Consider the following 120,601-nt stretch of genomic DNA (forward strand, 5'->3'; position numbering starts at 1 on the left):
CAGTGGGCATCCTGCAGAGTCTCCCAATCCCGCTTTAAACGAGACATACACACAACAAAAAAATCATGCAACAACAAACAACAAAACCCCCAAGTCATAATTCTGGGTTAATCGATCACTCCCAGGCTGGAATTCAGCCACCCAGGCTGCTGGCTTATACCTATAATTGTGCTTCTGGGAGATTGCAGTTACATTAATCTTCCTGGAGATTACATCTCCCAGTAACATCCCTAAATGGCTCTAAAAGAAAATTTCAAGCCGGTCTTCCCTCTGCCTTTTCATTTTTAAAGGGTAGCCCTGTTGGGTAATTTCACTACCAGAGGCAGCTAAAAATGACAGTTTTGTACCCAAAGCGCTCGCAAACACCGAAAGCATCTGTTCCACCCTAACACAGTGACTGGGAAGGCTTCGGAATTGGGTCAGGATTTTTTTGTCGTCCTCCCCGCTACCTTCCCCTGACAGCTTCTGCCATCAGAAATGATTCATATGCTGATCGCACAGAAATGTACCATAAGGAGATGTAAACAAATACAGCGAAGCAAGGCGGGGAGCCAGAGAGATGGCACCTAATAAGTAAATATATAGAGAGAGATGTTTAAAATAAATAAATAAATCGCTTCCCTGACACTCACCCTCACCAGGCAGAGCCACAACTTCCCCCGGCTCCAAGGGTTTTTCCCCCTCCGGCGAGCCCTGGAGCGCCCTCCGCAGCGGCCCCGGGGGTCGCGGCCGTGCCCGGGGGGGGCACCGAGCCCCCGGCCCCCGCTCGGAGCCGGCTCCGCAGCGCCCCGGCGGTGCCGCAGCGCTCGGGGAAGTTTGGCCCCGTTGGGCAGGAGGAAGCAGTGCATTTGCAGCCCCGGAGCAGCAGAAGGGGATGCAGGGGGCGGCGGGGGGGGGCGCCTGGCTCCTTACCTGGCCGAAGACCGAGCTGAGCATGGGGTGCAGCTGGTGGAAGAGGGGGTCGGCTTCCAGCGGCCGCTCGCCGCCGCCGGACTTGGCGGAGCACTTGCTGCCGGCTCTGGACGGAGGCGAAGCGTTTTCGGAGAGCTTTAGGGACTCTCTGCTGGCCCTCTGCCTGTGCCCGAAGAAAAAGTCCTCCTCCTCCTCCACCTCCTCCTCCTCCTCCTGCCCATCCCTGGCCGCGAGCTGCTGCTGCTGCTGCTCCGGGGGGTGCCCGTGGCTGCCGTGCGGCGGGAGGTGGCGGTGCCGGTGCCTGGCTCCCCTGCCTCCTCCTTCCACGGGCTCCTGCTGCCCGTCCCCCCCGGCGGCCGGCAGCCTCCCCGCTCCCCTGGCCCCGTCCTCGCGGGCAGGGGGCTGGCACAGCGGCCTGCGGGCGCTGGGCTCCCCGGGGAGCGCCTCGGGGCTCGGCTCCCTCCCCGCCTGCCCTCTGCCGGCCCGGGCGCGGCCCCCGCGGGGTTGGGGTTGGGATTGGGGTTGGGGGGATCCTCCCGGAGCCCTCCTGCTCCCCGCCGCCCTGAGCAGCGAAGTGCGGGACTCGCTTTTCGCCATGGAGGAGCCGCTCATCGCGGGGCCGCTACCGCCGCATCCCCGGCCGGGCGGAGCGCTGCCGCTGCGGGCACGGAGGGCTGCGGCGCGCCGCTCCCGGCATGTCCTGCGGAGCCCCCGCTTAAATCCCGCACCCGGCCCATGTGACAGCGCCACAAAGGCCGCGGAAGGGGCTGGCGGGCACCGCTGTCCCCCCCCCCGGTCCCTGTCCCTGTCCCCGTCCCTCCCCAGGTGAGCCGGGCGGCGCTCCCGCAGCGCTGCGGGGAGGGGACGCGGGGTAGGGGAGGGGGCTCAGCTGCCGCCCCTCTCCCCCCCCCCCCAACGAGCATCGCCCCCGGTGGGTGGCACCCGGGGGTGGGACCCCCCCAAAAAAAGAAAAAGGGTTGCCCGTGGAAGGGGTGGCCCCGCAGAAGGAGCTCCCCCCTCCCCAGGTCGCAGCCCCCCGGGGAGCGCTGCCCCGCGCCCAGCCCCGGTGACCCCGGGAGGGCTGGGACCCCCCCAGGGCTCTGCTTTGGGGCTGGGACATCCCCCCCCGGGGGTCTGCCTTGGGACCAGCTCTAGGTCTGAACCCTGGGGCCTCATCCGTACCGCCCCGGGGGTGCAGAGCCCCCCGGCACACAGCCCGGGCTGCCCCAAGTTCAGGAGCTCAGTGCTCAGCCCCTGCCCACCCCAGGGATGAAGCTCGGGAAGTTCTCATCCAGCCTCGGAAACGGGCACAGAGGTTTCCTTAGGGCACGGCAGAAAAGGATAGGAAACCGAAGGAGTTTGTACAAAAAAAAGCAGCTTATTTAACGTCTTTGTGTTCCGACGCAGGTAATTAAGCGGCAACAGGCGGTTCAATAATGACGCTCTGTTTAAAAACAGAACAGGATGGCGGTGGCAGCTCCGACGTGTTCCCACCGAGGAGAGGACCCCGCTCCTTCTCGCTCAGCTGCAGGCAGCGACTGTGCCTCGCCGCCAGCCCTGGGCACCTCGGCAGTGCGTGCACCCAGCAGGACAGAGGTGTGATTTCCGCACCAGGAGCTCGCTCACGCTCGCTGGCACGTGCCCAGCAGTTACTACGCGATGGCACAGGCTCCAGTGCAACGACCAAAGGGCATCTCCCCTGCTACCCGGGGTGTAAATCTCTGCACCAGGGCCCCACATCCATCCTCAGGATGGCAGAGAGGAAAGGCTGGGGGTCCCTCTGCCCCATCCCCACTCTGGATGCTTGGCAGCAGCTCTTGTGGTGCCTAAAAGGGTTGAGTTGCAATGTCCTGTTCATACATGCAGCATCAATTCAGCTCCTAATTGCAAGCAAGATGCACTTACCGATTTATTTTTCAGAACAGGCTGCTCCTCTTTGATATCACCAGCCCAGAACCACGGCTTGGGGGCAGCCCGGCTGGATGAGCACCAGCTTTCACTGCTGCAGTGCTGGATCCAGGGCTGCCAAAGGGGTCCTTTGGCCGGGAAGCTCAGAGGGAGCAGGAGGCTGAAACAAAACTTTCTGACCCCCTCCCTGTGCTGGGGAGGCTCAACCTGTCGGGATGCAACATTGCTTCCAGAGAAGCTGCCATTTCTGGAGCCGCAGCCGGTGCTGTAAGGCACAGCTGTAAGGATGCTCATCCGGTAAGATTCCTGCCTAGCCCTGACTAACACTGCCCTCAGCCTCACTGGGGACTTCTGAGCTGTTCCTGAGGACTGTAGGGATATTGCTGTCCACAGGTGGGTTGTAGTTCCTTGCCTCAATCAACTGAGCCCTGCAGAATTTGGAGCAGATGCCTCATTAGTGAGCAGGGACTCACTAGCGCAGGTGTGATTCATCACTTTGGAGAGCACTTCAGGGATCAGGGCAAGAAACAGCTCGCCTAACAGAGGCAATAACAATGCAGGCAAGGGCTGTGTTACAGAACAGAGCAACTAAGAGACAGCAGCTGAAGCAACTGGGAAATAGGATGGCAAGAGCACAGACTGGAAGTCTACTCGTTCAGGACACCCACGTTTGGGTTTTGGCTGGGAAAACCCCGGCTATTCAGAGAATCCCCGAGTGTACCCTCCTCCTGAATCCATTTCTGAGGTTTTTCATGAATCTCCTTTTCTGACAAGTTAATCTTGGGATCACAGTGCCTGCGTACCAACCACTGCAAGCTAAAAAGCCAACGCTCCTGGAGCCAGATGCCAGGGAACAGCAGCGCCCGGCTGCGGAGAGCAGCACGTAATTCCAGCCCGGCTGAGCAGGAGATGCGCAGGGACATCTCTCCAGAGGGAGCGTGGCTTCTCTTCCAGCTGGCAGCACAGAACAGGACAGGCCAGAATCCTCAAGACACCAAGATTATATTATGTAATGTGCGTGCTCGCTGCTTCCAGAGACGGAGCTAAGTTAAAACCATCAGGGCAGTTGGGGCAGAGGGAGCCACGCTTCGTGCCCCAACCACGGCCACTGTCAGTGAGCGAGTCCCCGGGGACTCTGGTTCCAGCCTGGGATTACAAATACAGCACAGCCTGCAAGTGTGACGTCCTGTCTTTCCTTAAAAATAATAAAAAAATGCATGGGAGCAAATGCATGAGCATTTTTGGGAGAAAGGATTTGTCCAGTTCTTTTTCAGCCCCTAATTATATAGCGAATTTTTTTGGAAAAAAAAAAGTAAGAATACAAGGGTTTCATTGCCTGCCCTGGACTCAGAAGGGTCTATTTCATTTCCAGTTAAAGCCAGCAACCCAGAAAAGGAGTTTGAGAGTGAAGTGAGTGAGAACTGCTCCAAGAAAAAAAACTCCAGCAAACTGCTGATGGGAAGGCACAAAGGGCCTGATGTTCTGGAGTAGTTCTCCTGGTAGCAGTTTTCCAGTCTCTATTATTTCTCTCACCTGCACTTGCAAGAACATCACCGTCGAGGGTAAAGATGATATCATACAGTCTGCCAAAGCGCAGTAATATACAAGCTGGACTGGGCTGAGAATCAGGATGCTAACCAGGAAGCTGTCCCCTAAGAGATGCTGAGCTGCCCAGCCCTCGTTTATGGCCTGCTTTTTCCTTCCCTACCTTTCATCGCTTTTAAAGGGCTTCAGAACCGTGGCGTGTTTCAATAAAAGATGCCAAGTATTGGTCTTCTGGCATATTGTGTTTGGACAGGCATGTGTCTGCCTCCAGAGGAAGCAAAAGCACCGACAGCTGGAGATTCTGTTTGCTTGAAGACTTGGGATTGCTCTTTAGGTTTTACTCCACGGGAGAGGAATAATCCCGACAGCATTACAAAGGCATTATTGTTCTGGCTGTAATCCCTGTGTTCAAATCCACCCCGGTTACTTGCTTCCTGATTGCAGACGGGGAACTTCTCTGTGTAACTGTCAGGATGAGGCTGGCGGATGCAGTGGAGGTCACTTTGCTACAGTCAGGTAGCTTCAACAGGGGAAAGGCTGCAGTGAGATCCCGTGATAAGCCCGTGGGCATGGGAAAGGAGGATGGGACAAAAAAATCCAGAAGAAGAAAAGAAGAGCTATTGGAAGGGAGTTGGAGGAAAGCAAGATGATGGAGATGTGGGGGGGGAATAAAACGTGTAGGGACAAAGGTGAAGCTCAGTACACATTGTAATACAAAACCAAAGGGCTCAGCAGAGGCAGGACCAGGCTGTGCCTTCCTGAGCTTCACACTGAGGCGATGCCCCAACCCTTTCCTTGCTTCCTACATGAAATAACAGGAAAGGAGATGCAACAGAAACTGCTGCTCAACGGGACAAGCTCGCTGTCCTGTTGCCCCCGAGCTAGTGTGCGTGGCCAGGCTCCACTGAGACCCAGCCTTTGCTATTCCAGGCTTGTGAAAAAAAAATATTATTTTTTCCTGGAATTACGTCTCACCTTACTTGCCTCCCTCATGCCATTTCTGGGTCTCAGGGTCTTCCAGCTCATGCAGCTAGGAATGCAGTTAATTAAGCTGGTAAAGCTGGCTCAGTTTCACAGTTTTATGTGCCCACAGCTGGCAAATGTCACCTCTTTCATGTCAGACATCTCTGTGCCGGACTCAGACCAACGCTTCACAGACACATGGATGTGGAAGGCACTGCTCTGCGAGTGGAGGAAGACCACAGGGCACGCAGGAAGCCCACTAAGGCGGAGATTTGGGTACAAGATGAACATACTCGGAAAACCACTGAAACAAGACCCGTGTGGTTTTAACAGTGGCGGTGGTGCCTCTCGCTGACGGTGCCAAGGCATAAAATGACCGTGTGCTGAAAAGTAAACAGCAAAGGAACGCTCAGTTCGTCGGCCTGTCTTTGGCTGAAATTGAGACCAGCAATTAACATCAGAAGGAAAAAATTAAATCACTTCATGATTTTTCACTTTCAGATGACCTGAGCTCTCCCTGGGAAGAGCAAACCTTTTCACGAGCTGATGCAGCTGTTTTGCAGCCACAGTAAGCTAGGTACATGAGGCAGAGATCTCTTCTTGAAGCAGGATCTGGACCACAGGACTGTGGCTGCTTCTCAGAGGGACACGTGGACTCTTCAGCTGCATTACATGGATCCCTGGTTATCAGGGAAAGAGCCTGTATTTTTTTCTGACTAGGATCATTTAATCTTTGCCATTAAAAAAAATTAAAAAAAAATAAAAATAAAAGATTCTTTATCAACAGCCTAGAGAATTAATTTGAGGGAACAGGAGGGAAAGAGAGTAGCACTGAAAGCCAGGTACTAGGGGTCTGTGTTGCAAGGAGAAATTAGTTTGGGGACAAGGCTGAATAAATTGCTAAACGTTGATAAATGTGTATTGCAATAAATTGCTATTGCTCATCGCCTGGAAGCCTGATCTTTGACCAGGCTCCTCCTGGCAGGGAAAACCTCTTGCTGCTCCTGTGGGAGAGGGCTACTTTCAAATGCAAAGGTTATTAAAGTATATCAAGACTATGATAGATCAGGCCTCATATTTTATTCTGCCAGTTCTGTGGTACCCGAGGAACCGGAATAAAAGTAGCTGCTGCTTTTCATCTTTTGACCGACTAAAATACAAGCTACCAGCAGGAGACAGCTCACGTTATGCAACAGAAACTCAGTTATACAACAAAGAGGCACGAGCAGGAAAGAAATACAGGAGTCCCGAGCCACCAGTACTGCCAGGGGGAAGCGGGTCAGGAGGGATGGATGCCCTGTGTCAGTAGCAGAGCTGCCCAAAGCCATGAGAGCGTGCCTGCCGACCGTGCCACCGAGCATGAGGGCACGACGTGCTGCTGCTGCTGGCACTGGCACAAGAAACTTAACGTGCCCGCGGATTCATAGTCTCGGGGATCTAATTTTTTTTGCAAGAATTTAATAAAAGTCCTGACATCCTGAATAAATTACGACGGAGGTAGCCATGTTCTGCCTAAATTAGCCTGCAGTTTCCGATTAAATCATTTGTCAGTTCTCCGAGTGAGTTAGTTGCAAAATGCCTTTCTTGTCTCGCTTCAGAGGGCTGCTACATTTTGCTGGTTGCTCTAATATCTCATTAGTACAACCATCAAGTGAATATATATACAGAATGGATATACTGAATGATTTAGGTTTTTAATATTTTCCAACAAATCCTGTTAAACATCTAGAGAAGCATCTCCGCTTCATACTTATCAAGGATGACACTTCCTAAAGGATCACATTAACTCCTATGGAGCGAGTAATTTTCTGTAGGACGTTACAAGTGGTTTAACTTTTAGACAGCAACACAAGGAACAGATCGTCTTTCTTCTCCAAATTGTACAGAAGGGCCCAACCCAAGTCAGCACGGTGGCAACAACCAGCTGTCCAGGTTTTGGAGAAGCAGCTTGTACGCTGGTGTATGGAGGCTAACACCCATTTCCAAAGGTCTTCTGAAGTCCTTGGATTTAAGAATTTCTTATGAGATACACACCAGAAAGTGTTGCGGGCTTCTAAAAACCCTTGAAAGCAGCATAAGCAGAAGGTGGAATAAACTGAGATCTGTTTCTGGATGTACCTTCTAATTGCAGACAGCAGACACGTGCTCGTACATTCTTTATATTTCATGTGGGATTTAAGGAGAGGTTTGTATTTGCTCAAATTCACATCTCTCCTTTATCTGCTTATTAATAACATCTACCTCTATTAAAGCAGTTGGTTCCTACATTGGTTTACAGAAAGGCTCTCTGTTTAGTCTCTGCGCTTCGCTCAGTCTGAGCTGAAGCACTCTCCTGAAGAAAATCCCCTTAAGACATGTAAACACGAAGGTTCCTCTAAACATGCCAGTTAGTTTTACAGCTCACTTCCCTCTTTGCTAAAATACAAAAACATCGGGAAAAGCTTGCAATTGCCTGAAAAAAAATGAAGCCATTGTAGCAGGGAAAGGGATGATCATCTCCAATGAATGAAAATCTCAAGAACCATACTTCAGAAAGGCTTATTATTGATTAGCAAAAGCGCCTCTCTTATTTCAGTGACTGCCTGGGATATGCACAGGGAGGAAACAAGTAGTTCCCAAATCCAGGTGTTCTCATCTATTTACCTGGCTCGCAAAACCTAACTCATAGTAGGATCCTACCAACACTGGCACTTTATGAAATACCTTAATTGTCTCCACATGCTATAGCTCCGTTCACTTTCCAGGTGATTTCGAGCTGCGTACCAAGGCCCCTAGAAGACTTTACAGAGACTTTTCTGACTGCGTCACTTAAATCTCTCTACGACAGCAAGTCACACTCTTTCTAATAATAGCAAATATTTAAAAATATACACTGATTGAGCTTAAACATTTGAAAGGTATTGTTAATTTCCAATGGTTTTGTGCATTAAAGCCAGAGGACTAATGACAGACTAGGCAGATCAAACAGTTTTTTCCTGACACCCCGTCTCCAAAGGACTCGAGTATGGATAAGACTGTTATGTAAGGCAGGCTTTTGGATATCACTGGAGTGCTTTACAATTAAGATGGAATATTAATAAAAGACTTAAACTGAAAACCTCCAGCTATTAGAGGGATTAAGACTTTGCAGTGGGCTGAGGGAACACATACAATGTCAAAGCCGTCTTCTTGGCTCTGATCAAACGCAGAGGAAAAGGATGGGGAAGAAACAGCATCTTGGAGGGAGGGGGGGAGATCATCACAAATAACGATAATAATAACAACAGCTGCAGAAACTGCAAGCCACAGCAGCAAAAGACAAGAAGCACGGGGTGGAGCCCAGAGCTGCTTCTCTTGCTCAGTAATGTGCGCTCTGACAGCAGGTGTCCCTGCAACCAGGGAAAAGATCTGCTCATTGGCACCCATGCTGCTGCACTGGCCCTCCTTGGAAAAGCACAGCAGAACTGAATTTGCAGTCGGTGTGTTTGCCATTCAGCTGCACCCGCAGCTCCTGCTACCTGCAAAATGGCCAAGGGGAATTAGCGCCACAGCTCCGAGGGCTCGGTGCTATTTAAACAAACTGGGTTTTATGAGATCCGTTTTCTGAGACTGATTGTGTTTCTGCAAACAAAGCTCCTCAATGCAGTGCCCTGAAGGGAGTTTCCTTCGCGAGCCCAGGCCATTTCCCCGAGACTCTCATGGGAACAATTACTTGCTGGCTTTCATTCTGTTCTACAGAAATTTCATTGTGTAATATATGGCAATCAGGCACATAATATTGACTGCGGTTTCAATATTCTTCTTGCTTATGAGATAACCTCCTTGTGGAGACACCTGGGGACTGGCCCCCCTGCAATCTGCCATTCCCACGCAGTGCCCTTATGGTAAGGGCCGTGCCTGGAGCATGTTCCCTCCCAAGCCACGGCCCTGGCAGCTGTACCTTTACGTGATTTAGTTGCCCAAATTCAGGAGCAGAACCATGGCAAAAGCCTTCATTCTGGTAAGCAGAGATCAGAAGTAAAGAATGTGAGAGTGTAACCTGAATGGAAAGCAAGAAGCCACCAAGGTGCCCAGAAGAGCTGAAAGTCTGAAAATACAGAATGCAAGTGGGAAAATATTCAATTGCTTGAAACCCATGTTTATCTAAAAGCCATCTATGGCAGTAAAAGGGAAGACAAATCAGAAGGAAGCTTTATTTTTTCATAATGCTCAATTTTCATCATTTTGAAACTTTCGAAATGCTTAAGAGGTTCCAGTCAACTCTGGCCGTGAAAACCCCTTAAAGATCTGTTTACATTCTGAGATATTGCACTCACAGAAAAATGAAGCGTAAAATGTTTTTTAGGCAAATATAAGAAAATGATATGAAACTGAAGAAATGTGTGTGTCAGGCTGATTTTTATCTTTTCAGAGATTACTAAGTGGTCTCTCCTGGGGGATTTTTGCTGAAAATTCAAATTATGGTCTGGCCTCTTATTAGGCAATTGGTTTTCCCTCAAAATATTCAAGGCTGATACAAGGTCAAAGAACCAATCCACGGCAATCATCCAGTTCAGAACTAAGCACAGGGCAGATCTAAACACAATGAACACACAAAATACACCAAGAAAGAGATCCGAGGAAAGCATGTTAAGCTCAAAGATAAAATCACATAGAATCAAACACACGCTACAACAACCGGCATGGACCAAGAAGACACTTGGCATATGGGAGAGGATGCAAGAAACGTCATGGATCAGACAGTTTCACAAATGTGGCAAGCAGCAGCTGAGCTTGCACAATGCTGACGAGGTCGTTGCCTTCTACCTCAGGTAAACTGTGCATAGGAAAAAAGCTGAGTGTCGTAGTGCTAAATGAATACGCTACCAGCTTGGAAGGAAATGAAACATTTATTAGGTTGGACAATGACACGAGTGTGTATGATGCTAGCAGCAGTCCTATGAGCAATATAAATAAATAAATGAAAAACAGAGAGCGAGAGAGATCCAGGTAAAATTCCGAGATTACACCGATAAGCCTGTCACCATTAAAGGATTATAGAGACGAGATATCTGAGTAAATAGGAGACTGAAAAACATCTAAGTGGCTAAGACTACTGTTTACTGTGCCAAAGGCACAACAAATGGCAGACTTGAGCAACTGACAGCACACATGGGAAAGTTAGTACATGAAAAAGGAAAAGCTCGATAACGATTTTCCAGCTGAAAGACGCCAGCCGTATCTCCAAGCCCCTCCAACGCAGGCAAGGTTTATTGCTCTCAGAGTCACCGACTAAGTAAAAGAGACAAGGGAAAGAAAATGACCCAATGCAATGCTCTCCCAGTGGTATTGACACGGCGTTCTGCCATTACAGATAACGTCTCGTCTCCATTATCCTCACTCTGACAACGTAGTGGAAACCAGTGTTAAAATAAAAGCTATGGGGTATTGATAAATGCTGCTGATAAACCAGTGTAGATGTGTGCTGACATGTATTTGATATTAGGTATCTTGATCTGCAGCTGGTCAATGCAATGGGTATCCCACTGGATTCATAACTCACACCTTTGTCAAATGAAACAATAGGGACTCGGGAAAACATTCAACGAAAATATGAATAAGTGTTACTAATACAACACAAAAAATCCAGAACAATGCTGAAAGAAGAGAGTATTAAAAAAAAATAAAAAATTGTACACATATTTGTCTGCTTCCTTTCTGTGGTGACCAAGCACAATGTTAACGAATCAGTTACTGCTGCAATAAAATCTCCACGTTTCCAGCAGAAAGACTAGACAGAAATTTTAAAGCTCCCTTTTTATTCATATCTAAGTCAATTTCTTTTTAAGCCACCAGCAAATGCCAATTAGCTGTCATTTTTTACGATCTGAAGATATGGAAGAAGAGACTTGCCTGTATCAAAGGTGCAATAATTAGCTGAGGCTTTCAGGCTAGGCAATATCTACTGGTCCATAAATTAGTGCTCTTTTCTACCCTACAGACTTAATATGATTTTATTAACACTTACATTTACTGTTCCTGGCTCAAAAGCTTAGGGATTATTGACAAGTTTGAAATAAAAATACTATTACAAGCAGGAATATGTTAACTAAATAAAGTAAATAATTTCTGATATGCTGGTAAAGTATTTACAACTAAAAATTCAAAATATGCTTTATGTATAATTGCATTTATAAGCTAATAGTCCATTTTGCAAGAAATTTTAAAACCACACTAATAAAGTAGGGCTCTCACCTGAAGACCATGCATTTAACAAAACAAAAAAAAAAGAAAATTAGAGTACCTATGGTGAAAAAAGCTGAAGTTAGAGGAACTGGGATTTTATAAAGATATACACAACAGAATAAATCCGCAAGCTGCATCTTGTACATCCCCAGATCCACCAGCCTTACAAGACTGATGCAGCACACGTCTATGATGAAAATCAATAGCTCTAACCAAGTATTCACACTGTGACACTTGGCACCTCTGGACACACGAGGTTGTCCTAGAAGTCAGCATACGCTGAAGACGAACACGCAACACATTTCCAGCTCCACGAACAAGACTTTTATTGACTGAGGAAGAGACAGCTTGGTAGCAGTTATAAGTTGAAACAACTTAATCTAGACGTGGTATCACCAAGAGGGCTTCGCACCCCCTAACAACAGTGGTTTTACACATTGCGAGACATTGTCAAGTTCACACACCACTGTAAATCCTTCAGAAGACAATGAGGACCTTCAGCATGCTGGTTAGAAGTGTTTATTAGACCATACATCACGGAACCATTGCTTTGTTCCTTTTTACCATGTTGATGATTTGGCTTGGATAGAAGGATGAGATATTGAGCATTTTAAGTTTAGCTTCCCCGACACATGGTGGCCAAGCAGCTAAAATTCTGGCTACTGAATATTACGCAAGCAGAGCCCTTGCACAGTTCCCTACGGTGATTTCTGCTAGTAGGAGAGGCTCGAATTGTAATGAGAAGCAATACCTTGTGATTACAGCAGCAGCAGCTTGAACTGTACACGTGTTAAAGCCTGCTGACCACCTGGACAATGCTTCAGTCACCAGCTCCCCTTCTCAGCCTTGGAGTTGCCTCACTCCCAGCTAGAGCTGGGGGCAATGAAAGTTTTCCCACAGTGGTTCCCCCCCTCCAGTGCTATTCCTAGGTGCACGGTTTGGTCATATTATTTGTATCCCTATTTGCAGCAAAACCACTGATCTGGAACATGGCATCAGGGCCCCTTGGAACAGCACATCTTTTACAGGTCGTCCTATGACCCAACAGCCAGAAGGACAGCATGGGAGGAATCATCAGCAAGGAAGCCCTAAATGAAGAAATGAAATACATTTCCCCTGGAGAGGAGGCTTATTGGAGTGTAACAAAAACAAGCCCCATCCCTCCTCCCCTGCGCGCGCACACACACCCTAGAGGCTTTTGCAAAGCCACAGGAACGGAAATAATTTTGTTTGAATCCATCAAGCATTAAAATCCGTTCGCTGAGGGATTGAAGTGAAAAATGAGCCGGAGACAGGAATTAGAAGCTCACCGCCTGGGCTGTCAAAAGGGATTTTCCCCAGATAGAAAACAAGCAATTGGAAATGCAGGGAGGTAAATCCCTTCCAGCCTCTGACATCTATGCACACTCCTGGTTTCCCTTCCTGGCCCTCTCACTTCTGGGTTTGTGGAGCCAAACCTGGACACATCTCCTTGTGCTCTCCAGAAGTAGTGCCCGTCCTCGGGATCCCCTGCTGGGGTTGCCGACAGCAGTCACAAGCCTCGGGCAGAGGAGAGGTGGCAGTGACAGGCAGGGGGGCTGCCTGCACCTCACACAGCGTATGCGAGATCACTGGTGCCTAAAGCCCCAAAGGGAACACAAGGCAGCTGCTGAAAGGATAAGCCAAGAGCTCTGAGAACCATTTTATCTGCTGTGTAACATTTCTGAAGACAGAGACAAGGAACATAGTTGACATTACTTCTATAATCACTACACATCTTAGTTTACCACTCAGAAGAAATGAACATGACACTTCATGTCCCTGGAACATGGTCTTGTTCTCTCAAGACTATTACAAACATCTCAGCGCCAGCTACATTTTGATGAGGTTTCAGAGGCTTCTTTGCAACCACAAGAGCCATAGGTCTACTTTTTCCAAAACGAAACTGAGATTCAGAAAAAGAAGGTGGCAGCTAGGGAGACTTGGGGCTACTCAGCAGAGGCCACCTCCAGTCCAAATTTGTAGACGAAGCATACAAGGAACATCTCACAGCCACAGGTCTCTACAGTCTCATAACTGGGCTTTGAGAAAGAACTGGCTGTCACAGCACTGTTTCGTTTAATGCAGAGTAGACTTCCCCTTTAGATAGTTGCCAAAACCGAAGGCAAGAATTATTTATAGTACAGCTTCTGTATGAAGATAATAAATACAACCCACTGCAAAGAAAAAGGCCAGCATGCCTCCGGGTCTATAGCTCAGCGACACAGGACAGCCAAAAGAGAAAATGCCAAAGAAAGCTACAGATCTACCAAATGGCCTTGATGAGACGCTGAGACGTTATGTTCATCAAACTGTACACTGGCTGCGTACTGAGAAGCCAGTTATCTACGTGGCAAAAAAAAAAAAAAGGAGTGGGAAGAAGGAGGTAGAAAGAAGAAAAAGAGAAGCTGAGGAGCTAAATATGAAGCATTTAAGCTATGGGAAGAAGCCTACAGAATGACAGGAGCCAAGGAGCCCTCCAACCACCAGCCAGGTCCAGACAGAAACTGGTTTAAGAACGGGGCAGATGTAGACCAAGAACAAGGTAAGCGTGCATGCAAGAGGGTCCCCTTTGAATTCAAAAACCAATTAAGAGAATGGGCAACATGAAGTTTAGTTTAACACAAAATTCCAGTCTTTTTACTATATGCTAATGTGGTTCAAGAGAAAGGCCACAGTTACCTAGATACAAAGAATTATGTGTTCGTAGTAAATATTTTCTTTTACACCTGCTGTCCTCTGCTGTTGTGTAGTATGCTTTCCCATTGTTCTGTGACTCTTTGGTAATAATATTACCACTTAGGTGGTGTTTCATAGCTGCAGATCACACTGTGCTTAACCCAGGGGGTATCATTATCTCTGTTTCACATATGGAGTCATGGAAGCACCTAAAGATGTAATGAGTCCATGGCAAGATCAGAAAAACAGCTACAGTTTTATAAATTACAGTGTTAGCTTGTGTATATAAGAGAAACCTCAGGAGGTTTAAATGGGAGTTGCTGGCAGCGTGAAGACTGTTTGAAAACACCCATGAAAAGAGCTTGTCTTGATGGTAAGGCAGGGACAAACATGGACTGGGACAGAGAAAAGATAAGGTGAGAATGCTCCGGTCACAGGTCAGACAGAATCAGCACCAGCTTGCCTAATAGCTACAGCAGAAGGAGGTTGTGCTTCGTTCACGCTGATGATATTCGCAGTTGTCTCCCTGCTCTTTGAGGAGCTGAAGAGTTATCAGCAGAATCTTAGGCTGGTTCCAGAGCACCCAGCCAGCCGAGCAAAAGGCTTGGGGAAAAGGGCTGGCTGAAGCCAGGCGGTGGCTGGGTGGCTCTGGGGGCGATATTGGGGCGGAGATTCATTCGGATCGGAGAAGTCTTACATGCCATCCCCGTTTCTGTCCCCCTCCTCCTGCTGAAGATGCTGCTGCACTGAACCTGAAAGGTCTGGTTATAAATAGCTTCTCCCTGCAGCTCCTCAATGAGCCACTGAGGCGGAATGAGTCATCTCTGCCGGCAACGTGGCCCCCCCAAACCGCCTGCGTCAGGTTGGGAGCGTGGCTGCCAAGAGCAGTGGTACACGCTGTTCTCTCTCAAAGGGCAGTGGCCTTGGGGGACAGGGACACTAAACAGACTAGCTCTACCCATTACTCATACGCACCCAAAAGCCACGTCGCTTTGTGAGTAAGAATAATGTAAAATCGATCAAGAGCACTCCGAAAGCCACACCGGCATTTCGGCCCCCTCTGTCCATCCTGTTATCCAGGCCACCCTGGTTCTCCTCCAGAGCTTCTAGCCCGCAAGTTGGTTTGTTATGGAAATGGTTGGGCACCTCTCTGAGTCTCCCATTCTTCTCGTAATGAACTTCTTAGCAAGATCTGTTGACACCTGTTCAGTGAATGGGTGCAGCAGCTAGGTGATCTGACAAACCCGCACCTGGCTATTAAGCACACCCAGGTATTTCCTATGAGGAAAGAAGATGAGAGTTTTAACAAGAAAAGTCACTGTGAGAGAAATCCAGGTGCTCAGATAAAGAGATTCTAGCAGTTACCTGCTTTGTTCACAGGCTTTCATCAGAGGTGAACAGAGCTCTACTGAAACTTTTCCTTTCTCAAGCCTAAGACAATAGGGATGGATGTTTCAGGAACTTTAGTATAAAAATCCTTGTAAGCAAGTAATGCACAACTCCTAGCCAAGATAAAAAAATATCTGTAATGTACCAAATTTGCTGTGACTGACAGAGATTAGAGGGCTTGGGAGTGAGTACCTATGGTAGAGGAAAGTCATTTAAGCCAATACTGGGTTAAAAGGAAGAAAAAGGGAGGGAAGACAATACAAAGTTGATGCCAAAGAAGAACAATGATGCGATCAAAGTGACTCTGGTATGTTTTCCATAAACTGCCTTTAATGGCTGTGACCTGTGGCTCACCCAGACATTGGGTGAGGAAGCAAACTCTGGACAACAGTGAGAGAAGAAAAACATGTTGGGCAAGCAAGAATATCTTGCAGTTGAGCTGAAGCCAAACCTTTGCAAGTAGTACATTGAGAAGCAAAACTCACGTATAGCTCTCATTAGAACTGAAAATTGGCAAGGTTGATTGAGGATCCACACAAACAGCACAAACAGAGCAGTACATTTCAGCTCCCGCAGCTTTTCACTGCTCAGTAGCAGTGACGAGCAATATTCCCCAGCTATGTGGTCACTGCACTCCTGCAAGTGATCCCTGGTGCTGCACTTTGTGACAGCAGAGGGAACGTTACCTGCTTTCGGGTCATGCCATGGTGCAAAACGATGACAAAGGCTGGCAGATTTTTTGCTACCAGCAGAGGTGATGTCTCAATGGAGGCAGAGGATGACACAGTTTTACATGAGCTGCTTTTCCATTTTCCCTCGTTTTTAATCCACCATCAAATCAACGAAGCACATTCTGTTAATGACTTTGTTCTGACAGAGTTTTAAAACTAACAAGTTCATCATGTGCAGCCTCATCATTCCTATATTTATGTTCTCTTGGAGTATTTTATCTCTGAATATATTTCTTCAAAGGCACTTACTCCACAGAAGAACCAAAACCTTGAAAAGTCCTCTCTTCTGCTTTCTACCTTTCTTCTCAGCAACCAGAAAGTTATTTATTAGTACCTGGCACCAAGAAAGGACAATTTTCTTTTCTGTTATCACCTCTACCCTCTTCTCCCTTTCCTCATTATTACCTCTTCTCTGTCTCCTAGCAAGGATACAAAGAAGAACACCTATTTTCTCTTGCCTTGTTCCCAAATAAGTGAATAAAAAGTGAAGATCCTCACCTCCTGGCTTCTCACTGTGCAGAAGCGATAGGCTCACCGCCTCTTCTCTCATCTCTGCATTTTCCAGTTAGAAAAGATCTAGCCACGTTGCTTTTGGTCACCATATTTCTTAGCATTTATGTGAAATCCAAGCCTCACAAAGGTGGTACAGCTCCAGACCAATTGTGTCTCAAGGGTGTATCTGGGCTATACCTGAGCGCTGTCCCCAGCTCCTGTGTTGTGTGGTGGCCAAGAAAGAAAATTACAAAGGTGAATGCCTTGGTAGCTATCCCAAATTCCTGTCTTCCTTTAACGATGGGAGGAAGATCGAGTAAATGAACTCATGGAATTTCATGAGCTTCTTACCCCTCTACAATTTTTTCATGTCTCGCTAATAAATTGATCAGTTGATTAATTGATCCGTTGAGATGCTGAACACCTTGCTCTTTTGTTGTGTTTGAATCTTAATACAGGTTATTTAGCCATAGTTATGGTCCTGTTACTTACCACTTGAATGCAGATAGAGAGGCCAAGATACACGATTACAGAGATAACTCGATACATAAGAAAGCAAATTCTCTACTCATTTGCAAAGACACAATTCCAATTGCTTCCAGAGATACGGACAGTGCACCCAGAGGGAGCATTTGACATAACAGCGGTAAAGGCTACACTCTGACTACTCCACAAGAAAGAGGACAGTGGTTCTCATACCTGTGGTGGTTTTACCGTGCTGGGCAGCTAAACCCCACAACCGCTCTCTCACTCCCCCTCCTTTAGATAAGGAGGGGGAGAAGTAAAGCAAAGAACAACTCACGGGTTGAGATAAGGATAATTTAATTAAAGGGAAATAATTATAATAATTAAATAAAGACTACCATGAACTAAACAATTTAACTAAGGGGAAATAAAAGGGAAAGGGGAAAAAGGGAGGAAAACAAACAAACAAAATAAATGAAAGCGATATGGAAGCGCAGAGGAAAGAAATTACTCTCTACTTCCCACAAATGAGCGATGATTGACCACATCCTTGAAGCAAGGCCTCAACGCACGCAGCCGGTGTTCGAGAGGAGGACCGACGTCTTCCCAACGAGAGCCCACCCCTCCCCTCTTCTTCCTGTTTCCACCTTCTATTGCTGAGTGTGACACCACATGGTATGGAATATCCCTTTGATTGGTTTAGGTCAGCTGCCCTAGTGATGTTTCTCTCCTCACTTTTTTGCCCACCCCCTAGGAGGGTTAGAGAAAGGCCCAATGCTGTGCCACTGCTGCTCAGCAGTAGACACAACACTGGTGTGATAACACTGCTGTTCCAGCTACAAGTACAGAGTACGGCACTGAATGGGCTGCTGCCGGGAAAGTTAACATTCCAGCCAGACCCAGTACAATACCCTAAATAGTACAATATATATATATTATTATTAATGAGCAAGAAAATAGGTTAGTAACAAGATAGTGAGGTATATGGGAGGCAAGAGGATCATTGAGGGTTGAGATTTTGACAGGAGCAGGGGAAACGATGAAGAAATACAATCTCTCTTTTTAAATATTTGTAAAGGCCAACACATTTTAAAACACCTTTTCAGGACATGAAAAAAATAAAACTAAAAAAAAAACACCAACAGCCGTCCCAGTTGTCTCAGGACTGCAAGGCATCCTTTAGTTATCACACACACTGAACTTGGAAATTACAGATACTGAAACCGATGCTGATAAAATAGCTACCTCCAGGAAAGGATGAAAACTTTGACGGGGCAGCTGAAACTATGTAGCTGCTACTAACTGCGAAGATCTGTGATTTTCAATCTTCAGACAAGAAATGAAAGATAGAAAGTCTCTCTGAAATCAGTTTCTTCTGTTAAACTGGCATTTGAGGGATTGTACATAGAATATAGAATTGCATCTCACCTGAGACCAGGTACCTCTCCAACATCCAGCTCTGTTTCATCCTCTTTTATCATTCCTGAGCTATTCTGAGCAAGGGAATTCCAGCTCCTAAAGGAACAGATTGAAGGAAGCAATTAGCCCAAACACACCCAGGGCATTAACTACAATTGCAGGTAGGTACTCTGGCTTTTAGACTGGGATTATACAAACTATTATACTCATTCTCTACAAAAGCAGGCCTTTTCAAGGCTGTAGAGGCTGCCTGCCAAGCTCTACAGAAACGCACACAGGCTTTCATTAACCATCCCGAGCAGGGAAGATTTCTGTGGGGCTCACACTTCTCTTTCAGGCTGTGTGGTTTCACAGGTCAGCCCACAAAGAGCAGGGCATGCAGAAGTGCTGTACAGGAACGGCTGTGGTTGAGGTGCGCTGCCGTCCTACCCGATTCCAAGCAGGATTTTAGATAATGACAGGAACACAAGCATTCATGCCTACCATCAGCTTTGCTTAGCAGGAAAAAAATAGATATTCCTTTTGGGCTGTCCGTACATTTTAGTAGGACCCAGTTTATAAAAAAAAAAAAGCGCAAGAAACTGATTACTTCACTGGGGATGGGAATATGGAGGAGGTCAGCATATGCGTAGGATAAATATCCTCCTGCTGCAAACTTCCATCAGTCAGTCACCATCAGCTGCTCTGCGGGATAAAAATGTCTCAGAAACTGCGCATACAAACATCGTTAGTGCCCTGCTCATTTACAGCACTTGCTGCAGTCCAGCAGGATCAGCCATGAAGTATAGGGGGATTTCTTGATCAGCCCATCGCCCTTTCCTTTTTTTTTTTGTCCTATTAAACCTTCACCTTCTCCCCTTCCCAATGTTAAAAGTAAAACAAAATCTGAGCAGACAACAACAGTCATGAGAATTACAAAAGACCTGACCTTACTCTATCTCCTCTTAGGGGATTTGTTGGTCGCTCTGCAGAACTTTGACCAGATCTGCTCCAAACTGTTTCTAGACTGTCTTCCCCCCATTTTGTCACACAGCATCAACGATGCAGTGCAGACCAACATCTCAACCCAGTGCCAGTGACAGAAAGCCACTCTGGCCCGAGGGAGGAAAAGGAGTGGCTGAAGAAGAGCAAGGAGACAAAGAGAGGAGCACAGGGAGGAGAAAAAGGCCAAGCAATAGCTGAAAACAAAAATCCCTTTCTTTTCTCTTTGTGTAACTTCTTTCTCACACTCAGATTCCCCCTGCCCCTTCCCAGGCAATGGGATAAAGTGGCCGGACTGTTGGGGCAGAGCTACAGCTTTACATTGCAACCGAGTCCAAAAATGACTTTTCAGTTTCTAAAGCTGGGGAAGGAAAGGGGCAGGAGGTAAGAGCATCCCTGAGGAAGCAAGGCTTCTCCGGCAGAGCTGCTGCAGCAGCAAAGCTATTAATAAATGTTTGCAATCTTTTAATCGTTCTGCTAAATTGCCATCTTGTTCTTGCAAACCCCATAGCGTGTCAGTGCAGCTGCCTCCTCCCGCCTGCCTCCCCGTGTTCGTGCATGTGAGTGAGGGGGAACATCAGGAACATGCTCATCTCCGAGGGCTGCTGCAGCATTAGAGGGAAAATGATTTTGACAAGTGACTTTTAAAATCGTCCCTGTTCCAGGGTAAGCGGCCCTATTAGTTACATCTATTACCCACACCTTCACTTGGTTTCCCTTCGCGGCAAACCCTGCCTCCTCAGCCCAGACACCAAACTGCCCTGGGTGAAAACATCACATCCGACCTGCTGAGTCTTAGGACCCGCTGCCCGCGAGGCCACGTCTCTTCCCGTGCCACTGCCCTGTGGCTGCAGCCAGCAGTCACTTGGCCTCAAGCAGAGACTCCCAGCAACACATTTTTGTCCTCTTTATCCAACCCACCTGAGCTGGAAAGCATCAGGATACAACACAAACATCCTCTGCTTTTCAGGCTCTTACTGCAGGGTCAGTTAATCACAATATAAGTGGACTAGAAAGCTCTGATCCTATTTATGGCAATAGATAACCTTTCAGGATGAAAAGGATTAATACTTTTAAATAAATTGTCTGTTTTCCTCTTCACGTGGCTGAAGTGTACCCATTATTGTCCAAACTAGCACATAACAGACAAAGAAACCTTCCAACGTCATGGTGGAGATCAGCTTAATCCTTTGTCTGTTTCCTCCCCCGGCTCAAACTCTCATCTTTGTCCTAATTATAAGAGCATTTGAAATTATCGTGGTTTAAAAAAAGACGCCAGCTTATATAATATTCTTCTTGCTTATTAATGATTGCAGGAGGGAGAGCCTTGCGCTGTGGGAGTTATGCAAAGCAAGGCTGAGCCATACCTTGCCGGGCTCCACCGACTGCCGGCGTGGAAGCGCGCCGCACGAGGCTGGCCGCGTAGCACCGGCTGTAAGGGCTTGCAGGGATGACAGGCCCGCTGCACGCACCTGAACGAGGAGACATGACAGGCGTCACATTCACTGCGATTAGCCTGGGGCACTTCTCAAAGGCAGAAGACTCGAGGCGAAGTGACTTTAACCGCGCCGCGATGTGCTAATCCCCGAGACGGCGCAGCCTGAAGGGTTTGATTGCTGCACGGAACGGCAGCTTATGAATAATAATAAAGAAAACATCAGGCGGGATATTGGTGACACAGTTACACAGCCCTGACAGCCAGAAAGACGGCCTGCCTGGATGTGAAGTCCTTAAGTCCATTACTTAGTCGAAAATTACTTCTATCCTGTCCTCTGAACATCATCCCCTGTATAAAGCCGCAATGTGTGAGAGGCTTCCCAAAGAACGAGGCTGGAGATTCGGTACGTGCTTCACACGGAGAGTTTGCTGTGTTTGTCACTATGGTATCGTGCTGTCGGAGAATGTAGGGTAGAGTAGGAGGGAATGTGAATGGGAGCAGGAGCTCCGGATCCATGTTATAAACTCCTGCAATTTTATTGAAAAACGAGCTTCAACATACGGTGACACCATCAGTCGCTGCTGCTCAGACGAGCAAAAGACTAATTAGATTTCTTGCCCCCACGCTTACCGAGGAACACCTGCACCCAGCAAGTCCCCAAAACAAAAAAAGCTCAGTACGTGTAATTTAAGTAAATTAATTAAATGATGTTAAAATGCTTTCGTTAACATCTGGGATGTGACTCAGGGGTGCCGATCACCTCACAACGCAGGTTACAGAACACAAAGCGTAGCTGAGAGAGGTCTGTGCATGGAGATATAAGACATAAAGCAGTATGTACATAAAGCAGTAGGGCTGTTGAGAGCTGCAGTTGGAAGTATGCTGTAGAGGAATCTAATAAGCACTTGAACCCATCCCCGCATGGGTTTGGGTTGTTTATTTAAATCCTACATCTTCAAAAACACCTCACAATTATGACTTCACCGTCTGCCCCTCTGCTTGCCGTGCCCAATGCTGAGGGAGTTTTAGTCTGGCCACAGAGTTAGGGTGGGGACAGGGGCAGAGAAGGGATGAGTTAAAGGAATTGAATCCTGAAGACCCTTCACAACATGTACAGAGTTTCTCACAAGGGTGTATTTAGCAATAAATAGTGAGGCCACACAGAGAGTGGTGGACGTGTAGAAGTTTTGCTGGGCGTACCATGTCCTGTGCCAGCCCTGCTGTCCCACCAGCAGTGCCCACCCTGTCACCTACCCTGGGAAGGCCCCGGGTGCCCCTTGGGGTACCAGGGAAGAGGAGCCAGGCGGGGCAAAGCCACTGCCTCCTGTGGCACTGCAGGATGCAAACTGCTGCCTCTGCACACCCTGCGTGGGGACACACACACATTTAACTGCCTGTGGCTTAGTTTCATGACCTACAAGCACGTACGGGGGTTAAGCTACACAGTCCACAACACTGCTCCTTGAAGCCTCTCACGTTCTGCCCCACACAATCCTGAGCTTTGCTGGCTGGCAGAGCGCCGCTTGGCTCGGCTCGGAGGCAGCGGCAGCCCCGGGTGCTGCCACGCAGCAGGCACACGCTGAAATGGGGGGAAAAGTGAGCTCCCCTCGGAAAGATGGAAAATGAAACCAGATGCCACCAATACGGAGAGAAAGGAGAAACGAGATCTGATCCTTTAGATGACTTGATGGAAGCTGCTCATGTTCAGAGCAAATTCAGCCCTAATTAAGTCACTACTGTTACAGCAGGATAAACATGAGCTTCGAAGCACCACAGGTATGAAACAGGGACAGAGGAGGTCACGTAGCAACAACTGCTTGGGTTGCAGCACGTGCACGATGGAATTTTACTGAGGTGGCCTGAGGGACGTGCCCTCGGTCAGCCGTCCCCAGCTCATCTCAGCGCATCAGGCGCTCCACAAAGGCTGCTGCCTGCACCACCAGGAGCCTGGGAGCAACCAGCAGCAGGCAGAAGTCATCTCGAGAGCCAGCTCAAACTCCTGTGCCCTCAGGGCAGCTGGTGGAGTCAGCCCAGCAAATGCAGCAAGGTAATTTTTTAGTTCGTTTCTGTCTTCACAGTGTGCATAGTTAGGGAAAGCGACAAATATTTACAGCCTCTAACTCAGGTGCAAACTCAAAAATAAAATAAAAACAAACCAGAAAGCCCCAGCAAGCTTCCCAAAATAGGTCAGATGCTTCTGGTGCTTTTTGTCTTCTGCAGTCTACAGCAGCCGTGGCCCCCAGAGATCTGCCCTCACTCACTGGTCTCTGTGAGCAGCCCCAACCAGCACAGCAGAAATAAAAGAGTCGCTGCTGATTCTCCCCCACCCAAAGCTGCGCCTCACTCTGCTTCCGAGGGGCTTTGACTTGCTGTGCCGCGCAGGGGGAGGCTGCAGCTGAAGGTGGCTGGAGGCCAGAACAGGCGGGTGGGGAGGGCGCTGTCAGGCTGGGTCAGGCGAAGAGCTGAGATCCCTGTGCCCCAAGCAGGCGGTGACTGGCACGCTCCTTGCTCTGAGCTGACACCAGGACACGCCGAGACCCTGAAACTCCCCAGCCCTACCGCTCTGAGCAGCTCCCCGCAGCTCCTCTCCTCTGTCACACGCTGCTGCTGCCCTGCCAGAGCCACGAAGCAGCCATGGGTTGTGCAGGGCTGCTCCTGGAGGCCTGTCCTCGCCCTCAGCTCCGCTGCTGCTGAGCGAGGGGTGTGCAGGGAAGTGTTTGCCTTCGTCTCCCTCATTACGGAGCAGAGTGCTCTGCGGCAGACAGCCCTGCTCCTGCGCTGCTCGAGGCTGCTGGAGCTGAACATAAAGCCACGCAGAGAGGAGGGTTGTTCAGCACACGGCAACAGCAGCAGATGCATCTCACTGCAAAACAGGGCCACGGCTTCACCTGCAGAGGAATTGAGGGGCAAGAAAAAGCAGGGCGCATGGATCTGTTCTGCCCTTGGAAAAATCCTAACTCTGCTTTTCACCTTAATCCAAATATCTCAACATTCTCCGCTTTTGGCAGGCGCCTCTGCCTTCTTGCTGCCCCCCTGATGAAGTGCTGCTTCCTAAAGAAGTGTAGACTTCTGTTTGCTTTTTTCCTCAAGCTTCCTTCCCAGGCAGGTAAGCCGAGGGGCGTTTGTTCCTGGAAGCTTCCTGACGAAAAGTCTCGCGGCACCAACACTGACAGCCGGCCTCGCGGATCGCATCCTCTGCTGAAGCACCACTCAGCAGAACAAAACAACGAGCCCGGCCTCGCTTGCACGCTCCAGGACCTGGGATATCTGAAAACACTGCTCTGAAGTGCAGGCTGGAAATGGAGGAAACCCTCTGAGGCCATCCGTGGGTTTAGAGCAGCCTTTGCTGTAACTTCGGGGCTGGCAGTCTCCTCCCTATAGGTGGCAAGAAGCTCAAATCCCACTAATGCTATTGGGCTCTCTGCGAAGGAGCAATTTTTCAATTACTCCTAATTAAGAGCAATTACCCTTTATCTTCAGAGACCAGAACAAAGAATAATTAATCCATCTGAACATCCCCGTTAAGGCGGCATTAAGGATGGGTTGGGTTTTTTTCCACACAGCAACTTATGTGGCTCACTCAGCGCTCCCGGATGCAGAAAGGGAAGGGAGAAGCAAATCCCAAACTATCAGAACAAATATTCTGGGTTTTGCCTTTGAGTTCAGAAGCAGCCGTTTGCTTCTTGCAGCAACCTGCTGCAGACGAGGAGTGTGCTGCCTGTGGATTTCACAGATAGGAGCAGTTTTACTAATTTGATAATTAACAACATTTAAGGAAGCTTTTTACCAATTTTTAACACATATCTGCAAGCAAAGTACTTGCATTATTCCCATTGCAGAGCTTGAGAAAACCAAGCTCAGAAGTTCAGGGCCAGCTTCGCAGTGCACGTGGTCACTATCAACCTGAACAGAATTTTCCTGCTCTTGACCATTCAAAAAAAAAAAAAAAAAAAAAAAGTGAATTTAATATTAATATTTTGACCTTCCTAAAGGAAGCAGTCTGAGATCATGCTGCAAGCTGCTGAAAGATGCAGAAACAGAATTTGTTTCAAGCTGCAGCCTCATGGGTTTGCAAGACCAGGGTACCCAGGCCCCAGCAATTCACAGCTGCCCTCAGCTCTGCCCTGCACACGAGGAAGCACAGGGGAAGGGCTCTCAGGACAGTTCTGGAAGAAGAAAAAACAGAAAAAAGGACCACAATAACACATCCTACTGCAGCTAAGGAAGGCTCTAATGCTTACCAAAGAGAGTTTATGATTAGTGATTGTGTTAAGATGATAAAAAGGGATAGGCTTTATCCTTAAATATATTGATCCCGGGGCTCCTGAGCTACGAAGGGGGCGTAGAGAGGAACAGAAAATGAGGGAGTGGGAAGGAAGGGACCAAAGGGAGGGGGAGGGCGGCCCCTGCCTTAACTGAAGGCATCTGCCTGAAAGGCTCCAGGCCAACGTGCTCAGAGAACGCACTCTTCTGTCTCGGTGACCTTGTGGAGACAAACTGAACGAACGGCTTCAGGCGACATCGGGCAGAGAATTTCAGAAGCAGTTTTAATTTTCGCCAGATTGTTGTGTATGTGCAGCTGCGGGGTTATCTGGGGACGCAGTGTGCATGCAGTGGAACAAACCATATCTGTCACCCCGATGCCACACCTGATGGCAAATTTAGTTCAGTGCTTCCAGGGGGGAGCAAAACCATGGCTTGGGCTATTTGCGGAAGATCAAATTGTGCTATCACAAGGATGGAGAAGCAGCTCAGCCTAATTTTACCCCAGAATGTAATTACTTGGCTGAATCATGCGCAAGCAACATACAGGACTGATGCTCCAACACAATGTGCTCTAATACGTTCCCTCTACTCGCACCATGCCCTTGCTCCGAGTCTCCAGTCTGACAGCTACTTACTCTGAACAATTTGCGTAATCCCTTTGTGCCTCAGTTTATTCGTTTACAAAATGCAAACCTCCTGCCTAAAAAGAGCGCAGAGATTCAGTAACGGATCTCTGTCTTCTCACTGAACACATTTGCTGGCAATTTTCATTATAGCAAATACTTAGAAATTGTAAGAGCTGGCTGCATGCAACAGACGGTGTGCATTAATCACCGTGTTTATTGCAGCTTATTAGCACAATTAATTGTACACAATACAAATGTGATCTAACCCATAATCTGCAGATTACGAATGCTGCGTAAATCCAAGATGAAGGTCTAGGTCTTCAAGTAAAATGTCAAGTCATGAACACAAACAGTAATAAGAACAACCAGGCCTGTTTGGGAATATCCCCTCCACGTGCATGCTACCACACATAAAAAAGGTGAGCTTGGAAAACAACCTCAGCATCCCTCCTGTACCCCACAGCATCCAGCCTAAAAGTGTAAGGATTTGTTTGAGAGCCTTCCTTGAGGCGGGGGCTGCTGGGCACGGAGCTGCAGGGCCAGGGCAGAGCTGCACAGCCCAGTACTCAAAGGGCAGTCCCGTGGGAGTGGGCAGAGGAGGCCAGAATTCCCTTCCTGCAGATGTAACCTCGGCCATTTCCCAGCCCCACTCTGCATCTCAGGTCAGCCAAGGAAGGGCTGGTGTGCTCAAAACCCACTCAACTCTTTCTGATGGGTTTTTAGGGCATTTGGCTGCTCATTGCAGCTCACAGCCCCAGCGAGGCACTCGGCCTCCTCACACTACACCGAGAGAGAATTCGGCTTCTGTTACCAAAACTCACCTTCCCAACACGCATCCGCTGCCTGAGCCCAGCTCTGCGACAGCCCACGCAACTGCTGCGATCTGGGTACTGGGGGTTCAGCCTCAGCCCCACCAGGTGGTCACTTATCTAAAGCAACGTTCACTGGAGGGGCAGCTGGATACAGAACACCCCAACCAGCAGGCTCACACGCCTGCTCTTGCTTGACCTAGTGCTGTAACTGTTCCAGTACTTAGTGTAGCGCTGTGTGGACAGGAACACAAAGTCAGTCCAGAGTCTCTTGCTCATCTGTTCATCTCTGCCCAGGGCCAGATTGAAGACAGGCAGTCTTAGAACAGCTACGGGACATGGAGGGAAGAAAGTCTCACTGGTGAATCTTTGAGGCCTCTGAAGTAGCTGAGCAGTGACAGCAATGCAGGACCACACAGCTCCAAAACACACTTTGTCCTGCTCATCACAACACATCAATACCAGCCATTTACAGCATTTACTCTATTATTCTTGAAATAAAATCAATATGCAGACCAAGGCCAGAGAAATTCAGCCTGGGAGTTTATCAAATTCCCCACGTTGTTGGACAATCATTGATGAAACGATTATTCTTTATGCACTGATGAAGAATCTTCCATACAAAGCTCTCAAATTGCTTTACAAATTGTCTCTAATGCATACAGGGAGTGCAACGTTATTTCCCCCTGTCCTGGTATGCTCTGTCCTTCACAGTTCCTATTTCACAAGCTGTTCCAAGGCCACATTGCCTCTCCAGGTCTGCAGGAGAGACATCCATCCTCTCCCTTGGCAGGTGTCTTGACCCACTCTTCAATTCAAATTGCGTTTTCTGCATTTTTCTCTGTCAGATCTTTTCTTAGGAGACAGTTCTTTTCCACCTTGACTGTACAACTCCCCATCACTTGTGACAGTCTCTTGAATCACTGACACGAATCAATACAGCGAATCTTGCAGAGGATGGGGCGAGGAGGTAAGAAAACAAATGCGAAGGTGTTGCAACCTTTTAAGTCCTGCGCTGTCAGCTCAGCACACCATGAGGCCTGACCGGAGTCATACAGCCAGTGCTAACACGAGCGCTCTACAGGGAGCTGCAGAGGCTCAGGGCTGCTCTGTGCATCTTGCAAACCAACAACAGGGAACTAAAGGCAACGTGCTACATGAAACGAGGCAGGGCAGGGCTCTCTCACAACACTGCTCTCTCTTTGTGCTGTGTCTCTCCTAATCAGCTTTCTGGACCGAAAACTGAGGCTTTCGCTGTCCGTAGCGCCGAGCAGGAGCACACAGAGTGCACATGTCCTATTGGATCACAGGGCAGAGTGCACTCACGTGGGCTGCCTGTCAGGGACCCAGCTGCGCCTCTGCAAAAGGAGGGGAATGAGGGAGGGCACGAACAAAGCCTGTCAGAGGGCAGGGAGGGGAACGCCACCAGACACCGAGGTAGCAGCCGCGCTGGGAGGCTCACCCAGGGCCTCGCTCCTCGTTCACAAACTCATGGTTTTGGTATCACTCATAAGTGTGGGAATAGCTTATCACCAAGGAGCTCGCTGCACTGATGAACCATCAGTGGAACTGATGGTTCGATCCAGTCATGGGTATTAAAGCACAAAGCAACACAGCAAAAATCCATCCTGTGGGGTCTCTCCTCAAGGAAATGCTTCTACCCACATCAGCACCAGAAGCTGACAGATTTCCAAGTCACTTTCTTCACGGTCCCACCAGAAAGGTCTCTTTTTACTGGACGTGGTGCTCCTCTCTCTCAAGGCAACTCTTGTCCTGCAGCTCTCAGAAAAGCCTGGCAGGAAGGGCGAGCACAGGCGGAGACGGAGACGCGGCGCAGCGGGCATCCGTTTCAGAGGGCAGAAGTTTATCACTCGGGACAGGATTTCCACCGGCTTTATCGCCGTGCTCCTTGTCTGGAATTAAGGCCCCCAGAGGAGCTGTTTCCACTCTGAATTAGCAATGAGGCCGCTCTCGCAGCCCTGCCCCGGCTCACAGTGGGTGCAGGCAGCAGACACGGGGCGCACGCCAGCCTCACGGGCCTCCACACGCGGAGCCCGAGGGGCTCAGAGCCGTGAGGCGCTCACGCTGCAGCCCAGTAAATTAAAGTAAATTAAGGCCAGAGCTTGTGCTGGCGCTGGGGCCGATTCCGTGAGGCACCGAGGGGCAGGAGCCCTCCTGGGACGGCTGGGCGTTAATGAGGTACAAAAGCACCAGCCCGGGGGGCTGAAGGGACACAGCCCTAGGAGCTGAGCCTGCTTTATAAAAATTAATTAGTTAATTAATTAATTAGCCCTCAGCAGGCTGCACGGGTCTGACGGCTCTGCCCGCCCTGCGCCCCCTCACGGCCCCCTCAGGGCACCGCGCGCCTCGCGCGCCCCCGCGCGGGGGCTGCCGGGAAGGCGGCGGGGTCGCCCCGAAGGGGTTGGGGGGGGGCGGCACACAAGGCGCATGCGCGCAGCCAGCACCTGGAGGAAAGGGCAGGGCCGCCGGGGAGGTGTCAGGACGGGAAGTCCTTCCTCTGTCCTCGCCTCCTCGCGGCGACGATTGGTTGCGGCGCGCCGAGGCGCTTCTCCCATTGGCTGGGCGCCACGTCGGTCCGGCGGCGGCATGGTTCGCTTCAAGAACAGGTGAGGCTGAGGGCGCGGGGCCGGGCTCGGGCCCGGCCGGGCCCCCCCCGGTAACCGGCGGCCCCCTCAGGTACGTGCTGTGCCAGGTGGTGGCCGAGGAGCCGCGGGGCCGGCCCTGCATCGAGGAGCGAGCCGTGGGCAGCGCCGTCAAGGACGCCATCGCGCGGGCCTACGGGGACTACGGACTGGCCTGCTGCTCGCTGGCCTTCACAGGTGGCGGCCGGAGGGACACCGGGGGAGGAGAAGGGACCCCCGGGAGGGAGGGGGAGCCCCTGAGGGAAAGGGGAACGCCCCCAAAAACAAGGGACGACCACCGGGAGGGAAGGGAAGGACCCCCCCCGGGAAAAAGGGATCCCCCCGGGAAGGGTCAGGGACCCTCGGGAGGAAAAGGGGAGCCCCAGGAGGGAAGGGGCTCCCTAAAGGAAAGACCCCAGGGAAAGGAAGGGCCCCCCAGGAAGAAAAGGGAACCCTCCCGGGAAGGGGGACGCCCGGGAAGAAAGACTCCTGGGAAAGGAAGGGATCGCCTCAGGAAGCCCCCCGAGAAAGAAGGGGCGACCCCCGGGAGGGAGGAGCCCCCCCCGGGGAGAATGGGGAACCCCCCTGGGAATGGGGAACTCCGCTGGGAATGGCCCCCCTGGAGGGAGGGAGACCCCTGGGATGAAAGAGCCCCGGGAAAGGAAGGGACCCCTCCCCAAAGAGAAAAGGGGACCCCCAGAAAGAAAGAGCGACCCCCGTGAATGAAGGGGACCCCCCCGGAGGTGCCGCTGCTGAGCGGTGCTGGTCCCGCAGTGAAGTACCTGAACGCCTACACGGGCACCGTGCTGCTGCGCTGCCGCAAGGACTTCTACCGCCTGCTGTGCTCGGCGCTGCCGCTCGTCAGGCAGCTGGAGAGCCGCGGGCTGCGCTGCCCCTGCTTCCTCAGCACCCTGCATGTCGGAGGTGAGCCCCGGAGGGAGCGCGGTGGGCACTGTGCTTTGTTAGAGGTGGCTTTAATTAAGGGGCAGCAGCTCCCCGTGCTCAGACCCTCAGTAACGCTGCAGGAGTCTTCATTACAACAAGCAACCAGAGCAGCAAATGCTGCATTACATTAATTTTTATAAAACATGTTTTTAAAGTATAGCATTGTCCCTGTCCTGAAAATTAACCGCTTGGGACAAGGAGGTGGTACTACTTGTTAGAAATTATTATCATCACATCACTGGGGAAGCACAGTGTGGACACGCATCTTATCCTTTGCGTTAATAAAGGTGGTACCCAGGGTATTTATTGGGTGATACAAAGGTCTTCGTGCTTTACATGATAACACTTTGTTTCAAAACTTGTTACATATCGTTCTTGTGACTCCAATAGGTACCATAAGGTCATGCCAGAAATTCCTAATCCAGTATAACAGAAGACAGCTGCTGATGTTGTTGCAGAACTGTACAAATGAGGGTGAGTTCCTCCAGCTGCTTTCCTGAAGAGCAGCCTGAATTGCTGGAGCTTTTGTAGGATGTGCAGGGCTGCTTCCAGCTCCTGCAACCGAGAAATGGGCCTCTCTTTACAAGTTGAGGACATTCAGCACATGTTGAAGAGCTCAAGGAATGACCCTGTGTTGCCCCCTTTCTTGCAGAGGAAAGACAGCGCATCCGGCAGTCGGTGTTGAGCTGTTCCCTTACAGAAGAGCCGTCTCACAGTGGAGAGGAGGAAGAGGAAGAGGATGAGGATGACGGCACAGAGACAGACTGAATGTTACTTGTTGCTATTCACCTCTCTTCTGTACAGGTGTAATCACAATGATACCAATGATTTTCTGTTGTAAGTAAAGCAAGGGCTGGGAAAAGTACCTGTCTGTATTTAGACTTCATTTCCCCATTCCAGGTGTTGAAAAATAAAATGTTTTGTTTGTCTTTTTTTTAAATTGTGTTACACTTCAGTGGGTTACTTGTCTCTTTTGCTCCAGGAATCAAAACTACTAAAGAGCATAGAAACTCGATGTGATCTTCATGCTGAGGTAGAAGCGAGCTTTAGGCAGCTGGCACAGACAAGGAATGTAATTTTTCTCCTTCAGTACAGAGAGAGCATTAACATCTTTTAGTTTTGGACCTGATCTTCAGGCACACCCATTGTTCAGAAGGATATCCATTGTTTTGAGGCACAGAAGCACCAGTTGCATGTACAGCAGTAGAAACTACAGGGAATTCATGGTAGAACTTTAAGGCTCACCTCCGTCCAACCCATTATAAAACTCAGGTACAAGTACTGCTTAAATATTTATTAAGGTTACACCAATCAGTTACAGGAAAGGAGCACTGCTGGTAGCATCTCTTGAATCCATAGGAAAACGAGATACAACTTGATGCTGTCCTTCGGAGACTGCCCCTGCAGAAGGGACAGTTCCTCGCCTGCATGATTTTCCCTTGTTCTAGTGCTAGCGAGAAGTGGAGGCAAGTTGTACCAGCTCCAACTACTCTCTCTTGCCACAGCAAAGAAAAGTTGACTATAAAGGTGTAGGGATAATAAACAACAGATAATGGTTAGACACTTAAGTAGTAACTCCTGCTCCATGACTTAAAAATACTGTTACAAGTAGGAAACAACAGCATTGTGAACACAGTTAACTGCATACTTGAATCTTTCTTGCTCAGTGGCTTTCTATTCCCTCACCCATCATTTTCCACTACGTGTTTGAAGCATTAACAAGCTGTGCTACCACTTCTAGGCACTTGTCTTAGTTTCTTTGCACTCTTGACAAGCTGTGCTGTCTTTCCATCAAGTGTAGTTAATTGTGACCAAGTGTGAAATTAAGCTGCTTTCAAAGAACGCTTTGCAAGCATTTCCTCTCTCCTCCTATAGTAACAGAGACATTCTTCACCTCCCATCACCCCCCCTTCTTTCTAGTTTACAGCTGCATACAGTGTCTTGAAGTGTGTACTCCTTGGTACTAGCTTCCCTTGCACACACGCCTTAAGGAAGCACTTGTGTAACAGGCAGCCTACTGTTTTGAAATCAGACATCAATACATTGACAAGCTTTTTGAAACAGGGACACACCCAATGAATACACCAGCAGTGCCAGTGAGCACAGTCTGCTCCTTACTGGAAGCACATGAACAACTCAAAACCTGAGAGTGCAGGCGGGGCTGAACGTAACAGAAGACACAACAACTTCCCCTGTAAATCAGGTGGTGCTTCATACCAACTCCCTGAAAGGAAATGCAGGATGCTAAGGTTTAAATGTGTTGCTGAAAGTGGTATTACGCTCCATGTTGATGTAAGAGTTCAAGTTACAGCTCAAGAAGTCTGCAGTATTTTAAGTGTGCGCATATGATTTATTGCAACTGTTGGCCTTGACTGGTACATTACACCTACAGTTCATTTAATTAACAAAATCCACACCACTTAACTCATTAGCTTTAAATCAAACCACAAGCAGTGCAGAATGCGACCACCCAAAAAAAGAGGGGGCAGGGGTCCAGAAGAGGCATGTTTCTAACCCGAGGTGCTTAGTGCAGATCAACTCACAGCCCAGAACCAAGCAGATACAGGCCCTTAGCCCAGTGCAAAAAACCCATCTGTGTTCCTTGCCGGGGGATAAAATATCTATGGACTCCAGCTATCAGTTGGCTTTCCACTTCAAGAGGAGCCAGTGTTGTAACATCATTTGTGTAGTTACTACCAAGAGCCCCAGGGTGGAGTGTTCATCCTAGATGATCTGGCTACAAAGGATTTGTTGGCCATGGTTGGCAAAAAAGAAAAAAAACCTAGCAGCCTCACTCACCCACATTAAAACAGAGTTGAACAGCTGCAATAAGCCAGGAGTTCCTTCTACCACTAGTGCCAGTATGCATTTTGAAATACACAATTTCAGCAAGAGTCACTTCAAAACCAACTAGCCAAGTTCTGCTTTACGCTCACCTCAGCTTTAAGTCTTTGAAAGCCAGGAGAACAGGAGGAATTCTTGCTCTTTAGAAAAAGAACAGATAGCAGCTAACACTTTAAAGCCAGGAAGCTCTTCTGCCCATTCCCAGCTCAGAGGAAACCAGTTTCTGAAGAGAGCAGTTTAACAGCTTTACTGAAACAGTGCTGCTGTCACAATCAGATGGACTTCTGTGCACAAATACTTCTGGGGAAGTAAAGGCTCTCTGCCCCTTCGCTTAGGCAATACTGCAGCAGGCTGGCAGTGCCACGCAGATGTAAACACTTTCATAATGCTTATTAGGCCAAAAGAATTGACATGGCACAGACTAGAAGCCTTGGCTGAATGGTGTCTGGGTTGTTTCAAAACTTTGTTTCAGTATAAACCGATTTGGTAAGTTGGAATAAAAAGATCTTACTTCAACGTAACGCTGTCATGGTTTCCTCCTGAACCCCTAGAAGCCCTGGAAACACAAGTTTAGTCTGTCCAAATTTAAATACTTAAACTATTAGCAGCAAAACAAAGCAAAAGGAAAAGAAAACCAGGAGAGGAAACTTCTCTTGAATAGCAGAATCACTTTGTGTGAACAACAGAGGTGCTGAACAGTAGCTTCTGCTTCTGTTTCTTTCTTTTCTTGCCTCCCTTTTCCTCTGTGAAGAATTAAAATGATATTGTCACTTTTCTCATGGAACAGGAACGTCATGCAGGAAACAATAAATGGTCTTCCCTTCCTAAATGACTTTATCAGTTTGTGATACTTCCTGTCAACTCACTGACCACAAGTAGCTTATAAAAAATAAATACTGCAGACAAACTAGAGACTACCACAGCTACGTGCACCTAGAAACATGCCAAACTGATTCTAAGGTTGCCATTGCGACGGCAGATTCTAGGACTGCAACCATGCAGTGGTTTGCCTTTCGGATAGATATTGCTTTTATTCATGTCCAAAAAACATTACAACTGGAGCTTAAACTCACTGAAACTCCCTGCCTCTCGCCTCCAGTTCTCCACCGCTCAATGCAGCCTCCAAAGAGGACCCAAAGCTGAACAGAACCAAGCACTATAAATGAGTTTTATCAGTTCTTCTCAATTGTTTCCAACTCTCTAATCTGAAATTCCAGCTAGCGGTATCTTGACATTTTGGTCAAACTTCAGTGGCAGTCCAGCTGCTCAGCAGGCTAGGCATCTCTGAAGCATATAACCTAAACTTCCTCGAGATAAAGCTTAAATAAGTTCCAACACAGATGGTAAACATGATGACCAGAAGACATCTTTGCCCTAATAGGATTCTTTGCTAGTTGGAGATCTCAGCTCCCACTAACAGAAGCCCTAATCAAGGTGCTCGGAAAACACAACCTGATACTCTTCGGACCTGTTCTGCAGCCTATTTTTGGTCCTCCAAATCCCTTCTCTCACTTCTATCAGAAGGAGAAATACTAATTTTTTTTTTCCTACTTCAGAATTTCTTCACTCTCCTCCAGCTCCCTCCCTTACCTGACAAATGCTCAGCTGCAGACGGTTTGTCCAGCTTCAGGAGGGCTGCCTCGATAGCTTGGCTGAAGGAATTCTGAAAGCTGGGCACAGGCATGCGGTCAGAGCTGTCACTTTCCCCATCACTGTCTGCTGGCACAGGAAGTGCCAGAGTGTTCTCATCTGAAAGAAAGGAAAGGAGAGGGCTTTACAAAACTTTGGCAGTGCAGATGCCTCTCCACACTCCAGATGTTTCTTGTGAAGCTGTAAGATTTCTTAAGATTTAGATGCACAGAAAGGAAGCCAACACAGCAATAGTTTTCTTACCTCTTGTCTTCGGAGCAGGTTTGGGCCACGTTTCTGGTTTTGCCTTTCCAACCCTCAACATCTATCAAAAACAATAGTTAAGATCCAATTAAAGATCCAATTAAACCCCACGCACCAGGACAATCCTGCATATCCCAGAGTGGCAAGTATATCTAGGAGCCCCTTCCAGCACTCAAACTCCATGCTGTCTCTAAGTTTCATCTCACATCATTTTTGTGAGGAAGCAGTCATACTCTTAGACCTAACCCCAACTACAACACCAGTAATTCCGACAAGATTTACTCTGTCACGTGGCTTACCTGGGCAAAGGATGGGAATGGAGAGTCTTCTTCTAAGCTCCCACAGAGCAACGGGCTGGCCTGGCTGGCAGCAGGTGACAGTGGAGTTGGAATAGACTCTACAGAGAAAAAAAAAAGCAGTTAATTAAAGCCAACAGCATTTGGCAAAGGCATTTATTCTGCAGCTACTAGTTATGAAACAAAAATAAAAGATTTTCCTATTTTCTGTAATTAACCATATTTATCCTACCAGTTCCATCCATTAATCACACAGTGGAAACTTCTGAATTTCCTCACTATTTTTATTTAAGGAAGATTTGCATGGTGATTTTATTTTTTTTATAGTTATTATTTTTGGGTGCCTTTTGTTTGCTTGTTTTGAAAAAAGCATTAAGAATGGCTTCTACTATTTTTTTTTTTTTTATGAACTGCAAGATAAAACACATGGTAAAGCGTAACTGGACAACAACCTGAGTGCTTACCAGTTATGTTTTATTTTACTACAACATGAGGTGAAGATGGAGAAGGTAGGAAAAAAAATAATGCTAATGGTGTTTTCCTGGCATGCACACTCTTCTGCCTTTCCCCAGTCCCATCCCCTTTCCTCTCTTCTGCCTCAGCAAAGATTGAAACAGTACGGTAACTACAGCACAGATAGCATGGTCACTAAAATAAAAGCGGTAAAAAGCAGACAAACAACCAGAATCTCAACAGCCTCAGTCTTCTGTGTACGATCTTGCAGGCAATCTAGGAGGGTCGTTTTTGGTCAGTATTAAGGAAGTTTAGTCTGATGACCTGAGTAGTAGATCCCCAAAGAACAACCAAGAGGTTTTTGCAGATGCTCACCTGTCTGAAACACGGGGCTTCTGCCAAGAGGAGAAGGACAGAAGCTCTGATGATCAGTGCTGGTTTCTCCATGGCAAGATGTAAATGCAGGAAACTGCTGCAGATTCTCTAAAGCAATATGGACCTCTGGATCTAGAAAGAGGCTTTGAATTAAAGCACTACACATTGTGGGGGAAGACTGTCAATATGCAACTTGTTTCAGGATTCAGGGAGATGCCAGCGCAAAAATTTTCTTTCCATCTGCTATTTTAGAGACCAGTACAAGCGCTGCTGCTGGATGGAAGCAGCTCCCAGGCAATTTTTTTTTTGCCTTCTTTACTTTCCACTCTATACAGTGATTACTATAAAAACAGAAATCAAGAATCCTGAGAGCTGTATATACACCAAGGAAAAATAGTGTTGCCCTCGAGTGCCGTCTCTCTCCCATAATATCTGACTATGCAGGAACAGCATAACATCATTTAATGGCCTAAAACTGCTTTTTCTTTTTTTTTTTTTTTTTTTTTTTACTCTACAGAGATTGTCCCTAATACACTGTAATCTCACTCTAAGTACACACTACAAACTAAAGGCCTTGGAGCTCATCCTATAGCTAAAGACATCAGCTCAGCAACAGATGAGTGGGAGCCCACTAGCAAGACTTACATTTGCCCTGTTTCTTGTTTTCTTCTATCTCAATTCTGCGTTCACGTCGTCGTTCATCACGAGCTTTCTTCTGCCGTAGGCGTTTCCTCTTTTCAATGTCATCTAGGAGCAACACACAACATCGGATATAAAAGAACCTCACCGATACTTTGGCAATGTTTTACTTTGTGATCGTGTTCAGTTATAACACATTAGCAACAAGACATGCTTACAAAACAACATATGCTCTTCCAAGCAGTCAGGTCTTTTTATTCTTTGAATAATTGTTGTCATTACAGCAGTGAATAGGGGTTGTTCTGACTAAACAGTCATCACACAGTTGATGAAAGAGGAGTAAAGCTGCTCCTTACGTTCCTTTTTCTGCCATTAAGGGAGAAATGCTCCCACTTCATCCCCACAGATCCACTGACAGAGGCTAGTAAAGCAGTACCAACCTGAGAACAACTCTAAAGTCTCCTTAGAGATGATAGGTGGCTTCAGAGCCAGTTCACAAATGCTGAACTCACAGGTGAGGGGCAAATGACAGAGGTAGCGATGACGCTGTCTTATATCCTGATTTAAAACAAACAAAAAAAAGAGCAGATACATCATTGCAACAAGGTCTAGAGGGTGCCATACTGATGAACAGTTGTGCAGACAACACTCACCCTTCATGACATCAAATGGAAAAAAAAACACACAGCATAGTGACACAATAATCACTTTATAAACTACTGAAGTGTGAACGATGCTTTGAGTCAGAACCAAATGCTCCAAAACCTCCACCAACTACACCATAATCATACCTGGATAAAGTTACTCCAGTTCAGTTACTGATCTTCTTGTTATTCCTCTCTTCTCACATCATTGGAATAAAATTCTACAATACCAGTCCTCTGGTGCACCTGTGCTTGCACTAGACTAAATTTGCCCCTTGCACTTAAATTCTTTTGTCTGTCAACCTCCACTTCACTTGATGGGAACAAGGTGAGTTCTGTATTTCTCCTTGCAAACTTGAAGAGAATTCTCTTCATCTCTGCATCCATTCTTACCCAAACACATGCTTTAATAAAAATTAATTAGGAATTACATGTAATTGTTACTGCATATGCCAGTTCTTACAATAGCTTATCCGAGGCAAAGGAATTCAAGATCCATTCTCTCTTCTAGAACTTCAGTGTCTTAAGCACTTTCACTGCCTCAGAGATGCCTCTATCTCAAACACTGAAGTTACTTTCCACCCTCTTATTTTACCTAAGATCCCACCTCTATTCTTGATGCTCAGAAGCAGATGTTTGCTGAAGACATGCTGCAGAACACTCCTTTAGGTTCAGGAAGATGTGCCTAGTTCAAAGTACTCTTAAAAACAAACCAATGTTAAGCTTACAGTTCTCTTACTCATAAAACTTCCTACCTTCTAGTAGAAGAAAGCAAGTTAGACTACAGTCTACTTATCAAAATTAACTTCAAGTATTGCACCTTACACAGATGTCCTTCACAGATAAGCACGCCTACCCATTCACAGTAATTATTTCTCATTATCAAAGAGAAACATCTCACCTGCCAGCTGCAAAGATTAAGTTACTAGAACGTGAAGATGAAATAATTACCTCTGTCATTGAGTAGCCAGCTATCTCCACTACAGCTGCAGTTATCTTCTCCGGACTCTTCTCCAAGCTGCCATATTCACGAACAAGACACCGAACGTTCACAGGGTGAAGATACATGCACTGTCCATCCTCCGCTGTAGGACAAGACATCATTAGTTGTTCTGTGTCTGTTCATTGTTAATACTCCTCTCCCCACCTCACTAGTAATGAAACTAAAACTCCTTTCTAGAAGTCTAGAAGTTGTATTTCACAGAGTGTAGCTGAATCTATTGACTTGACAAGTGTCTTCCCCAAAAAAAGATCCCAAAGGATGCACCCTTGCCCCCATGACTCCAGGATTTCATTGCACTTACCTTGATAGAAATAGTAAAAAGGAGAGTTGTTATGATGTCCACTGCTAATTGTATCTTTACATTCTTGGTAGCTCGTTTCAGCTGGATTTAATTCTTCTGTAGTTTTCATATCAGGTTCCCCTGTGGTATCCACCTCAGGTACTTCCTCTTCATCCAGCACTGCCTCTTCTGATTCCACAGGAGGCAAAAAGGAACTTGCCTGATCAGAGCAAGGCTCCACAAGCTCCTCATCGAATGCAGAGAGATACTCCATGCCACACTACAACAGCGGAGGGCGTACAGTTAGTACCACAATCACCTCTTTCAAAAGATGATCATTTCTGCAGAAGTCTTTGGTACCAGTTCACCCTGCACTGCAGCGTAAAGTGGCAGCACCAGGCATCAACGAGATCCACCCAAACACAACTGTTACCCACCTTTTTCTCATGGAGAACTGCAGGCTCTGTAGTCTTGGAGCTGTCTAGGACCAATTCTTCCACAGCTGCACTAATTCCAGCAATGCCACTGCTTTTATCCTTGTCAGCAGAGAGTGCTGTTTCTCGCTCCTACAGGTCATACAAAGAGAACAAGTTTTAGTCTCCTATTTTAGCCAGGAGACTATCACCATAATTATCTTTAGCCTTGTTCTATACATCAGGTTTTCATAAATCTACAATACATCTGTGACAAAGACAGACCATTGAAGGGCAGTCCTCTTCCACTGCAGGACACATGAAGGCTCCTCTTAAAAGAAATATTCTCTACGTTTGCTTATGTTTGTTTGATAGAAGTTATCCCAGGAATTACTAGACCTGAAGGGGAAAACGATCTTCCTTTTAAATGAGAACTCCTTCACATTTCTGGGAGGAATACCATTTAATAAAATGCATTCTGTTCTGTTATCTTGAATGTCACATCAGATACCAGGAGCCCAAGGGCTACAATCTCCTCCAAGGTTCACACTGCTATTCTGGCAGTAAACATCACCATCTTGCTAGTACGTGCATCACAGAGACCAGAATAGTCACACACAACCACTTAAGCAGCAAAAGATAAATGCTCAACATACTGTTAAAAATAATGTTACTAAGAACATCCCAAGAGGTTCTCACCTTCAGTTCCTGGATAGCAGCCTCAATAAAGCATGCCTCCGGGGTGTGTTTTTCCTCCTCATACTGTTTTAGTAACGCTGCTTTCTCCTCCAGAATCACCAACTGCAGGACCTGCTCCCTGGATGCCAGAAGCAGTTTGGAATACTGGCTGTGCTGGTCATCTGAACAGAAGGAGCACCAAACTATTAATATCTTCGGGTAGAGGCACCAGTTTGAACTGGCATCAGGAACCACCATTTCTTCTGAAGTTCCATTACGGCTCAACTTTGAGTTAATCCACTATCAAGTGGACAATATTTAGAAAGAGTTTGATACAAACTCTGCATATTTATACCATTGATGACACAAGCTCGTGCCACGTACCTTCTCTGCTACACTGATCTCCCTGAAGTTGCAGTTTACCACAACTCAGTTGCTAAGCTTCAAAACTCAAGTCCAAGTTTCCTTTTTTTTTTTTTTTTTGGTGGAAGTATCACCCCTATGAAGCCCTGGATGGTCAAAGCTTCCTGAAAATCCAGCTTGCAGCTTCTTCTTCTCTCTATACTCAAAAATACTGCAACCGGGAAGTTTTGCAGAAGTGACCTACCTTTGTTTTGTCTCAAACTAATTCATAAACCCTTATATATTCAAAACCTGTATAGAACATTATTAGTCTTTTACAGGAAGCACAGCAGAAATAGTAGATAAACTAAAGAATTCCAAGGTCCAGCAAAATGTAGTCATCTTGTTACTAGAGCACTTGTCTTAACAATAAGCTTTACAGCATGTATAGAATCACATCGCACGCATATTCACTGGACCTATGGGTCCAACCTCTTTTAAGGACTGTGTCTACAGAACATCCCATTAACAGTGAGGTTTCTGGGTTTGGAATGATCTCAAATCCAGTACTGCATCGAAGGAGAGAAGGGTTTATTGTTTTATAATAGGATTTAGAGCCCTTTATTTTAAAAGGCCGAGAGACATGTAAGCACACGCTCTGCATGCTGGATGCCCATCGTGAGTTAGCAGACGCGACTTTTTACAGAGAGCTTGCACACATACAGCTTTTTGCAAATGCGGCTGCAAAATGAAGCGAGCCAAGACAGCCCACAAAACAGCAACGTTAAGTAAAATTATTTCTTTAGTCACCAAATTTTCATGATACCAACAGATAAGATGATGATGCATTAGTCACAGTACTTGACTGGAGAAAACTGTAGAAGTCAGGCAACAGATGTTTGGAATAGGTTTGCAATAATTTTGACTATTTCCCCAAATCGTTCACAGATCTTAGTTGATAAGTGAAGATGATGAAAACCTTGTTGAAGAATACATCCTTGAAATAGCTTAGACACAGTTATTTTTGTTAAGCTGTAGAATGAGGAGCCAGAAGGCAAAAGTTAAGGACACTGAAGAGCCAACAGAAGCAGCAAGAATGACACCAATGACTGTACAAGAAAAAATGCACATCAAGCTATAACAAAAATTGAGAAGGCAGGAGTCTGCAGTGCAGTAACTTGAAGGGAAACAGAACACAAGTTGAAGTCTTAGAAAAAACAAAGTATGGGTAGATTGCTTATTATTAAGATGTGGTCATTAAGGTTTTCAGCTACCCATGCTTTGTGGTCTGAACTATTTTAAGACAGCAGCATGGCACTGCCATGGGAAAGCTTTAGCCAAGTCCAAGCCACAGTTAGGAAGGAGCAGGATGCCAAGCACCAGTACTCAGACACACTCACCTCCAACATAAACAGGCTGCACCACATTCATCCACTGAGATTTGGGCAGTGCTATCAGAACACCTTTCTCTCTTCTCATAAGTTGCATCGTAATGACATCACCAATTGCATATTGGCGTGTTTCCATAGCAATAACACTGCAACGTAAGGAGAAGGTCATTATTTTTACAGGGTAAAAATAGTATTTCAGTGATATATATCATTTAATAGATATCAAGCCTCACCTCTTAAGATCCTTCTTGTGAACAGAGCCGTAACAAATAGGGCACTTACTCCAGGTTTTCTCACTCAAGGAGAGATAGTGAAGGATACATGCCCAACAAAAGATATGCCCGCAGCGGGTGATCTTTGCTGCTGTAGGCGGGTACAGACAGATTGGGCAAGAGGGTACTTCATGGCTACAAATTCGCTGAAACAGCACACGAGAGGAACAGTACAAGTTATAGACTTGGAAATCATTCTGTGGCACAGAAACTAAACCTGTAAGATCTACTCTAATATATTAATCTTCCAGTTCTTCAGGTTCTGCTTATTTACCAGGAAATTAAGTACACCATGAACTAAATAACCATTTTGTTCAATATGTGGAATAGCCTTCAAAGCCAACCCATCTATTTTTACTCTAATGAGCAACTATTCTCATGTTTTCCCCTCTTGTATTTGTCATCACTTAAGAGCTAGCAACATTATCATCATCTGAATTCAGACATGAAGAAGTCAGCAAATGAACTGTCACCTCACACCAGCACATTTGCGCAGTCCTGTTTAACTGAGAGACTGAACTTACCTAATTTCATGAACATTCTAGTTTAGTCAGATGTTTTGTTAGCATCTGTATGTTGCAGAGACAAAACAGCCAACCAAGCACCTGATTTTTCAGTTCTCTCATAGGGTCAGGTAACGGTAAACGTACCTCCCCACCAGCTACACCATCCATGACGACTAGTCTTCACAGACTAAGTTTCTACTTCAGGTAACCCAAAGTTCTGGCCACAATTATCAGGAGATTTTCCACTTTGTTGCTAGGCAAGATGGGCCACTTATGCACAAGATAATTCTTCAAAATTCTACACTCTAGTCCTCTTTCATGGACTCATGCCCAAGTTTTCTGTTAATATCTCAATCACAAGGACTGAGTCTACAGAATGTCAGATACTATTTTTGATGAGCTCCCATCTGCGAAAGCAAGAAGAAGCTGCTAATTTTCCTAATAGATTTTAACACTTCTCTTTTCCTGTCATCAAAGTACTTCATAATATATTCCATGACAGATCATTCCCAGTATTGTGGGAGTGACAGAAAAGGCCTGAAGCTCAGAAACAGCTGAGTTTTACGTAACATCACAAAGAAGCAGTTAAAGACAGACTGAGTTTCTTAATAAGACAAAAAAAATCTAGCCCATCACAACTGACCACTTGCTCCACAAAGTCCCAGTTGACCAAGGTATCTGGATCAGCAAAGTGGACTGTGTAGTCCTGTTCTTCAGAGACAACAAACTGGCAGCTGGGGAAAGGCAAAGAGACAGATGATCCACTCAGTTGTTTCTGAAAACTCTTGGAGAACTATCCCATAGGATTCTCAGAGCTTCTTCTTTGTCCAGCAGAAAGCTACTGGACACAGTTTGAAAACTTCTACCAACAAAACCCAACAGAGTTCAGTTCACAACCAGATTCCCAGAATACAGATATGTCTAATTTCAGTTAGACACAGCATCGCATACTACCTACAGAGTGAGCCGGGCAGAATGGTTTTCCAGAAAAAAAAATGGAACAAACAGAGCCAGCTCCATCAGGGATCTCTTAAAAACAGAGAATCCACAAGTGGAAAGAGCATGCTTACAAGAATTAGAACTACTACAGTTCCTGTAAGCAGACTTTGCTACAATAAGTGAAAATCAAGTCACAAATCAATAGGGAAAAATCAGAAGCATTAACACTGAAAATAGTTTTTATTATATTTAACGTGATCAGATATGGGAAGTCCTCAACACACTTCAAATTCTAGTGAAAGTGACCATTACTACCAGTCAAAAGAAATTCAGCTGCTGGATTACCATACTGATCACTGTTTGGGTTACTATTACATACTTAGGGAGCTGTGATGTGAAGCCAACCTGAAGCAGCAGTTTAAGAATTAAGAGACCCCATGAGTAATTGCTTCTGGCACTTAAATTCAGATTAGCTTTAATCCAGCAACCACTGCCCCTACCATCTCAACATGCTGATTTTTTTGGAAGAAATGTTAACTTTCCATAAGGGAACTACATAGGTCTTCCCAAATGGAGCATCATATTCCACAAACGATGCTGGAAAAGTAAGGCAGAAGACTAACTGGCTTATGTCCAAAAGACTCAGTCAACCAGATACCTTGTTAATAGGTAAAGAAAAGAACTTCATATGTTTTTTCTCTTCCAAGTACAGTAATAAGTATTAAAAACACTAGAAATAACTTCACCCTGGAAGAGTATTCAAGATCAAACAATTCCCTGGCCGATTGTTCCTTACGGCTTACTGTCTCTGTAGAGGTCTGAGAACCCTGCTAGTCTTCCACTCACTTGGCCTGTAGGAAGAGTTCCTTGTTGAAAGGTTTATGTCCCCACTTGTTCCTTTTCCCCCAGTTGCCATGTCCATTCCCATCAAAATGGCCTGCTTGGCCACGGGGTTCAAAAGTGAAGTTCAGTAAGTGGTTCAGATTGATCTTCTTGGGACCAGAGAACTGGGCAGGGCTGAACTCTGCCCGTTGAGCCTCTGCTACCTAAGAGACAACAGCATTTATTAGAACTTGCTAGAATTTACTGCAAAAGCATCAGTACAAGTTGATACCCAGGCCCCAGCAGTGATCATGTGCAGAATACGCAGCACCCTCCGACTCACCTTCTCCTACTCCCATTCCGCAAATCAAGCACTGCAGCCAAAGTGCATGAGAACCTGGAAGTTAGAACTGAGTGGTCTTACCCCACACGGATGAAATGGAGGAGAGCAGAAAAACAACCCAAATAACAACAAGTAAAAGCCAACAATACCTAGTAGTCGAGGTTAATAACAGAAGAAAGCTGTTGAGATCCTGGCAGTATTCTTTTATATGGCCAGTAACACACATTTGGCTACTATTGCACAAATAATACTTGTTTGTAGTTAGTTTCCATATAACAAAGCAGAGAATGAGGACTGAACAGAGACAGCAAGTGAGTTTTGACAGAGTTAGCATTTTAGGCAGGCAGCTTTGCTCATCCACTAAAACTGAAAAAAATCAATGACTTCCGTATCAATGCAAACCCACCAGTGATCTACAGTATTCATACCCACAGCAGCATAAGCAGCCCCAGTCTGGTTTTACTCCATCTTGATGTCACCAAGGCTAATTAGATTACTTTCCCAATGCCACTACCACGTGCAAATTTGTACACTCAAGTGATTAGACACAATCATCCCGGACTTTTAAAAGCTAGGAAGTGTATCACTATGGATTTTCATGAAGGACCTTTGTTTCCCGAGATATGCACGTGGCCTGCCTAGGTACCCATTCCTCAGGTGGCATTTCCACTAGTTTTACTGTTCCTTTTTATGGCAAGTCTCTCAGAGCAGAGAGCACTCCTCTTCTGTTGTTGCAAAGTTGTTCTGCTCACACTCAATGTGGCATCTCAACGATGTTAGCACCTCTTATTGCTCCTTCCCTTCCCAGCCCAGGAGCTGAATACAGAAGACCTATCTAGGCAGGTCAGAGCGATCCTCTCGTCCCAAGAAAGAAGGCCTTGGAGACACGGCATTACAATTCTCACCTCATCTCGTCTTCCACCATTACAAGAGCTAAAAAGTTTGCCACTTCCGCCGCTACCTCCCCTCTGAGGGGGCATCTTGTTAAAAGCTTTGCTTTTCTGTGAATTGGAGCGACGGGACTGACTGGAAAAGTTCTCATTTTTGGAATATGCAGTTTCTCTTTTACGGTTATAACGCTGCTTGGATCCATTCGCATTCTTTCCATCTGAAAGAGAAAACAAGGATCAGACGGGCAGCCCCCAGCTCGCCGCACGCGCAGCGCCCCGCAGGCAGCGCGGCCTGTCAGCCCGGCACCTGGTGCCAGCGCTGCTCAAAGGGCTCGCGGCTCTGCCAAGGTCTCCTGCAGCCCACAAACCCTTTCACTCCTATTACTGTCCAAAGAGCTGGTCAAAGAGCACAGAAGGATTTATTTGCTGTGCTCTGTATTTCTTAGAGCACCTCAGTCTGCTTCATCCAGGTCTGGAGTCGCCGTCACCAGACAGCGGCCTGAGGTGTCACCTGTGTGACAAGTGACAAACCCCAGCGCTACATCCTCACACCCAGCTGTTGTCAAGTTCTGGAACGGGGCCATTTGTCATTCCATTTCTGAATATCCTACATAAATATGCTGGATGTCCTTATATAAACACTGCGGCCTGCGTTTGTCTGGAAGCCTCCCACTTGGCAGGACCCCGCTGCCTGTTTTCACTCAGTCCCGCCCCTACGTTTAGAAGTCCCCAACAGATCCAATTCCCTTCTAAAAACCCCCTCTTGCTTGCGTAAAACCAACAAATGCCGATCGATCCTGAGGGACGAGCCCAACGCTTTGGCCTCGCGGGGCACAAACCCAGTTCCCAATCACCAAGCCCACCCACCCAGGCAGCGAGGAGCTGCACACAGCCATGGCCATGGCAGGGGAACAGAGGGGAAAGCACACAGCAAAACACCACAGGATTGAGGCTCACGAGAGCAGTAAAGTCCATCAGGATCTTGAGAGGGGTTTCCTGCATGGAAACAGCTGCCTGGTTAGGCTTCTAGAACAGTACATGAGGGCTATGAAGACACTTCTCACAGCCTTACCCCAACATCAGAGGGGTCTCAGCTCCACAGGCTGCTCACCCACCCGCTGACCTTGTGCTCCCACCAGCTGCTGCTTCAGCTCTAACAGGAGTCAGGCTGAGAAACCAGGCAGGTGAACGCCCCAGGCCCAGCCAGAGCTCTGTGCACCCCGGCCGTCCCCAGATACCCAGCGTTATGCACACCAACGCCTCGCGCTGGTTACAACACCCTGATCCTGTCCCTAAAGGCCTGCTAGTTTCTCCCTTCCCGTGTCATAGTCCTCCCCACACCTTAAAGCAAGTCCTGTGTGGCAACAGGCACATCCCGTAACTCCTGGCCGCGTTACTCACAGGCAGTTTTCATCACCAGTGCCTCCAGCTCGGCCCTTCCCCTGCACCGCCTCCTGAGCGGTCACAGCAGCTGGAACGGGACCCCTCACAGCCTCCCTTTTTCTGGTTACTTTTAGTTTTCTGTCCCACCAACACCCACAAGACAAGGAGCGGAAGGTCTGTGCAGTACTGAACATCACCGAGGATCCAACCACGTAGTAAGTCACTCCATCAGAGTGCCGTGGCTGGGCTTGGAGGGGGCCTGCTGCTTCCTGCTCATGGCAGACTCCCATCTTTGCCTGCAACTGGAGCTACAGAAGTCAAAGGAGCCTCCTGCTGCTTTTGCGTGATGTGACAGTCATTTTACAAGCAGATTTTGTCACCAGAGCCGACCACTTACTCTGCTTTCCAAAGGCTGAGCCCATAATTCAGAACTAAACCAATCCCCAAGAACCACAGCCGTGCTGAGCCCCACAGCCTGCAGGGCTGCCGCACTTGGGCTTGGTGTTATCAGGAAAAAAACACACCACAAGCTGCCAAGCGCTCAGGGTGTAACCCGGTCTGGCTCGGTGATTATTCAGATAGACCTTTTTTTGAGAGTGTTTGTGGGAAAGAGGCTACAACACCCCCCCTGAGGCTCCGGTCACAAATTCAGGCATTTAGGAGGGGTTTGGAGCACTGCTGCTGCTCACAGTGAGCAGAGCCTGGCACTCCAGGGCTCGGCCACCCTCTGATCCCCGCAGTCAGTGCACACCCTAGAGAGGCACAAGCCCGCTGTGCCCACAGCGACTTGGCAGCTCCTCTGCAACCACGAACTGGGGGGAGGAAACAACTCCAGAGGACACAAAGTTGGTTTGGATGATCCTTCACGAGGTCCAAGGGCAGCTTGTACCTGCAGCTAACAGGAGAATTTCCTAACCCTTGTTGTTTTCATCAAGTTAAGCACCATCAAAGGCACCAACTTGTCACCAGCTGGTTTACACACATTCCTGGCATGCTGCACCACTTCAGACAGGCTCCGAGAGCCTCTGCGAGCCCCTGTGAGGACTCTTAATTTCACAAGAAAGTCCTCTCCACCTGTGCCCTCCTTAGGAAGGGCCTCACATGACAGTCTGAAAACACAAACCTGATTTTACTGATTGCAGTTTCCCCTCCCAGAGTAATTATTTAGGATTGCTTTAGAGGATTCTGGGCCATCAGCGTAGCAATGGAGTCGACAGACGACCAGAAGTTTGAAATAAGCGTTTGTAAGCTGGACCACCTCTTTTCTTCCCCCCCATTTGGGTTTGGGGGGTTCTTTTCTCACTTCTTGGCAAATTAGAAAAGAGCAGCACTGCTGAGGTACTCACTCTTGACTCAGGTCCTCAATTAGCCCCTCTGCACTTCACGAAGCTGAACCTATCACATTTTTACCCATTCACACTCCAAGAGAAAACTTACAAAGTAGTGTCCATCTGATTTTATAACACCAGCAACAAAGCTGTTCTTGCCTTTCGGAGCCAACCCCACAACCTGGGGGTTCTCCTGATGGACACCACCTTCTGGTAGAGGACCTCCACCTCCAGGGGAGTTCAAGTTCCCAGGCCTAAAGGCAGCAGCCACAGGCACCTAGTTTGGTCCTGGAGCTGCAGCGCTGGTTGCTGCACTTCCCTTCCATCTTTGTGTCTTCAGCTGAGCAGCGTTCGAGCAAATCATCCTGCACAAGGGGAGCTGGTTGAGGGATCATGCTGAGCCCCCGTGGCGTTTGCACGAAAGCACATCGAAGAGATTTGTGCTGCTAAGGAAATATCCCGGTGAGCAAGGGGTGAATAAGCAGCCACGTGCTCCAGCAAAGCTTGTTTGTGCTGTAATAAGAAGGCCCAGGAATGTCTACAAGAATTCCTCTGTCCGTCAGGTCCCAAGGACTGCGCAGAAACCCAGCAAGGCAATTCTCCTTTTGCTACTTGATTTCATCCCCATGGGATGGGACTCCTAGTGGCTCACTATCAGAACTAAAAAAAATAATACTTTTTCTGTTGGAAAGTTCTGAGTTCAATTTAGTTTCTAAGACCAAGCCCAACAGGTAGCTGGAACACAATTTCCCCAGGACAGAGAGCCTACAAGGCTGCAGGAGAGGCCACTTCTTCGATTCCTCAGCTGGACTCGGCGCAGCAGGTAGCTCTAAAAAGCACATAAAGGACAAAAGCTTGACGGGATTTAACAGTGACCACTGGTGTGAACGTGAAACAACAGGTCAGCCTGTTGGGGATGGGCTGCAGTCCCCCACAAACACTTTCCATTTCAAAGGAGACCCAAAGTTCTCAGAGCACCTCCCGTACAGTTCCTGGAACAGGGGAGAAACCGGGCGGGCCACACCAGCTGCAGGCAGCCACGCCGTTTCCAGGTGGATAAGGAACAGGAGACAGAAATCCTGCGCGGTGACATGCCAGCGCCCTGAGCCCAACAGCCACCAAAACACACCCACCCGCTGGCACCGCCGCAGCCGGGATGCTCAGCCCATGGTTGTTGGCCCTCACCTGCCCAAGTGCCCCTTCTCATTTTAGTTTTCAGCACCCTGCAGTGAAGAGGCTCCCAAAAACATGTCTACGAGAACAGGTCCAGTTTTTAAAAGGACTCTTCGATGCACCGTAAGGGTAGCAACTCATCCCAGATCACTTCTCCCTCCGCTTTAGTTAAGAAACAAACATCTCAGAGGCAGAACTGTGCCATGCCACATCATTCTGCTGTATTTAAAAATAAGTCTTCAAAATAACTTTTTTTTTTTTAATCAAAAGTTAGCCTATTGTATTGGAGTAGAACAGCACGTGTCAGGATTTACACCCTCACTGCTCCTCCTCAACTTGTGACCTTGCTTCAAGCCTGTGAAATGTGGCAACCCACAGGAATCCTTTAATAACCTCCCATTTGGGGCTGGAATGTCAGAGCCTGTATTTCCTTCCTCACTCCAGGTATTGGTTCTCCTACACGCAGGCCCCCCAGCACAGCACAGGCCCCTTACCTCCCCTGCTGAACAGCGCTCCCGTCCTGTGAGCTGCCCTCCCTCCTCACACCGCTAAGGCAGCGCCGTCCTTCCGAGGTGCCCTGTGGTAAGGCAGGGTCAGAAACCAGCCCCCTGCAACGGGAAAGCCTCGGGCCTGCCAGGCTTTCACACCGCCTGCCATAACGTAAACAGAGCTGATAGGCTTTGTTATCCCAGCTGAAGCCTGGTTCTAAGGACTCCCACTGCATGCCTAGCACCCGGCATCCCCTGCTTCCAGTGGCCTGGCCATGGAAAATGGAAATAAGAGACTGAAAAACATCAACAGTGGCTACCAGTAATAAAAGCCCTGCATGAAATCCTGCTGCCGATGCCAAAAAATTTCAAATCCATTCCAGATTGCAACACCTCCCAGATACCAACGCTGTTAACCCTCTGTGAACACCCTGAGTGTTACAGAAACAAAGCACTGAGGAAGGAATCACTACGGCAATGGTGCTGTAGCAACCTGTAGGCAGTCTCCTCATGCTTCTGGGACTAAGCCTGCTCCTTTCAAGCACTACTGCCCCATTTTTAGGTTTTGAAAAGAATGCAGGGGTGCCAGGAACTTTCTGCTCCCGATCAGCCTTAGGGAACTGGAGGGGGTTTAGGTCTTACCTTGAAAAAATTCATGACAGGGCCCACAATGGCTCATCACGACCCACGCTGTCAGCAAAACTGGCTGTTTGCACTGACAGCTGCAACACTTTGATTAAAGTACCAGATAAGCAAGTAACGTGCACTCTGAACCCTTCCAAAATAAGTTACCAAAATACAGCCTGCAATGGGAATGCCGGGTGTGCTGCGGGACCTCCTCAAGCAAGGACAGAGCACTGCACTCAGCTGGAGACCAAGATAAAGTTAAGGCTCCTCTTAACAGGGAGAGACAAATACGTTCCAAATCAGAGCTTTGGCTCTCAAACTGATTACTCCAACGCTAGTGGCAATCAAACATGCCCCTTCAGAAAGAAGAGGAACCGCAGCTCACCGAACAGGAAACAGGGCTGGAAGAGGAAGGAAGAGGAAAGCAAACCCCAGCGGTGACCCGAAGGGAAACCTACCAAGGACCGGCTGAGAAACAAACACCGCAGCAGGGGGCAGGCAGCTGAGCTCCGCCACCCGACAGAGGCACCGGGGTGCCCGGAGCCTGGTGCTGCTCCCTTCCCGTGGCTGCCCCGGGCCCCTTCCCTCCCCCTCCATGCCCCTTCCCCCCCCCGGCGCTCACCGCCTTTGGGCTTAGACTCCCCGGCGGTGGGCCCCGCCGATGCGGAGCGCGGCTGCTGCCCTTTGCCGCCGGCCGAGGAGCCGGGCGCACCGGAGCCGCAGGGGCTGCTCTTGTCCATGGCGGGGGCGGAGGCGGGGGAGGCGCCGGGCGGGCTCTGCAGCATCAACGGGCGCCCCGGCGGGCGAGGGGCGGCCCTGGGCGGGTGGGGGGGGGCTCGGCGGGCGCTGGCGGAGCCGGCGGGGGCCCAGGCTCATGGCCCGCGGCGGGGAGCGGCGGGGGCGGCGCAGCGCGGCCTCGGCCTCCTTCATGGCGACATCTTCTCGGCGCTCCGCTCGAACCGGGGGAAGGCCGCGGGAGGCCGGGCCGGGTCGGAGGGGCTCCGGGCGAGCCGCGCGGGGGGGAAAAAGCCACGGAGGGAGCCCCGCGGGGCCCGGCGCCGCCTGGCCCTGCCCTGCCCTGCCGCCCGGCGCCGCCCGCAGCCCCGCTGCTCCGCGCCGCCCCGGCCCCGGCCCCGGCTCGGCCGCCGCCGCTGCCCCGTAATGGCGACCAGGCGCCCGCAGCTCCGCCCGCACCCGGATGGAGCCGGGCCCCGCGGGGCGCGCCGGGACTTGGGGGGCCGCGAGGGGTGCCGGGACATGGAGGCGCCGGGCTGCCGCGCGGGGCGTGCTGGGAAATGTAGGCGCGGGGCCATGGGGGGAAACGGGGAAAAAAAGGGGATAAAAGGGAAAAACAGGGGGAAAAGGAGAAATAAAAGGCCTGCTACGTCTTAGGGAGGCGCCATGGGGCAGCACCGGGAGTCAGTGTGCGAACAGCAGAGTCTGAGAGGGCGCGAAGGATCACATTCCTCCACTGAACTGTAACACTTGTTATCTGTAGACTTTTTTAACTTCCAAACTTCTCCTTCAAAGCAAAAAAAAAGTTTAACATTTTAAAGGCAACAGAGATTCTAAATGTATTTTAATGAGTATCCATACCTGCTGATCCCTTTCTCATTATTTTGGAGGCAAGAGCTCAAAGTTCGCTAAGACAGCAGTTCACAGTTTTCTTACCAAAAAGAAAAAAAAAAAAAAGTGGGACACAGACAGAATTAACACATAACCCTCTAACAGAAGCCACATAAGAGGGCTTTTAGCTGCTGTTTGTCCCTAACTGGGATTTATTATTCTTAGATACACTGATGAAGTTATGAGTGTGGATACCGCAGTGTAACATGTTTTGGATTTGAGAAAGGATTTTGTTAGAAAGCCAGTCATTCACATTCACAGGGAAATAAGTAGCGCAAGCAACACTAGAGAAAGAGAGAAAACAGTCATAAAACTCTCAAAGTCAGAACAACATTTTTTATTGGCAAATAAGCTGGCTGTGGAAAAAAAAGTTAACACAAGGAATGGTTATTTTTGCTATCCTCCCCTCAGATACAATAAGAAAACCCATCACCCCAGCAAAATCCCTGCTGTCACCCCTGAAGCCCAAGATCTGCTTCCTCGGTAAGGCCGCAGGCGCCAGGCTCTGGGTCAGCACGCAGCTGGGTTACGAGAGGACAGCCGGGGGAGCAGTCCGCGGCTCTAGCCGCACTTGAAGAGCAGCACAGCGAGGTGACCCAGGTAGACGAAGATGAAGTGATTGGTCTCGTGAGTGACACAGCTGGAAAAATCCCTGCCCACAACGCAGTGCCACGTGGGGTTGTATTTCCTGTCAAACTCCTGCGGGAGAGACCGCTGGGGAGCGCAGGGAAGGGCTGGAAGGGGTCGTGAAGGAAAAAGGGGAGGGAGGACGCCGAGAAGCAGGCCCGCGGGGCACACGAGGGACTCACAGCCCCCCCCGGGGGTCAGGCAGGGCGCCGGGGCCGGCCGTTTACCCTCTTGATGCGCGCCGCCACGTCGAACTCCACGCCCTGCTCCTCCAGGGAGCGCAGGGCGCACTGCACGGCCTGCTGCTGCATCTCCTCCGCCATGTCCGTGTCCTTGATCACCGCCTTCTGCTCGCCCATGGCCCCTGCGCGCCCGACACCGACCCCGGTCACGGGAGGGCCCCCTCAGGGCCGGCCGGCCGCAGCCGCCTCCCCCTGCGCCCCGCACCTCGCCCCCGCCGCCGCCCGTTTAACGGTCCCGCTCGCGCCGCTCCCGCCTCCTTATAGCCCTAGCCCCGCCCCCTCCCTCACCGCCCGCCAGCTATTGGTCGACACCGCCGCCGCTCCGCGCGCTCATTGGCTACGGCGGACACCCGGCAGTGGGGCCGTTCCAGCCGGGCACGCCCCCCACGCGTCGCCATGGCAACGGGGCCGGGCCGGGCCGTAGCGCCCCCTGCAGCAGGGGCTGGGGGCGGCACTCAGGGGGCCCGAGGGGGGCAAACTTCGCTAGGAAATGAAAGAAAATAGCCCTAAAGATCTTAAAATAGCCCTAAAGCTCTTAAGATGGCCCTAAAGTTCTTAAAACAGCCCTAAAGCTCCTAAAACACATAACGTTTTTATTAGCTGAGAAGCTCACTCTGGAAAGAAAATAAATACAAAGGCCTTTGGGGGCTGTTTTTCCCCTAAACGCAGCAAAACCAGCAGGGATGGCCCCGCATCACCCGTGCCCAGGTCTCTGTTCAGTGAGGTGCGGCTCCGCGAGCAGCCCGTGGCTCAGCCGGCTTTGAAGAGGAGCACGTTGAGGCCGCGCACGAGGAAGAATATGAAGTGCTTGGTCTCGTGGGACACGTAGCTGCCGAACTTCCTCCCCACAACGCAGTGCCACGTGGGGCTGTACCTCTTCTCGAACTCCTGCAGGAAAGACCGCTAGGAATTGTCTCCACCTCACAAATCTCACTTTTGGAAAGGAGTCTCAGAAGCAGCAGGAGCTGTTAAGGTTGTTACTGGCCTCTCACAGCTCGCTGGCTGCTTGGACAAAAGAAACAAATAAAAAATACCTCAGCACGTCCTAGCTGAGCAGGGGTAACCTCAGGGATTTCCCCAAAAATGTCAAACCACGACCTCACACTACACCTGTTAAGTTTCAGGTCATGCAGTTATGTTCTGCCATTGTCCCATCACACTCTGGAGCCTGCCACAGTTAATATATATATGTATATATTCATACAGGTCTATTAAAGGCAGAACATTCCGGTCGGCAATCATACGCTGTCATATCCAACAGCTCTCAAACGCGGAAACTCCGTGGGAGCACGCAAGCATTTCTGTCAGGTATTGCAACCTTGGTTAAGCGCTCTCCTCAGGTTCCAACCAGGAGCCACGTGGAAAATCTGACAAACCGTGAACCAACCCCTCTGATCTGCACTAACAAAGATCGTATTTCTTGCAAATTGAAAAAAAAATCACTGGTAGCTCTGTTAGGATGGCAGAAAGGAAGACGTCCCCAACAGATGTGTCAGCACTATTTAGTTGAAAGAGCTTCCAACAGGTGTACCGCTCAGATCCAGCAAACCCTTAGATGTCTCCATTTGGTAAAGCCAAAACCGTATCAGAAATAGATCTGCGCAGGCATCATTCTCTTTCACACACACCTAACAGTGCCCTCAGACTCGGGTTTTTAGCAGAAGTCAGCACACAGAAAGGGGGCACAAATACAAAAAGTTTTGCAGAAAAATACCTTTTAACTGCAAATTTTGAACCAGCTAGTCAGTCCTGCACAACTACTACAGAAACAGGAGCAGAACCCTAAGACCCACTTGAACAAAATTTAAGTGATAGGTGAAAACGGTTGAGAAAGCTCCAGCGGATTTAAATGCACAACCAACTGGTTTCTACCAACCAGCTGTGGGACAGGTCAGACTCTCTCCTGTCTCCCCTGGGCACCAAGCTGGTGAACCAAAGCTTAAAATGAAGGCATTGCAAAAGAGAAGGGGCAGAACCAGGAATGGGACGTGTAGGGCTGGGGGAACTGCGGGAAGTGAGCCCACAGCCCCACGTATCTCGTGTGAATGGAACTGGCTTTTCCAGACAGCGTGCCAACAGCCACCCGCTGGGCTCCTGCTGCCCACACAGCGCTGCACGGGCAGCCAGCAGCAGACATTTACCCTCTTGATCAGGGCGGCGATTTCCCTCTCCAGGCTGTACTTCTCTATGGCCAGCACGGCGCACTCCACGGCCTGCTGCTGCATCTCCTCGGGCATGTCCGTGTCCTTGATCACCGCCTTCTGCTCCCCCATGGCCCCTAACACCTCACAGAGCAGCCGGACGCCCAGCTGGGCGCCCCGAGCCGGGCCCCGCAGCACTCCCCGGCCCCTCAGTGCCCCGCAGCAGCCCGAGGCCCGCCCCCGCCCGTTGAACGGCGCCGCCCCCCGGGCAGCACCAACGGCAGCGCCCCGTAATGGCGGCGCAGCGGCGGCCGGGACCCGGATGGAGCAGGGCGCGGGGCACGCTGGGAGTTGTAGTTCCCTCCCCCCCCCCCCCATCCCGGCAGGGGCCAGGCCGCTCCCAGCCCTCCCGGCGGGTCCCGAAATAAGGAGCTGGCAGCTGGGGTGGGGCTTGGCGTTTATTTTCCAAATCAAATCTCCAAGAGGCATCAGCAGAAAAAGAAACAGCTCAGGCTCTGTGACAGCATAGCCGTGGTTTTTAGTAAATCCAGCAACACAAGAAAATAAAAATAGGAGATGTTTGGAACAGGGAGAACAAAACACCATCAGTACTCACAGCACGAGCAGAAATGAGGCAACACTGCATGAGGCTAGAGAACTCCTGAAGGCCAAACTCCTCCAACAGCCCTACTAGCAAAGATGAAGCCTTTTAGAAAAAAATAAATACAAGGAAGACTTTTTTTTGGTATTTTTCCTTTTTATATCCACAATGTAACACCTTCTGCTACAGCACAGTCCCTGCCATTGCCCTTGAAGACCAAGGTCTGCTTCCTCGGGAAGGCCAAAGTAACCAGTCATAGGAGCCAGCGCAGTCCTGTAACGAGACGCAAGTGTCAGGAGGAGTCCCCGGAGCTAACCAGACTTGAAAAGAAGAATAGCAACTTGGCCGAGGTAGAAGTAGATGAAGTGCTTGGTCTCATGAGTCACGTAGCTGCCAAAGTTCCTTCCCACGATGCAGTGCCAAGTGGGATTGTATTTCTTGTCGAATTCCTGCAAAATAGATCACTCGGAATTAAGAACTCTTCTGAACAGGTATTCACTTGGAGAAAGGCAATTAGAGGAAGAGCAGATGCTCTTAAATACTAGGATTATCTTATTTACAACTTATTCACCTGCTGCTTAGTCAGACAAAACACCCTTCCCCACCCCCCCCCCATGCTCCCTATCAAATCAGGAATAAGCTCAAAATATTTCCTTTGCTCAGGGAAAGTAGTATTTCTCCCCCCATAACACATAACCATAATCTGGAACCATAACCCCGAGTAAAAGCCTCGCCACTCGTTTTGTATCTGTGGGGATTAAGCCATTATCTCGGCTTCATTGTTCCTCTGCAACATGGGTGCTACAGGGACTGAGGGGCAGCTACAGGAAAACTCTGCTACAAGCTGTCGTACCACTGCTATGAGCAAATCTCCATGACATGTTCACACACATCAGGCAAACTTCTCCAGAAGCTTCCAGTAGCTGCCACAGAAAGTACCTGGCACACAGCAGGCTAAACTCCCTCTTTGCTATCTTAGATATTTCCTGCATCTGGGAAAAAAAAAGTGCTTCTCTGTACTATGGGAACAGCAAAACAAGTTTTCTGTGATGAGAACAGCCATTCTGCTTAGCTGAGTTACTTTTAAGATTGCTTTTCCACAAAAATCAGTTTAGCTTCCACTGAGATTACTCCATTTCTCCATTAATCTGAATTGATGAAAGAAATATAATCAGAACTAGATCTTTCCCCACCTTCTATTTTTTAGTGTAGGATTAACAGACTTTTCCAACAGAAAAAACACCTCAGTGGCTGATATATATATTTTTTGCTTTGGTCACTACATAAAGAAAGACGTGAGTACAGTAGACTTGCCAAAAAGAATGTTTCCCTGCAATTTTTGTTTCCCAGGTACAGAACTGAACAGATCCTGAAGATTAAGTTCAATACAACTGAAATCAAGAACTATGTAAAACAGGCTTTCTCTCAGAGAAAAGCTATAGGAGAGCTCAATAGGGCCAGTGTTTTGTCCTGGCAGATCAGTCACAGGGACAGGTCAGCTGCCACTTTTTTGTTAACCTGGACAGGGAGATAATGGAGGAAAACGCTTAAGTGGAAAGTTTTGCAAGGGGAGAGCAGAAGGACCACAAAAATCCATGCAAAGGGTGGGGAAAGGAACATAAGGACACCAGCCTACAGGGAAAGCCCAACTTGATTATCTAGTATCTCTGGAACTTGTTTCTCTAGAGCTACTTGCCTAGCAACGTTCGCCTGCCTGACTTTTCATGCACACAAGCACGCCCCACAACCAGACCCTCACCTTCTTTATGTGCGCAGCAATATCCTTCTCGATGTTGTACTTCTCCAGGGCCTGAGTGGCACACTCCACAGCATCTTGCTGCATCTCCTCCGACATATCAGCATTCTTGATCACTGCCTTTCGGTCACTCATGATTGCCTGAATCGAGGCGAAGACCGAAATTCAAAGTTACAGGCGCAGCCACCTGCCGAGCAATCTCCCAGGGTACCACCACCGCTCCCCAGGGCTTCCCGCAGCGCCCAGCTCAGCACCCGGCCATACCACGCCGCTTGCAGCGCAGCAGCCCCGCAGGGCGGCTCAGGGGCAGGGCACAGCCCCACTCGCAGCCGCCTCAGCTCAGCGCCTGCTCCGAGGAGCCTCAGCCCCGAGCAAGGGGAGCGTAGCCGTGTCCTTCCCAGCCCTTCCCGATCCCCCCCAGCCCCGCTCCGCCTCAGGCCGGGAGCCACCGGGAGGGGGCGCAGCCCCCTCAGCCGCTCCCCGCATCCCCCCGGGGACCACGGGAAGGGGCGAGCCGCGCCCCGCCCGCCCCCCCTCAGCCTTCCCGGTACCGGTCGAGCCCCAGCCCCTCAGGGCTCTGCTCCCCACGCCCTTCCCTCACCGTTCGCGGTCGCAGAGCAGGTGCAGCCCCAGTAGAGCAGCGCGCAGCGGGCGGGCGGGGATGTGGGGGGCGGACACGCACCTCAGGGGCTCCGCTCGCGCCGCCGCCGCGCCGGTTTAACCGACCCGCGCGCGCCGCACCCGCCTCCCTCAGCCGCCAGCCCCGCCCTCTCCGCGCCGGCCGCCGGCTATTGGTTACCCCCGGCGCCGCTCCGCGCGCTCATTGGCCGGGAACGCGCTGTCTCGCAGCGCTTTCTCTCTGCGCTTTCTTTCAGCCCGGCATGCTTTGCGGCCGTTGCCATAGCGATGAGCGGCGCCGTGCGGACGCCGGGCTCGGCGCTCCCGGGGCTCCCGTGGGGCCGGCCCGGGGCACGGCGTGTCCGTGGGGCCGCGCTCGTGGGCAGGCCGGGAATGGGGGCGCTCAGGTGCCCCGCAGCCTCCGCTCGGCCTCCTCTTTCCCCCCCCGTCATGGCTGAGCCGCCCCAACCGGCGCGTCCGTGCGGCCGGTCCGTGAAGGCAGCGTGCGAGGCCCCCCCGGTAACTCCTCCGGTAGGCACCGCTCGTGGCTCCCCCTGCCCGAGGCACCGAAAGGATAACGTGTGGTGCTGTGCGGGTACCGTGCTGTGAAGAACACGGGGTGAAAACGGGGAGGTTTGGCCCAATTCCGCCCGCAGGACGCGAGGAGGCCCCGGGGGTGTGAGGGCGGAGGGCGGCGGCTGGAGCCCAGCCCGTGCTGGGGGAGCGCAGCTCCGGGCCCGCTCCTCGGTGCCGTGACCTCACCTCCCGGCGTGACGCATGGCTCAGAAACTCCGCATCCGTTCAGTAACTCCGTATCTATTCAGTTCAAAGGCTCCCGGGTGACTCCCATGTACAAGCAGGGCGTTCGCTGCACAAAAAAAAAAAAATCTCAGCAGACGATTCCCCAAATTGTGCTAAATTCCCCACGGGGAACCAAGACCCCTCCCGCTAAAGTTCCTGAGGGGGAACCAAAACCCCTCCCGCGTCCCCTCGGCCCCGGGGACCGACAAACACCCGGCGTGCCTGGCCCTGGGGGGGTTCACGGGTGAAATTAAAAAACCTCCGGAGCTCGGCAGGGCCGCGGGACGCTGGGGACACCGGGCCCGGTGGGGCTGGGCCGGGTCGCGCCCTTCAAAATGGCGGCGGCGGGGCTGGGCCCGGCCCGGCTGCTCCTCGCCCGCAGCCCCGGGGCTCTGCGGGCGCTCCTCGGCCTCGCCCGGGGCCTCGCCGCCGGGCCCCAGACGCATTTCGGCTTCCAGAACGTATCGGAGGAGGAGAGGAGGGAGAAAAGTGAGGGGGCCGGGGGCTCGCTGCGGCGGGGCCCGGGGGGAGCCGGCCGAGGCTCCCGGTGCGCGTCGGTTGTGGGGGTGAAGGGGCTCCCGGAGGGGTGGTGGGGCCGGGTGTTTGCTTTGAGACGTTACCGGGAGCCTCGGTAAACCCCATCTGCCTTGTCCCAGCTCGATCCTTCCCCCCAGAGTTCCGGGAGGGTTACGGGAAGAGGCTGTGTTTCTCCAAAGACAGCTTTGTCAGGCAGCAAGGTCAATGGGATTGTGTCGTTTTTCTGGTGCAAGGAGTTTTCAAGTGATCTTTCTCAGTTCCACATGGTGGCAGACCTCCACCAGGCAAAAAAAAAAAAAGGACACTTTCTTTCCACTGGAGCGTTTTTAATTAAACTGCATCTCCTTCTTATGTTCTTTCTTTACAGTTTATCAGGTCTTTGAAAATGTGGCCGAGAAATATGACGTAATGAATGATTCAATGACTCTGGGGATTCATCGGGTGTGGAAGGATATCCTCGTGCATAAAATGAATCCTTCCCCAGGAACGCTTCTTGTTGATGTTGCTGGAGGAACAGGTAAATAATTTGGGTGAGTGCCACATGACCACACCACGCTATCTTTGAACTGATTGAGATTGCTCAGACTTGAGTTGCCTAACCTTTTTTTTTTTTTTTTTTTTTGCCTTAGTTTCCCTGTCTTTAAAACCAGTAAAACATCTATCTGATTTACTACAATACTATAGCAGATTTACAGTGAAGAGAGGTTGAGAGCTAACTTATTTGTGTTCTGAAATATCTTACTCCAAGGCTCTGAAATCATTACAGTAATGCCATAGCATGCTGTTAAAAACTACTTCCTTTTGCAGAAAGTTTGCTTTTAATATATTTAATTTTTTTCCTGTTTGCTTTTAATATATTCCCTTTACTTATATACTTACTGTACAATATGTAAGTTTGATGTTCAGAGCTTTATGTTCCAATTTCCTGCAGTTTTAGTACTTTCATGTTCAGGAAACATTCTGGAACATTTATCTTTCTTTTAAAACAAATGCAGGTGACATTGCCTTTCGATTTATTAATTATGTTCGCTCTGTACGAGAACGTCAACTCCAACAGAAGCTTAAGCGCCATCAGAATTTGTCGTGGCAAGAAATCTCTAAGAGTTACGAGGAAGAAAGAGTTAAGCCACTAGGGGATTCCCAAGTTGTGGTCTGTGACATTAACAAAGAAATGTTAAAAGTTGGGAAGCAAAGAGCACAGCATCTTGGGTACTCTGAAGGTAAGTCGTGCATTTTACCATTTCAGTAATGTGCTAGATAGCAAGAATGTGATGTGTAATGGCCACGAGGCAATCACCACTTCAGGATTACAGCATGAAGTATATAGCCCTGGTATATGCCAAAGCTGTGCTTTCATATTTGTCAAGGCAAAATCACTTTTCCAGTGAGACACACGTAGTATGAAGTTCAAATATACAGCGATCCTCTTGAGCTTTTAGGAATACAGGCATGGAAGTGTTCGTGAGGTCTGATATCCAGCAATTGGATATTCAAAACTGGCCAAATAGCCTAAGCCTACTCTTTATATTTGTGCAAACTAATCAGATTTTATTAAGGCAGATAATACAGCAGAGCTCAGCCTTAGAACAGTTGCACTAAAGTTCTGAGAATTAAGGCAGCAAATAAAAAATGCAAGAATGGTAGTGTATTGTAAACCTACAAAACTTAGCACGTTCTCTAACTGTGGAAATAATAGTCAGAGAAACTGAATTATATTAAATGTTAGTTTGCAGGTCAATGGATTAATTTACTGTTACCTAGAATTTGTTGTGGACCACACCAATGCTGACTTAGCCTGATTTTAAGATGTAAGGTATACTAAAAGAAGTCCTGCTTTTGTGGTTCAGCATTTGTATGATAGTAGTTTATTTTGTCAATTAGGGCTATTTACCAAATATATTAGCAAAGTAAAGTATACAGGACATCCTCAAACTTGTTTTCCTGGGTAGCCACCATGAGGAATGCCCTGGGCAGCCTCTGCGTATGTGCTGTGAGATGTCCCGTGTGTTCCACTGTGCTCTGCTCCCACACCCCCCTCACCACTCTACTCACAGCTGCGGCCAGTGACCCACCTTGCACTTACCTCTTGTTGGCAGCTCCTGGTGCAAGGGGTGTGTGTGCGTGTGGAGCAGACAGGGCCTTGCAAGAAAGGTCTTCCAGGCAGATAGAAGTGAAGTTCTTGCCTGGAAATTACATAGGCTGAAGTACGTAAAACAAAGCTCAGCAGCGAAAGGGGCTGACAGAAAAGCTGCTGACGCAGGTTCTCTCAGCTGCTCTGGCTCTCAGCTGGTGGGTTACTTCAGGCCGTTGCCTGCCTGCCTCCCCCTCTTCTCTTGGCATAGTAAACTCATTGTAAAAGCATCGGTTCTTCCAACTCTGGCAGGCTGCATGTATCATGCTTCTCTGAGCAGCTTGCAAGCCTGTCCAGAGCTCATTATGCAGTATAGTTTGGGAACACCTCAACTGTACCAACACTGTAAGTATAAGTGCTTCGTGGCTATAGCGTAGGATCTGAAATAAAGCTTGATACTGCCTCCCAGCCACTATAAAAAAAAAGCATTTTGTTCAGTTGGCTTCAATTTTCAGGTATTTTTGTGACATATCAAGTTCTCAAAATACATACATCTAGTTTCTAATTTTCTTTCTCTGTACAATGTAGTTGTTGAGGCTTAATTGCCATCCTGTTGCCTGGGTAGCCTTCTTCCCTGCTGCGCCACAATTCTGATTTCTTACCTCTTCTTCTCCCTCGTTCAGCACATACCCATTGAGTATGTCCTGACTGCTGTTCTTCATGTGATTTCTCTCTGTCTTAGTAAATTCACTTCCGAGTTTGTTTACATGCTGATCGGCTGAGGTCTGAAATTTATTTTCCTTAAAGTTGCAAGGGGCTTGGTTTTCTCTTACTGTTTCCCAGTGCGTACATTTCTATGTATTTGTTAGCCAGCAATGGGGGCTGTGCACACTGAAAAGAAGCACATGTGCTGCACAGTTGCTGATCGTGCATTTTGTCCAGCAGGAGTGGTAGGGTGTGCTGCGTGTGCCTCGGCTCCTCGCTTAACACAGAGTCACAGAATCATCTAGGCCGGAAGAGACCTCCAAAATCTGAGTCCAACCTCTGACCTACCACTAACCAGTCCTCCCCTAAACCACATCACTGAGCTCTACATCTAAATGGCTTTTAAAGCCCTCCAGGGATGGTGACTCCACCACTTCCCTAGGCAGCCCATTCCAATGCCTCACAGCCCTCTCAGGAAAGAAGTTCTTCCTAACATCCAACCTAAAACTCCCCCGGTGCAACTTTAGCCCATTCCCCCTCGTCCTGTCACCAGGCACGTGGGAGAACAGACCAACCCCCACCTAACTACAGCCTCCTTTAAGGTATCTGTAGAGAGCAATAAGGTCGCCCCTGAGCCTCCTCTTCTCCAGGCTGAACAAGCCCAGCTCCCTCAGCCGCTCCTCGTAGGACTTGTTCTCCAGGCCCCTCACGAGCTTCGTCGCCCTTCTCTGCACCCGCTCAAGCACCTCGATGTCCTTCTTGTAGCGAGGGGCCCAAAACTGAACACAGTACTCGAGGTGCGGCCTCACCAGAGCTGACTACAGGGGGACGATCACCTCCCTCGCCCTGCTGGTGACGCTGTTCCTGATACAAGCCAGGATGCCATTGGCCTTCTTGGCCACCTGAGCACACTGCTGGCTCATATTCAGCCGACTATCCACCATCACTCCCAGGTCCTTCTCCGCCTGGCAGCTCTCCAACCATTCCTCTCCCAGCCCATAGCTCTGCTTGGGGTTATTGCGCCCCAGGTGCAGGACCCGGCACTTGGCCTTGTTGAACTTCATGCAGTTGACCTCAGCCCATCGGTGCAGCCTATCCAGATCCTCCTGCAGAGCTTTCCTACCCTCAAGCAGATCGACACATGCACCTAACTTGGTGTCATCTGCGAACTTACTGAGGGTGCACTCGATGCCCTCGTCCAGATCATCGATAAAGATATTAAAGAGGACCGGCCCCAGTACCAAGCCCTGGGGGACGCCACTAGTGACTGGCCTCCAGCTGGATTTGACTCCATTCACCATGACTCTGGGCCCGGCTATCTAGATGGGATTTTAACCCAACAAACCCATGGCCAGTCCAAGCCACGAGCAGCCAGTTTCTTGAGGAGAATGTTGTAGGGAATGGTGTCAAAGGCCTTACTGAAGTCAAGGTAGAGCACAATACCAACAGCCCTTTCATCTATCCCCTTACAAACTTCTGGCCTGTGATTTCACAACAGTGTATTCTGAGGGGTAGTTTTCCTGTTGCTCAGAACCTTTTCTTGGTACTCTCTTCTCAGAGGTCTATTTAAACTGCCTAGGTTTAAATAAGACTAATAATTACTGCTTTGATAATGTTGTATGCATCGTTTTATACTACACTTTCTACAACTGTATCTACTTTGTAAAAATGAAATTTGAATGCCTCCTGGCAGCAGCTGAGGTTTTCTGTTGTTTTGTTCTCCATGCCTTTTTCTAGCATACTGCTCTTTGAACTGTTGCTTGCCATTGCAGAAAACTCCTGTTTTTCTTTCTGTTAGGATATTTTCTTCTGCATCAGGGTCACCAAAAAGTGACCTTAAGAACTATTTATTCTAAACTTAGTAGTTTTACTTTGGCACAAATAGCTTGGACAAGCCTAACACTGCACAGATAGACGTGGCCATGATCCGTTGGTGTTTGGGAAACAGCACAGCTGCAACAGGATCATGTGCTGATGGAGGAGTGTGGCTTTTCATGTTCTTCAATCATGGAAACTTTCTACCTACATTTCTTCGGTGTTTTATATCTTTTTGCATGGTAAGATTAGTCGCTGTCGGTAGTCGCTGTTTGAGTAGAGAGTCTCCTCTTGCAGCTTTGCAACAGCCAGCAGCCAGTTTGTGTGGCTTTCCGCTACAATTAAAGACTGGGGTGAAATCTTGGTGGCAGACCAAGGCACTGTGCACACAGCATGCACGTGTGCAGAGGGATGTTTTGGCAGATCTGTTGCAATACAGGGCACTGAAATATTTGTAAGTATAGACCAAAGTGTTTTTTCCTCCATCAAAAATGAATCACTGCTTTTAAATATTTATTAATAAATATTTCCTTCTGGAATAAAGAAGTTCTAGTCTTTTTGGACCAGCATTTATATAAGGCCTGTTCAATACTGTGTCCTTGGCTTTCATTACAGGCTTGTCCTGGGTGCTTGGCAATGCTGAAGAGCTGCCCTTTGATGACGATAAATTTGATGTTTACACAATTGCCTTTGGAATACGAAATGTAACTCGTATTGATTTGGTAAGTTGCTATAGTGTGTGCTGGCACAGGGTCTTTACAATCCATCTGATCCTTTTTCTTCTAGCAGAGGAAGCCTAATCTTTGGATAAAGAAACATCTTTGTCTACTCCCAAGACATTTAAAATAAGTGGCACATATTGTGCAGCATGTTTGAATGAAGAATGCGATTAAATGCTCCACCTTTGTCATAAAAGTTAGATTTATACTGGTTGCACCCAATCTTTCCAGCTTGGCAAGCCACACAATCTCTTCCCAAGGCAAAAAGGGCTGAATGCTGCATTCCCTGTCTTTTAACCTGTGATATTACAGGACCTACACACGGACAGTGCAGTCAGTCTGCCTGTCCCAAATCTTCCTGAAGCACTTGACCTACATCCCACCTGCAGTGGGTCGATGCTTTCTGCCTCATTCTATTTACCTGCCTGAGCCAGCAGAGCTTCCAGAGAAGAAAGTGGGGAGCAGCTGGCTGCTGCCACCACTGCTGTCGAATTAATCTGTTCAGCCCCACTTAGTGCCTACACTGGCTGGTAGTATGGTTCCCCGTGAAGAATGAATGCGATTTTAATTAGGGAGAGTTCTCTCTGTTCTAAACAGTGTCAGTCCTTTGGGAACAACTAGCTGTCTTGTGGGTGAAGAAAGGGTAGATCACCTGTGTCTGGTTGGCTACTCTGTGTTTTGGAGGAGTGTGTTACAACCTTGGCAATGCTCCTTCCATGGGAGGTGTAGCATTTGTGTCCAAACCACCTTGAAATGTGTGTCTTTGAACTTCTTTAATGCAGATGGTCTTCCACGGTGCTTTATCTGCACCCTTCTGAAGCACAGGCTCTTGCCTTATAGCTCTTCAAGGGAACTGGATACAGAAGTCTGGTAGCATGGCTCCCTGGAGACTTGATGCAAAACACATTGAAGGTCCAATTCTTTTAGAGCTCTCGTCATGCATGTGTACTGTTTATATTTGATCCCTTAGGAACGTGACGCTTGAAGCCAAGCAGATGTAGAACCTGCAGAGGCTGTTGAACACAACTCTTTGTTCTAATATGGAAAAGCATAGTTGTCAACAGAACATTTCTAGTTGTTCTTGGCTGGTTTGTTTTGGATATAGGATGGAATTTTCTAAGTAGCTCTAAGTTTCTTTTCTTCCCTTTCCTTCCTCCCTGTTCTCACAAGCTGTTCTTCCAAAACCCAGGATCGTTTCTTCTTTGATCCTTTGATGTGCCTCACAATTGAATAAAGTCTTGTCTTTTGATTAGAAATATATTTATATCATGTCCTCTTTTCAGTTTCAGTTTCTTCTAGCTGAGTCACCTTTTCCTTTGGTCTGTAATTACAAGAACTGTGCTGGCAAACATTCATCAACTGAGAGCAGGGAAAAAGAGAATGAAAAATGCATCCCTAATATCATCACTTCAACATAAAGCATGGTATAAATCTATTTACCTAACACCAGGAGCATTATGTGTTTCGGTTTTGTTTTGGTTTTGATGGTCTTGGGATGCCTCTCTTCAAGTACACATTGGAGATCGCCAGTCAGGATTTTCTTTACTCCCTTCAGTTCATTACTGAGTTGTCATTTGGCATGACAGCAGACAGGTGCTGTTCTACAGAAACAAACTCATCACATCTGCTTTGTCTCAGGCACTTCAGGAGGCCTATCGTGTGCTGAAACCAGGAGGGAGATTTCTCTGCCTCGAATTTAGTCAAGTCAGCAACCCTCTCCTTTCCAGGTAGGAACATGGTGACGCCTTACGCCACGTCACAAGACTTGCTTGCACTCAGCCGGGGCAAGAGACAGAGACACTTTGCAGCCTTCTCATTGTGCACTTTAAAACCAAATTTGGACCTAGCATAGTGGCAAAGAGATCAACTCATATTGAAGATGCTTGGTTTTAAACTTGTTTGTATTAATCTGTGCATGATTTCTGTCTCTGCAGACTCTATGATCTCTACAGCTTCCAGGTTATCCCTGTTCTGGGAGAAATAATCGCTGGTGACTGGAAGTCTTACCAGTATCTTGTGGAGAGCATCCGACGCTTCCCCCCTCAGGTAAGACATTTCTCTGGATGCACTGATACATAAGACACGGTCCCACCAGAATCGTGGAGGCAGCTGGCTTATAGGCTTTCAGGTGGTTGTAATCATGGAACTATTATTTTTCAGGAGGAGCTGAAGGAAATGATAGAAGATGCAGGGTTTTTTAAAGTGGATTATCAGAATTTATCCTCTGGCATAGTTGCCATTCACTCAGGTTTCAAACTATGAGCCTACTGTGTAGCAAAACACAGGAAGTACAATTTTCCTGAGTAATCTGAAAGCTTGGAATTTTAACTCTATGAAGATAGAAGAGGAAAGCTTTAAGAGCTTGTGCAGCAGATACTTGCTCAGCAGACAGGCCCGGAAGAATGTCAGCAACCTGTTTCCCCTCGAGACCTGAGGATGAAGTGATTTCTGTGACTGGTTTTGTACACTTGCATTTGTTCAAGTGCACCACAAAGGACGTGGCCAGAACTGAGCATTACTAATTAATGGAGAAACTTCAGTTACACCTGATGTGGGTACAGAAACGGACTAAATAGTCTTCAGCTGAGATACCTCCTTTCTTGTACTCGGCCTCAAGGGGGCTGTCATAGTGGTGAGAAGTAACTTGGATTTATTAAACCTGTATTAAGCTGTCATTGTCTTTCAGTCATGTGGACTTTAAGGGGCTTTTCCATGATCCTTTTATTTCTTTCAAACAAATGGAAGGCTTACAAAATAAAACAGCTATGCATCAACTACTTCTAATTTAAGACAGTATTTTAATATTTTTAAAAGAAAGGAAACCCTTCTGAGGAATAGTAACTTAATAACTATTCTGGGATGCGATGATGTATGTTCACCTACATATCAAATCAGGTGAATATACGTTTCTTCTGTCAATGCTGCATGTAGAACATATCCATAAAAATACCACACGTTTGCTTCTGATCTTTAAACTATTGAACACTTGATCCTTCTGTCGCAGGATACATTAAAAAATAAGAAGAGTAAAAAAATATATTTTCTAGCTTTGAGTAGTTTGAGTTGTATTCTAAAGCGACAGCTGTGCAATAAAAAAGTGAAAACCCCTCTGTTTGAAGAGTGGGAAATAAAAGAACTGTTGTTTTTGCTCACCAGTTTTCCCCAAATCAGAAAAGCAACTTCTTCCCAACACAACGTAGCTGAACTCCAGAATTTGTACTGGAGGTTATACATACCAAAATGCTTATTGAGATTCAAAAAGCATTTTTTTCCTCATCTTCTCTCAGGAAAAAATCCCGTTGTTCTTCCTTACTGACTGACGGTGGATTCATAGATTAGCTCAGGATTCAGATGCTGTGGGTTTAGGGGAAAAATGGGGGTGGGGATGTTCCTTCCTTCACAGGGGAATAAAGAGATAATGCAAACACTAAGACAGCAGAAGGGTAGTAAGAGTCTTAAAGGACAAACTGTTCCAGTAGTTTTATTAGCAAAGAAGCTGTGTTTTGAAAGAAAATAAATACAAGGAAGACATTTTCATAGCCACAATGAAAATAACAGCTACTACAGCAAAATCCCTGACCATTAACAATACAACAAAGACCTGAAGATCGAGGTCTTTCCTTAGGAAGGCTGAAGGTAGCAGGCTGTTTGGGTTTAGTGTGCAGTCCTGTAACCAGACGCAAGTGTCAGGAGGAGTCCCCGGAGCTAACCAGACTTGAAAAGAAGAATAGCAACTTGGCCGAGGTAGAAGTAGATGAAGTGCTTGGTCTCATGAGTCACGTAGCTGCCGAAGTTCCTTCCCACGATGCAGTGCCAAGTGGGATTGTATTTCTTGTCGAATTCCTGCAGAAAATAGAACATGGAATTTAGCATTGCTTGTACTAACATTTATTTTGGCACTGATATGTAACTTGTTAGCAAGTATCCCTCTCTGAAGAAAGCAATTAAGGAGCAGCATATGCTCCTAAGTGCAAGGATCATCTGTTGTCTTAGTACATTCTGTTGCTTACCAAGAAAAAAAAAAAGCTTCCTAACAAAGCAGGAATAACTTCAAAATGTATACGTTCAGGGAAAAAAAACTTTTCTGCAGAAGTCATACCATGATTTTAAATGGTAACTTTAAAGAACTTTGTTCTAAAGCTATAGAAATTAAGCCATTAATTTATCTTCACTAGCTAATTCTTAATGAGGATGCTGAAAGGACTCTTAATGGAAAATTCTCTGTTGCATCCTTAATCTCATGTCATGAGAATATTCCTTCTACACATCATACTTGGAGACTGCTCTGAGTTTCAGATAAACTCGTAGCTACAAGGCTTGTATGAATAGAAGCTTACAGCCAGTGCCTGTGTATTGTGGAGTCCACCAGCCCCAAGACGAAGAGACTTCTTGTGAGAACATGCAAGAGTCTGCTCATCTCCATCTTGCAGCTCGAACCTACAGCTCAATCTGGCTCCAAGTACGAACCGGAGAAGAACTGACAAACAGTAAGTGCCGAACCATCTGTTCTGCATTAGCACGAACAGTTTGTCTCAAATGTGGTGGGAAGGGGACAAAAAAGAAAGTTACGAGGTCAGCAAGGCAGCGCTGCTGCCCCAGATGGGTCCCGGGGCCAGCTCAGCCCCTCGCCCAGCTGCGCTGCCCCTGCCCGGCTCCTCCCGCCGTCGGGGCCGTGACCCGGGGCTCACCTTCTTGATGTGCGCGGCGATGTCCTTCTCGATGTTGTACTTCTCCAGCGCCTGCGTGGCACACTCCACCGAGTCCTGCTGCATCTCCTCCGACATGTCCGCGTTCTTGATCACCGCCTTTCGCTCGCCCATGGCTGCCTGCGGGGAGCGAAGCCCGGCCCGGCGTTCCGGCAGCAGCAGTCCCACGCACTCCCGGCCCGGCCCCCGCCGAGCTCTGCGGGTGCTCCCCGCGGGCCGCCCCTGGACCTGCCCCCGGGCCCGCCCCCTCCACGCCCCCCCACCGATCATTGGGCGTCGCCACCGCTCTCCCGAGCTGTCATTGGCTGCTCCAGCAGGGTTTTGCCCTTGCGTTTTCTTTCGGCCCGGCATGCTCCGTGCCTGCGGCCGTTGCCATGGCGACGGGGAGCAGCGGGCCCGGCCCTGAGGGGTGGCAGGGGGGTCCTAGCCGTGTGCGCCAAAACTGCTGAGCCACGGCACAAAACACCTCTTCTGTAAAACAAGCTCAGCCTTCCGCACGTCTAAATGTGTCCTAGTTTCTGTAAAAAGTTTAAATATGTCCCAGTTTCTGTAAAACGCCTTCCTGCAGCTGATGCGTGGCCCCCAAGGCCATTTTGTTACTCGCCACAGCCCAGGCTGCAGCAACACAGAACTTTGCAGAATTTCCCCTCACACTCTGCAACAGGCCTGCTGCCTCCCCGTGAGCCGACATCCCTCCCCTGAGATGCCTCTTGCTGAGGGGAAAGCCTGCCCAAGTCACAGGGACATGCTCCATAGCTTATCAGTCATGCTTGATCAGTTTTCCTATCAATATATCTCTCTTCAGTTTGTCACCGTCTTTCAGACCAAGTGATCTCTGACAAAAATCTTTTACCCCTATTTACTGTGATCAAGTGAGCTCTAAACTTTGTTCCTTTATTGAACTGAACCCATCAGACTTAAGTGTCATTCGAGGCACCTTTTGCAGACCTCAGAATTTCTGCAACTCTTGCCTTTTTTTTTTTTTTTTTCCCTAATGAAGCAAGATGTTTGGGGAGATCCACAGTGCTCTGTTTTGTTAGTTTCACTCTCCCTGGGGCACTTTCTGCTTATACTCTCAGCAGCAGCTACAAAATTGCTGTTGAGTGTTGCACAGCTGGTGATCTGTTAATAACAGGACTCTGAGCTTTTGTCTATAGCAAACAGCACAGCAGGACTTACAAGAGGTTTTAAAAGGTTGGTTGGTGGGACTGACATTTACTTGTAGAAATAAACTCCAGAAAAGTCATCCACCTCACTGAAAATGAAAATACTTTTCATGTTACTGCAGTATAGTTACCTGCTCAGTGTCACTCATAGCAAAAGTAGCATAACTGCAAGAAACCTTTTGCATTTTCAAGCTCTGAGGCAACCTCGGAAGAATATACTCTCCCCCAAAGTATTAAAACTGGATAATGTAGTACTTTTGCCATTCTGTAGTATCTCAGAAATAGCTTTTGGCTTTAGCAGCCAGGTTTTAGCATTACAATTAGAAGAGATATAATTCACAGCTTTGTTTTCTATACCACCATCATCAGAGTGTGTTAGGAACAACTTTGAAAGTTATGAAATTAAAAGAACTTATCTGATTTAATGCAGCAGGTGAAAGGGTATAAGAAACCTTGTGTGCTAACAACTTGAAGAAGCTTTGGGATAGTCTTGGGGCCACCATACATGTAAACAATTAATTTACAGAACCATCTGTAGTCTCTGCAGCACTAGCAATGGTTCTTTAAGTACTAGACAGTTTTGTGCTGACAGGAACGAACCATTTAACAATCTTCCCAGTGCTTACAATGAACTTTAGAAACACCCATGAATCTCTGAGGAGGTGGTTGTTTGGTAGCTGCAGGCACATTCTGTGCATTTATTAAGAAATGGTTAGCTGAAGGAACAGATGTGATGACGACTGCAAGAAATGTCAGTGTGGGTGAGATACATGGCTTTAAAGAGAAACATAAAAGCCTGAGATACATGGCTTTAAAGTGAAACATTAGAGCTTTACTTGTTGATCAAGAATGTAAAAGTGTAATTTCCCTCGGGATAGAGCTGCAGGGGAAGGCAGAACAAATACATACAGGAGATGATAGCTGGAGTAGAAGAGGTGCCAAAGAAAATTGGGTAATGGACAATGTATACCATGAGACTCCTGTTGCAGATGGAGCTTAGATTGCAAGCACTTTTCAGTTGAGGCTTCTTTTTTTTTTTTTTTTTTTTCCCCGTGTTGAATACAGTATCACTACAGCTAATAGAGATTTTTTTCCTGGGGCTCCCAGTTACTACCAAAGCATAAAATAATCATCATTATCAATAAACCAACTTCAGTTCTTGTATTTCCATACAACTAAAGAAACCTCCACCTTGAAATTTTATTTGTAAACCTGGCATCTATATGCTAGAGCATCTAATACATTATTATATCTTACAGATCTCCATAGTAATGGAAAAAAACTTAGCAGATTATAAATCAAGCTATCTCCATAGTGTCCAGGGGGACTAGAGACATTTACAGCAGCTCAGTATTTGCCCTGACCCTTTTTTTTTTTTTTTTTAACTGAATGCACTATTTTTCTTTTTGCTCTAACTACTAACTACTGAGAAAACACGAGTTGTTTTACAAATACATATTATGCAGTAAGGCAGAATTTACAGGTCACAATTTTGTGATACAAGTCCTCAATTTTAGCTACTTGTTTGCCTGGGTTTATAAATTGCAACGTGGCAGAACACTGTAAGGATTTGAGCCAGCCCCAGAGCTGTTTGTGCTTCGAACCAGCACCACGAGGGGCATCTCGGCCCTGCCTCGGGGTGTCACCTGGGCCCAGAGGGGGTTCACGCCATCCCGTGGGGTGCAGCACCCTCCACAGTACGCAGGCCATGGGACGCCAAGGTACTAACGTATGCTGCCCCGTAGGTAGCTCGTCTGGCCTTCACAAGGGTTCCTCGTTTGGTGGTTGTGGCTGTCTGAGTCAGGGCTGTAATTCCCTTCTTAGTGGTGACGTTGTAACAAACCCCTTCATTAAGGAAATGCATGTTTGCAACTTCTAAGGCAGTTCAGGCTGCAGGGAACAAGCATCAGGCAGTCTGTTCTCTCACTGCAGCGTGTGGGTAGGGGAGCAGCAGTGAACCGGCAGTTTTAAGGCTAGCCTCTGCTGCATGGGGAATGTGGGATCAGCTCTGTCCAAATTGTTGGTTTGATTGTTGCTTTTAAATAGTTACTTGATGATACCTTGGGCTGCTAGCTCCTGCGGCCATGCAGTTCACTCTCAAATTCCTCTCCCTTTTTCTATGTAAATAATGTTGTCCCCATTCTCTCTGATAGTCAAAGGAGGAGAGCAAAAATGGATAGAACGTGTGGGTATTTCTCAAAGTGGGAATTCTCTGCTAATATGCTTGTTGTATGGTACCCATTGAAGTCTCTCCTCGTGATTTATGTATGCATCATAAATGACTTTTAGGCTGAGCTTGTGTATTTGTGAAGGTTTATAATTCACAGGGTCTGAATCTTGAAAAGCCTGACACTTTAGCACAGTGTTACAGCCTGGCAATTAATTGGATTAGTGGGATTAAATAGAAGCTTTAATTCAACACCCTTTAAAGAATTCAAGTATCAAAACAATTGTTTTATGTGAAGCTCAAACAAATAACGAAGTAACTGCAAAAAGGCATGATAAGAGTGGAACAAGTGTTTGCTCTCGCTTCCTGCCAGACAAATATGAAAAAAAAATCAGCTCCAGACAGTTCAAATCTTACTAAGCATGCAACCTTTCAGGGCAGCAAATGAAAACAGAACCTACTCAATGGCTGTGATTTCTTTTATCAGCAAAAGCAGCTGCGGTCCTTTTCACTCAGCCTAGGGTTTCCATGAAATACATGACAGACACACAATGGCCTGAGAGGGAGCTTGCCAAAGCAGTTTGTGGACGCAGCATTATGCACAAGCCACTAATGGCTGAACCCAATACCACCACTATTCAAACTCTCAAGCATTTTTCTCAGTGTTTTTCCAATTATGATACTCCTCATATGCTTGGTGGCCTTCTGAGATGTTGAGAAACAATACACGTGTATTGTGAATCGCTAATTTTTTTATTGCCTGTTGTTTGCAGGGATGTAGAATACGCAGTTTGTAGGAGAAATAGTTATGGTAATGGCCATGCTCAGGACTTCGTCTATCAGTGTCGTGGTTTAACCCGGCTGGCAGCTAAACACCACGCAGCCGTTCGCTCACCCTCCCCCCTCCCTCTCTGGGACGGGGGAGAGAAATGGAAAGTGAAGCCCGTGAGTTGAGATAAAGACAGTTTAATAAGACAGGAAAATAATAATAATAATAATAATACAATGATGATAATAGTACTACTAATAATAATATGTACAAACAAGTGATGCACAATGCAATTGCTCACCACCCGCTGACCGATGCCCAGCTTAACCCCGAGCAGTCCGGCCCCCTCCCTCGGCTAGCCACCCCTATATATTGTTTAGCATGACGTCAGATGGTATGGAATACCCCTTTGGCTAGTTCGGGTCACCTGTCCTGGGTCTGTCCCCTCCCAGCTCTTACTGCACCCCCAGCCTGCCTGTTGGCAGGACAGAGCAAAAGTCTGAGGTGTCCTTGGCTTGGTATAAGCACTGCTCTGCAACAATTAAAACATCGGGGTGTTATCAGCACTCTTCTCATCCTAAGCCAAAACACAGCATTCCACCAGCTACTAGGAAGAAAATTAATTCTGTTCTAACTGAAACCAGGACAATCAGGCAGATGGCAGGGCCTGAAGGAGCACATGCATGGAGCTGGTGGTGTTTATTACACAGAAGTACAGAGAGACAGAATGGGAGAAATGTTTTTTCTCTGCAAACAGATTCAGAACATGCACTCTCATGAGGTGAGTTCAGCCCTTGGGGAAGCGTGTGCCAGCACAGTCATGGAGGACCCTTCTTTCCTTCTGGGATGCTCTCAGGAGCCGTAAGAGCAGACTCAAACTGGTGATTAGCAGTATCCTATTACAGTAATTGCAAGGGTCTTTTCTAGCACTTCATGGCTCAGCACATCATGATCTCTTCTACTGCACGGCATTACAATTGGAGTACATAAATCTGGATTCTTGAACCTGTATTTGAAGGGAGCACCACCCAGGAAGAAAAGTTTGTTTTTCAGGCTTTTACAGTGCTTTTTATGCCTGGAAGTGAATGGTCTGGACTATTTGGTTCTAGTTTGATGCAATATTCTTTTTTCAGTGGGTCTCTAGTTTCCCTCAGCGAGCTTTGTCTTATCTTGCCTCTGACTAGTGGATGTTCAGCAAGGAATCTCTCTATGGAAGGATAAGACAGTGGCAATGTATTTTATTTGCTATAGCAGTCCTCCCCATTTGGCCAGCACAGCACTTCTTCCTGTGATGATCTCCTGCCATCTGAGGCAGAGCGTGGGTGCTCGTGTTGATCTTGGAGCTGTGCAGCTTCTTCATAACAACCCCCTTCCCATGGCTGACCTTCCTAGGACAAACATCCTGTCTGGGAACAAGATGTCTGCTCCAGAGATTTCCTTACAGAATTTCAGGTATTGGCATGACTGTTACTTGAGGGTAACAGGCTAAGCCCTACAGTTAAATCCATTACTCTTCAGCACCATCTTACAAAGTACTTTTCATCCACAGACATAGCTAATGCTCTAAAATTAAAAATCTCTCTCAAATTTTGTACAAAGCTAGGTATTTAATTTGTGAGAACAAAAATACAAGGTGGGAACTAGAAGGTAACCCATAAAGACATGGCGCACAGGGATACAAAAAAGGAAATATTCAGTGCAAGCAAAACATCGGAGTCAATCATCTCCTCAAAGTCCTCTTTCTTCTGTAATGAAAATCTGAGTTCTGTTTGTACTTCACAGAGATGCTCAACAATGTTATGGACTCCTCTGCCATACCAGACTTTGTTACTTCTGACTCTACCAGAGCCAGAGTTAAGCTAAAGGCGATATATATATATATATATATATATTTATATATATATATATCCCAGTATATATATTCCAACTTCTTTTGTTTTACTGACAAACTAGTTCAAGAAAAAATAATGGTTCTGTGTTTTTTTTTAATCAGCCTTTATTGTTCTCTCTAAAGACTTCAAGCCATTTGGTATCTTAAAGAACAACATCAAATACACTTTGCTAAACACAAGCACCAAGATTGTCTCTCATGCTGCCTTCCAGCTTCACAAACAGCAAGTATTTCAACAGCAAGACAATTTACAGCACAAGGATGTTGTAAGAAGTTTAGCAGTGTGGTTGCTTTTCTTTATATCAAAATACATGTGAGGGTATTTCAGTTGTGACTGCACAAACCTTAGATTTCCCAATAAAATACAGAAATGACACGAGTTCTTTCACTGATAGCCCTGTAGAAAAGTCTCCTGTTCTTCTAGCTTTGGTAAAGGGATGTTACCTGATAGAAAACAAAGAGTTGTGTGAGACCAGCTGTAAGTCACCTTCTGGGCAGCACAACTTAACGTGAAAGTGCCTCTCCAGTTTATTCTGAGTACATACAGGCAGCTAAAATTTCCTGAGTGAGTGCAGAATGTAAGAAAGTTGTCTAACTAACTTCCTGTAAATAACAACTCAACGTGTGCAGTAGCTTTAAGGTACGACTGGCCTCTCTGCTGCTTTTAGACCAACAGACTGCATCTGTTTCTGGTTTGGTGGTGGTGTCGATGTGTTTTAAACAGGTGACTGCAGTTACTTATTTTAGTACTTCATTATTACTAGCTAATATTCCTGACAGTAAAGTCAGCTATGGCAATTTATGTTTGTCAAATTAATTCAAGCAAGATTAAGAGCTTTTTTATAAACAAGACAATACCTGGTGGGGCTACAAAATATTCCTCTACTTTCTCTCTGGCATTATTCAGCAGCTCTTTCGTGCAGTTGCCTTCTGTAATGTCATCTTCTCTGAGGTACAGAGACCTGAAGAACAAAGGTTGCTGGCTTGTCTTTACGTCATTCTGTGAGTATGAAGCGGGCATCTCTAAAGCTGGGTTTTGGTGTTGGGTAAGGAGGGAGGCACCCGTTGTTATGTTCTGAAGCAATAAACGCCACAGAACGGTATCTGGGGAGCAGTGTGCGTGGGTCACTCGTGATAAGATATAGTCAGGAAGGGGGGTCGATCATTGCTGTGTTTACACGTTTGGATCACGGGTGCCAATGCCACACAAAACCACAATAAAACCTTTCCGTAAGAGGGGCCAAACTCACATGGGGGGTGACTCCCAGAGCGCAAGTCACGCAAACAAACCAAGGCTGGGCATTGACCAGCCCTGCGCCTCGTTACCTGTCCTCTAGCACCGAGTCCATCGGCTCCACGCCCTCCGTGTTCACCTGGCGGAGCAGCTGGGCGAACAGCACGGCTCCCCGCAGCCTCTCCACGCCCTCCCTGTCGCGGAAATCCACCAGCGCCAGGCGCTCCAGGTGCCGCAGCACCTCCACGCTCACCGGGCCCTGCGAGAACCCGGCTCCTCCGGCGGGGCCGAGGACGGCGTGAGCGGAGCCCCCGGCCCCCCGGTGGCCGCCCGCCCGCTCCTGGCGCTGTGCCGGTACCGGGGGGCCCCGCGGCCGCCCCCAGCCGAGCGCGGCGCTGAGGCAGCGGCACGGCCGCATCGCGCCTCGGGGCCTCGCGTCAGAGCCTGCGACGGAAGCGCTGAGGGAGGAGGAGGAGGAGGAGGAGGAGGAGGAGGAAGGGGAAGGAAGGGGGGGAGGCCGCCGCCGCCGTCGCCATGAACAGCGTGGGCGAGGCGTGCACCGAGCTGAAGCGCGAGTACGACCAGTGCTTCAACCGCTGGTTCGCGGAGAAGTTCCTCAAGGGCGAGAGCGGCGGGGACCCCTGCGGGCAGCTCTTCAAGCGCTACCAGCTCTGCGTGCAGGTGCGGCCACGGCACGGCAGCCCCCTGCCCCTGCCCCTACCCTGCTCCCCTGTGGCAGCAGCCCTCGGTGTCCCCTCGGTGCCCCTCGCTGTTTTTCTGCCCGACGCCGCCTGCCAGGCACAGGCCCTGCCGGCTGCGTGCCAGGGTCGGGGCGTTTCTGGTGTTAGGAGGGCATCCCAGCCGGTCTTCAGGCTGCTTCTTGTAGATTGTGTTTTGTACCAAACGTTATATCACTTAGCACTGTAAAGTGCTGTATAAAGCGCTGAAAACATTTCAAATTTAACTTGTTTGTCTTCCTTCTTCCCAGAAAGCAATCAAGGAGAAGGACATACCCATAGAAGGCTTGGAGTTCATGGGCGCAAGCAAAGCGAAAACTGAAAACTCCTCTTGACTTCAGCTGTATGGATGGAGTCACCTACGCGAGCCTTGGGACTGAAGGGTGACCAGACAGCAGACAGGACACCACCCGGATAAGACCTGTGTATTTAGGAAGCAAGGAATGTGCTCGGCTTATAAAAGCAAACTACCACAGGAAAAAACTGGATCACGTGGTAACTTCTGCCTCCTTTTGAGCGAATTTTGGTGGTGGTTCAGCGTCTAACAGCGTGAACAGACGGTTTAACTAACTTCCCGTTGAATGTACTCTGTGACAGGAGAATGCTTGTTGGGATGTTGAACTTAGCAGTTGGTTTATGACTCCTTTCTCTTGCTTATTTATATAACACTTGAAAGTGTCTAAAAAGAGTGTGAAGAAGGTTAATTTCCTTTGTCTCATCTCTGTGGTGCTGGATTTTGGATTAAGAAGTTTGATTTATATGATCCTGAATGCTTAGGGGCTAAAGCATTGTTTTGTGTCAGCAACAGAGATGGTAGAAAAGCACTTTTGCTGGACCTGCAATAATGTAGCTAAAATAAATATAACCCAGTTATACTTTGTTCAAGTGGGTAAGGGTCTGGTAGAATCTGGTTACGACCTCCAAGGGGGACAGAGGTGGCCTGCAACAGAAGCTGAAGAGAACACACTGAACCTGGAGGCTGCTTTCTTTGGCCTTTTCTGAGGTACAGAAACAAACCTGAACTTGAATTCTCTCCCCTCTAGTGTTACATATCCCTGCAGTCAAACTGCGCAGACCTGGCCATCTTTCTGCACACTACCACTAAGCACCCAGTTGGCCACAGTCCCTGTTAGGTTTTTGCTCAATGCAGTTAAAATATGTCTTGAAAGAGAGCAACATTGATTGAAGCTTGACAAATGTTAAAAGCTCCAGCTGCCTGTACTGCCTCTTGGGGAACACCTCACCTGCTCATGAAACTGCCCTTGGACCATGTAACTAGGTGTGTACATACACCTAGCAAAGAGCTGGCTTGTAAACTACAGAAACTCTGAGCAAGTTACTCGTTAGGTAGCAGGAGTGACTTCTGACTGGTTGAAATGCTCGGCTGACTTGCCAGGTACCCCTCTGTGTAACCTGACAGTGGGCATTGGGCACTTGTTTTTCCTAAATCAGGTATCTGAAATCCTTTTCCTTTCACTGGCAGTGGAGGAATTAGGAAGCTTCTCAGCGCTTCCACTGAGTACTTCTTGGTGGGTACTTCTCGTGTAGTTGTGAAGGAGTTATTAGAATTACCCTTTTCCTCTCCAAATCTGTTTCATACTTTGTCCATCCTGAGCTATTTCAGCAGCAGAGCTTTACTCCTGTGGATCTTGCAGCAGCTTGAGGAAGGCTGTTCGGAAGAGAAGCAAGGGATCAGGATGCTCCTGATCACACTGGATGCTCCTCATCCAGTGGCCTGCGGAGCACCACTGGGGCAGGAATCAGCCAAACTGTCCCCTCTGCACCAACACAGCTTAGAGAGTACAAAATATTCTGGGCTGGGGACAACAGGGAAGTGAACTTCCTAATTGTCCTAGAATAACAGTGAGGAAAAAAGTGAGTATTATGCTCTTAAGCACTATTAGAAGGGTCATTCAGTGGCTTTTTTTTTTAATTACAAAGATGGAGTTCTCAAGCCATAGCTGGCTTGTCTGCACCACAGATTCTGAGTAATTACTGCAGCCACAGAGCAGCCTGGTACTTGTGCAGACCAGAAATGACAGCACACGGGGGCTACACACATTGTGCCCCACGTCTTCAGTGATGGCCTTAGCATCACTCACACAGCCCAGGTTAACCACGCTGGCTCACGGTGCATCAGACAGCTCGCAGAGCAATCTGTACGGGGCTGAACGGAGCACGTACCAAATCAGCTTACTGCTGGGTCACTCAGGCGTAAACCAACTTTTGGTTGGTAAGGTAAGGGACGTCTCCAGGAGCAGCACAAATAGCATTTTAGGGTCTGTCAAGTAGATGGTGGTGGTTTTTTTAAGGAATAATACATCCAACCACTTTGCTTTTCTATAACCTTCATGCAGGAATAAATGTGGTGTTATCTTGCCAGCTAGCTCTGAAATAACTGTGCCCATTCATGCCTTGTTCTTTATATTTTAATATATAAAAGCTTGTCTGAAGTCATCTTACTACAGTGTTCTGCTAAGTGGATGAAATTTGCACTGCAGCATGGGGCAGGGAGTCCTACAGCACCCCCCGCTGGATTTCACCCCCCTGGCTCACCTGACACCTGTCCCCTGCCAGCAGCGGGGTGCTGAGAGCTGCTGCCTTCTTCCTTTGGGGAAAAAATGGTACTAGCAGCAAAGACAGAGCTTCTTGTCTTCCTACTGTGTAAAAGAACGTAGAAGCTATGGGGGGAACTGGGAAACAGTTGAGTTGGAGAAGAAAAACTTCAAAATTGACATCGTATTGGAACAGACTTGGGACCTTAGAATCATTATCTATGGAAGATAATGAAGATCTCCTAGGCTCCACTTCAAAACTGGAACTAGCGAAGCTAAGAAGCTTCTGAGTGGCAATGGTCTGTATTACAGACATGCAATGGAGCAAAAATCATTTTGGTATGTAGCATCTGTATGAGAATATTGTACAAGGAGCCTGCAGCTTTATGAGAAGCAGGGGCATGAACAGCAGCTGTGCTGATACACCAGAGAATGTGAGAGCTAACAATGCTGTGCAGGCGCACAGAGCTTCAGTTAAACACCTTTGCTGGAATTCCATCTCAGGAGGGGCTGGGGAAGACAGAGTTGCCTTCGTGTCTCCTAAATACCCCAACAGTTGACAATGCAGGACGTGCCTCAGCACATGCTCAATTTCTATCTACAGATGAAGTTATTAGGCTAATACTGAGCGTGGGATAACAATGCTCAGTTAAACCAAACATAATAATCAATGTCATGTCTGATTATTCCATTTTGTGTGCTTCCTGATGAACACGTGACCTGTCAGCGTTACCAGATGCAGGAGGTCAGTCCAACCCTTTGCTCCTGCACTGTCCTGTGGGGAAGCCTCAACACCAAAACATGGAACTTCTGAGGAGTCGCAGGATAACAAAAGAGTCAGATCCCGAATTCAAGTTTGGAATCATTTATTTAAAGGACCTCTACACAAGTACAGGTGGAGCATGCACCACCATTCAACTTGACTGTAGAAGGAATGTGGTTTTTCTTAAGTGATGGTTCCCACAGAGCAGCCTGGTCCAGACACAGGGAGAGCCAGAGTCCTGGCTGTGGTCAGCATCTCAGTTTTCATCTTCATAACCGGTGGGAAGAGCATTAACGTGAGGGTTGTGGAATAGAGTTTTGTTCCCATCGCCCCAGGGGAAGGGCTGTTGGAAGAAGAAGAAGAAAAATAAAGCCCTGACAGATAACCAAAGGATGTGCCACAGCACAGGAACTGCGAGCTCAACAGCAAACATGGGCTCAAGCAAGGTGGCACTGCTACCAGCCTGGAGAAAGCAGGAGCTAGCAAATAATCTCCAGCAGCTGGAAGCCTTTAGATATCAAGGTCACAGCTGTCACTTAAACACATAAATCCACTGTACCATACCACGAGGACCCCTGCTTTGAGAATTGGGGATCACCTCTGTTAGCCTACAGGCCTGCAACAGTAAGCAGAGCAGCTCCGTGACTTAACATTTTTCAGCAGGATTACTTGGGGATGCAGCTCTGCATTAGCCTGAGGCAAGCAGAGCAGCTCCACGACTTGATATTTATCAGCAAGGCCTTAGTGGGATTATCTGGGGCTGGGGAGAGACCTGTTGATACAGCGGGTCCCTCACCTGAGCTGCAAGGAGCGTGCTGTGACAGAGACAGCCACGTTCCCAGGCTGTGGCTATGCACACAGTGCCACAGGAGATGCGGGACAAAGAGCTGCGCTCAGCTCGGGTGGCACCGCGGGCTCGGCGAGGAGGAGGAGGAGGGGCAGGGGGAGGGTGCGACAGGGGCGGCCGTACCTTGGTCCTGATGCGGAGGTGCGTGTAAGGGACGAACTCGGGCCGCTCGCTCTCGTGCTGCGCCTTCAGGTAGCAGTTCAGCATGCACACGGCCACGCCGGGCAGGGCCACGACGAAGCTCAGCGTCCTCCACAGCCGGGCTGCGGGCACCGCGCGGCTCAGGCCCGGCCCCGGGGGCACCGCGACCCCTCCCAAGGGCAGCGACCCCCCGCCCGAGGGCCTCTCCCCGCCGCCCCCGTTCCCTCCCCGTTACCTCCCCCGGCCTCGTGTGCCGCCGCCGCCATGCCGCGTCCCGGCGCCGAGCTCAGGGCCTGGGCGGCGCGCAGCAGCCGCGACCCCCCTCCCCAGCGCCGCCATCTTCCTTCTCCTCCGCCGACCGGAACCGGAAGCGGGTCCCGGGCCGGGCGCTGCGCTTCCGCCGCCTGCCTGACCTTGAGCTGCGGCGGGCTGCGGGCGGGCTGCTGCGCATGCGCGGCCCGGAGAAGGGGGGGGGGGGAGAGTCACGTGATCGCGCTCGCGCAGCGCGGCTGAGGGGAGGGGAGGGGGCGGCGCCATCTTGGCGCTGGGGGGGGAGGGAACGAACTGGGGGCTGGCGCTGCCAGAAGCGAGGGAAATGAGGGGTGTGAAAGGGAAGAAGTAAGGGGAAAAAGGCTGCAGCCTGACCTGTTGAAAGCAGGATGGGTCCTGTAACCTTAGAGCAAATCACAACGTTCTGTAGCAGGAGCTATGTAAGGAGAAATGCCCTTTGTTTTAGCACCTGTAAGCAAGCAACAGACATTAATGCCTCCAAAGCTGTTGGTGTGGTCATTTAAGAGCCAAGGAGTCGGTAAACCAATGCATCAGTGACACGAGTAGCAAGCTGTTGCCTCTGAAATAGTCATAAAGTGCGACTCTAAAGATTTAGAGCTGTGCTGCTGCAATAGCCTCAAAGGCAGCAGGAGGTGAGAGCAGCCAAGGTGTGCTTCCCCCTGATCCCCCAACACCTCACTCCTCTGGCAGCCCTGAACGTGCCCCTCAGGGAAGGGGATGCCCTGGGACAGCTCCCTCCGTACTGGCAGCTACCAGCACGGCTGCCCCGCGCCACCAGCAGCTCCTGTGAGCGCTGCCTCCGCTCCTGGAACTCCAGGGGGCTGGTGGAGAGGGGGCTCGGGTCTGTCCTCAGCCTGTGCTGGCAGCTTCATTACAGGCTTATTTAAAGTGGGATTTTCTCAGGCTTTATCACCCCAACCGCTGCAATTAATCTCTGTATTAGCTATGCCAGGAGACTAATGGGGCTGATTCACTCTTCTTTAAAAGCAGCGTAAGTTGGGAGGGACGGCTGAAATACACAAAAGAATCCATGTGAATATTTTCTTCTAGCTGACAGAAGCCAGACAAGTATTTGAAGGAAACGAGCTATTCTAAGAATAGAATTGTGAGGAATGTTTTGATACCATTTTATAAAATATTCTTAACTGTACAGCGTGCAATGATTATCATCACTGTGATGATTCTGTTCATCATGACAGCATAGATTTATGCAGAGGTTTGGGGAAAATACTGGGGAATGAACCCAGCCCTGCTACTGCCTCAGTAGCTACCTTTAGTTACCTATGGTGTGAAAACCACCCTTTGCACTCACTGGTGGGCACTGGTGCCTTACAGAGCAGACTGAGTTTCTTTCCAAAGCAGATCTCTATCACTTGATTTAGAAACTAGCTGGTTGCCTTTAAAAATGTGATCCTAAATCCAATACTGGGAGCCCTCTGAGTGCAGAAATGTTACACAATTTACTTAAAATAGAGAATCAAAATGGTGAGAGCCAGTCACTTTCAGAAAGTTTTTTTTTCAGTGTGGTGGTGGGATAGGTGGAGATCTGGCCAGAACTTGTGCAACCTGCCTCAGATATCCACTAAGCACCTCCTGCTGGACATGCAGCATCTGCCCGATTGGGACACTGCATTGTATCACTGCCCACTTCAGCAAAACTCTGAATGATTGCAGTGAGCTGGTGTTCACAGAATCACACGATCATCCAGGTTGGAAGAGACTTCCAAGATCACCGAGTCCAACCTAGACAATCAGTAACGGAAGAGCTAAGTCCTGTTTCTCCAGTCTGACATCCTTACACCAGATCACCACTCCACACAGGGCACGAGGTCACCGTATGGCCCAGGCCAAACTTCTGTCCCATGCCAGCCTTCATGAGCCTGGCAGAAAGAGCCACATAAGGGCTGCTCTGCAGTGGGTTTGACCCCCCCACATCTGGTGGCTGTCTTGCTATAAAAAAAGAAAACTGCTTATGCAGTGGTGTTTTGCTGCAGAAATAGTTTTATTACTCATGGCATGTTTTTTTTTTTTTTGTTGTTGTTTTTTTTTTGTTGTTGTTTTTTTTTTTTTTTTCAGGGAAATATATATTCAAGCTTGGGTATAACCTTAACAGTAGGCTGAGAGTACATCAGGGAGTACGAATGAGTTGAGCTAATGACTTGCTCAGGCTCAGCCTCTGCTTTCTGCAGCCTTTACTGAGGAAGAGAGATGGTGGAGTTGACTGACCAAGCTGAAAGAAAAAAAAAAAAAAAAAAAAAGTTTATAACATGAGAAGTTTAGGCTTGCTCTAAGCATGGAAATGCTTATGGAGGCAGGAAGCGTTAGCTTTCAGAGACCAGTCCTAAAAGTGAGTTCTGCAACAGGTTTCACTTTATTTCACAATCAGAGCCCATTCTCAAAAGTCTTTTGCCTTATTTATTTATTTTCCTAGTTGTGAAGCTGGATAGCAGGCAGCAGAGAGCACGGGTGAAGCGGTGCTGAGCCGTGATTTCCCGAAGCCTTCCATCCCGGCGGCAGGAGCAATGCCGGGCTGGTCCGCCTGGTGGCAAACTGCTTTCGCTGGAAGCACCTCTCTGCTTAGCAGGTTTGGGAACAAATGTGCTCGCTGGGACTGCGGGCTGTCACCTCATCACTCTGTGTTTGGAGGTTTTCAGGGGCCCGCTCACCCCTCGGGAGCAGCACTGTGCCCTCCGTCAGGTACCGACCAGGGCAGCGTCGTAACAAACGCAGAGCTGGTGCTGCAGAGATCGTGCCCGTGTCTCAAACTTCACAGAGTTTCTGGGGGGTTCTTCATCCTCCCCCTGTAGTCCTGGAACTGCGGAAATCAATATTCTGCCATCTGTAAATCCTTTGTTCCCCTTTTCACCAGGGCTTTATCAGCTTTGTAAGTGAAGGAGGGAGGGGGGGAAGAGGGCGTTGAGAGAGCCATTGTCCCTTCTCTCGGGAATGATCTGGAAGTGCTATGCAAATCTTCATTTGAAGACCCTGGGAACTGGGGGAGGGCTTTAGCTGCGAGCTCAGTAGGAGGGGAGCTCCGCATCCCTGCTCACACACTTCTGCCTCGCGCAAGTAGCGGGGAAGTTTTTTTGAACTGCCAGAAGAGACGTTCTGCGCTTTGTGCGCTTCTGGGAGGTTTTGCGCTCCTGTCTCCTGCTTTGTGCTTTTTTTTTTTTTTTTTTTTTTTTTTTTTTTTTTTTTTCTGCCTGCTTCTGCTAAATTTTTGCATAAGAATTGGGTAGGGGAGAGATCCAAGGGCTGCAAGTGGTAATTAGGAGATCAGCGCGGTGCAGGGTGCACAGACACAGGCTCCCTCCCCGCACACTGATCTGGGTCTCCTGCCAGGCAGCGGGTGCAGCTCCAGCGGTGCTGGCCTGGGTGCCCTGTGAGCACAGCCCAGCTGCTGGCCTCAGCACACAGCACGGACACATCAGTAAGCAAATGAATCGGCTGTTAAGGTCTAAGGAGTAAAATAGTTCGCACTTCTCAAATTATCACATTGTAGCCACGTCTTAAAAAGCCCCCTCTTACCGGGGGAAAGACTTGGAGCGCAATACCTGCTTTGTGAAACCCTGCAGCCTGCTCCGGCATGGCTCGGAGATGTGTGTCACCTGTTTTGTATTAGGAGGGGTCACAGGAACTGCCAGTTTCCTGGAAACTGTGTAGGGTCCTTCTCAGGCCTCATGGAAAGGGAAATATCCTGGCTATGTGGACACATGGGTGAACAGGATGGCAGGGAGAGAAAGTGTGCATTCAAATCTGGGCATTTTGGTGTTTATAGTCTTTATTCATGTAAAGGCAGTCACAGTCTTTGATTTTGTGACCTTTTTCCTGGCAGCAGTCCCATTGTTTATTTTTCAGTCTTTCAGGGAGGTTGTGTACCAACAAACTGTAAAAATAAAATAATAATTAAACAAACAAACAAACAAAAACTTTTTTACTTTCTAGTAGTGACAGCTCTGGAAAATTATGCCAGGCTGCTGAGAAGACGCAGCATTTCAAAAATCTCACGTTTAGTTAAGGAAACCTAGAAGCACATGCTGCAAGGCTCGAGTCTCTGTTACCTTCTGCATTATATCCAAAGCAACGTAGAAATTTCTTCAAGTACTCAGCTGCTCTACAGAGGGAAAGTGCATCACAGGCATACCCTCAAGCACAACTGGGTCTAAATCTGCTCTTGTTTTTTTCATGTGTAACCCTGGAGTGACTCAGCTGGCTCAGATGAAAGTCCTCTGGATCTGCCCTAGCCGGAATCCAGCCTGTACGTCCCCCCCACGCCCCTCAGTGCTCCTGCTACCTGTGCACACTCACACATCTGTGCCGATGCTCCTCCAAGTGCACTCGTCTGCATGTGGGCTGGGGTGCGAGTGCACGTTTCTCTCGCCCACTCTTCACATACGCATGCAAACACACGCATTCTCAAGTGCATCCAGTCCCTTTCTCCTACATACATTTACGCACATACACAGACCTTTCTGAAAGCTCCTGTTTTCAGCAAGGTTTTATTTATAGGTCCTGCCTGGTTGTGAATGTGAAAGGGAGAAAGCCCCTCAGAGGGTGCCTTTCATGTGTAAATCAGCCTCGGCTGAGAGCATTGGGGTCACTGAGAGGAGGATTTCTCTCTTAATTACTCAGAGAGAAAGCAGGCAGGGGACTTTCTCAAACTAATAGGGTTGTTCTCTGCTGGGGAAAGCAGCTTGAGACACCCAATTTCTCTCGCATCAGACTTCGGGCCCTGATTCACAGGCCTCTCCTGCCAGTAGCAGAGCCACTGTGTTTATGGCAATAGCAACAATCTGATCAGCTCCCAATCCAGTTTTCTTATTGAAGATGGCTCAGTTCGTTCTGATAATTGGGTGTTCTTTGGAGGCCAGTGGAAGAGCTGAGCTAGTTTGCTTCATTACTGTACCACTGTTCTTAGTCTGTGCTGTGTACATCTGGGACGCCGTCCGAGTACCTCAGCATTCTTGCAGACATACCTGAAAGCTTCATGTGCTCTGCAAAGTAGAAAACTGTTGTTGTGTAAAGATGAATGCAGTGAACAGGGCTCTGTAGTTGGACTCAAAAACAACTCTGAGCTTGCGGTTCAGCCACAGAATGCCTTTGTGGCCTTTGACAAGCCCATGTATGTGCCTGCTTACCCTGTCCCAGCTGTGAGTGGCATCATCTTCTCTCCAGAATGGGAGAACAGAAGTCAGTGTGGATTGTGATGCTCTTGGTTTTAAAGCTGTGAGTGCAAACATAAACATGGGTGATGAGCAGTCTGAAGAGATGTTTTTTTTTTTTTTTTTTTCTTGGAATGCAATACAGGCATGTGGATTCTCCTGCTGAGGTATCACTCTCACTGTTCATCCTTCAACACAACACAAAATCGAGCCTGGAAATCTGCTCCAGATGCAAGAATACCCAGCCATGAGCCACTCAGTCCTCTGCAGGAGTCACAGGACCTGCCTGTAGAGAACACACCAGTACGAGGTGTACCAGGAGCTGCAGAGAAGAGATTCACTGTGTTGTCCAGTGCACAGACGCCCACAAGCAGGTGTATGTTTTTTTAACTTCATTTTACTCAGTTGAAATTACATCCTCTCATCTGTATTTCTTTTTCACGGGGCTGTTTCTTTTCTGGGTAGCAAATAAATGCTTTGAGGGCTCTTGGTTCCCAGCCTGTGCACGAGCAGCCCCTCCTGAGCCCTGGTGCAGGATTCTTGAAGCTGTGTGAGTTCAGCTTGCCCAGGAAGGCTGAGGTTTTATTCCAGGAGCACCTGTTTGAGGAAGCTCGCAGCAGCGGTGGGGGCCATCAGCAGATGAGGTCAGCAGTCTGAAGTGTCTGCAGAGGTCAGAGAGAAATGAATGGGTCATTTCTTTTGCAAATGAAGAGCTGCAGCCTGGAGCAGCCTTAGCAGAGCCCAGCATGTGGGTCCAGGCTGTCCCTTTTATGAGCTGATGGAAATGGGGCCCAAAAGGACTTCCCTGATGGAGTTCTGTCATAGCCTTTGTTAGCTTTGCCTCCCGCAGCATGCGCTAGGCATAGAATGTGGATTGGGGGTTATCCTGGCTACCAGCACAGCCAAGAGGATGCAGGCTTTATGGCTGCAGAGAAAACCTAAGGCTGCAGGGTATCCTTACTGCTGTTCCACTCGGAAAATCTTGTTTTAAGACATAGAACGCACATTTCTCTCTGATTTAGTGCTCATTCTTATCCAACCTGCAGTAAAGTGACTAAAACCAAGAGCTGCCTGACAATAATGCACATCAGTGAGTAATAGGGACTAAAAAGCCCCGATTCTATTCTTCTTTCTGATGGTCAGTTTTCACTTTGCCAAGTCCTGTGAATGCCTCATGCTTCGCTATTCCTGTAAAGCACTGAAGAACAGTTGTATGTTCTTTTTTTTTCTAAGGCATTTTGAGGATTCAGGCTGCAGAGTGCTTTATATATGCAAAGCGTTGCTATTAAGTGGCAGAGTCTGTCAAATAACTGCTTTTGTCTACTTTCTTATGCAACAACGCTATTTTCTCCAAATTGTTGATTTAGAGTTACCTTTATGCAGGATAAACAATGTCAGTTCTGTCTTGCCATTTGCTCCTTTTGCTGCTTTGCAGACCACCGTGGGACTTGTTTTACTGTGACATTGTGATGGGAGGTGGGGACACCTCGAGGAGAAGGTCGAAACAGACAACAGCAATTACAGCAATGCCACCCTGGACTTGAGAAAATCCTGCCTCAGTTATGGTGTATATACAATCTCTGCCATCTTTTCTACATACAGGTATTTAAAACAAGGCAGGACACGGCAACAACTGTTTCCCTTGCAGGAGCTCTCGGCACAGCTCTCTGTGATTGTAGGGTTGGGCAGGGTGGGGGTTTTAGGGGAAGGTGGCTGAAGTTGCAGTAGCTGTGCTCTGGGATTTTCCTCACTGCTGTAAGGCTATGGCCAGGGCCATGGCAGGCACCTAAGAGTTAGAAGAGTCACGGGACTTGCACTACAGAGAAAAATTAACTTAAGTTTAGATTTGATTTTTCAACCTCTGCTATGTGTGAAGGATTGTTTTTTATGGCTTTTATCTCAGTTTTCCTTTAGAAACCTCGGGAGGACCATCCACCCTTCAAATCTGTTTTGATGTGTTTTAACTTCATGATATGGAGCACGGCCACTCTCAGTAGGTTGCAGAAAGAGGACATAAAACCGTAATAAGTCTTCGGAGGGGTAAGTGTGCTCTTTATTTCCTAGAAACATCAGCCAGGTTTACACTGCTTCGCAAGAAGAGCTGAAAGAGAAGATGAATGTTTCTGAGGGCGTGGGGACGGTTTTGTGTTTGGGGTAAGGCTGAGGTTAGCCATGGAGCCTGTGTCCAGGCAGTAATTTGACAGCAGACATGGGCACACAGTAATGCAGCCTCTGAAAATCAGAGAAACCTGCTGAGTTATTGTGAGCTGGAGGAGCTCTTCTGTTTGTGCCCACAGGGTCTGCCTGCCTCGCATTGTGAGGGCCTAACTGAGACATAAAGGAGGCTGGCAAATTGCAGAACTCTGGTGGAAGGGGGGAGAGGGGGCAGAAGAAGGAAAGTTCAGAGTTTGTAGCTCAGGGCTAGTTGTGAATTCCTGTCAGGTAGCTGGCCTTGGAATGAAAACGTTTGTTAAGTAAGGTACCGATTTCATGTGGGATACGTATCTGTAAAGGTTTTGGCATCCTATTTGCAGCGTGACTGCGGTAAATGTTTGTAGTGAAGGCAGTTTGACTTGGTACCAAGGTCTGTGTTTGTGTACCTGAACTATACAGGGCAGGCTGTTTGTGTGCCATCACAGAAGGTAACACAGGTAACACTGTGGGGTACGGGTATATAATGCCCCACAGATTATACCTGACCCTGGAGAAGGCACATCGCTGTCCTGCAGCTAACGCCCCGCCGTGCTGTGAGCACCACCAGGCCTCTCATCAGCAGCACTTCGCTGTGCCTGGCTTAGGGTCTCGGTTCCCTGTTCCACAGCCCGCTCCCGTCCCACCCTGGGCAGCAGGTTACGGGGATTGGCCTTCTTGGAGGCTGCCTTATCTCCTCTCCTTGCGCTGGGGCCTCAGTAACGTGATGTAGTTGCTTGGCTGCAGGCAGCAGTGGCTGTGATCAGGAGGCACATCCACACCGTGCCCACGGCTGAACCGACGCATTCCGCAGCGCGCAGCCAGCAGCTCCTCTTGTCCGTGCAGATCCCCTTTTTGTTCTGTCAGGGCTCTGCCAGTGAACAGAACAGGCTCCGTGCGGCGGGTTTTAGGCGACTCCACACACACACACACACACACACACACACACCCTTCCCCCCAGTATCCTACCACAGCTCTAGCTGCTCCCCAGGACTGCAGTGTTTTGGGATTTCAGATTGTTTTAAACTTTCAAAAGTCTGTTCGTCAGCCTTAAACCATTCCCATGCTGCAACCTTGTGAACTAATTGCCAAAAACTCACAAGCCACTGTTAGATGCATGCAGAAACTAGCTGCATAGTTGGCCGTTCCTGTAAAGCATTGTACTCTTCATAAATTTCATTCTGGGCTTTTCCTTAAAAGCGCTCTCCCAAACTGGACACAAGACAATGGACACCAGCAGGCGCAGCTCCCAGTGACTAGGATATTGTCACATATCCAAAAGCCTGGTGGGAGGAGCAGACATTAGGTCTGAATTCAGCCTAGCAGGGAGATTTGGCGGAGAGAGGAGGAAAAGAAGGTCAGAGGCAGCTCCAAGGAAACGGCTTTGGTTTAAAATGTTTCATTAGAGTTTTCACACTGGAAATATAAAGTACAGAAATACAATTGCTTGGCAGAGGAATCACGTTTATTAACAGTCCTGTATACATTCAGTACTCTATACAGAAGGAGACAAAATATATCCCCGGCCAGCTTAGCAGAATTACAGGTCCTTGTTGTGTATGTGACTTTTTTCCAAAATAGCTCTCATATTCTATAGATGCTTTTTATCAATATTGATAAAAAATTTTCTTTTTCCAGTAGACCATTGCTCTCTGCTTTAGCCACACAGTTTTTGCAGGGCTGACTAGCTTTATCTAAGCAGTGTATCAGTGTCAGTCCAGCTGGGAACACTACTGGGATACTCACCCCACATTGTTTCCCTTCCCCTCTGTGTCTGCCTTTGATTTTTCCTGTTGTAACTCAATAAGATAATCACAGTCAACCTTTTCCAAAGGGTTATTCTTCCCCCTGTTGACTTGACAAGCTCATTTTTTGAAGATAGTTCTCACCTGCCACTTGAGCTTTGTAGCCTCAGGATGTTTTGCCTTCTCGTGCAGGCAGGGTTGGGAGTCTGGACTGACGCATGTACCTGTGAGATCTGGTCAGTGCAGGGTTATGGTAAACGCCACCAGTGAGGTGGCAGGAAAAGGGATGCCAGTAGGTCTCATCTGCCTTCCCCTTTTGGGGCATCGTTTGGCCAAGAAAATGAACACGCAAAATGTCACAGGGGAGTATTTGGTGTGGGTGGGTTTTTCACAGGAAGCCAGGATTAGTTTACATTTGTTTGTTTCTTAAGATATAGGTGAAAAACTTGGAGGGACTTTGTCATTATACCCCAGTGGCAATTTTAAAATTATTCTGGCTTTGAAAGAAGTGTTTCCCAGTGGACTAGCAAAACAAAACCATACATACAGTGCCCTACAAATGTCAGTCCTGACCAGACCCTGATACATCTTAAGTATTGTCAGCCTCTCACACTGCCAACACTTGTGGCACGTTTGTACCCAGGTTCTTCTGTCAGCACTTCAGATAATTTTTGTGTTCTTCGCTGACTGTGCTGTGCTCTGCGTGTGCCAGCTAACTCTGCAACCTCTTCCCCCTGTCCTACAGGTCTGGCTGCCCGTGTTGGAGGGCTGCCCTGATCCAGTGGGGTGTAGCCTGGGACACGAGTGCTGTGAGAAGCCTGCTGGGGCCTCCCCGCTTCCCCTGGGAGCTGCAGCACAGAGCTGTCCTTGTCTGGGGTAGGCTGTAGGTGTGTTTGTGTGTGGCCCTTGCTGCCCTTGACTTGACTTTCTGGCTTGGCCTCGGACCTCCAGGAGTGTTTGATGGGCACTGGGCTCCCAGCTAAGCTTGGTTACCGTGACCAGGCCTGCTCCGTTCTTCCTGCTCAGGCACTGTGGCCCTGCGCCTGTGCTCACTGAGGTCCCTGTCCCTGCCTACCCTGCTGTCGCAGTCACCCAAGCTCATCTTTGCTCCTCGTGCTGCCCGAGCTCTCTGCAGCTGCCACGCTGCCCTGCTCCCCACGCTGACATCAGGCACAGCATCTCTGAAAAGCCAGGGCAAGTGGGCAGCAGTACAAGAGGCATGGGGGGATCATGCCGGTTTATTGCTATGACAAATAAGAGAGGCGTTGCATTAGTTTGCCTCCCTTGATTTCCAGCTTCTTAAACCGAAAATCAAGTCTATCGCCAAGGGCTTGGACTACTAAGAAAACAGCCGGCAGGAGGAGCCCTCTAGACATTTCGCTTGATCCTGTTGCAGTCATGGCTGCGTGTTTTAAGGGCATCACTTCAGGGCTACTTTCTTGCAGAAGACCCAGAAAACTTCATGGTATTGTGACTGAGCAGCTCCAGTGATTTGTATTTTTCCAGAACTTCTCAGGTTCCTTCTTCCATCGTGACGTCCTCTTCTATTGTTCTTTCCGAAACTTAGTGCTGATGAAAAAGTTAGGGATTCATTTTGCTCTCTGGAAGGGGGCAAATGTTTTGTATTCCAAGAAAAGTAATGTAAGATTTTATGGACAGCATCCTAACCAGAGAGAAAAGAATTCCAAAGCAATCATTGTCTTTGAGTAGGAAAATCTCCATCTGATTCCCTACAACCTAAAAGGGGTTCTCTAAGCAAAGGAGCTTTGAAATGTATAAGTACCACTGAATATTTGTCTGGCATTTAGTCCATATCCAAATAGTTCTGTCTCCTTATCCACAGTTCATCTTTTCCTTCTGTAAGAAGCAGATCTGGAGGGCAGTAGCCATACTTACCTGCACAGCACGGTGTTATTGATTAGGTGCAAAGTATCACCCTGCTTCTTCAGGCCAGGCCTGCAACCCAAGCATGGCTGGGCGCTAGGGCCATGCCTCTGCACTGCCTTTAAACGAGAATTCTTTATTTATTTATTTATTTATTTTCTAAATGTGGTAGGCTCAATGCTTTTTTAAGTCTGTCCTTCATTTAGTTATTAAATGGGAACTAGGTACCTTCTGGTCTTGAATGTTGCTGTAATAATTATTTTGATTCTGAATGCACCAGAAACTATTCTAATGCATATCAGGGTAAATTAAGTCAATAGAGATTCTTCAAATTTATCCTGGTGTTTAGAGAATGGAATTCATGCACTTCAATTTACAGCTTATTAAGTGATCAGAATTAATGAACTCTCAGTGACCTTTTCTGTTCCTGTTTACACATTTTCTTCCTATTCACTCATAATGTACATGATTTAGAAAATGCAGGGAGTTGAAAAGGCAGCGTGTGGGTCAGATATGTCCCATGGAGCACAGCATTGTGCTTCAGGCTTCAATCACATTTGCAAAGCTGCTATGAAGAAGTGGCACCTTCTGATTCAGCTGATGCGTAGAAATCCAGCTCGATTTTCAGAATCCTCTTTGCCTTCCGGAAGCTAGAAAAATATTTGTACTGAGGGACAGAGGTGATGGTCTTCAGAGTCACTGGAGTATAATAAAAACAAAACAATTTTTATTTTATTTTTAAGGTAAATTTTCAGTGTAGCACCTGTAATCCTGACAGAATTGGAGGAGAATAAAGATCCAAAATTAGGAGGAAAAGGAATGATGGACATACAGCAATCCTAGTGTGAGGGAGTTGCAGGTACTCTGCTGCAGCAGTAGTGTAGGTCTGACTGATGTTTAGAGGACCCTTTTACTCAGCAAAAGGAGGTAGATGGGACACTGAGTTGCTGTTGTAGGAGAGAATGAGGAATTCCCAAAGAGGAGAGTGGGAAGAGGATTCCTGAGGGGGAAAATGTTGGCATCACAGCAACCCATGCACACGCATGCCCCGGGCATTAGAGAAGGAGGCTGAGAGAGGGATTTGGAAAGTGGCACATGAGGTGTTTGTGAGGTGGGGGAGTGTGGCTTATGCCTCACACCAGTGTTAGGAGATGAGGGAGGCCCTTGGAGGAAATAGTGGGGTGATACTGGACTCATTCTGAGGATTTTTAAAAATGGGGAAGAGGATAACCCAAGGCTGCACTTGAGGAAGGTAGAGTGTACTGGGTTCACAGGAGGGTTCACAGGACTCAGCTTTATGTACTGACTTAAAATGCTGATTGAAAAACAAACGAGCTTAATGTGCTTCAAGTACTGCTCTGTTTTATGCAGTTCTTAGTTTTCCTTCTTCTTTCCTTCTTAGTTCTGGGTGTTCAAGCTCACAAAGCAATAACTTAACAACACTGCTGGTATTTCTGAGTTCTTTTTCTTTAAGAAGTTCATAAAACTTGTCACAATATCCCAGTAAAGCTCTTTCCACTGCACTATCTAATCCAAAGTACTTTATATCAGATTTATATTCTGGCAGCTCTGTGATAAACTTGGACTCTAACATATTACAAACACAAAAGATTACTTAAAGTTCTTGTTGCTGTTGTTATTGAATTTGAAGGGCTCCTTTGTTTCATGCAGTCCAGCACCCTCATACCAGGGGCATGATCTCCATGGCTCTGCACCGCATACGAGTACAAACTTGGGCAACCTGGGACAAAGACATTTCCACCGGTGGCAATGTAATATTTTGGTAGATTTAACATGTTCTTTCTGTTAAAACGGTGCATGTCTAAACCACAGGAGAAGACAGAAAGTAATCCAGAATTTAGTGATTTCTGGTATTTTGACCAAAGGATCCTTGATATGTAAATGCTATGTAAATTAAACCTAGTATCTCCATTTATAAGGCTTCCCTGAAACTCCAGATCAACCTTAAGAGGTTCCTACAGAAAGATAATTATACACAAAACTATCAGACTCTACGTTCTCCCAGTGTGAGGCCTTGCAAACTTCAACCTGAAAACAAAGAGGAATGAAACCGGGATGTCAGTCACACCCTCAACACAAAGATTATAGGTGTAACCAGCGGAGGAATTCATCACAAAATCTCTGATCTGAAATCAAGCAGCACTGTGGAAACAGCTGCCAAATACCCAAGGCCAGAGACCGCTTGTCCTGGGGTCAGTTCTCGTGTTACCTAGTGGTCTAAAGCTTGTTCTATCCCATGTTTATGGAAAGAGGAGAGATTGGTAATATCCTTTATAGCAATTGGAATATTTTGTTCAGTCTGTTGTTGTTAAAATTAATCTATTAGCTAATGAATGAATTAGTTTTTCATACTAAGACTACAGGACAAAAAGACATTGCCATCTCCCCACTTCCATGGGAGAAATTCACCTTATGTCAGGTGTACCCTTGGGACTGCAACTAACAGTGACTACAGTCATTAATAGTACAATAGTCACCATCTTTTGTGTGTTTATTGTCTGCCTCTGCTGATACTAACAAAGCAGTCACTGAATTTGGGAGTTTTCTTCTAATGTTATATCCCAAAACCATGACTGTGATTCAGTGGGACTCTGCTGGATGATCACTCTGTGTTACTCCAGGACCTGTCAGATGTACGGGGGTGCAAATGCAGCAGCTGAACAGGGACAGAAAGAGGACACCAAGAACTTCTCAGCTGGCTTCTTATTTCCAGCCTCATGCCCTGTAATGGTGTGTTCTGCAGTGAGAATCCTTCAATTTTTCTTCCATTTGGGTCTTTAATGCTAGCAGATGGAAATCCAGCTCAACTTTCAAAAACTCTGAATAATTTATTAAGTACAAAATTGTTGGGTCTGAGAGCTGGTTCCTTCTCCTTTTCTCCTTTTTTTTTCTCTGCAAACTGCCTTTCAGAGGCAAAGTTTCTAATTACAGGTCAGAGAAGCAGGTTTAATCACACAGCAGAGCCCTTGATGCAGCATTACAGTGTTATTTATACACCTGAATTAATAGGGATGCAGCATTTCAGTTGAGAAGAATAAGGTGGTTTTCAATTTCACTCTTTGTATGTGAAACAAGCCACATCAGATTCATCAGGCTTTTTGACCTAAATTATTGGGATTTTAAGTAACTAACAAGTAACTGCTGTGCAGAGCTGGGGCAAAAAGGAGCAAGAATAGACAGAGAACTGCACACATAGCGAGGGAACAACAGAAGCAGGATATATCAGAAAAAGCCAGGAGGGAACAGAAGGAGGAAGCCCTTGGGAAAACAGAACAGGGTAAAAATACAAAAATGCTGCTGTCTGTCCCAGGGAAATTTTTTATGGAGTGGTAGCACCCACAGAAACTGAAGGGCAGACTGTGGTGTGTTGGCACGCACCCAGATACTTCCAAATATTGTTGTTCTCTTAAGGCCAGGAATAGGAGAGGTGAAGATGAAACCTGAAGCATACGAGGAGTCCCTTGTACTCCGTGCCGCAGGGAATGGGATCCCTGCACCATCAGCACTTAGAGCTGCTGTCAGCTTTTACTGGAGGGATTGGCTCCGTAGTACTGAAAAGAAGTGGGAAATCCTGGACAGGATTGTGCCTGCAGTGTCCTGAGCTCCAATGTGACTTATTTTTAGCAGTACAGAGAATTTTCTCTGCTGTTTTGGATATGAAGCTCACATTCCCTGCTGACTTTTCTCCGGTTTTATCTCTAAGCTGTGTAGTTTGGCTTCATGACTGTTTTTTGCTTGGCTGCTTGGAAAGTCTATAAGCATTTCTAGGACCTTCCTGGAATTCTTCAGGGTTAAATAATAGGAGGCTTGTGCTTATGCATCTGAGTCTCTGAGTTATGGAATAGGCTGAGCCGACTGAGATCCTGATGCCCAGAATCTTCATCTGGGCTCTGTAATAGGTTGTGTTTGCTTCCCACCAGGTGGATGTGTTGATCAATGTGATGAGAAAAGGCCCCCAGCACTAGGCTGATGCCTTCTAGCAGCACTTTTCCTGGGTGTGGTTCACTGATAAGGCATCCGCAGTGTGCCCAGGATCCTGGCAGAGCTATGGAGCTCACCGTGACCTGCCGACCCATCATACCTGTGAAAATTCCAGAGCAAGAGAGAGAGAGGCCATGCTTCAAAATGGCTAAAATGGGAGCTCTGTGGGTATGGAGTTCAGTGCAGCAGCCAGAAAACTGAGACTTACGCTTTGCATGTGAGACTTGATGGGGATTTGGGCTCCTAGGAGCTTTATTTTGCTGTGAGGGGTAGATTTCTAGACGCCAAACACAGCAGTCCCTAAGCTAAGAGACAGATGAATGCAGCGCAGTCAGAACCCATATGATGTATTTATTAAGGCAAAAAAGGTTATCTACTTCTGTAAATTTACTTTCAATCGTAAGATTTTTTTTTGTTTGTTTAGATTACAGAGACTGTGGACCTTGTTCTCCTGTTTGTCTGCAAATCATTACCACAGTACTGGAGCAGTATGAGCAGGGAATAGAAGCTGATGCACCGGGTACAGAGCCTCACGGTGCTCCGGCCACTGGACGCTGCACTTCCCTCCATCCGGCTGGGTCTCAAGCTGGGATCCAAGCTGGATGGAAACTCAGCTGTGGAAACAGTCATGGACATGAGACAGCAAGCAGAAGAGAAGTCTTCAGCTGAGAAAGATGGAAAATACTGCTCCCCAGGACACAACAGGAGCTGCTCAGCTGTGCTTCGTAGGCCTTGTGTTACCAACAGGAGGCTTCCTACGAGGCTGCAAAGGAGGAGGACGCAAGGTCTGTGCGTGCTCTGCCTGTGACACCCCTGTTATTACTGTCACATGCAGACGGCTGATGCCTGCCCTGTCAGAGGCAGCCCAGGGTCAGATGTAGTGCTGCGCAGACAACCTGTTGGGTGTGTGATAGCCAGGCTGCCCTTCGTGGGAGGAGGTTTAGAGCTGTTGCTTTTTGGCATGCATGTGGTTTTCTCCTCCAAAAATAGCCAGCTATTGAAGTGGGAGGATTTCAGAGGAGGAGGAGGCTTGTTAGGGAGAGGATTAACAGTGATAACATGGATGGTCATATTTCAGGGCAAACACCTGTAAATCAGCCTAAGCCTGTAAGTAGCAACCTATTAAACTGGGTTCACCTCAGCAGCGCTCGCCCTGTGCCTGTTCAGGAAGGCTGGAGCCAGCTACCCTGCCCTGGGAGTACAGCTGGAGCTACAGACCCAGCCTCCTCCCATCTTATGCACCTGTGGGGAAACTACAGATGTTTGCAGCTGACAAGGCAAAACACTTGGTGACATGTAAAGGAGGTGAAGCCATCTTTTTAATTCATCTTTCCACATTCCTGCTTTGCTCTTTCCCATTTCTGATTCTTCATAGAGCTCTGATTTGCTTTCCTTCTTGTTTGCTTTTGAGATTCTTTTTTATTAGAGGAATTATTTTTAACACATATTAGATCAAGTCTCCCTGTGCTGCCCCTTCTGTTCAGCAGAAGAGCTGCTGGCAGGGGTATGTTGCCACGTTTTCTGGAGGTGATGCATACGGCTCTTCTACATCATTTCGTGCCCTTTCACTCTAGACATGGAGTGAGAACTCAGAGTATTAACTTGACTTCTCTGTCATTGCCACTGGCTTCTCATCTTTCAAAAAGGACTCTGCCATGGGCACTTGTTGAATGAATGCTGCAAACTCTCCTTTACTGAACTTCATATAAAAAAGTGTATGGAAAATGTTTACTATTGATCTATGACTTAACCACACTATAAATGATAAGTTACCTTGGAAGAAACAGTCCGTACCTGTGGCCCAGCAGTGAAAATGCTACAGGGACACAGCACAACCAATTTTCAGGCTGTTTTCCAACAATCCAGTATTTTGGTGACAGATTCTGCTATTCCATTATTCTGGGCTTCCAGAAAAATGTTATTGACCTCACCCAGGATAGTTCATACAATGGAGATTCAAAGCATCCTTATATTTACTGATATTTAATTCTGTTATCTGTTCTCCCTTTCATATAACTTTTATATTTTATATATATCATTTTATGGAATTTAGGTAACAACTTACAACTTTTGGTGAATATTGTTGTGAAAAAAAAAAAAGATCCAGTCATTTAAAATGTTAGGTTTTCATAGTAGTTTTAAAGTTTTCTTCCCTTTTTAAAGGAAACTGGTAAAGTTCCATCATTCTTATTAGCTTGTTACGGCTGGATTGAAGTGTAGGTTTACATAATGTTTTCTTTGTTACAGGAGCTAGTGGTAGATACTTCAGAGAAAGTGTCTGGTGTAAGACGATGTATAAAGGGGAGTCATTTGGGTTTCTCACCTGTGAGGGAATTTCCTCCGGTAGGCGAGGCAGGTGAATATCCAGCATGAAGCAAGGCTCCAGCTCTGACCTCAGCACACGAGCTGGTGCCACAGAGGCCAGTAAATCACTGATTTCAATAGGACTACATTCTTGCTTCAGGTGTAATATGTTTAAGTGATCTTAAAACCTAGGACTGTGTCTCCTGTTTAACATAACCAGCTGTTAAAAATTGTTTTAAATTCCTCTTTCTATTATATAAATACTAAAATGAAGGTGCCAAACTGGCCCATATCTGAAATTGTTCAGAGCACAGTGGTAGCTTTCAACCTGCTGGAGAGTGGCAAACTGTGTTTAATATCTATGTGATATGGGTCACACAGTGCAGCTCCGGATAATGCAGGACTAGACACATTTCTGAGTGCTCACAACCCTTCCTCCCTTGTGTTCCTTTTTCTTGAAGAAACAAGCCTGGCTCACCTGATCATGGCAGTTGTGAAGTTCACCAAATTACGGAGCTATTTTCTTTTGTCAGATGTTCTCATCATCCTGCAGACATTGCAGGTGATCTCTTTGCTCCAGGCTGGCTGCTCTCTCTGCCAGGTAAACACCAGGAGACCAGAACAGCCTGTTGTGAAGGATGCAGAGCTGGTGTTTCCTTCTGCACCTTTCTGTATTCACAAATAGTAAGATGTAAAGGACTGAGAAATACACCCAAGTAGGTTCAGGAAACGATTGGAGTTCAGATAGGCGACACAGGTCTGTTTGCACGTCTTCACACCCATGCTATATCTGCCCTGCCTGTGAGTGTAGGGATTTTAGTGGCAGTGAGGCTGAATTTTCCCAAAAGGACTGCAAATGAAGAAATGGGACAGGTTCAACAAGGTGTGTGAGCCCTCTGCATTTCTCCTGTTTCCATATGAGCTCATGAAAATATCTGCTGCAGTTCTAAAAGGTCCTTAAGCATCACCACTTCTTCAGGTCAGTTAAATACAGCATTCTCATGGGAATAATTGGGCATTCGTGGCAATTTGTATCCAAGGAAATCAAGCTGAATGCCGTCATTCCTGTTTTACAGATCAGAAACGGAGATTTCAGCAAGTGATTTGCTAAGAGAAAAATAAGAATCAAATCTTGAATAAGGATGCCCTTGCAAATACTTGTCCTATGTCTTCACTAATAAGTGTTTAAAGTTCCTTCTGGCTTTGGAGTTTGGGAATTGCTGTGAACAATTGGTGTGCCTCAGATGCTGCATTCGTCACTTCAGGCTTGGGCTGATAGGCACTTTTCTTGCAGAAATGTATTGCATTAGTTTCATTCCAGGAACTATGGCTGATAATTTCTAAATAAACTTTCATTAAGTGTAACATAAACAGCTTGGGAGGAGGAGAAGAATCAGCTGCAGCAGAAAAACAAAACAAAACAAAAAAGACCAAGTTTTGCATGTACAGAACAACAACAAAATCTGTTTGTTGTAAAACCATGCTCCCAATTCTGTTGGGTGTCTTTGGGAAAGACTGCACCTCTGTGGGAAGCATGGTTGGCCTGGGTGAGTTGCTGGCATACAGCTGTCAGATAAAACATGCGGTCTATGCCATTGCCTGGGTAAAGAACATTTCATTTTCTGGTAGGCATAAAGAGTTGCCAGTGCCATTGAAATTTTGTAGCTCTGAATAGTTGCTGTAAATTTCATCTGGGCAATATCCCCAATTGTGTTAGATATAATTACATTCAAAGTTCTTTTTAATCATTTATTTGGAACGTGTCCCAAGATTCAGCAGTTTTGGATTGGGGTAGAAATTGAATTATTTATTATCAATTAGAGGTTGTCAGAGCCTTTGACACCACGTCGAGCTGGCATTGTTTGGTATCTGTATTAATGATCGTATAGATAAAAGCATGAAATTATTGGTTAGGAAGCTTTTATTCTAGGCTAAGAAGGCTAGTTTGCATACTTGGCTGGATGCTTCCCTACACTCACTGTCATTACAGCTCTGTTTAATCAAGTCAGCCTTGCCCGTGGAATTGCTTGCCCATAAATTGATGAATTGAGTGTAAGAATAATTCCCCCTAGATGGAACCCAGTTGTGACTTCCCTTGCCATCCCAGCCCAGCGCATTTAGACTCTTCTGCTTTGGCTGTGGTCTGCTATAGACCCTGGAACAATCTTTGTCACATCTGTTCTTTTCTTACGAGAGCCGTTTATTTGCGGCTATTGGTGCTATGGTAATGTGGGATGCTGAGCTTTTGTTCCCCCAGGTGAGGGGATGGAGAGGACAACCTCACAGGTGTTCCTGAGCTCTCTTCTGCACCCTTCCCTCATCAGTGTGGGTCTTAAAAATAATTTTTCCTATTGCGTTTTGGCATTTTGCAAGAAATCTCGGCTGAAAAGAAAGGTCATGTGGCAGGAGAATGCAAAGGCTGATCCCAGACGCGTTGTTGTGGATAAGGAAGATTTTGGGAAATTGGAAAAGGAGCACAGAGAAGACGCCACTTCTCTCCTTGAGACAGAAAAGTGCGGCAGAGGAGAAAGGCTGCTCACACAATGTTATCTCAGCTCTGTGTCTTCTGGACTTGGCTGTTACCAGGGTTAGTACAGCCTTGGTGGGAGAGAAAGAAAAAAAAAACCTTCTGAGGACATAGCTGCAGTCTTTTGTGGCAAGTATTTATTTTCTCTGCCTCTACTCGGAGCTGCTGGAAGCAATGTGCGTTGGCCCAGTGCAGACGCTGATCTAAGACACATGTTTCAAGATACGATTTGAGCAAGGCCACGAGGAGTTACACACTACATCCAGAGTGAGCAGGAACCTCTCATGTGATGGATACAATTCACGTAGGAACTCCCTCACCACTTCTACTCCCCATTGCTCTGGTTTCCTTCATCATAATCATCTATGAATTCCAGTACAAATTCTTGAAATTTATGTCATTTTCTCAGTGGGCTCACTGATTTGTTAGGGTTTTTCTTCTAATATTTTTATGCCTCGCATTTGTTTGTCAAAAGCAGGGCTGTCTTGCTGTCACCAGAAAATTAGCACATACTCTTCTTTTTAAAATATTTCATCAGAGCAAACAAAACTGGAACTAGAGGACAGAGTTATCATTTTCCTAGAAAATACTGAGGTTTCAAAGTCTTTTCCATTCCAGAATGAATCACATTTTAAGTTAAGCTTTCTTACAAAACGAAACTCTGAATACATTGTTTTGTTTATATCAGAGTAGTTCCCCTGATTTCGGTGTCCTTAAATTTATACAACTTCATATGATTTCTTACATAATCGTGTATTTTTTTTGTTTCAAAAGCTTTTCTAGACAACCCCTAATACACAGAAAATGCCAAAATAGGTCTTTGACATTATTGAAATTTATTTTGTTGAACAAAAGTCATGTTTTCCAAAACAGTTGCATTTCAGCAACCATATTTTTTTAATTTCACATTCCTCCACACACAAACATTAATTATCTAGACAAATATTTTAATACTCCCATTTAATACATAACTCCCATTCCTTTAAAATTGGTGCTTGTATGGTAAGAAGTCCCTCTTCCAGTGAACTCACTTGGAAAAGCTGGAGCTGCATACACCCAAATGCTCGGGCTCAGCACTGACTTCCACACAGGCATGTACGCAACTGGAATTCCTGGAACAGATTTCCCTCGAAGTATGTGTTATTCTGTACCAATGCTCATATTTCTTAAGAAAACAAACAAATAAACAAACAAAGCCAAGCAAAGCCCAGTCCATACCAACAAATCAACAAAAATAAAACCTGCTTTTGTTATAAATCAGCTTTTGCCTTGACTTGCAGGAGGTGCAATGGCCCTTTCATCCTCTCAACACCTACTTAGGGGAAAAAAAAAAGTTAAAAAAAAAAAAAAAGTGGAAATGGAGAATGTGGAATGTCAGCCCACAGCACAAACAAGCCTCAAACCCTGTGAGTAACTTTTCTTTCTCAATCTGGTAGTGATGTTTCTGATTCCCAGCCTCCCTCTTTAGAAGCTGACAAGCAGCAGCAACTCTCAACCGAGGCAGACTTGGGAAATGACTAATTAAACAGTGATTGCAGGATTGCTTCCTGACCTGGGTATCAGACCACAAGGGTGAAGCTTCATAAAGATAGAGTGAATGCAGGAAGCAGTCCTGCATATTTCCACAATGGGGGCATTATGGAGACATGCCCCGGAGGCTGCTTGAGACCTCGCTGAATGGATTCTGATACCATCGGGGAATGGAGTACCTGCTAGTTCAAAGCAAGCCTGAATGCAGGTTTTAATCCCTTCTGACAATTGTTGAGAGGAAATGGCCTTTCCTCTGACCTTATCGTTGTAAACAACAACTAGTCATCAGGTTCGTCCTGCTAAGGGAATAGTCAAGGTCTATGCAAGGATTTTACTTCAGATTTTTTTTTTTTTTTTCTCTCTGATTACAATGGTTTAATTCTCTGGACCTGAAATGCCTTCTCACCCCTTAATATACTGGCTTCAGGTACATTCTTTGTTAATTATTGAGTCCATACAGCTCGGTCTGGTTCAAATTAGCTTCTTGGAGCTGTGGGCAGATATCCTGTGGCCAGTTTCAGTGCTGAGCCTTGTGGCTGTTTTTGCGATGGGTGTTGTGAGATGTCTTTTGGATACACTGGTATTGCCAGAATGGGGTGTGAGACAAGCTGACAAACACTCCTAGCATGACAGAGAATAACTTACAGCTATTTTCAGATGGCCAGCAGGCAGGATGGAGGACTTGTTGCTGGGCACCATTAGCATGGCAGTTTGAATGCAATCGAGTGATGCATATACTTGTGGAATTACAGCAGTGGGTGGATATAACTTTGTGGATTGGCACGGCTTTCAGTGCTGAGAGAATACAGATGACAGAGGAAATGAGACAGTGGCTTTTGGTGCTCCTGGAGGTAGAACCAACTCTCTGTAACCAGTAGGACAGAGTGACAGTGCAGAAGAAGGCTTAGCTACTGCACTAGGACAATTTCAGGGTGATGAAATCCCCTTTCCCCCAGGAAAGAGGCTGCACATCACTGTGGCCACCTGTAAGCGTCCCCAGGCCCTGTTCTCCCTTCCCAGCTGCTGTTCAATGGGTGCTAAGTGGTATATCAGAGATCAGCTGTTACAGCCCCACCAGAAGGAAACTTGCAGAGCTATTAAGAGGGCTTGTCTGTGCCTAGTCATAGATTTTGGCAGAGTAGAGATGGCTTTATGTGAATGACTTTTTAATTCCAGTGAAGGTTATGGGTAGCATTCATGTATCTGCTGTTTAGTCTGCCACTGTAAGCCAGACAGGGAGTTAGAAGAGAGATGTTTCGTGCTGTCTGGGCTGGCTGATCACTACAGAAATAAGAAATGCTGTACAAGTTGGTGTTCCTGAGTTCTCTAGAAGTTGCAACTTTAAAGGTAAAGACATGTTGATCGTATTTAATTTCTGCTTTTCTAGCTTGTAAGTATTCTTATTAACATGCTTTAACAAGAGAAGTGTGCAACTGTTTCCCAAGTGCATAACTTCCAGTCCCTGCTGTAGGATCTTTTGGAGATCCACAGGCTCTTTTAGGAATAAAGGATAACACCAAAGCAAGTCTGTTTTTGACAGGCTGATGTTCATTATATGTAGCTCTGTATCTCTCAGGAGAAGCCTGTAGGGATCTGCAGACTGGAAAAGATAAACGCTTTCCATAGTTTTGGGATGTGGCGGGCTAAGGAGGGTCTGGCAGGCTTCTGTAGCAAAGATGCCTGGTTTCAGTTGTGTGCCACCTGCGGTGAGCTTGGGCTGCTCTGTGTAACGTGTTTGTGAGCAGAGGGAAAGGCCTGAACGCTGGGGGGAGCAGCTTCTGAACGCCACACGCTCTCTGCCAAATGGATGGTCAAGGTCAGGTCTCAAGTGCTGAAGGAAACGGGGTCGGATGTGCCCTGAGCTTTGTCTCTGGGACCCAGGTGTGTGAATGTGCTGTACCCAAGGGCAGGAATTTCTGAGTTTTATTAGGGAGCTGTGGGTGGAAGAGCGTGGTATAATGTATCTGTGGTCTGTCCTGCAACCACGTTACACTGTTTTGTTTGATCTGTGCCCAAATGTGCTAGGATCACTTTGCTTTCAGTTCGGCTTGGAACACGATTACAGAAGGCCATGGCCCATGTGTGAGAGCAGTGGGGCTGAGGCATGAGTAAAGGGGAAAGATCTCAAGAAGCTCTGACGTGCTGTGTCTGAAAGGATTTCCTTTCCTCCCGCCCAGGGGGTTGAACCTTGTGGTAAGGTCACGTAATTAGGCTGCTCTGGGATCTGGTGGCTGGGTGCAGTGTGCTCTCTGTGCCTTGCAGGACACCAGCAGGCCGAGGGGAGCAGTCACATCGTCCCAGCCGCCTTGTGCCCTCCGCATCATCTGTGTGTCGTCTGCATCAGGGTCGTGCTTTCAAAAGGCTGAAATAAAGCATATTAGAGGAAGTATTCCTGTGTAAGATTAATGGGATTAATGCAATTGGGATTAATGCAGTCATTGCCAAAAGAAATGCTCTCTTTCCGGCCCACCCCTTCTCCTCCTCCGAGGCTTATTTATTTATTTACAGGCAGCTGCGAACTCTTTGCCTGGCTGTTGTGTTATTACCTGTGCTAAGGAGAATCATAAAAAGCTCAAGCACTTATTGATTTGGTGGTGGGAACCATTTCAACAGTGATAAAATGTTTCTTCTTCCTCAGTTATGGAATAGCTGTCACAATTTTTCCTTCTAACCCGTGGCTTCCCTTTAAGACTTCTTGAATTATTTCCTCCACTTTATAGAGCTGTAACAAAGGATGGGTGGCTCGATCGCTCTGCCAGCTTCACCTGAGTAAAAGGGGCCACAGAGAGGCTGAAAGGGCGCCTGTCAGCAGGCTACTAATTGCGTGTGTCCATCAGCAGGTTGTCCTTATGCCGAAGAATGTTATCTCGAGATGAATCCATGGGCAGCACAGAAGGGGCTTGTTGAGAGAGGCAGACTGAGGAGCTACAGAGCGCTGGTACTTAGCACGCTGCTCTGCCTCGCGGTGATCGTGTTAAAAGGGAGTGCACTTTGCTTTCCTTTGTCGTAAGGGACCACTTGCGTTGTGTTTTGCGCTCATCTGCAAGGTTTCTGGGAGTCTGCAGTAACTGGTTAGCGTTCTGTGGTGCTTTGTGGTGAGTGAGTGCTGCTTTTCTGCTTGTTTTGTCCCGTGAATGCTGTGCTGTGACACTTCAAACACACTGTTTGTGAAGAGGAGCAATATTTTTGTTCAGGAGCTTAGTGAATATCATCATGCACTGTCCTGACAGCTCTTCGTACCTGAGGACTTCCCTGCCCCCCTCCCCATACAGGAGCATGTTTTATTCTTACACACAACCTAAGCTCTGGAAATGCCTAAATATTCTTGTACAGTTCAAATGTTCTCTGTGGCCTGTCTGGGAAGCTTCTCACTGAGGGCACTTATTTAAAAATATTCACACGTGGTTAGACTGTTTTTTTTCTGATCTACTGAGAAATAATCACAATCACTTCCAGATTGCTTTCTTTGAGTCAAAGAAAGCATTGCCAGAGCTGACAAGGTCTCATTCTCAATATGGTATATATGGTAATTAGGATGTATATTGCCATCAGCACCATGGGACCCCAGGAGAACACGAGCTGAGGATTTTGCTTGTCTGCCCTTACTGAATGCATGTGAGAGTCTCATGAATATTTTTGAAGCAGGTTAAATACTTGCCATTGCAAATCTGTGGAGGCCCTAATGAAAGCAATCCTTTGAGCAGGAGTGAAGGTGGATTTCTCCTTCCTTACAAGAAGACTCGAGGAGTTCTGGAATAATTTTTAAGCAGTAGGTAATGCCTGCACAGTGAGTTTTCGCTCTGTAGTCGGCGAGGTGAGGTTCCTGATTTCCATCCAGCTGCAGGCTGGTGCTTGGCGCATGTCTGGGGGCAGTGGGAGAGCAAGGCAGGACTGGGATGGCACTGATACACTCCCTTGTGGAAATTGGGATGCTTCCCAAGGGCAAGGTGGTGTTTGCTGCTATGTAATCAGCTTGGAATTGTGGAGACTTGGGGAAGGTAGAATCCCCTTCTTTAGTCATCTATACTTCCTATTATTACTGTTCTTCCTTAGAAGCACTTACAACACTGAAGGAGCAGCTGACAAGTATCACTGCCCAGCACATCAGATGGAACCCTGCTGGGGTGGGGAAACAGTGCAAGTGGGGCAGGGTGTCACCCCTTGATTCCTCCAGACTGAGGCAGAGGAAGCCTCCGTGGTGTCCATGCAGAACACCTCTTGGGAGCTACTTTAACCTGGCCGGGCAGCAGGGGTGTGCCTGAACCCCTGGGGAGAGCCTGGGTGGAGGTGCTGGGAGTGCAGTGCTGGTCAGGTGGGCTGGCCTTGGAGCTGCTATGGCTCCTGGTCATATCACAGCCTGCCTGCCAGAACATCTGGACTGATATTAGCCCTGCTGATTGAGAAACAGGGCTTCTGCAGAGCCAAGAGATCTATCCCAGGGCTCAGCAGAAATCCTACAAGTAGAAACAGGCACCAGCAGAGGAACTTGCTATCTGCCTGGAGAGCCTGGCAGTGAGCAAACCTGTGCTTCTGAGGAGCCTGTATTTAGCCATTGGTGCCTTTAGTCCTTTGGGAATGGTGGCCAGGGATTTTCTGGTGTTGAGCCAGTGCTCCACCAGTTGTCAGGACCACGTTTTGGTCTGTCTGAAGCTTGTGCTGCCATTTCCAGCACTCGTGTTGCTGAGTCTTCCTTTCACAGTTTGGTCACTTGAATCAGACTGAGCAGAAGATGTGCAGGTGGGATCACTCATCTTCCTGCACACGTGGTGCCCAGGGGCTGGAGCTTGGCTTCTGCAGCCCTGGCTGTTTGGGAATGGAGACGTTTCTGGAGAGGAAGCCTGCGTTTTGGTGGTGTCTCAGAACAAGCAGGTGTATTCAACAACCATTTTTTTTTCTATTCTTCAGGGTTATATCCAACAAAGCAGGCTTTTTTTAGATTTATTTTTAAGTGAATAATCTCTGGTCTGACCTCAGTGCAGGAAAGCTCACCCCCAAACTCCCTCTCCTGTTGGTTTGCTTGGCAGTGGCTTGCAGCCAGGGAGGGCCTTTTCTGTAAACTCCTGCACAGAGGAGGCCTGTTGCTGTGAACTCTTGCATAGTAATTAGAGGAAACAACTTTGGGCTCCCACCACTGGTTACGCAACGGGGCTGGATCTGGCCGCTGTTTGTCACTGTGCAGCCCAGCACCAGTGAGCGGGTGCCTCTCTGCAGAAACCCCTCCTTCGCCTCCCGGGGAGCCGCTTCGCTGCCTCTTGCAGCGGGCGGGAGCTTCTGTCCCACACTCAGCTCCCAGGTAAATCCTGTCTGGGACCTAGCGGGGAAAATCGTAACCCCTCAGCAGAAACGGTCCAAGTTTCCAAGGCAACTACCCTCTAACCCTATTTTGAACGCTGCCTCGTTCCCATAGAAAGTTGCCCGATAGTCTCGTCAGCAGCTGCTGCGGAGAGCACGCCACCTCCAGAGGAGCCGTCCTTGGCCGGGCTCTTTATTCCCATAATGAGCAGCCGGGGGGGCGCGGGTGGCATGTGCTGCTCGGTGCTGCTGGCCCCCCAGGCCCTGCAGAGCTCGGGCTGAGCACCTCATACAGCCCCAGGAGATGCTTTGGAGTAAGCGATGGGGTGGTTCTGCCCCTCTGCCTTCCCGGGCAGGGAGAGGTGCTTGGGGCTCCCCGGAGGTGCACGGAGTCGGAGGCTGGAGCACAGATGGGGCTGCTCGTCCATTTTTTGGTGAGCTGGAAGGTGACAAGTGAAGAAAAAGGACGCAGCGTTTTATTTAATTAGAAAAACCAAACTCCCTAAAACTAGCCTCCAAAGGGCCTCCGTTGTCATCAGCTTCACAAAGAGCTGTGACAAATGAAAGGAACTGAGCAGAGAAAAGGCTGCTTTCTCTTTGTGTCTCTTTCCCAGCTTCTGTTTGCTTTGCTGTCTCCCTTGCTCCCATTGATCAGGCATGTGGAAACATTCCTCCTCCTGCGCTCCCATTGTGGCCGCCCGGTTGCCAGGCTGCCGTTGGCTTGAATAACTTCACTAAGCCAGGCCTCTCCAAAACCATGCCATCCGGCGCGCTGGACGCGGGGCCAGACGCTGCCCTCCCATCCTCCTCCTTCCCTCCCCCTCCCCGGCAGCGCAGGGGCGCAGTGAAAAAATGTGTGGAAGAACAAGGGAGGTAACGCAGAGCCCCAGCTGGCCCAGCCAGGGGGAGAGGCAAGAGCTCGCCCTACAAAAATAGGGCCTGCAAGGGGGGGACAATGGCTGGCCTGGGCTGCTGAGTGGGGAAGGAGGTGGGTGGTGGTGGTGGTGGTGAGGGTTGCTAGCCCAAAGTTTGTGAGCAGAGGGGACAAAAGGGCATCCTTCCAGGCCGGTTTGCCTGTGGGGGCACAAACTAGCAAAGCGCAGTGAGGTAAACTTGTTCCCCTTGGAGGGGAGAGGCGGTGAGGACAAAACAGGAGGCAGAAGGCAGCCGGCTGTGACCGGGAGCGATTCGCCGCCAGCTCCCGCTGGCTCGCCACAGACACAGCCCTTCAGCGGCCCACGCACCTTGGGCCAAGCCACCCCTGGCTCGTGCAGTGCTGCTTGTTTCAGCAGAGCTGCACCGGCTCGTGCTGGAGGTGGTGGTGGTGTCAGGGGGGCAGGGTGCAGGTGGCAGCTCTGGTGTGGGGCTGTACCCCCAGGACTTACCCCTGGGGTTGTCTTGAGTGAGCCCAGGCCCTGAAGATGCTGTACTTGGGCACGACAACTCGGGCTCGTGTCCCCCACTGAACCCCAGCTGCATCTCGCACGGCTCCGCTGCCTACAGTTGTTATGCTGGGTACAAATCAGGCCTGTTTTTTAATGCTGTTTCTCCATAGGTGAAGCACTGGCCTTCCAGACGTGCTCATTGACTCAGCACGGCCAGGGCTGGATCCTCAGCTGGTGTAGAGCAGCCCCGGCCCCCCAGCTCACAGCATCGCCCATGACCCCCGTTGAGTCTTCATCCCTCTGGCAGCTGGGGCCAGCAGCGTGCTGTGACCATGGGCTGCTGGCAGGGCAGGGGCACCCCGGTGGTGCTGGGTGGCCCCGGTCTGTCCGCAGGGCTGTCCCCAGTGTCCCCAAGGCCAGCAGTGGAGGAGGAGTGGCGGGGCAGCTGGAGCCAGGTCGGGTTGGCTCTGCAGAGGGGTCCTGGGCTTGTGCTGGTTTGAAGGGCAGGGACTGCTGAGCTCAGGTGATTAACATAACAATCCTGGGGCTCTGCCTTCATCCCGAGGCTAAAGCCTGGTTTGCTCAATCCAATTTCCAGCCTCTGCCCTTTCTTTAGCAGGCTAATTACACCGGCAGGACAGTGGAAGTGACCTTCTTAAAGCCACAGTGCCCCTCATCTCCTTACCTGTCAAAACACGGGGGACAGAGCAGTGATATCATTGAGAGCAGTAACATGTTTAGCTACAACAGGCAAAAGTACTGAAGTAGCAAAGCACCCCCCAGAAGCTCAGAGCGGTAACTCATTTGTCAATACTGGCGATGTGCCTTTCTAAACATGTGTCCAAGCAAGGTGCACGGCTGGTGGGGCCACAGAGATGTGGTTTAAGGAGCAATCAGTGGTATGTGATATGTGGTATGACACCGATAAATGCCCGAAGTGCTACCATCCTGCACAGAAACCTGTGAGGGCACTGGGCTGGAAAGCTGCAGCCGTGCTGGTTTCCCTCATTAGTCATCCTAGCCTCATTCTGTCGCGGTCAGATGTAGCGCCCTGCTCTAGTGCAGCTCTCCCTGTCCTCCTCCTGGGCTCACTCGGACGTGGCCTTTGGGCCCGGAGCTATTGTGTGTGCCCTGATGGCCTGTCCTGCAGCAGCCACAGCCTTGGTGAGGGCTGGGGCAGCAGCCAGGGTTTGGAGCCTGCTGGAGGCAGCAGTCACAACTGAAGAAGCTCAGAAATTTTCAATCCCTATCCCTGCAGGCAAGTTGCAGAAAACCCTCGGGCTGTGCCCAAGGTGCTGGGGTGGCCATCTGCAGAGCAAAGCCCTTGCAAGGCTCACTTGTGTGCTGGAGCAGGAATAGGTGATTGCCAGGGAAGGGTTCTGACCAGCCTTGTAAAGACTTGTGCTGGAGGTGCTCTTATCACTCTTGAAACTGAGCAGCCACATCCATCTGCCTCTTCACAAAGGATAAGGGAAAGTTAAACTTGGACCCGACCGGGGGCTTGTTGCAGGATGCGTCTGTTGTGATCCTGCTGGAGCTGGCACTGATGTCTTGGTAAGGCTGAGTTTTGCCCAGGGTGGCCTTCGTTTGGGTGATGTTAGCACTTGCAAGCCAAGAGGCAATCTTCTGCTTCCAGGAAGGCCTGTGAGGTGCAGCCAGTCTCATTGGTGGCACAGCCATAGCTGAGCATCTTCTGGAGCTGAAAGGAGGGTTTTGCTATCTTCTCTGCTTGGGAAGAAGGAAATCTGGTGAGCATCTGGAGGTTTAGTGTAACAAAACTGGCTGGGAATAAAATTAACTGGATAGCTGATACAGATGTGTCAGTCACACTTTGCCCCAAAGCCACTGCTGATTGCTGAGATACCTGTTCCATCAGGAATCGAGGAGAGGTAGGAAAACAATTTTCAATTCATGGCAGCCTTAAAGAGACCTGCTGCATACAGCAAATTTGATGCTGTGATAAGTGACACTGTTTGTGACAGACAAATCTGGGGCTTGTGTAGTGGAGCAGCTCAGAAGTGCCTGCTGTCGCATACCAAAAGGCTGTGGCAGTGGTACCTGCTAGGATAGATGTTGTAAGAGGATGTCAACTATCAAAGGTATCTGCAAAGAGCTGTAAGACAGCGGCAAGATTTCTGAGCATAATGAAAGATTTAAATGTATATTTTTCCCAAAAATTGGCATTTGATGGTGTGATTCCACTGGAAGCTACGAAATGGGGAGCTGCTGAGAAATGAGGAGGTATTGGGAAAGCCAATGCTCCTGCACTGAAGTATAAAGACAAACTGAACACGTCTGAAAGAGAAGGAAGCAATTACAGGAAAGGCTGTTACTAGAAAGCTGCTGGGAGGAGGGCAAATGCATCCAGTGCAACAAGTCTAGCATAAATACTGGGAGCAGTCTTGGAGGCATGCCCTTGCCCATCCTCACCCTGACAGCCTTTTCCTTGGTTTTGTAACTGGGAAGGTAATCACAGGACTTGTTCAGTTTCTGGCACTGGATGCAGGACTGTAGGACACAGCCCGATTGCTCAGTCCTGCACAGAGCGATGTGGCTTTTGGAGGAGGCAGGGATCGTGTTTAGAATTGTGCACAAGAAGATGGACTTGCAAATATTGCTGTTGATGATGAAGAGCAGCTGGGTGCTCCAGGTGAGTCAGATATTGTTTGAAATGATGCCGGTGGATTAACAAAAGCTCATAAAATGGAAAAAAAGAAATAAATCTGTCTGTAACATGTATGCTACCTGGAATGCAGTTGCACCTGTGAGAAGAGGCAAACTGAAGCACACAAGAAACATTGCTTAGAGAAAAATTCTATCTTTAATGTGACTTTTTTTTTTCTTCATCTTTCCTGCATGAGCATTCCAGGGGAGACTCCCTTGCTGGGCTGCTCCTGTAGGGCAGGGCTCTCATGGTTTGTCACTGGTCAGGCAGTGACAATAGGCAGCTTGGTGGAGTCAGAGTGTAGACTTTGCACTGTTAAAAATCAAGGCAGAGCAGTGTTAGCTCTTCTCCCTGTGTGGTTAAGCACTTTCTGTGTGGCTGTGCCAGGCACTGTCACATCCCACTGCTCACGAATGCCTTTGCCAGGTGGAGACCACGTCTGCTTTAAGCTGGAGCGAAGGACCAAATGAGACTTCAGCCTCTGTGTCACTTCTAAGTGATACTTAGGCTCATGTTTCAGGAAGGGAGCTTAGAAAATTGGATTCTGTGACTCTTTCAATAGAGGAATTCACTGATCTTGTTTCCCCATGCCCTGAAATGCGTGAATAACCCACGTGTATGTGAGAGGTACCCCGTCCCACAGCTGGGTCAGTGGGCAATCTTGTGTTTCCTTCACATTCACGCTGCACAAAGTGACTCCGAGCAGACAGCCTCCTAAAGAGGCAGCACCACGGGAATGCTGCTTTCAGCATCCGGCACTGTCCTCGAGCAGAAGTCTGAGACCTCCCGTTTAAGTCCGTACAGTAATTAGTTGCAGTGCCCTTGCCTCGGAGGAGATTAGTGCCAAGGCTAAGTCTGCAGCTGGAGACTGCAGTTTAATTTTGTGATCAAGAATTAGAGCGAGCCAGTAGGCAGTGCTTCCTGCACGGAATATCTGCTGCAGAAGTTGTCTGATGTAAATGTAGCTGCGGCATTCTTCTGTCGGGAACTCTAAAAGAAAATGTGTTAGGGTTAGTGTTTGCTGGCAGTATTTTTGGTATGTCACTCGCTTATATCTATAAATTCCAAATGTAACAGGTAAAATGGCTTTAACAAATTCTCCTGTGATGTAGTGGACTGATGGAAATTGTTACACGTTTGAGATGTGCCCCCCATCAGCCCGTGGCAGCTGGCTGGCTCGCAGGTACCCGGGGTCTCTCTCATGAAGCAGGCAGCGTGCCGTGCCTCCTGCAACGCTGCCTGTGAAATCTCCTTAGCTCCCGATTACTCCCTTTTTCTTTCACTCACAAGGACCTTGATTGAGCTACGTCTGCAGCAGGCTCCTAGTAACAAAACTTGTGTCTGAAACGTGCTGTCTGGCAAAACAAGCGGCTGCTCTCGCGAGGTCCTTCTCCAACCAGGTTTCTCCTGCTGCCGTTGCTCCCCGCACGCAGCCCTGTGCCCGTCCCAGGATTTTCTTCCTTCCTTGTGGGGAGTGACCGTGTTATTTCGGAGCATAGGCTGACAGAGCCAGGATAGAGGATCTCCAAGGGAAGTTGTAAGTGTTCAATAAAAGAAGGAATGTGGCAAGAAAAGAAAGCCCTGACTCGAATGGTATCATTCTCTTTCCCTCATCCCTTTGAGGTTCTCCTGCCATCTCTGCCTGTGGGTGACCTCCCTCCTCTCCCAACCAGCCTCTTTCTTTTTGCAGCCTCTGTCCTGCCCCTCACCCTCCTCGTTCATTGATCTCCCGTTAGGCTTTATTAGCGACTCCCCCTCCCACCCTTTCTCTCCCTGGGTTTTTCTGATTCTCTAACGTAAGACAATTGAATGAGGCCAGACTCCTAAGCCGAGGCTGGGGGTGTGGGGTGAGAGGGAAGAGGCGTTAAGATTTAATGATATTGCCTCTTTAAGGAATCCCTAATTCCTAACACCCATCTCCTCCCCCACCTGAGAACCAATTAAAACTCAATGAATTCAAGTGGAGGCTTTTGTGCATCACATGTGCTTGACTAACAAAGCCTTCTCCATGCTGGAATAAAAGCTTCTATTCAGCAGCCAGTTTGTTCTAATTCAAATCACTTCCACTCCAGCATCCTCTCCCTCCTTGCTGCTCCCCAGTTCCCAGGCCGCAGCTCCCTGCTCCACCTCGCAGAGCCCTGCCGTGGTGGTGGTGGAGCAGAGGGCAGGAGATGACCTCCCCGTGGCCAACGGGGTGGGATGAGAATTGTGGCCCCAACCCTGGGATCCCACTGGGAGAGACAGCGGTGTGCCCTGGTGCACAGGAGCTCCAGCCCTGGGACTCCTCTGTGCCCTTGGGGAACAGCTCCTGGTGTGTGCACAGTCCTCTGCGTGGGGATGGAAAACTGCCTTGTCTTTAGGCAGGGTTCAGCCTTTCTTGGCACCGGTGGAAACTCTCACCTTCCTTCTCTGCTGTAGGGGTTATGGGGCTGTGATGGGGTGGCACCTGAAGGGAAGGGGCACTCTGAAAGCTCGCAAAGGCTGAGTGAGGCTGAGTAGTTTCTGCTTGCACTTTCAGCAGCCTCTCTCTATAAATTGCACTACCTGGGAACCCAAGTGTAATTTCTATTTTCCACCATGCCCTAAAAAAATAAAAATAAAAAAAAGGCTGGGGGGAGGCTTGAACAAGGTTGCCTGAGAGATGAAATGTATTTCTTGCTATTCATCAGTTTAAAAACAAAACAAAATTTTGCTATCACAGACCTGGTGTTTGGGTGATTTCATGCAGGGAGACATTTCTCTGTCCTGCTGTTGGTGATCTTTTCAGTGTAAAACACCGCTCAGAGCTTCTACCTGTCCTCTGCTGCTGGCGGTGTTACTGGAGCTGCTCACGAGGCCGTACAAATGCCATCAACTGGGCTATCTTTTCTCTGTTCCTGCAGTCTCCTATTTGTGGAGACACTTGGATTTTTTCCTCCCTCTTGTGAGAAATCTCTGGTAGAAGCAGGTTGAGTGCTTTGCTCTGAAGGCAATGAGGTTTTTACTCCCTCTAATCTCTCCTGAGAGCGAGCTCCAGCACGGTGGGCCAGCTGCCAGGAAAGCTATCTGCTCTGCTCCAGAGCCCTGTTCTGGTACACGGCGGTTGCATCGCTCCTGAAAATCGTGGCTTTGTCAGGGAGTCACGAAGAAGAGGTCTCTTGGGGAGCTGGGACCTGTCCCACAAAGAACCCTGGCAATTTAGATGAGCTCTCGGAAGCTGTGTTGCTATTTACAGAGGAGCCAATGGTGAGAGCAGAGCTGGGGTTTATGTGTAGTTAGGGACCTGTGGTGTTCAATGACTGGGGCACTGTGTTCTGAGCTCATCTCAAAGTCCGTAGGATTGGTAATTCTTTCTACTACAATGCTTTGCTGCTGTCAAGCATGGCAGTGAACAAGCATTAGCTCACATCAGGGTGTGCTGCAGGCTTGTAGTCAAGTTTTATCAAAGAAAAGCCTGAGCATCACTGCCCGAGCACCCCTCAGCAGTCCTGTGCCTCTTTGTGGCTGTGGGCTCACGGCTCGTCACCGACCCCAGCTGCAGCCAGCATCTAGAACTGGGGATGTTTTGGTTCCCAAAGGGCGTGTTGTGTTCCCTGCTTGTGTCTCCTTCATGTTTTCATAATTTGGATGCTGACATTCATTTATATTGTCAAAAAAACAAAACAAAAAAACACATTACTTTTTAGTAAATTGGCACTTTTTTCATCCAGCTTTTCTCTTGTAAGTGCAAGTTGACCTCATGTCACAGCGATGTGCATGGGTTTGTGCTCTGGGTAGGTTTCCTTTGGCAAACCCAGTTCTCTGTCCATGTAAATGCAAGAGTGGGGTGAAACTGAAAACAGGTGAAATGCGCTGGGCTCTCAGGCTCGCAAATTGTAGGGAACAGTTCCTTAAGCGACACGTTGCTTTCAGGCGCTGTTCTGACAGCATAATCTCTGTCCAGGAATATGGTGAGGGGGAAGAAGATCAGATCCAAATCTGTTGATTTGAAAAAAAGTACTTCTTTCCCTGGGAGTTAGAGAGAGCTAGTTAGAGAGATCATTTGGAGGAAGTTAAAAAGTATTTTCAGGTTATTTTCTGCAGCATGTTCTCTCTGAAAAGCTCAAAGCAGATCTTGAGGTAGGGTTGAAAAATCCCAGTTTTCAAGCAGAGAAATGGAATTTCTTGCCCCAAATCACCTAGGTAATTTGCAAGAAGAGGTAGGAGCAGCACCAGCACCTCCTGAGCTGTACCGAGAGCAGTTTTCTTCCTCGATCCTCCTGCTACGTGCAGCCACTGTGTCGTGAACTCTCGGAGGTGGGGGGCTGACAACGCCGCGGTGCCTGCTCAGGGACTGGCACAGCCTAGTTGGTCCCTTGATGGTTTTGTAATAAACACGCTTAATTGAAGGGAACGGAAGAGCTCAGCTCAGACTCGTGTGGCCGGGCAGCGGAACAGCCCCTTCCTTAGCGGTGCAGCTGAGCTCTCCTTGTGTTCGGCACTGACCCTCGTCTCGGGGGCTCTGCTGGGTTGCTGTTTCTCGTTAGTGAAATGAGTTTGATGGTCTCAGACCCTTCCTTGCTAGTAAATGGTTTCAACTTCAAAACAAAGTGCAGTTAGTTTGGCAGGAGAGTCCCTGGGCTGACCTAAAACTAAATTACAGCTGACCCTGAGACAGTGAGGCCCCTCCAGGTCAGGGACAAGGGCATTGTCAGGACACTGGGAGCTTGCACTGTAATTAGCAGCAAAGGTATCAAATACCTCTGTTTCCAGCATTCCTGCCCTTAAAGCAACACAAGCAAAAAATCCCCAAATTTCTCCTATTGCAGCCTCACTTAAAGAAAAAAAAAAAAAAAAAAAAAAAAAAGAGGTAAGGCTGAGCAAACTTTCATCGATTTGCCTTTTCTCTGTTCTGCAGTAAATCTCTCCCCATCTTGATTCTCCTCCCACAACCCCTCGTTCCCCCAGCATCTGGGAATGAATTTACCAGACATTACACTGCTTGCAGGGCTCCAGAATGACCAACAAACTTGAGCACATTCTGTCTGCCTAGCAGGAGTGTGTGTAAGAGGAGCTTTCCCACTTCAAAAATCTGCTTGGCTCCAGAGCTGCTTTCCCAGCAAATGTCTCTTCTGTCCCCAGCTTTCTTCAAACACCAGAGAGGCTTTTTTTAGGTTCACCCTCCAAAATGTGACTGGTTTTAAGTGCGTTTTATAAGTTGTAACAGGAATGCGACAATAGGAAAATATTTGTACTAGCTTTCTTGGTGTTTAGCAGAGTGCTGCAGAGCGGAGGACAAGGGGCTGCTGCAGCTAAAATGCAGAAGGTAAGGATTATCTGAATGTCCTGCTCTCAACCTAGTCCTGTTTGCCAAGAATGTTTACTGCATCTCCAGCTCTTTGACTCAAATGCTCAAAAATGACGGGGACTTCTGAAAAACTGGGCCTTTATTGCCTCACTGTTTCCATCCATCGCAAGTGGGCAGCTTCCAAATCCCCAGGGTGTCTGAAGCAGCAAACTTGGTGATCTCCAGAGGGGAAATGCTGGAGCAGGAGAGGACACACTGAACAGGGCTTCCAAAAACACCCGTGTAATCAGATTACAAGTCTGGTGAGTCAGGATTTCATAAGCCTGACTATGATCCTACTATTTCCAGTGGAACTCGTGAGATTCCCCTCTTCTGGACTCTCCAGAGCTGCCCCAGTTGTTCGTTCAAACGTGAGAGCAGAATCTGTTCGCTGATCAGTCTGCAACGTGGCGGGTAGATGGAACTAAATATTAAATTTAGAACGTGTAATTAGATTTATTTTTTTTTTCCTAGGAGCTTTAAGAGTTGATACTGGTGTTCCCATTGTGAGACGTGTGTCTGACAGATCGGACTGGTGGAGGTTACGGTTTCCTTCCTACTTCAGGTACAGGAAGGGTTCCCATACCTATTGAGCACCTCCACCGTGAGAGAGGTTTCCCACTGCTCCCCTCATCTCCCCAATTTTGGCAGTGTCTCCACGTTGCCCACGTCCCAGCTTTGTGCTGAGGGACGTCCTGGGCAGCTGCTTTGGAAGGAGCTCGTCCCGAGCGGCTGTGGGGTCGGCCAGCAGCCGGCTGGGAGCTCCGAGGGGGGCAGTGGGTGGATTGCTGCCTGCTCTGGGTGGAAAAGGGTCGGTGCCTCGGGTTGCTTCAGCTCGTGGATCGCCTGGGTGTGAGGTGGGTGGGAGAGGGCTGTCTGGAGCAAAACCAAGAAAGTGGCATAAGGACCCGAATGTAGCAAAATCAGCCTTGAGGGAAATCCAGAGCAGGCAAAGGCGTGAAAAGATAAATGCTTAAAGGCTGTGAAAATTGAGCAGAAGATACAAGGGCAAGAGCAGACAAGTAGCGGCAGGAGCAAAATATTTCCCACTAGGTTATGAGCGGCGCGGAACCGGGGCTTGTCTTCGGTTAGAGGTCAGCTTGCTGGTCTGCGGGCGGGGGAATCTCTGTGTCCCGAGACCGAGGGGCAGCTTTGGAGCCTCTTTCAGCTCTAAACATATTTAAAAGCTGGTGCAGGTTGCTGTGACTGGAGTCTCTAGCAACAGTCCCCTCATTTCACGTTCCCTACCCTGAAAGGATCAGCAGCCCATAAGCCTGAGTGAAGACCGTGTGCCCTGGGGGGCAGATAAAACCCAAGGATACCACTCCTGGCCCTGGAGCATCTGTTCTGGGTGTGCTGCTGCGGAAAGACAGGAGTTCCCCTCGGTACAGCACCCACTGGGGAAATTTGTGCCTCGCTCAGTGAGGTGCTCGTTGAATTCTTCTATGGTAAGCAGGAGGATGACCAGAGAGGACAAGAGCACCCGGACCCTTGTGCCTCCCTGCCCGGTTCAGCAGGAAGGCAGCTCGGGCAGGAATTACGCACACAAAGCAGCTAAGCTGCTCCTGCAGTCTGAAGATGGGAGCTTTGCCCGGGAAGACACTGGTGTCCGTCTTGATTAGGCTGCGATGCCTGATGCGAGTCATGTGGCAAGTGCAAACAAAATACCTTGGCAAAACCTTGAGGAACCAGGACAGGCTGAGCTGCTTAAGGAGATTTACAGGGTGTATTTCTGTCCCGTACACTTGCCTTGGTCTGAACCTCTCCTGCCTCGGGAGCTCCAGCACATACCTGGGATTTTAAAGAAGCTCCTTTCTGTTCGTTCCCCAAATAATCTGTAAACCTTCTGAATTTTGCGCTGTTAAGTTTTAGCAGCGTAGTTCCAGTTGCTTTACGCCACCGTAGTACCAGAATGCTATAAAGATGTCTTCTGGGAAGTGCTGTTGGGATTTGTGGAGCAAAGGTCCCGTCAGCTTAGATTAGAAAATAAGTCTTGAAGAAATGGGAGAGTTAAAAGCCAGTGCGAGTGTTGGAGCAGAAGCAGGAAATTGATTATGTCCTGAAAGAGCGGGGATGGAGAAACAGCTTCTGCTTGCTCAGCTCCTGCTCGTGTGGTGAGCCAGAAGTTCTCTGCTTGCTCCTGTAAATGCCTTTTTTTTCTGGTGCTGCTCTGGGGCAGTGCCAGCAGCCAGGTTTTCTGCCTCCCGTGAGCGGCTCGGCGAAGGATCCAGCCGTCCTTCCCCTCAGTGCTGCCCCGCTCCCTTGGGCTCTGCTGTCGTTAAGGCAGATTTTGGAGGTCCGTGCCATGGTGCTGACTTCAGCCCCAGATAAATAATTCACACGTGTGGCAGACATGCGGAGGGTGCACAGATGCACTGATGGTGCTGGGCCCTGCCCGAGGAGCTGCTTTGCAGGCTGGGCTGCAGGGTGCCAGCTGTGCTGCTGGGGAGGCCTTGGAAAAGCTCTCCGGGGTGGTTTTTCACTGGGACGTGGGATTTTGCTTTAGTACACAACTTCAACGCTTTCTTTATGTTAATGCAGAACCCTGTTTTGTCAAAGGTGCCTGGCAGCCCTTGCTCTGGCTGGTGCTCTTAAACCTGACCCAGACCTTTTTCTGTTAATGCCTTTTA

At 48.1% G+C, this 120,601-nt stretch overlaps 10 protein-coding genes across 12 annotated transcripts; 3 read left to right on the forward strand and 7 right to left on the reverse strand.

Moving 5' to 3' along the window:
- The first annotated feature begins 29,402 nt into the window (after positions 1-29,402).
- Positions 29,403-31,387, forward strand: POP5 (POP5 homolog, ribonuclease P/MRP subunit). The gene is made up of 5 exons (XM_084297351.1): positions 29,403-29,472; positions 29,543-29,685; positions 30,262-30,411; positions 30,823-30,906; positions 31,085-31,387. The coding sequence occupies exons 1-5, from the start codon at positions 29,453-29,455 to the stop codon at positions 31,198-31,200; spliced, it is 513 nt and encodes a 170-aa protein (XP_084153477.1). The 5' UTR covers positions 29,403-29,452; the 3' UTR covers positions 31,201-31,387.
- A 324-nt stretch (positions 31,388-31,711) lies between these two features.
- Positions 31,712-51,662, reverse strand: RNF10 (ring finger protein 10). Its single transcript, XM_084297350.1, has 17 exons — positions 51,077-51,662; positions 45,471-45,673; positions 44,247-44,446; positions 43,105-43,195; positions 41,917-42,101; positions 41,693-41,829; positions 39,972-40,132; positions 39,297-39,425; positions 38,881-39,139; positions 38,528-38,661; positions 37,373-37,490; positions 36,939-37,040; positions 36,294-36,425; positions 35,469-35,566; positions 35,170-35,230; positions 34,867-35,025; positions 31,712-34,019 (listed from the first exon to the last, which is right to left on the reverse strand). The coding sequence occupies exons 1-17, from the start codon at positions 51,237-51,239 to the stop codon at positions 33,943-33,945; spliced, it is 2,409 nt and encodes an 802-aa protein (XP_084153476.1). The 5' UTR covers positions 51,240-51,662; the 3' UTR covers positions 31,712-33,942.
- Positions 51,663-52,435: 773 nt separating this feature from the next.
- Positions 52,436-53,135, reverse strand: LOC311215765 (dynein light chain 1, cytoplasmic-like). Its single transcript, XM_084297096.1, has 2 exons — positions 52,935-53,135; positions 52,436-52,779 (listed from the first exon to the last, which is right to left on the reverse strand). The coding sequence occupies exons 1-2, from the start codon at positions 53,064-53,066 to the stop codon at positions 52,642-52,644; spliced, it is 270 nt and encodes an 89-aa protein (XP_084153222.1). The 5' UTR covers positions 53,067-53,135; the 3' UTR covers positions 52,436-52,641.
- Positions 53,136-53,699: 564 nt separating this feature from the next.
- Positions 53,700-55,222, reverse strand: LOC311215766 (dynein light chain LC6, flagellar outer arm-like; the record flags this gene model as incomplete). The annotated part of the gene is made up of 2 exons (XM_084297097.1): positions 53,700-53,837; positions 55,091-55,222. 2 exons carry the CDS (start codon positions 55,220-55,222, stop codon positions 53,700-53,702), a joined length of 270 nt encoding a protein of 89 aa, XP_084153223.1.
- Positions 55,223-55,535: 313 nt separating this feature from the next.
- LOC311215747 (dynein light chain 1, cytoplasmic) lies at positions 55,536-58,933 on the reverse strand. Of its 3 annotated transcripts, none has more exons than XM_084297073.1 (3): positions 58,828-58,933; positions 57,451-57,588; positions 55,536-56,140 (listed from the first exon to the last, which is right to left on the reverse strand). In XM_084297073.1, exons 2-3 carry the CDS (start codon positions 57,580-57,582, stop codon positions 56,003-56,005), a joined length of 270 nt encoding a protein of 89 aa, XP_084153199.1. In that variant the 5' UTR covers positions 57,583-57,588; positions 58,828-58,933; the 3' UTR covers positions 55,536-56,002. The 3 variants fall into 3 exon arrangements, with proteins under 3 accessions (XP_084153199.1, XP_084153200.1, XP_084153198.1); XM_084297074.1 differs by lacking the exon at positions 58,828-58,933 and adding an exon at positions 58,130-58,185; XM_084297072.1 differs by lacking the exon at positions 58,828-58,933 and adding an exon at positions 58,049-58,178.
- A 219-nt stretch (positions 58,934-59,152) lies between these two features.
- COQ5 (coenzyme Q5, methyltransferase) lies at positions 59,153-67,711 on the forward strand. The gene is made up of 7 exons (XM_084297071.1): positions 59,153-59,355; positions 59,771-59,920; positions 60,399-60,623; positions 64,610-64,716; positions 66,352-66,440; positions 66,648-66,759; positions 66,874-67,711. The coding sequence occupies exons 1-7, from the start codon at positions 59,202-59,204 to the stop codon at positions 66,973-66,975; spliced, it is 939 nt and encodes a 312-aa protein (XP_084153197.1). The 5' UTR covers positions 59,153-59,201; the 3' UTR covers positions 66,976-67,711.
- Positions 67,712-68,178: 467 nt separating this feature from the next.
- Positions 68,179-69,597, reverse strand: LOC311216064 (dynein light chain 1, cytoplasmic-like). The gene is made up of 2 exons (XM_084297594.1): positions 69,402-69,597; positions 68,179-68,556 (listed from the first exon to the last, which is right to left on the reverse strand). Exons 1-2 carry the CDS (start codon positions 69,531-69,533, stop codon positions 68,419-68,421), a joined length of 270 nt encoding a protein of 89 aa, XP_084153720.1. The 5' UTR covers positions 69,534-69,597; the 3' UTR covers positions 68,179-68,418.
- A 5,895-nt stretch (positions 69,598-75,492) lies between these two features.
- On the reverse strand, positions 75,493-77,104 carry GATC (glutamyl-tRNA amidotransferase subunit C). Its single transcript, XM_084297289.1, has 3 exons — positions 76,739-77,104; positions 76,271-76,374; positions 75,493-75,856 (listed from the first exon to the last, which is right to left on the reverse strand). Exons 1-3 carry the CDS (start codon positions 77,062-77,064, stop codon positions 75,798-75,800), a joined length of 489 nt encoding a protein of 162 aa, XP_084153415.1. The 5' UTR covers positions 77,065-77,104; the 3' UTR covers positions 75,493-75,797.
- A 29-nt stretch (positions 77,105-77,133) lies between these two features.
- TRIAP1 (TP53 regulated inhibitor of apoptosis 1) lies at positions 77,134-78,263 on the forward strand. The gene is made up of 2 exons (XM_084297291.1): positions 77,134-77,327; positions 77,635-78,263. The coding sequence occupies exons 1-2, from the start codon at positions 77,181-77,183 to the stop codon at positions 77,716-77,718; spliced, it is 231 nt and encodes a 76-aa protein (XP_084153417.1). The 5' UTR covers positions 77,134-77,180; the 3' UTR covers positions 77,719-78,263.
- Positions 78,264-80,787: 2,524 nt separating this feature from the next.
- Positions 80,788-82,028, reverse strand: COX6A1 (cytochrome c oxidase subunit 6A1; the record flags this gene model as incomplete). Its single annotated transcript, XM_084297290.1, is given in 4 exon segments — positions 80,788-81,044; positions 81,672-81,811; positions 81,925-82,009; positions 82,011-82,028. Coding segments are annotated over 4 exon segments (330 nt in total). The 3' UTR covers positions 80,788-80,957.
- Between the last annotated feature and the right edge of the window lie 38,573 nt (positions 82,029-120,601).

Source organism: Netta rufina (assembly GCF_964035555.1).
Source record: "Netta rufina genome assembly, chromosome: 17".
NCBI lineage: Eukaryota > Metazoa > Chordata > Aves > Anseriformes > Anatidae > Netta > Netta rufina.

Excerpts from the sequence above, each read along its gene's own strand:
- COQ5 (XM_084297071.1), top strand. The coding sequence starts at position 59,202 with ATGGCGGCGGCGGGGCTGGGCCCGGCCCGGCTGCTCCTCGCCCGCAGC. Across the intron at positions 59,356-59,770 it reads GGAGGAGAGGAGGGAGAAAA|TTTATCAGGTCTTTGAAAAT; the intron begins GTGAGGGGGCCG and ends CTTTCTTTACAG. Across the intron at positions 66,760-66,873 it reads TCCGACGCTTCCCCCCTCAG|GAGGAGCTGAAGGAAATGAT; the intron begins GTAAGACATTTC and ends ATTATTTTTCAG.
- LOC311215747 (XM_084297073.1), bottom strand. The coding sequence starts at position 57,582 with ATGAGTGACCGAAAGGCAGTGATCAAGAATGCTGATATGTCGGAGGAG. Across the intron at positions 56,141-57,450 it reads TTGCTGCGCACATAAAGAAG|GAATTCGACAAGAAATACAA; the intron begins GTGAGGGTCTGG and ends TCTATTTTGCAG.
- RNF10 (XM_084297350.1), bottom strand. The coding sequence starts at position 51,239 with ATGCTGCAGAGCCCGCCCGGCGCCTCCCCCGCCTCCGCCCCCGCCATG. Across the intron at positions 37,041-37,372 it reads GACTTTAGAGTTGTTCTCAG|ATGACATTGAAAAGAGGAAA; the intron begins GTTGGTACTGCT and ends TGTTGCTCCTAG. Across the intron at positions 34,020-34,866 it reads TGCAGCTGAGCATTTGTCAG|AGGAAAAGGGAGGCAAGAAA; the intron begins GTAAGGGAGGGA and ends AATTCTTCACAG.
- POP5 (XM_084297351.1), top strand. The coding sequence starts at position 29,453 with ATGGTTCGCTTCAAGAACAG. Across the intron at positions 29,473-29,542 it reads ATGGTTCGCTTCAAGAACAG|GTACGTGCTGTGCCAGGTGG; the intron begins GTGAGGCTGAGG and ends CGGCCCCCTCAG. Across the intron at positions 30,907-31,084 it reads GCAGAACTGTACAAATGAGG|AGGAAAGACAGCGCATCCGG; the intron begins GTGAGTTCCTCC and ends CCTTTCTTGCAG.
- TRIAP1 (XM_084297291.1), top strand. The coding sequence starts at position 77,181 with ATGAACAGCGTGGGCGAGGCGTGCACCGAGCTGAAGCGCGAGTACGAC. Across the intron at positions 77,328-77,634 it reads GCTACCAGCTCTGCGTGCAG|AAAGCAATCAAGGAGAAGGA; the intron begins GTGCGGCCACGG and ends CCTTCTTCCCAG.
- GATC (XM_084297289.1), bottom strand. The coding sequence starts at position 77,064 with ATGCGGCCGTGCCGCTGCCTCAGCGCCGCGCTCGGCTGGGGGCGGCCG. Across the intron at positions 76,375-76,738 it reads GACTCGGTGCTAGAGGACAG|GTCTCTGTACCTCAGAGAAG; the intron begins GTAACGAGGCGC and ends TTTGTTCTTCAG. Across the intron at positions 75,857-76,270 it reads ATATTTTGTAGCCCCACCAG|GTAACATCCCTTTACCAAAG; the intron begins GTATTGTCTTGT and ends GTTTTCTATCAG.
- LOC311215765 (XM_084297096.1), bottom strand. The coding sequence starts at position 53,066 with ATGGGCGAGCAGAAGGCGGTGATCAAGGACACGGACATGGCGGAGGAG. Across the intron at positions 52,780-52,934 it reads TGGCGGCGCGCATCAAGAGG|GAGTTTGACAGGAAATACAA; the intron begins GTAAACGGCCGG and ends TCTCTCCCGCAG.
- LOC311216064 (XM_084297594.1), bottom strand. The coding sequence starts at position 69,533 with ATGGGCGAGCGAAAGGCGGTGATCAAGAACGCGGACATGTCGGAGGAG. Across the intron at positions 68,557-69,401 it reads TCGCCGCGCACATCAAGAAG|GAATTCGACAAGAAATACAA; the intron begins GTGAGCCCCGGG and ends TATTTTCTGCAG.